We start from the raw sequence: 125,314 nt of genomic DNA, 5'->3' as shown, positions 1-125,314 counted from the left end.
CTCGTCTAATTCGTTTATTTGACAAAATCGATTTTTACCGGCATTTTCCAAATCTAAGTTTACGTTTTTTATTGCCCAGTAGGCTTTGTGAGCTATTTCTACTGGCAAGTGACAGCTTTTTCCATAGACGAGTTTATATGGGGTTGTGCCTATAGTGGTTTTATAAGCAGTTCGAAAAGCCCATAAAGCGTCGTCTAATTTATCGGCCCATTCTTTTTTATTTATTCCTACGGTTTTTTCAAGTATTCGCTTTAAACCTCGATTAGTCACTTCGGCTTGCCCATTTGTTTGAGGATGATATGTTGTTGAGACCCGGTGATAGACCCCATACCTTGTTAATATTTTTTCGAGTTGATGATTGCAAAAATGGGTACCTCTATCACTTATCAAAGCTTTTGGTGTCCCGAAACGAGAGAACAGCTTTTTCAGAAATTTTACTACTACTCTTCCATCATTTGTTGGAAGAGCCTCGGCCTCTGCCCATTTAGACAAGTAATCGACTGCCACAAGTATATATTTGTTTCCCTTTGAAGGTGGGAAAGGTCCCATGAAATCGAGTCCCCACACATCAAAGATTTCACAGACGAGAATGCCATTTTGAGGCATTTCGTTTTTGGAAGAAATATTACCTGATCTTTGGCATGCATCACATGTCTTTACAAGGTTTTGTGCATCCTTGTAAATGGTCGGCCAGTAAAATCCTGAATCAAATACCTTTCGTGCGGTACTTGCGGCACCATGATGTCCTCCGTATGGACCTTCATGACAATGATGGAGAATTCTTCGTGCTTCATTACCATAGACACACCTTCGGATGAGCTGGTCGGCACACATTTTGAAAAGATAGGGGTCTTCCCAAAAGTAATGCTTTACATCAGCAAAGAATTTCTTTCTTTGATGATGTGGCCATCCTTTGGTGACTACACCGCTAGCTAAGAAATTAGCGTAGTCGGCATACCATGGTTCTTGTCTACTCTCCATCATTTCCAAGGATTCCGTGGGAAATTTCTCGTTGATTTGCTCGTCCCTGGTTGTCTCCAAAGCTGGGTCTTCTAAGCGTGAGAGATGATCTGCAGCAGTGTTTTCTGCTCCTCTTTTGTCCTTGATTTCAATGTCGAATTCTTGGAGGAGTAGAATCCATCTTATCAAACGGGGTTTTGCGTCTTGCTTCTTGAAGAGGTACCTGATGGCTGCATGGTCTGTATAGACTATTGTTTTAGAAAGAACAAGATAAGAACGAAATTTATCAAAAGCAAACACCACCGCTAGTAATTCTTTTTCTGTAGTTGTATAATTTTCTTGCGCATCATTAAGAGTTTTACTAGCATAATAAATTGGGTGGAAATGTTTTTCTTTTCTTTGTCCCAAGACTGCTCCAACAGCGAAGTCACTTGCATCGCACATGATTTCGAAAGGAAATTTCCAATCTGGCGCTATCATGATAGGTGCATTGACTAGCATTTCCTTGAGGGTTAGAAATGCTTGATTGCATTCCTTGTCAAAGATGAAGGGTGCATCTTTTTCAAGTAATTTTGTTAGAGGCCTTGAAATTTTTGAAAAGTCTTTGATAAACCTTCTATAAAATCCGGCATGTCCTAGGAAACTTCTGATTGCTCGCACGGAGGATGGAGGAGGTAATCGAGAAATAGTCTCTATTTTTGCTCGATCAACTTCCATTCCTTCGCTTGAGATTTTGTGACCGAGTACTATTCCCTCTGTTACCATGAAATGGCATTTTTCCCAGTTAAGGGCGAGGTTAGTTTCCTCACATCGGGATAGCATTCGTTCAAGATTATCGAGGCATTGGTCATATGAGTCTCCAAAGATGGAAAAGTCATCCATGAAGACTTCCATTGTCTTTTCGATCATATCATGGAAAATGGCGACCATACAACGTTGGAATGTTGCAGGCGCATTACATAGACCGAATGGCATGCGTCGATATGCAAAAGTTCCGTAGGGACATGTGAAAGTTGTTTTCTCTTGGTCTTCTGGTGCTATCGATATTTGAAAGTAACCTGAAAAACCATCTAAGAAACAATAAAATTTATGACCGGATAATCTTTCTAACATTTGATCAATGAAGGGTAAAGGAAAGTGGTCTTTCCTAGTCGCTTCATTTAATCGCCTATAATCTATACAGACTCTCCATCCTGTGACGGTTCTCGTTGGTATTAATTCATTTTTCTCGTTAGTTATTACCGTCATACCTCCTTTCTTTGGGACTACTTGAACGGGACTTACCCACGGGCTATCGGAGATAGGGTAGATTAGTCCGGCGTCGAGTAGTTTGATGACTTCATTCTTAACCACTTCTTGAACATTGGGGTTCACTCTTCGTTGTGGTTGAATTACCGTCTTGTAGTTATCATTCATTAAAATTTTGTGCGTGCACATGGAAGGGCTTATTCTTTAAATATCTACAAGCTTCCAAGCGATCGCGTTTTTGTGTTTTTTAAGTAGGTTAACTAATTTCTCTTTTTCTATATTACTTAATTTAGATGAAATAATTACGGGTAAACTACCTTCTTTGCCTAGAAAAGCATATTCCAAACCTTTAGGAAGTTCTTTGAGCTCAATGGGTGGGTCTTTAGAAGACACCTTATTTTGTGGCTCGTCTAGATCAAGAACCTTAAAAGTTTGTTCTATGGCTATCTCTTCCTCGACAAAGTGGTCCTCTTCGTTGGTTGTATCGGGTGGTTCAGCTTCATCTTCAATTAGGGGGTCATTGTTGCCAAAAGGATATTTCATTGAGCGCTCAAGATCTATGCTCCTTTTGAATGCCCCTAATTGAAGAGGTAGATTGTTGAATTTCCGGATTTTCAAAGCTCTATGAGTTTGTACAAAAGGTTTTCCCAAGACTAAGGGGGCGTCATCTAGGATGACGAAGTCGGTTGGGATTACCATTTGATTCGTTTGAACCAACACATCTTCAACTACACCGATTGATTTTATTACTTTCCGATTGGATAAAAAAATGGGTATTTGAAGTGGAGTAAAATCACTAACACTTAATTTTTCAAAAATATAGTTAGGCATTATGTTAACGCAAAGATCCTTATCGATGGTGATATTACTAATAAATGAATTTTGAAAGAAACATGGAACCGGTGTAATGTTAATTTCAAAAGGGTCTTCTTTCATTAGCGAGGTTTGATCATTAGTTAACTTAACACTTACTAAGTCTTTGATTTTAGCACTAGTGTTTAACTCTTTTAAAAACTTGGCATGAGGGGTTATTAAACAATGATTTTCGAAAGTAGGTGACAAGAGGTTAATTTCTTCAAAATTAGACTCTTCTTGAATTTTATCGTTATCGGACTCACCATTTTCGTTGTTTAACTCATGTGTCGGTTTTTCACTTTCTTGTCCTTCCATTTTTACATTTTCAACTATCTCTACATTATTATCATTTTTTAGCTCTTCTCTTGCGCGGGATTCCTCTTCCCTTGCGCGAGATTCTTTTATGCAACGTTCGATAGTTTTAATGTGTTCTAATATCCTATTGGTCACTTCGGTGAGATTGAAAGAATCTGGATCCTCAAAGCTTGAATCCGGTTGTTCGATCCTTGGTTCCTCATAGTACTCATATGAAGTAGATGGTTCACACCATTGTTCTTCATTGTAAGTATATGATGGATAAGGGTCGAAACTTTGTTCTTCATAGTACTCATATGAGGTGGGTTGTTCACGCCATGGTTCCTCATAATAAGAGTATGAAGGTGGTGGCTCATATGTTGAATCTTCAAAGCATGAGTATGAAGGCTCATACCTTGGTTCATCAAAATATGAGTATGAGGGAGGAGGTTCATACCTTTGGTCTTCATAGGATGTGTATGAAGTTGATGGCTCGTACCTGGGCTCCTCATAGTAGTTGTATGAATTGGATGGTTGATATGAAGTATTATATTGAACCGAGCGTGTGTTACGACAACTAGTACAATAATTACCCCTATAATCATCCTCATCATAGGTGTAGTTGTAACCTCTTGAGTATTGATCCATAAGAATCACTCAACAGACCACAACTGAGTCTCGGGACCAGAAAACAAAAGATAAAGACGGAAACAGAAGCCGGACACGGCCCCGTGTTGAGTGGACACGGCCCCGTGTTCAGGGACTGTATCTGGGCGTTTTAATTAGATTTACTGGTCACGTTGAGCACGGGGGCGTGTTCAGCGAGCACGGCCCCGTGTTCAGACTCTGTATCTGGGTATCTACTCTAAAAATATGCAGCACGGGGGCGTGTTCAGCGAGCACGACCCCGTGTTCAGGCTACTGTAAATGCAAAACTAAACTAAAATGCAGAAAAATGCGCGCGTTTTAAAAAGGTTTTGAAAAACTGATTAGGCCGTTGATTTTAAGCTTTCTTAAAATCCTTGTGTCCCCGGCAGCGGCGCCAAAAACTTGATGTGCGTGAAGTGTGTTATATTTTTGATGAGTATTTAAGCCCCTTTTTACACTTTTAGCCAAGTTTTAAATTTATAAAACACGATATTCACTAACACTAAACACACATATGGGCAAGTGCACCCATCGTGGACGTAGTATAGTGTTGGTAAGATACCGAGGTCATCCAAGGACACAAGAGCTTTTAATACCGGTTTATCCTCAACGTCTAATCAAATCAAAAAGTGAGAAAAATGTTTTAAACTAAGAAAAATAAAAACTAACTAAATGCTGAAAATAAAAATAAAAATAAAAACAGATATACAAGATGAATCACTTGGATCCGACACGTGTATTAGTATAACCTTTGATTATTTTCGCACTTTTGCACTTGTTTAAGAGATTATCTTAGTTATTGTAGTAGGCCCCTCTTTTGAAGGCGACGTTACCCTCAACCCAGTAGTTTGAGTCAGCAAGGATACAATCCTAAAGGGTCGGATTATTGAAAGATAATGAATTAAGTTATTAATGCAAATTATGGTAGGCCCCGCTTTTGGCGGTGACGTTACCCTCGGCTAAGTAGTCTGAGTTAGCAGGGATACAGTCCTAAATAACCGGGTTATAGTATTAATAGTAGTTAACTTATGAGGGGGTCAAAGAGTTTGGATCCCCGCCATCCAATACCTATGGGCATTGAAGGAGATCCTACTAAATTTGACCCAGGTCCCAAGCAGGACCTCTAAACGCTGAACAAGGGCAAGACCCTTACCAAACCGTTCCCTTAACCCCCGACCAGGTAGCCAACATACCTCCATATAGACCGTGGAGATATGAATGGTGAAAATCTTTTATTTTATATAGACAGTAAAATAATGCCAAGACACCACGGACAAACGATAAGGAAAGATCACCTTCAACATAAGTAACTAGTTATTAAAGTCATTAATACAAAACCAAATAAAAAGTGCAAAAGATTAAAAATAAAAAGTATTATACTAAACACTTGTCTTCACCAAGTGATGTAAGAGACTTAGGCAAACATGGCCTTGATTGTCAAGAACTCTTACGATCAATCTTGGATCCCGAGACGACTCACACACTCTACGATGGACAATGGATGATGGTGGTGGATGATGGTGTTATGGTGGTGGTGGGTGGTGGATGAGGTGTGAGAGAGGTGGTGTGCCAAGGGATGAGAGAGAATGAAGCCAAGCTCCTCTATTTATAGGCTGAACAGAAGGCTGGACACGCCCCCGTGCTCGCTGGACACGGCCCCGTGCCCGCCTGACACTCTCTCTCCTCATTAATTGTAATTCGCAATTACAATTAATGCGCCTGCTGTACTTTCACCACGCCCCCGTGCCCGCTGGACACGGCCCCGTGGTGGGCAATGGAAGCTTCTACTGGTTTGTCTTTTCTGCTGCTTCCTGGGCACGCCCCCGTGTTCGCTGGACACGGGGCGTGTTCAGACTCTGTTTCTTCCCCTTTGCCTTGGGAGGTGCTGTTGAGGGTCCGGGCAGTCCACTTTTGTTCCTTTTCTTGTATTTTATGGTAGAATTAGTTGTCTTTTTGCTTCTTTTGTGATTTTGAGCTTATTTCATCCTGAAAATACAAAAGGAAGACAAAAACACTCTTTTTCCAACATTAGTACTTAAAAAGGGTTAGTTTTATGCCTTAATTGATGTGATTTATATGTTGCATTTTACACACATCAAACTGCTTGTAGGTGCACCCTGCACATTCATTACACATACGATTGGTATTAGCATTCTTGCTAAGGAAATCCATTCAGGTCATGGTATGTCTTAATGACTTAGGGTTACCATGAGGTGGATTGTTGTTGTTGCCAGTGTTGCCAGAGTTGCTTCCACTCATCCCTCCTTGAGAGGCAGCATATTGAGCAATGGCAGCAGCAATGACTTGCTGTAGTTCGTCCTGAGTGGTAGGCATTTGCTGTTGCTGACGTCTTGGCGGCATCTTCTAAAGATGTGTACGTCGGTCAGGCCATAGTAAAGCGTACGTATATAGTAATAGTAATAGCGCCTAACATCTCATGTTATCAATATATCACAAATACTAATCACACAACATCCCATGTCATAAGAATATAAATAAGCAATCAAGCGAATCAAATATGATGAGAATACTGCGATTTCTATATATCGAGACCACGTAGTAAGTGTATCAGTACATCACTGTGTCATACAATCATCAATCAACTAGGGGCTACATCACCCCTGTCCAAAAACTATATTAAGTCAGTGTCGAATACATCAAATATATGTCAACAAAAGTCAGAATCATCATGTAGTCTCCAAAAATGCTGTGCAGTCAACAATCGCTGTCTTCTCACCAACGTCTACCTAAACAGTACTGATGAGCTCTATACAGATGGCGGTGGAGGAGGGGGAAAGTGAGTGTAAAACAGACGACGTAACTGGAGCCAGTCCTCCTCCATGGCTCTCTGAGTACGGATAAAAGAAGCGACCTGCTGCTCTAAAGCAAAGAGGCGTGCAGCATAATCTGGGGGTACAGGTCGAAATGGCTGCAAAGGAGAGTGTGTCTGACCATGGCACGAACATGGTGGCAGCTGAGCTCTCTCAAGCTCCTGGATACGCTGCGTGTGTGACTCATGCTGAAAAACAAAAGACATCAAAACATCCTCTATAGTGTGTCCCACATGGAATGGATGGTAAGGATCAGTAGGTGGCATGACAGGCGGTGACGGCCAAAGGAATGGCGTACTGGTGGGATCAAAAGGTGCCACATGAAAAGGAGAGACAGGGGGTACAACAGGTGGAAACTGTGGCATAACAGGAACAGATGTCGGGATATGCCCAAAGGGATGGGCCGACGAACCCTCTCCAGGTCTCGCTGGAAGTACAAACTGAGGAACCTGAAAAGAGAAATCAACATGTCGTGTATCAGTGTGGTGTGGGGGAATAGGTGGCACATCCTCATCAGCAGGAATCCATCCGTGCTGTGCGTGCTCGTCCGGTGGATCCATGTGTGCCGCGAACAGTGCATGCTCGGGCTCTAGTGGAACGGGATCAGGTGGGGGAGCAACAATAGGGTGAACGGGTGCAATGTGATCGACAGGATGGTCAACAGGTATATCAGCAACAGGTGGGGGAACAACAGGATCGACAGCAATAACATGATCACCCTCCAGATGATCATCGACAGGCGGGTCAGCTAGAACAGGCTCAACAGGGATGCCAGCATGTACGGGGTCATGCTCAGGCATAGGGTCTAGAGCAGCTGCCTGCTCAGGAGCAAGGCAGGCTCAGGGTCATCAAAAGCCATCTCGAAATCGAACTCGGGGTCAATAGGGTCAACTGGGTCAGCTGGATCCTCCATGGGCTGATCCATCGGTATGAACTCTATATCATGATCCGGGTCGAATCCCGGAGGAAAGATGGCATCAGAATCCTCTATGTCATCATGGTCAAACGCAAAGCTGGGAATAGGAGCAACAGAGGATGCCTGGTCGGGATCCGAATCGTGTGCAAAGTGCTGTGCGCTCACCTCGTGAGAAGGTGCGGATGCCACAGACTCAAAGGAGTCTGGGACCGGAGAATGCGCAGGCGAATCCTCGGCGGGAGCATCAGCGATCATCAGAAGATCGCCAGCAGGAAGTAGGGCCGCGTCCTGGATCTCATCCTCGAGAAGATCATCATCCTCTATGGGCTCATCGTCATACAGGTCAATATCGCCGTCAGCCTCGGCGTCAAGAAGTAAGTCATACGCAGGATAAACGGCTAAGGGTATAGGAGCCGGAATCTCTACTAACGGTAGGTACTCAGCGGGAGGGCCATCTGCAGGCTCATCAACACCCTCAGGTAGTGCGAAGGGATGAAAATCGTCCTCGTCAGTGCTGGTGTAGTCAGAAGTGTGCACCTCGTGCTCTGAGGATGGGAGGTCATCAGATACTACAGGTATAGGTCCGGTGGTGTCCGAATCGCATACGCATAAACATGTCGCATGGCACCGGCGATTCATGATGTCAGTAACATAAACACAATTATGCACAAATAATCAGTCATACAATCAAGTAATCACATAAGTCACCAAGTAAGAAATCACATAATCCTCCTAGTCCCACTAGCCTCCCAGTCTCCTAGACTGACATTCCTAGTCCCACTAGCCAAATTCTTCCCAGTCTCTAAGACTGCTCTATCATCCACCTCGACCTCCTAGATCGAGCCTCGGCCTCCATGACCGAGCCTCAGCCTTCATGACTGAGCCTCAGCCTTCATGACTGAGCCTACTCTTCCTAGTCTCACTAGCCATCTACCTCGATCTCTAAGATCGAGCCTCGGCCTCCAAGACCGAGCCTCAGCCTCCAAGACTGAGCCTAAAACAATAAACATCTACCTCGATCTCTAAGATCGAGCCTCGGCCTCCAAGACCAAGCCTCAGCCTCCAAGGCTGAGCCTAAAAATAATAAAATGTGCTCAACATGTGTTTATAAAAAGGTTTTGGATCTGGACTTAAGTGGTATGCAGTAAAAATGTTTTCGTGAGAGCCCTAGTGATCATAGTCTAGACTCGAGAAAGAATCCTAGTTCGCTATGATCAGAGCTCTGATACCAAGCTGTCACACCCTGGCTTTGCGGAAGCGTGGTTAATTTGGTGTGACTTCTTAATACCATAGCTTAATCATAACAAAGCTATATGAATTAAAAACATGCAAGATCATCCATTAAGTTTTAAAAACCCAAATACAATACCATTGTCTTGACGGGAAAACACCCTAATAACCATGACATTGTTCAACAAACAAACAAAACATAAATATGGTTTAAAGACTGTGCTTGTCCAGGAAAGAGTCACATTCCCTAAACCCCGGATGACCTCGGAAACTAGTGCAGCGGGAAAACGTGCCATACCGTGCCAGATCTTTTAATTCCCTGAAATACATGTAAGTTGAAAAATCAACAATAATGTTGAGCGAGTTCATGCGAAAGTGAGTAAATAAACCTTTGTATTTATCAAAATCCTGGTATGTAGCAAATAAGGAAAAAGAGATCACCAATGGTTTGCAAGGCCATTGATACGTGTGAAGTGCAAGTAGGAAGACTCAACCCTTGCGATTTTGCGTCGGGGCACAAAGTCACCCCAAGGTCCGTTACGCTGGACCTGGGGTTGGGCTCGCTACACCCAGATAGATCTACCGCTTACGTCCCTCGGTCCTACAATGAGGATTAATGGCCTCCAGTTCCCGCCTACCCACTCACATGATCTAAGTAGTAACCCTCCTTACGCTAACCATACCATGTAAAAGTACTCGTAATCATAGTAACATGTATTTCACCCCCGCAGTTTAGAAAACTGAAAACAGTTAAGAGAAAAGGGGGACATGAACTCACAGTCGGTGCGTCTCTACCAAGTACTCCAAATCAGGCAGCTGTGCAACGACCTACATGTGCTAATTCTATTAGACGGACGGCCGTGCCTTAGCTTTATAGTTTAAGTTTTTGGGAAATAGTTAGACAACTATTCCGTGTTTACTTTTCGTATATACTTGGTAGTTAATCTCCTTCCCAAGGATGGGGGATTTAATACATGTGCGTTTAAATTATATCCTTAAGTCTCACTTAATATATTTTTATTTCTAATTCCAAAATATAAATATTTTTCTCAAAAATATTATATTTTCCTTTCACATAATTTTTCCCAAAAATAATACGTTGATAATATACGCATTCGTAAATATTTCCGCATAATGCGTAAGTTACGTTTTATTATTCGAGTGGTAATAGTAATTACCGGTGTAACTCATATGTTTATTGTGTAAGCGTTCGTATTATTTTGGATCTGTTAACGTTCGAAAATATTATTTTTACTCTAAAAATAATATTTATGTATTTTTCACAAAATAATCATAAACAGTGTGGTGAAAATATATTTACCGAATATATATTTATCACGTTTAGTTTTTGTGGAAATCCCACCTCCGATATTTGTAAATAAAGTCGTGACGAAATATATTTTGAGAACATGTCAAAAATAATTTCTAACACTTATAGTGAAAATATTTCTAAGTGTTAGGTTTTTAGAAAAATTTCGCCAGAGTTTCCTTTGTAACTGGAGGTGGCCACGCTTTCAAGCGTATCATTTTCTTTTACAAATCAATTCAACAATTTTCTTATTCAATCAAAACAACGTCCAACACGACAAACTAGTTAATAAATATGTGAATCGCATAAATCACATGAACTTGTAGTTTTTCCAAAACTATGATGTAAATCCCATTATATTTAGTGGATCTTTATATAAGGCAATCCGATCTTTTAAAAACCTCGTTTTTAAAGTAAATCCATCTTTACAACTTCTCGTCATCTTTTACAAGGTTTGTTATTTTGTCGAACCTTTCATTTCACAAGTGTCTACACACTTGTGGTTTATAAAAATCATACTTGTTAGTGTAAGATCCGTCTTTTAGAAAACATGATTTTCTTGACACTTGGTCATTTGAAAATACCACTTGCAGATACGTAGATCCGCTAGTTTCAAACACTATTTTACAAGTAAAAATACTTTTACACAAGTTCATGTTTCTCGTGTGGTAGAGTTTCACCTTTTAACCCTTGTCTCATTCAAAACAAGCTTATGTCAAGATCCATGATCTTAACCAAATCGGGTTAAATGGTGATCCGAGCTACCACAACGTAGATCGGGTCTAAGTAACCAAAAATTTCAGTTACTACAACTTTTACACCACTTATGTGCTATTAACCAACAATATTCATGTTTTTAGTAGACTTTTGTGCTTCAAATGGTAAGTTTCCGCATTTTAACCATTACATAACTTATTAACCACTTTAGAATAGTTCGAGAGAGTGTTTTAAGTATTATACCTCTAGCTCAAGGCTAGGGAAGAATCTATGCGAAAAAGAGGTGGATAAAAGCTAGGTGGAGAGGTCCTTCGCCTTCCGTTTGCTCCAAGATTCCTAATGCGTGACCCGTAACACTTGTATAACCTTGGAATGTGGAGATCAAGAGCCGAAAATGGATGGATGGGGAGAGGGGGGTTCGGCCGTGAGCTTGGGAGCAAGAGGGAGAGAGTTGTTGTGACAACCCTCACTAAACCAGGTATCCGTACGACTTAATTAACTATTAATTGCTGCTTAATTACTGTGCTTAAACTGAGATTACTGATGAACTGCTACTTGACTATTGATACTTGTACATATCTACATCATACTTTGATTTCCGTCACTACATTATTTACTTACTGAACTTTAGTGACAAACGTGATGCACAAAAGCACAGTAGCATTTGAACGGATAACCTATTGAACATGCTGATAAAGCCAGCATCAGGCAGACACTGCCTTTAAAGGCCTGTATGAGCCAGAAATATTTTACTACACCCAGAGTGTGTGTAGGGATACAAGGGTCGTAGAACTATGTCTCTAGGAATAAGATACAGAAATTGGATGTGCCTAAAACGTACTCTAAGCACGAAACACAGCACTTTTATTAACATACTAGCTTTTAGCTAACTAATAAAGTGCCAAAACATGAGGAAATATTCCTGACATTTTGCAGAATAAGATGTGTCACTAAGAATATTATTTACGACGCTTAAAGGATTTCTTAAGCACTTTAACGGATTACTATCCGACCGAACAACCGGACTATACCCGGAACATAAAAATATTGCCAGAAATATTATTGGCCTTTTTCTGAGCCAGTTAGGGTCCCTGATTTCCCTAACACCCGCTTTATAACACATCATACAACTAACGGAGTTAACCCCTAAAGTTAACCTACTTAATGTAACTAAGTCCTAACTACACAATTGAAAACGAACTGGATACCCCCCCCCCCCCCATTAGAGAATCAGCCAACTAAGGGGAACATGAGAGTACGAAAGTTGGATTATTTTATTTGTATGTTTAATATCTAGGGGACACGAAATCCATTGGACGAAGAACTTGATCTTTTGCCTATAAATACTCCACTAAACACATGAGTCTTACACTTCACCACTCACCAAAAATCTCTCTCTCTCCCCTCCCATCTATTCTCGGCCGAACCCCCTTAGGGTCACCACCATCATTTTCGGCTCTTGTTCTTCCATTCCAAGCACATACAAGTGTTAGGGATCTCGCATAAAGAGTCTTGGAGCAAGCGGAAGTGGAAGGACCTCGTTACTTAGCTTTTATCCACCGCATTTTCGCCTAGATTCTTCCCTAGCCCCGAGCTAGAGGTATAATGTTTAAAACTCACTCTCGAACGTATCTAAAGTGGTTAATATGATTTTGAACGGTTAAAATGCGGAAACCCATCTTTTGAATCTATAAAGTTTACTAAAACTTGAATTTTGTTGGTTAAAAGCTCATAACATGTGTAAAAGTTGTAGTATTTGAATATGTTGATTATTGAGGCCCGATCTACGTTGTGGTGGCTCTTATCATCGTTTAACCCGACTTTGTTAAGATCATAGATCTTGACATAAGCTTGTTTCGGTCGGTACGAGGGTTAAAAGGGTGAAACTCCACCACACGAGAAACATGAACTTGTGTAAAAGTATTTTGACTTGTAAAATAGTATTTAAAACTAGCGGATCTACGCATGTACAAGTGGTATATTCGTAGAACCAAGTGTCGAGAAAATCATGTTTTATAAAAATCGGGTGACATACTAACAAAGGTGATTTTACAAACCACAAGTGTATAAACACTTGTGAAATAAGAAGTTTCGACAAAATAACAATCTTTGAGAAAGATGACGGGAAGTTGTAAAGGATGATTTATTCTAAAAACGGGGTTTTTACAAGATTAAAACTATTTCACACATAGATCCACTAAATATAAGGAGATCTACACTATAGTTTTCGGAAAAACTACAAGTTCATGTAATAATGCGATTTACATACTAATCAATTAGTTTGATGTGTCGGAAATTGTTTGATTGAATCAAGAAATTGTTGAAGTGATTTTGTAAAAGAAAATGATACGCTTGAAAGCGTGGCCACCTCCAGTTACAGGGGAAACTCTGGCGAAATTTTTCTAAAATCTAACACTTAGAGTTATTTACAAGTGTTAAACTATTTTTGAGATGTTTTCAAAATATATTTCGCCATGACTTTATTTATTAAATAATCGGAGGTGGGATTTTTCACAAAACTAAACGTGGTAAATATTTATTCGATAAATATATCTTTCACCACACAGTTTATGATTATTTTGTGAAAATATATAAATATTATTTTTAGAGTAAAAATAATATTTACAAACGTTGACGAACCCAAAATAATACAAACGCTTACACGACAAACGTATAAGTTACAACGGTAATTACTATTACCACTTAATCGTTAAAACGTAACTTACGCTTTATACGGAAATACTCACGAACGCTTATTTTGTTAATGTATTATTTTGGAAGGTATTAAGTGAAGAGAAAACATAATATTTTTGAGAAAAATATTTATATTTTGGAATGAGGAGTAAAAATATATTAAGTGGGACTTAATGAGATGATACAATTACACATGTATTAAATCCCCCATCCTTGGGAAGGAAATTAAATTACCAAGTATATACAAGGAACGGTTGTCTAACTGTATCCCCGAAAATGTAAACTATAAAGCTAAGGCACGGCCATCCGTCTAATAGAATTAGCACATGTAGGTCGTTGCACAGCTATCGGATATTTGGAGTACTTGGTATAGCGACGCACTGACTGTGAGTTCATGTCCCCCTTTTCTCTTAACTGTTTTCAGTTTTCTAAACTGCGGGGGTGAAATACATGTTACTATGATTACGAATATTTCTTACATGGTATGGTCAGCTAAGGAAGGAACTGTTAGGTTATGTGATTTGGGTAGGTGAAACCTTAAGAACATTAGTCCTCGTAGAACGATCGAGGGATACAGACGATAGGCCTATTTGAGTATAACAAACACCACCCATGTGCCCGCAGGTTGGACCATGTGGTGACCTTGTCTTAACACCACCCATGCGCCCGCAGGTTGGACCATGTGGTGACCTTGTCGTAACACCACCCATGCGCCCGCAGGTTGGACCATGTGGAGACCTTGTCCTATCCCCTCCCATGCGCCCGCAGGTTGGACCATGTGGTTACACATTAACTGATATGTTTCCTTATTTGCTTTCATACCAGAGTTTACAAAATATTCACACTTACAATGATTAAAGGTTTATTCGTGCGCACATACTAAACGCATGAACTCGCTCAACATTATTGTTGATTTTTCAACTTACATGTATTTCAGGGAATTAAAGGATCTGGCACGGTATGGCACGTTTTCCCGCTGCACTAGTTTCCGAGGTCATCCGGGGTTTAGGGAATGTGACTCTTTCCTGGACAAGTCACAGTCCTTAAACTGTGTTTATGTTTTGTTTGTTTGTTGAACATGACTATGGTTGTTAGGGTGTATTCCCGTTAAAACAATGATATTGTATTTGGTTTTCAAAACTTAATGGATGATCTTGCATGTTTTTAATTCATATAGCTTTGTTATGATTAAGCTAAGATGTTAAGAAGTCACACCAAATTAACCACGCTTCCGCAAAGCCAGGGTGTGACAGTTGTGAAGTGTGTTGTGTGATGATAATGTTCATGAGTGATTAAGCTTAATCTTATAGGCAATTTGGATAGTATTAACCAATGGTCACCATGTCTCCTTGATACTAAGCATAAGAGATTAAACAAATCAAGTTAGTACAAGGTGTGTCCCCCCTAGTTTGGGGCCGGTTAGGATGGGGGGGGGGTCTTGGTCCAATTCCAACAAGTTAGTTAGATATTAGTTAGGTTAAACCAAGTTAGTTTAGTGATTAACTCGGTTAGTGGTGTGTTGTGCTTTAATGCGGGTGTTAGGGTGTTCAGGGGCCCTAACTGGCTCAGAAAAAGATCAATATTGTTACTGTCAATATTTTTATGTTCCGGGTATAGTCCGGTTGTTCGGTTGGATAGTAATCCGTTAAAGCGCTTAATAAAGCTTTTAAGTGTCGTTAATAACATTTTTAGTGACACAACTTATTCCCCAAAGTGTCAGGAATATTTTCCCCATGTTTTGGTACTTTATTAGCCAGTTAGAAGCTGAATGGTAAACTAAAGTGCTGTGTTTTGTGCTCAGTGTATGTTTTTGGCACATCCAGTCATCGTAACTTATTCCTAGAGACGCAGTTCTACAACCCTTGTATCCCTACACTCACTATGGGTGTAGTAAAATATTTCTGGCTCATACAGGCCTTAGAGGCAGTATTTGCCTGATGCTGGCTTTGTCAGCATGTTCACTAGGTTATCCGTTCATAGTGCTACTGTGCTTTTGTGCATCATGTTTGTCACTAGAGTTCAGTATGTAAATAATGTAGTGACAGTAAATAAGGTATGATGCAGATATGTACAAGTATCAACAGTCAGGTAGCAGTTCATCAATAATTTCAAGTAAGCACAGTAATTAAGCAACAATTAATTATTAATTAAATCGTACGGATACCTGGTTTAGTGAGGGTTGTCACAGTAGTTTTCACTCTGTGAGGACTCAAGAAATCACAAAGCATCTCCGATTGTAGCCCACACCGTAGATCTGAAAGGTGCCGCTAGGTGTGACGGGTCATTGCAGGTGGTTAGGTTGTGACGGGTGGTTGTAGGTGCCGCCGGCGGTGGGGATGGTGGAGGTGCGGTGAGGATGGTGGTGGTGCGGTGGGGATGGTTGTGGTGCAGTAGGAGTGGAGAAGATGATGGTCTGGTGTGAAGAAGCTGGTCTGAAGAAGAAGATGATGGTATTTAATGTATTATAATAATTGTATAATAATTCTAAATGACCAAAATGTCCCTGCACAAAAAGACAAAATAGGCATGTTGGAACAGTAAAAAATGAGGGTTTTTGAATTTTGGATTAAAATGGCAATAAAAGTGAAACCACTGGGACCCAGATTTAAAAAGTTTAAGATTTGGACTAAAATGGCAAAACTGCCCAAACCACAGGGACCAAAATGGCAGTTTACTCTTTAAGAAAAAAAAGAGAAAAAGTAGTGATTTTTAGTGTAATCTAACGAAGTAAACCAATGTGAATGCTTTCACAAATGATTTTCTACTCTATCTCTATAATTACACTAAAATCACTATATTTTCTCTCTTTTTTCTAATTAAAAAATATTTTTTATAGTTTTATCACTACATTTTCTTTTTTATCCACTCACAACTACTTTCAAAAATATTAAAAAATTATTAAAGATGAACAATATCCCTCCAAATTTACTTATGAGAATGCACTAATATTTTCCACTCACAACCACTCTATAAAATATAGAAAATGCACTAACATAAATATTGATTATGGATTGTGAATGCTCTAAATGTTGTAATATGAGGAGAAAGTCCCAAATGATCATAGATTTCACTTCACTGCGTCAAAATTTGGATATGGCCACAAAAAACTGTGACCAAATGTAAAGTCATCGTAGACATCATACGATCATATTGATGTTAAGTGGTCGTAGCTACTTGAATGTTTGACTTGTGTGAGTAAAGGGTATCAATGTTTTTTTACTGGAATCAAGCAATCAGTTCATTAAAAGTGACTAAAGAGTAGCAACAATCACATGAATTTCTTATTAATATGAACATTTCTATTATATAGTCACAAATAAAAGTAACAAAGTTTGTTTTAGCCATATTAATAATATAATAATACTTTGGCAAAATGGTTGTTGTAATAAAGCATTTTATCCCAATAAGCATGGCTATAAACTATTTCTAGACACACAATAAATTTGCAATTTTAAAGTGGCTATTGTTTAACCTTTGGTCACCATATGGTTTTTGCCCATAACATTTGCAACTATTCTGTCACACAAACAAAATAACAAGTAACAATGGTGTGACCACTACTTGTTATGTAAAGCCACATGAAAATTTGTAATGTTTGATATGCCTGTTATCTTATCTTTGGTCACACATCATATTTTGGAGTCGTGACAATTGCTATTATTTCGACAAAAAAAGTAACGACAATGTAGCTAATGTTTATGTAAAGTCACATGAAATTATGTGCTTTTACGTGTGGCTATTGTTTTACCTCTAGTCATATCTATCTTTTTAATACATGATATTTACTATCATTCCGTCACACATTCCAAAAACTAAGTACGATGGTGTGGCTAATGTTTATGTAAAGACATATGAAATGTTGTGATCTTATGTGTGAATATTGTCTAAACTTTGGTCACATATATATTTTTTCTCCATGAAATTTGCTATCATTCCGGTTAAAATAAGATATGGAGTGAGATAACGGGGCTCTTCAATTTAGAGAGTGCGATGGCCAAGTAAAAGCAAGTCGTCGTTAAAAAAATGGTTAATGATGTCTTCTACATTAAAGCAGTAAAAAAGCAAGAAAATATAAAAATTTCTAAAGTATGAAAATAATAACTAAGCATTGCATAGATACCAAGGAAGTAGCTAGCAACATGCATGCATGCATGCACGTACATAAGACAAAAACATAATATATTGGTGCAACCATCGTGAGATTGTGTTCCCTTTTGTTCCTAACCTATGTCTTCATGTTACTTCATACAAGTCATCAACCTATAATCATATTTTTTTTTTTTGAACGGCGATTGACTCCAACAGACGAGAGGATCACACCCACATTGCATGGGTCCCTAGTCCCCCTCGGGCGAGGCATCCGAGGTTGACCATAGGCGCTCCACGAGAAAATTTCCAGCCGACAGCCACTTGACTGCCGTTGCAGCCTCCGCACTCGAGAGCCGGAGTAACCGCACCTATAATCATATAATACATACTAATTTATGACCATATAATTTCAATTATTTTAATAATACTTGCTCTTAAAAAGGTAATCATACGAACATGTTTCAACATGTCAAGTGATGTTCACAATATTATAATAATGACATATAATTTTGATATAAAAAGTGATCAAAAGAACATGTACCAACATGTTAACCATAGATCACGGCTATTTAAGCGACCTCTTAGTTATTAGATGGGCCATTCACTAGATCCCCAAAATCTTTGTTTGTATCCAAGAATATTATTATTTGAGGTGAAAGGTATCTTACTTAGGGCGCCCTTTATTTTTATTTTTTTTTGTTTGATAAAAGCAAGTAATTTGAATGACACGATTATACGTTATTATTTGTTATGATTAGTATTCACTAATTCAAATTTTAAAGTTCGACAAGGTTTGTACAATAGTCATTGCTTCTTTCAAAACATTATCGATGATTAATTACTGGAATGAAAATGAACGTACATTAAATTTGAAACCGAAACAATAGTCAATGTTGAAAAGAGCACCCACAATGATGAACAACAAACCACTAACGTCTTCGTCTTCTCTCTCCATATTTTTCTATCGAAGTAGAGTGCGCACCTGAAGTCGTCGGCCTCTCTCCCTCAGACGGAGCTGACAAATGAAACGACGAGCTTCTAGCATGGCAAATGAATGCAACCACCAACTCGTGGTTGGATGATGGTAGGTGAACTCGTTTCGGCGAGAAATGATGTCCGGCGAAAAGGAGTTGGGGGACTTGGGGGAGCTTGCTGGAGAAGAAAGGCGGTGGGCCCATATTTAATAGTAAGGCTAGTTTATTTATTTCACACCTAATTAACTGAGAAAACTAATTTCCATCCACTTTAGGGACTATCCTAGCAACAACTTGTCAGACCATAGAGAACAAGAGTGTGATTTTACAAAGTTGGAGATACAAAGGTGAAATATAGGTAAACCATAGGGACTATTCAAGCATTTTACTCTTTTTCGAATGAGACAATTAGTGAGCTCATGTCGGCTTTAATTCACCTCGAAAATTTATAAAAGTCAGTTGATTTGGCAAGAGTTCTCAACATGCTATTTTTGAATGAGTTACAAGCTATGAGTTATCTGAACAACCCTAGTTTCATTACCTACTTTCTTTTTGAACGGCAAAGCATTACTCACTATTGTTGTTACCATTATCACTGCTACTACTCCTGCTTCTGGTGATGCTTACGAATTTTGTTCCTACCTGTAACGTTTGACCTCTTTTATCACAAATATTATCCGTTTTCCCCTTAGGGTTGTCCATCTAAGAACTCACAAATTTGTTTTTGGTTGCCCAGATGGAGACTTCCTAAAGGTTACCCATCGTGGTACTACTCCCTTCTGAGCACGCTTAATTGTGGAGTTTTCATATGCTTCAATGTCAATGCGCCCAAAATGCGTTGATGATTTAAAAAGCAGGGCACTCTTTATGAGCCAAGAATCTCTCCTGGTCACGCCCGATTAGGAATTTGCTTAGGTGTTACATTGGTCCAGTTAATATTCTATATATCATTACACTACCGTTGCTGCTAGTCCTATTACTACTTGTGCTACATTGATACTATTACTACGACTTAGGGGTGTGAAAAAAACGAAAAACCCAAAAATCACGAGTTCTAACCCTAAATCGCTTAACAACAGATAATCTTTATCAGCTTCAAAATTGTTAACAAGAGATCCTTGAATCTAACTTGTTTGCACACTATGTTCTTCAACAAAATAGAAAGTAGATAGCTGACAAATTAAGTTATAAAATTGTTCAATTTTAATAAATAAGTAGAAAACTTATAACACTGCAATTTCTATTTCAACCTTAATAAGTTCGGCTTTTTCGGTTTTTAACCAAAACCAATACGAATTGAACACGGTTCAGTAGGACATTTGCGAATTCAGGTCGGTTAGTGACACAAAAAAAAAAAAAAAATCCAGATCCTAATGAACCGATTCCCCCAACTCGACGAACACCCTTACTTACTAATAGTGGTGCTATGGCTACTACCCCTACTACTTGTGCTACGACTTTAAGTTGAGAAAAAAAATTAAAAATAAAATATTCATTACTATAGGTTTCTATAAAGATGTGGTACTTCTGTTTATACGATATTTGGGGAGGGGGTGGTCACTAGTGATAGAATTCTATCACTCACAATATCCAATCAAATCATGTCATGTCATCACCCAATATTCTATCACTAGTGATAGAAATGTAGTGGGGGTGATCACTAGTGATACAATTCCATCACTCCCAATTTTTTTTAATTTTTAATTTAAATTAGAAATTAAACACTAAATTATAAATTTCACTAATTTTTTTAATTTTTTATTTTAAATTAGAAATTAACAATAAAACACTAAAATTATAAATTTCATTAAATTTAAAACATACTACTTCAATTTAACATACTAGAAATCATGAAACATACAATTTAAAAAAAAAAACCTACTCCTCGTCCAAATCATGAAACTCCAAACCTAGAGAACCTACTAGTTCGATTAAATCGTATCTCAACCGAAAGTGAGTTTCTTCATTACGCAATTCTAGATGGATATTTTGTGGAACTTGAACTTGTGTAGGAGGATCCGGCACCCAATCCGGGGGTATTGCACGTCCGTCTTCTTTGATCATCATATTGTGCAATATGATACATGCATACACTATGCTATGTATTGATTTCTTGTTCGTCGCACGAACCGGTCGGTGTAGTATACCCCATCTACCCTTTAAAACACCAAATGCCCTCTCAACATCTTTTCTTGCCGATTCTTGCAATTTTTTGAACACGATTTCTTTATGCTCGACAGGAAATGAGGGAGCTTTCACAAAAACAGAACAAGACGGGTAGATACCATCCACAAGAAATAAGCCTCGTCTGTAATGTCGACCGTTAACATAGAAAGGAGAGGAAGGTGCGGTACCATCCGTTACGGATTGAAACAACGGCGACGTGTGCAACACATTGATGTCGTTGTTTGAACCTGGAACACCGAAATATGAATGCCAAAATAATCGTTCATCAACACTTCGTTGGCACGTATACGATCACGGTCGACCATCTTCTTCTTTGGGCGGGACGACTCGGCATCAAGTTCGTTATACACCGACACAAAATATTTTAGCGTCTCGTTGTCGGAAGACGACTCGGTATCGGTATCGCTATCGCTAGACATCGGAAACGTCGAATCCATAGGGAATTCCATTTGAGAAAGATATAAATTGTGCGAAATGGGTTTAAAATGGTTTAAAGATGTAGATTGGTGTGTGTAAAATGGTTTAAAATGGAGATATAAATAGATAAATGGTTTAAAGGTTTTTTTTATTGAATATTACCGTTTAATAACGGTCAAAAATCAAGAACGGTCGAATTTTTCAAACTTTTCAACGCGTGAAGGACTCAACGCGTTACAAAAATAACGCGTGAACAACATGGAGGCGGCGGAGTGCGTGATGCCATCACGCGTGGCCGGGCGTCCATTACGGACCGCCCCGCCTGCTCTTAGGAAAGTGTGTGTCTTAACTTTCTCTAAGAAACTGATAATTGAAGATTTTTCCATTGTGGTGGATGGAGTGCCCTATGATAATTGAAGATTTTTCTATTGAAGATATTTCTATTGAAGATTTGGTGTTTCTTTTTATGAGTCTAATGCCATACATTTCAATGAGTTTACTTCTAGTGGCAACTTACTGACTTCCTAAATTGTGGGTAAGGCTAGTAACTTGGAATCCATGCCTACTATTGAAGAGATTAAGCAAGCTGTGTGTGCGTGTGGTAGTGATGAGTCACTTGGTCTCGACAGGTTTTCCTTTGGATTTGTAAAAAAAATATTGGAAATTGTTGCGACCCGCTACGTATGGATTTGTCTTTGAGTTCTTCACGACTAGTAAAATTCCTAAGGGCATGTGTAGTCATAAAGCCCTCAAAGGGGCGTTATGCGCCATTTGGCATGCCACATCATCCCGGGGCTTTATGGGGCTTTATGTAATTTGAGGCCGTAGTCATAAAGCCCCTGTGTAATCATTACTCTTTTTTCATTTTTTATTTTTTAATTCATTTTGTAAGTTTTTTAAAAATAAAATTCATTTCATTAAATAAAAAAAAGTACAATAAAATAAAAAAAAAACATGAAACTAGAAAAAAAACATTAAACTAGCATAAAAAAAAATTACACAATCAAAGATTATATTTTTTTTCAATCCGCTCCTTTTGAGCCAACGCCATTTTCAAAGCTTTTCCCGTTAAGTGGTCATGCGGTTTGGAGTAGAAGTCAAAGTCGTGAGCCCATTGTCGATCCCGCATAATCTCCGTAACTTTTTCGTTCTCCTCCAAACGTTTGTTACCGAGTTCGTGTATGTCTTGAAGCCGCTTGTTTATCTCCGAAAATGCGTGACTCATATCCGTTCCCATAGACATCGACGAGGACTCGGGTTTTTTCGCCCGGCTTTTTCTTCCGGGCGGTCTTGGTAGCTCCTCCACCGGCTCGTCATCCGGAATATCCTCGTCCAAGCCGATGTTTCGAGCGTCGGAGGTTGGCGTTTCGGGTTCACCGGACTCGTTTGTTTTGGACCTCTTTGATGGCCGTGTATTTCCCGAACGACCACTAGGAGTAGTTACGACGGCCCATTTGGGGCTATGGCGAAGGATTTGCCAACACTTCATATACGGGAAATGGCCATTAGCCTCCGTATACTCGACCAATGCCTCTTGCGTAATGTCTTCATCGCTACTTCCACTTTTCCATCCGGAATACAAGCGTTGGTACACGGTTTGAAAGTTTGTGCACCTCTTGTTTATATCGGTCCACTTCCCCGATATAGAGTCCGGTAGGCGGTATTCTCCCCTACCCATGAGCTCGAAAAAGAGTTCTCGTATTCGGTTCCAAAATACGGTTTTACTTTGATTGTTTGCTACACACAAAACAATATTAAATGTTAGCTCAAAATATAAAAAATAAAATCTGGAAATAATAAAAAACAGAAAAAAAAAATAAAAAACAGAAAGTAATTAAAAACAGAAAATAAAACTGGAAATAATAAAAAACAGAAAAAAAAAACATAAAATAATAAACATAAAATAATAAAACAGAAAATAAATAACAGAAAATTATAAAACAGAAAATAAAAAAAAACTGAAAATAAAAAAAACAGAAAAAAAATTTAAAAACAGAAAATAAATAACCGAAAATAAAAAAAAAACAGAAAAAAAAATATAAAAACAGAAAAAAAAATATAAAAACAGAAAAAAAAAATAAACATACCTATGACCGGGTCCTCCGAAACATCGATGAAAGCGCGGGTTAACGCATACTCCTCTTCGGGCTCCCACGTTTGCACATTTTTTTTCGTTCGGGTGTTGGTTTCAACTTTCTTTTTATGTGCCCGTTTTGCTTTTCCTTTTCCTTTTTGCGTCTCCGGTTGCGTATCCGGTACCTCGGGTTGCGTCTCCGGAACAACATCGGGTTCGTGTAGTGGGGAGCCGAACGCTTGAGCCGACCCAAACGCTTGAGACGACCCCATCCCATCCATGTTTTGACTTGGGTTCCACCCGTAGAGATTAGGGTCCCATGATAGCGGTTGGTTCAAAAGATTCATGAACCCGGGACTTTGTTGATTGTAGTCGAGAAAACCGGAGCCGAAAGGATTGGGTCTAGTGGGAACCGGTGCCACGGGACGAGTAGGATTGCCACTAGATCGCGGAGGAATGAAGCCCCGGTTGAATGGATTCATTGTATAAAATATGAAGAATTGTAAAAAAATTTGGGAGAGATGAGAGTTTGAATGTGTGTGGTAAAAAAATAAAGAGAAGAGATTGATTTTAAAGGAAAGTTGAAAAATAAATTGAATTTTTTTTTTTTTAATGAAATTGACCGTTACAACGGTCAAAAAAATTCAAAACAATTTCCATAACGCCGCTAAGATCTTCGCGCTGGCCAAAAAAATTCGAACATGGCGCCGGGGGGGGCGGTGTTCGCGGCGCTATACAGGCGCTATAGCCCCTTCTGGCGCCCCACTACGTATTGCCTAATAGGTGTCATTATTCTTTTATTACTCTCATCCCGAAGGTGGAAAGTCCTCTGTTGATTTCAGACTTCCGGCCTCTCAAGTGTTATTGATGGTCTTGGCATCGACTACCTAGAGGTCGTATTGAGTTTCATCATCAAAACGAGTTGGTTGACCTCTTCATTAGTCTCCCGGCTTCATCCGATCTAGATAAACGGGTGTGGCCGTTTGATGGTGACTCTGAATTCATGGTTAAACTCTTAAGGAAACACATGGATCGAAGCACGTTACTAGGTTGTCCATATCAAACAAAATGGAATACTCTAGTTCGATTATTTACTTTTCTTATATAAAACAGAAACCGTAATTTGCTTGGGACGAGTAGCTGAAAAACGTTCAAGCCCTCCTTACAGGACATTTATAATTTGATTCGCTTCCGCTGTTGAAAAAAACTTGATAGCCGAGATCATCTATGATAGAGATCGCATACGTATTAGTATATTGTAATAGTGTAAGGGGGTATTAGTGTAATTACTTTTCTATAAATAAGGCATTAGTCATTAGTGAAGGATAGGAAGAGAATTAGTTAGTGATTAGGCTCATTGCCTTGTGCATGAGAAGGGCTTAGCCCTGGACCACTTCGGTGGATATTATCCTGTATTGTCTTCTTCTTCTTCTATCAAAATAGTTACAGCTTTGTTTTCATCGTTTCTTTTAGATTCAATCTCTATCAATCTAGAACCGTCAAAATTCACCCAAAGTGTAGGGAGTTTACCCCTGTTTGACAATCATGATACGATTGAAGAACTCCTGATCTCCCCCCGATTATATTTTTCAGCCACATGAACCCATAAAGCCTGATATCCTTCTTGATCCGCGTCACATTGATCTGTTTCGCATTAAACACTGCCTCGTTTCGGTGTTTCCAGATCACCCAAAGTGTAGTTTGGGTAACCAGGTAGACCACCTTCTTCCACATGCGAAATGTCTAAATGCTGAATATGATTTATTTATGTAAGTACAAGAAAGAATAGTTGTAGAGTCCATTATGAAACGAATAAGCTCGTATCATGCTAGACTTGATGTGAGGGTGAGGGTGGGGGTGGTGGACGCGATTGTGTATCCACAATGCCATGCTACTGATTCTCAAGACCTATACAAGATATCGAGTTATCTTGTGGGCATCGTGTACGTTCGGACCTTTAGATAACCTAAGATAGGGAGAGAAGGTGGTCCGTAAGTGATGATACGTCTTTCTAACGGGTCTTAAACCATATGAACTCTAAATTACGCAATGACCGGAAATCCAAGAATTTGGACAATATTATGTTGATCAGCACTTTCACTTGCGGCGCCCATCCCTTCACCACAATCCATCCATAATCGCTTTAATCGGCTTCGGTTCCAGCAAATCAAAAGTGTTTACAATAACCCCATTTGCTTTAGGCAAGTAATTCGCGAGTTTAAGGAAGTCCGAATAATCCGTGGAGTTTCTATCAAGAACAATAGTTGACATATCCAACGAAGGTATGGGAGGCATCCCCGGCGAATACACGAGCCCGTTCATATCCCTAAAACTCCCCGGGTAATCGCGATCAAGAACCGGGAAGTAAAGGATCTCCACAAGGCAACATGCACCTGAGGTAATAAAGTAGTAAACCGCAATGTTGAGGTTTGCGGCTGCCATCATGGCAGATGTACAAAACAAATCAATAATCAACGCGGTAGGAGAAAGCGATCGAAGTGCATTGTCCACATTGCGGACGCTGCGGCCTATTAGATCGAATCTTATGGCTTCGGAGATCCGGTAAGCTTTGAAGTCAAGCAGTATTAGATCGAATATGTCATTCAATGTATAAAGATGTCGAGAAGTGTAGACCAAACCGTTCAACAAGGATTATATCGTTTTGAATCATGCCTGCCACGTTGGTTGGGAACCTCCCAACACGAATCGGTTTGGCCGTTAGAACCGATATTTTAACTTATTTTCTTTTTCAAAGCCATTAGCTTTGTATAAAATTTTGAAAACAATATAAGCATAACTGCATATTTCAAAGGTAAAATAAAATAATAAAGGTAAAAGCATCGCCTTAATTACACGATCGGTTTCAAGTTCCATACCATGAACCAGACCATTAAACCCGGTTTTCCAGACCTCAAACCGGCCGGTTTTCAGTAATACCTAAATATTAACATCTCTTTTCCACAGACTTTTACAACTTTACTGCTACCAAGTTAGCGACTGCAAGTGTTTTGATGCCATTAACGGCAGTAGTGATACAATTTTTGAAGATTTTTGGTTTCCTATAGCGTAAAATTATTATTCAACTTATACAAACCCATGGCACGGAATAGTGTTTCCCTGCCATTGGTCGAAATGGGCGGCCGGGATTCCCCTATTTGACCAACCAGTTTATTATTTTATATCCACTTTAAAATTACGGTTTCGTACTCAGTTTAAAATTACGCTTTTCTCCCCACTTAAAAGTATAATAACCCTTTTGTCAGCAGGGCAAATTATGATTTTGCCCTTGGTTCAAAAATTACAATTTTACCCACAACTTATTATTTTATACCCGTTTTAAAAATATGGTTTTGCCTCCAGTTTAAAATTACGTCTTCGCCCCTAGTTCAAAATAAAATTATGCTTTTGCCCCCAGCTTAAAATTACGATTTTCCCCTCGGTTCAAAATTATGATTTCACCCTCATTTTAAAATTACTTTTTTTGTCCATAGCTAAACATAAAATTATGGTTTTCCCCTACCTCAAAATTACAATTTTACCATCAGTTTAAAATTATGATTTTCCCCCAGTTTAAAATAAAAATATGACTTTAAACCCAGCTAAACCGAAAATACGATTTCGCCCTCGGTAACAAAATTACGCTTTTACCCTCAGACAAAATTACATTTTCGCCCTAATTCAAAATAAAATTTTGTCCCCCCCCCCCTCGACTCAAAATTACGATTTTACACCAGTTTATTATTTTATACCGACTTTAAAATTACGGTTTTGTCCCCAGTTTAAAATTACGTATTTGCCCCCCGTTCAAAATAAAATTAAGCTTTTCCCCCGGCCATGGTTGCAAAAGTCGCTAGGCGTTCTCTAGTCGGTCGTCTGGGGAGTTGAGAGTACTCGGCCTAGGTGGAGAGTACTCGGGGAGTACTCGGACGTGTTAAATTATAAAGAAACTAGTTTTTGGAAACAAAATATATGTTAAATAACATAAATTTACTAATATCTATTAAAAATTACGTGAAAATGATATTCGTTCTTTAATATGATATGCATAGAAATTATGTTTTATTAATTTTTAAGTCAAACTCGGTCCGAGTTGACCTACTAGATAAAATTTTGATCGAGGTTGACCACGTTTGACCGATTCCGAGTACTTAGTCGGAGTGAAAGAAAGTCGCCTCGGCAGCCTACCTTGTAGCGACTACTCGGGGAGTACTCGGCCTTGTAAACCTTGTTTTACAACCATGCCCCCGGCTAAAATTTACGATTTTCCCCTTGGTTAAAAATTACGATATCACCCTCAATTCAAAATTACATTTTTTGTCCCCATTGCAAAATATAAATATGGTTTTCCCCTAGCTAAAAATTAGGATTTTACCCTCAGAAAAAAAAAATTGATTTTTCTCCCAAGTAAAAATCGTGTCAAGGAGCTGTCTAACCCGCTTGTTACTTTTTCTTTCTAGCAAAATTATAGTACAGTTTTTTTAATTAGTTGAGAATTATTCGGCCATCTTGAGAATTATTCGGCCATCGCCCCGTAACACGGGCGGGGCATCACCTAGTTACTTAACAAAAGGCAAATCTGGCAATGTTTTAAACACGGTACTGACTAACAAACAAGATGCTCAGAACTATTCCTTGACTGAACTTACTATACTGTAAACTTTAGCAAAACATACCGTTTTTAAAAAGAAATCCGTATTGCAAACTATCTTGTAGAATTGTAGTTTAAATTACATAACACGAATGTTGTAACGATGGCACGAAAACAAGTGGGCACGTTGAAGATCAGCTGAAATTGTGTTTATTTAACTCCTAATCTCGAGCGTTGCCAAGATAAAACACTTGACCTCAAAAACACGGTTATTAAAACATCACGACGATTGTTAATATAGTAAACATTCAGCTTTCAATTAACAGAAAGAAACCCTTCACTCGAAAGAAATGAAAAACAAAGCCCGATTAGCTAAACCAGCAGGGCTCAAGTTGACTGAGAAGTTGCAGGGATCACCGGCTCATCTTTCTTGAGGGCACCATCCAGTTTTCCACCCATGACGGCTTCCAACGTCTTGTAGAACTCCTCGGGGAGCGGACCGGGCCGGTGCAGTGGCACGTGTTTTGGAACGGGAGCGTCGTTTTCAACTACTTCGCATTCGTAGTCATCTGGCACACCCCATGGGTCCCACTCTGCAATTTGGACAATCACACAGATAGAGTTAACACTTAACTTAAAGTAAGTTAATAACATTTCACGACACGAGACTGTAAGAGCATATCATTTGACCTAGCTATAGGACTGGTAACAAAACTCGGCATAAACATCATAGGTAAAGTAATAATAGCTTGACAGTACTAGTATAACGGTTTTAATGTTGACAATGATATTCGGACAAAATAACATTAACAATCCTTAAAATTTCCTCAAAACGCCACAAGTAGTAACCAATGAGCTGTGGCAGATCTAGAAAATATTCGTAGCGGTAACGTATTATAAAAAAACGGTAACCAAATCAAAAAAACGTCAAAAAAGGTCAATTTTTTCCAAAATTTCCACTACCGCCGAAGCGGTAGCGGAGGCTACCCCTTCCCCTAAGGTAGGTCCGTCCCTGCCAATGAGACCACCAAAAAATTATGCTATTATTACGTTACCTATGATGTTTATGCTGAGTTTGAAGTATTTTTGTGAACTATGAGGCATTATATACATATCATTGTGTGTGTGTGTGTGTGTATAAGCTTGAAATATTACATATAAAAACTCCAATCCGATTAATCCCTAATTCCTATTAATCCCAAATAATCGCTAGTCGGTACCCCCACCGGTCAACTAGTGCCTATAGCGATTTTTACAACACTGCATGATGGCATGCCGATAACTGTTGTATGTTAGAGGGAAGCACAGCCCAATCAAGTGCATACACAAAGCTAGAAAGATAAAAGGTCTGTTTAAAGATTCAAAAACAATATAATGAGTGGTGACAAAAAGCAGAAACAGATATTATATCTTACGGTAACATTACTAAACCTTTTAGACCATTTGATCCGTCGTAGTTTCTCCTTCACAACTACATAAACATCTATAATAACTTATTAAGATTCAAAAAATACTTATAGAAATATCATCCATTAATAATCATTTACCTATACCAATCAAACATACATCCTAGGGGTGTAAACAAGCCCAGAGGCTCAAGAGCTACTCATGATTGGCTCGATTAAAAGCTCGAACAAGCCGAGCTTAGCTAGAGGCTGAAATAGAGCTCGTTTAGTTATCTAGCCTGAGCTCGAGCCTGAAATACAAAGCTCATTTAGGCTCGCGAGCCTAAACGAGCCCAAACAAAATTTTAGTTTTTTTTACATATTATATAATAACAATGATGATAATATTGGTGAGCCGAGCTCGAGTCGAGCTTTGGCTCGTTTAAGAGGTGTTGAGGCGAGCTCGAGCTGATCTTTTAGCTCATTTAAGATTGTTCTCAAAATAACCCGAGTCGAGCTCGAGCTCAAAGAAGTAGGCTCAAACCGAGCCAAGCTTTATACATAACGAGCCGAGCTCTAGCCTAGTCAAGCTCGAATCCTAAACCTAATCCTTCCTTTCATTTCCACAACATTCATCGCCTATCAACCGCAATCGCAACCATAACCGTAACACAATCTGTATGTATACACATCAGTTAATAATACTTTAACCTAATTATGCGCCAATTCATCATATCAATCAATCATAACCTAATCTCTATACACATTCATCCAAACATCAACAAATTCAAAACCGAACAAGAGCGAAAACAAACCGATCATTTTGTCGATGAGTTTGAGTTCATCCCGAGCCTCTTCAATAAGCTCTTCAACCTGACCACAACCAAGTTTCTTCTCAATGGACTCCCAGTCTTCTTCCTGTTCACACACGCTCAGCCGGTGGCGCGTGAAGCTCTCGACGGCCTTACGGTAGCCTTCGTCCTCCGGTACTCGCTGGATCTCGGTTAGGGTTTTGTTGTAAAGATCGATTAACACCTCCCGTGCGTTAGGGACCACTTCCAGACCGACGATCCCTGTTGTTTCCTTCACCTTTGCCATCATCATCAAGGATGATGGTCGAGCAAACCTTCGAAGGAACATGTTTGTTCGATTTGATTGTTGGTGTTAGTGGGAGTGGTGAATGGGTCTGAGTTAGGGCATTCAACATTGGTTTTATATACTCTTTATTTTTCTGAGTCTTATTTGTAAAAGAAAATGGTTTTAGGTACTGGTATTAAATCGTATCAGGTATATTCGGTATCGGTACCGGTTTTTATTTTTTATGTTTTTTGTTACCGGTACTGGTATTTACGGTACCAGTACCGGTGTATTCGGTACCGGTACCGGTATCAATTTTCCTCGTTTTTTGGTATCGAATGGTACCGTGCTCATCAGAGTCTTATTTGTAAAAAGAATGGTTTTAGGTAACTTGGATTTTAATACTTCGGAGCATTTGTTAAGAGTTATATGGTAGCCACTTGGTGATTCTATTATGAGGTTGTATCTGAATGAGAATCAGTCACTAATAAAAGTGTGTTTGGTTGATCATATGAACACCTCTGAATTAGGCAACGAGTTTTCTTACCCGTAAAGTTTCAAAATGATGTTGAATAAAAATTTTACTTTTTTGTCAATTCAGATGTGTTCATAACTACTCACACACCACCTTTTTGACCCACCACCAACTACCACGACATCAGCGTACTCATACCGGTTTAACACTTACTGTTTTAGAGTCTCATACCTAGTCAGACCTCTTACTTGCTTATCACTTAATGGCAGTGTTGCAAAAATCGCGATTAATCGCGACTACTGAGTAATTTTTCACTAATCAGTCAAAAAATCGCTAGTCGGTCAAAGCCGGTCCAAGCCGCCCTAGTCGGCCCAAGTCGCCCTAGTCGGCCCATTTGAAATCCTTACAAAACAGGCCCAAAATTACAACTTTAGCCCATTTTCCTTATCCCTTACTCTAATATGGCAAAGAATTTGAGTCGGAGAAAGAGGATGAAGTAGACGAGGAGATTGAATACGAGTCGGATGGTGTCGAAATCATTGAACACTACGGAGATGACGATTACATTTGAGCTATTTGTTATTGTTTGAATTTAAGTACTGAGACTTGTTATCTTATGACTTATATGTAAGTTTAGTTTGTATTTTGAACTACTTTTACCTTTTAAATATTATATTGATATGGATGTGTGAGTATATATATACATATTTATAAAAATAATAAAATTTACATATAAAGTTCCGATCCGATTAATCCCGAGTAATCCCGAGTAGTCGCTAGTTCCCACCTCATCGGCCGACTAGCGACTACCGAGTTCTCCAACCTTGCTTAATGGTGAAGAGATTACTAAAGAGCCCCTTGCTGACGGATGATGAGTTATACCCATGATTTGATAAGTGACATTCTTGTTTTATACTTTTGTTCTCAAAAGGGTGTATACTTTAATGCGGAAGTAACTTCATTGTTCTAGTTATGTTACTTCAAAACAATTTGTAATACTGCTTGGACACACTTTTAGGGTTACCTCCTTGATGGAGGCATGTGACTTTCTTTTCTATAAGCTATTGACACAGGTCACAACTTATGCTAATCTTGTGTCATTTTCTTCAAAGAGCCTGTAATTGTTAGGCGATCGTTTAGGGTGATTTCCATGTATGACTCATTACCAACCCTTCTGTCAGAAAACAGGGTACCTGGACTGACCTACATAATCACACAAGCGTTTTGAATCCCTCAGAATTGTTGTAAAATTTCCCTAGGCGGACCTTCAGCCATTGGACAAGGAGTAGAGGAAGTTTTTTTCATCTATAATTTATTAGGGGATAAGATGATGAAAACTTGAGTCACCATCTAAAAAAAACCTTTAAATTCTAAATTTTTAAGCATACAAGATATGTATGTAATTAAAAAAGCAAGTTTAGTGGTCCAAAAACACAAAGACTAGTACTTTGACATCATACCATATGTTATATTTTTGATTTGTCTAGATTTAAATAATTTAAGACGATCTATATTCAAAATTTCTAATACCTCATTGTTTGATTTGTAGGGTCATTTTAATGCTTAGGATTGAATTCTCATGAATTTTGTATATAGTTTTCGTAGTATATTTGCATTCTAATGATAATCATAGGTGGCGTTCATGTGGATTCCTTGAAGTACTGAGACGATTTGTTGCCCAAATTCCATCCTTTGAGAATTGTACATGGAACAAATTCGCCATCTGCGAAAAAACTATAAAACAAAACACAAAAACGTAAATCTAACAATTCTTAGAATTAGAATTCACATATAACGAGGATTATCTTTCAAAATCGTGCATTTTGAAAAGCTAGGTTGTACAGCCGTTTTATAGAAACCCAAATTGATTTATCAAGGTTGAAAACAACCCTTTTATAGGCTAAATTGCTAAAAGAAACCATCAAGATCGGCCCAATTATGTATGTATAGGGCTTCAAGCCCAACGTCTAGCTAAACGTTGTTTTTGCCTTTGGCAAATTATTTTCCAAGAAAAACACACTAAAAATCATTAGAATGCGGTTTTCTATAAATGACTATCTACTTTTATTCGATCAATTAGTTCTTCATGGAATTCTTTTTACCTACAATTGATTAAATCAAGATTTTTGGTTTAGAGTCAGTTTAGGTATTAGTATTGATCTCACCTTTTTAAAGCCTAGATAAACGTCGCTATGATAACTCTTCAAATGACGTTGATTAAGACGCCATTTTAGGTTTGCTCGACAGATCCTTTTAAACCTCATCTTGTTAGCTGACATGGCAATTTGTTTCAAGAAATGATGATATTAATAAAAACATATATATCTAGTTCAAACAAAAGACTAGAGATAACAAAGCAAGTTAAAAATCATTTATACGCATTTCGAGCTAAACCCATGATTTTTTTACAAACTTCTTACATAATATAGGCTCGTCGTTTTTAACCAAGACCCGATCACCACCCGACCCGTAAAGACACAAATCGATTAGCAAGTGATCCGTAAGACACGAATCCGATTAACGTATATACCCAAACTAGGGGTTTATCACTTCCAATAATTTGAGTTTTGAAGATGTGACGTTGTAGCTTACATGTCAATTTTCACAAAACAAATTTACTACATCATTGAGATTCATTGATGAACAACCAAGGAACTTCAATCGAGTTTTGTTCAAGTTTCCAACACCAAGAATTTGGAGGTTCTTATTTTTTTTAATCGTTTACTGTTAGAATTTAATTATGCTAATAAAGTAATAAATACCTGTAACAATAAACGAATGACGGGTAAAATGTTGTACCGTGTTCGTTACCCACAAGGCTTGCGTCAATCCGAAGAGCAAGGACAAGGTCACAAAACTAGTGTGATGTAACTGTTTTTTTTCCTCGAGTACTTGATATGATGTTTTTTATAGGCGGTGGGTATAATCAGTAAAGATGTTTTATATAGGCGGTAGGTATAATCAATAAAGAGGAGGTGTATTTAGACTAACCCTTTTTATTCTGTCAATAGTCAGTCAACAAAGACATGTTTTTATTTTATCTAAATAACAATATAACATACCCAAGAATGTTAAAGAGTACATCTTACAACATACAACATCATAATAATCTACATCTACTTAACTAATCACCAAAAAAATGTATATTCTGTAGACGAAATCCCTAAAGATTTAGCTTCTGGTTGATCTAGGGCGAACCCATCTAGCCGAACTCGCTTTCGACAAGCCCGAATAGTAATCACCCACATTAGCCACGAAAAGAGGGTCCCTTTCATCATCATATTTATCTTCCATGAAACCACTAGCCATGTTCCCCTGGTCCATGCTTTCGAGCTCGTTGGTTAAATCATCCATGGTCTTTTTCAGAGTGGCCTTGCTCATTGGCCCAGCCTCGGTCGTTGCCACACCAACCATGGTGATCCTCGGAAGAAATGGGTTCGGGTTCGGGTTTGGGTGCTGGTCTTCTTCCAGATATTCTTTATCACCACTGCATTTTTGTAAGAAAATAAAATAATGATAGAGGAATGACTAATATTTATAAACATGTCAAATGTGTTGGAACATCAAACCAGTCAAATAACAAAAATTGCTAAAGGGAAAATGGATCACTATTTGATAATGTAAAAAAACTGCTAATTTTAATCAAAACTAATGGGCTAATTATTTATATAAAAAAATTAGAAAATGGGCATTAAAGTGTTTGTTGGTCAACGCAAATATGCCTTTAATTGAACCAAACGTTCATGAACTGTTCGTGAACTTGTTCGGCAGGAAGTTCGTTTATTTAATAAACTAACGAACATAAACAAAATTTTGTGTTCATTTAATTAATACATAAGTAGTTATATTTATACAAATAGAAACATAAATTGGGCTTTCTAACTATTTACATAAATATAAATAATTGGTAATTAGTAATTAGTAATTGGGCATTCTAATAATAAAAATGGGCTTTCCATGGAACTTATCGTAATTAATCCCTATGTTGTATATAAAAAAACTTTCATTTGTGTTCGTTTATGTTTGTTCAATTATGTTGATTTGTATTGTTTTATGTTTGTTAAATTATGTCCATTTAAGTTTGTTTGTTTATATCCATTTACGTTCGTGAACTGTTCGTTTAGTTTTTCAACGAACAAACATAAACGAACACGAACACGAACATGCCCATTTTCTCAGTAAACGAACATGACTAAAAAAATTTGTTCGATTATATGTTCGTGTTCGGTTAAAGTTAAATGAACGAACGTGAACATATCTATGTTCATGTTCGTTCGGTTCGTTTACAGGCCTAAACGCAACTGATTCTGGCCCACTTTGAGCTGCCTTTGACCCGTTAACCGACCCGTCCATTAAAGTGTGTCGGGGTGTCAACCTGTTGTGTTCATCCTGAGACTCGTGTTTTGAAGGATTAAATTGCTGCAGCCGGTTGTTTTCAGCATGAGGTAACATGGATGCCTTCTCAAAGGAAGCTGCACTCCTGCAATCGGATATAAACAGTAATATTTAGTAACCATCAGATTGTTAACTGAAAGCTTATCAGATTCATATAAACTAGAACCGGACATTTTGACCAAAGGGTTGACTTGGGTTATAATTTGTCTCAAGTAGGGATGGGCTTTTTTTCCCAAATACCCGTACCTGTACCCGTACCGTACCCGTACCTGTACCCGTACCCGTACCGATTTTGAATATTCGGTACATGTATCGGTACCAAGTTTTGTTAACTTCGGTATTCGGTACTTTCGGTATTGGGACGGGTACGGGTACAGGTAAAAAGGGGTACTGGTACCATATTTAAATATGGAGTTTCAAAAGTTTTTTTTTTCGGTATTGAGACTCTCAAGTGGATAAATTTCTTTAAGACACGTCCAATAGGTCAAACGGGCCGAATGTCGCCCAAAGTGTATTTAAGATGCATAAAATCAGTTCATTTAAAAAAAAAAGCAACTCGGGCCTTTGGGTTACCTTTTCTCAAACGAGTCAACCACATACGGAAATTTGGGTTGAATTCCAGTGGCTTTCCTAAACCACCTGTTTCCAAGAAGTACTTTATCAACCGTATACAGAAGCTGCATCTCTGCAGCCTTCGTAATTATACTCAATGGTATAGACGGAGCCCCCATTTCATCCATAACTTCCTGAACCTGTCAAAAACAGATATACGTACAGTCTTAATACAACAAAACAATAATCAAATGTAATCGTGTCGGGTTGGCGGGTTGACGGGTCGATATGTGCAACCTAAACCTGACCCATATTATTATTCGTGTCAAAGATTTTAACCCTAACCCGTACACACATAAATTCGGGTCAACCCGTTTTTTTAACGAGTCATACATGTTAACGAGTTATAAGCGCCTGGGTTATCGACAACGTGTTTAATGGTGAGTATGCGTGTGACAAATAAATAATATAGTGTGTCAACACTTATCATTATTATAATGGAAAAAACAAAAACAAAAAAAAATATTTTTTTCTAAATACTTAAACGGGCTAACGGGTCACCCGACCCGTTGTTAAACGGGTCGTGTTAGTCAACCCAAACCTGTTTTTTTCATACCAGCCAATGTACAAAGCATGAACGAATCGCAGCAATCGACAATTTTTGAAATAATATCTTCTTTGTAAAACTTTGTAAATTAAGTGGATAATATGATCATACCTCTGGGGGTTCCCAAACATTGTCTGTATTGTCATCCAGCAAATCTGAAGCTATGTTGTCATCGTCTATAATATCTCGACGTCTTTGCAAATGTCGAGTCTGAATTAACGAATCAAAATGCTGATTTACCGAATCTTCAAGAATGTCATCTAGCATGCTTTTATTGAAGAAATATGGAGTATACCTAACAAGGTCGATATCAAGAAATGCATATAATCAATAAACGAGCAGTGAATTAAATATATTTTGGTTAAGCACGATACATACCACTTAATTCCATCGGCAGTGGCTATTGCAATATCTAAGTTTTGTGCAGTGAAAACCGGAACTCCTTCGACTTTCTTCTTCCGAGTGTTTTGTGGCGTGTTTTTAAGAAGTTTGTTGGCTTCTTTGACCTGTCTCTCGTTTGGAATGAACTGGAACAAGTGAGGCTTTTCCTATAAAAACGAAGAAAATGAAATAAATAATTGAATTTCAACAGACGTACCAATAAATAATTAGACCTGTAAACGAACCAAACGTTCATGAACTTGTTTGGCTGGAAGTTCGTTTATGTTCGTTTATTTAATGAATGAGCCAATATGAACACGTTTTTTTGTTCATTAAATTAAACGAACCAACGAACATGAACGCATGTTGTGTTCGTTCATTTATGTTCGTGAACGTCCGTTTATGTTCGTTTATTTACATTTGTTTATGTTTGTTCGTTTATGTTCGTTTCAATCTAAATACATAAGTAGTTATATTTATACAAATATTAAACATAAAATGAACTTCCTAACTACTTATACATAAATATAACTAACTGGTAATTGGGCTTTCTATGATTTCCAACAGAATTTATCGTATTCGTCACTAATTTATATAAAATATGACTTTTTGTCCGTTTATGTTTAGTCAACTATATTCATTTGTGTTCATTTATGTTTGTTCAATTATGTTCATTTTTGTTGTTTATTGTTTGTTATATTATGTTCGTTTAGGTTTGTTTGTTTATGTTTGTTTACGTTTGGGAACTCTCCGTTTAGGTTTTAAATGAATGAACATAAACGAACATGAACAACAAATGTGTTTGATTATATGTTTGTGTTCGGTTAAAGTTAAATGGATGAACACGATCATGCCTCTGTTCGTGTTCGTTCGGTTCATTTACAGACCTAAAAATAATAGTGCTGTAAAGATAAATGAGATACCTTGAAATGTTCATATGCTAAATCAAGGCGACAGGCACCAACGACCCCACTAGGAATATTCAACCGCTTAACGTAAGAAACTGAAAAAAAAAAACGTAAAATCAGAATGTAATCATCCTCCATCAAGTTCTTCGAAAGTAACTTATGGAAACGGAACTAAATAGATGAAAAAAATGTACAATGAATTTGTATCGTTTTACCTGCATCTCCGAGATCAATGAAAAACTGGAACACGGGGCCGTTCCTCTCACTCTTCATAACGGCTTGAAACATCTTTTTAAGCCATTGTGGTGTTCTGTGAGTGTAAAGAAACACCTAGAAATATGTGATATAAAACGGGGAAAGAATAAACGAGACAATAGATGAATAAAATGTGAAGAGATCCAAATATCACACAGAAGAACATACTCATTGCCAAGAACTTAATCCATTATGCAAAAACACAACAAAATAGCAACGCAAAACGACATAAAAGCAGTCACTCTAAGTAGTTAATGCGGTAAAAAATCGGATATCAGTAATCGTGGTGGGATACCATTAACAAATTAACTTTTTGCAACTTGCAAAACACTAACAATTGTAGCAAGTAGGAACTGGTTAAGACTTAAAACACTAATAACATTTAACACTAAAGCTTAACGATTAAGACTTAAAACACTAATAGCAGCAATAAGAAGAAAGGCAAATGGTACAACTAAGAAGAAAGGTATTGATATCGGCAAAATCGATGATGTATCGGTCAATATCACCGACAATATCGGTACCGATATTCTGACCAATATGTTGCACCGATATCTCACAAAGGGACCGATAACCGATGTATCGGTGATATATTGGCGATATTTACTACATAGCAGTCACTACAAAAACCTGTACTAAACTCGATACATGTTGGGTCATGACTATTGGAAGTTGGAACTCGAACGATAATCCTGAAAATCAATTTTACACAATTTCCCCTCTATTTTACATTCTTTAGTTTGTGCCCCTATCCTGATCTATTTTGAATACTAAACAGCTAAACCCAGTGTCGCAAAAAACGCAACTAGGCGGCGATCAATCGCTAGTCGGCCCGTAGCTGAGTAATTTTTCGTTAATCAGTCCATTAATCGCTAGTCGGGCCTAGTCGGACCTAGTCGGCCAGCCAAAAATCGGCGATTCCGGCCAGATCCTGGCAAAAAACCTGTATATTCCGGCCAAAACCTCTAAATTCCGGTCAGTTTCCAACCAAACCATGTGAATTCCAACAATTAATCTTGTATACTTAAAAAAATGAGTTGAGTAGGAGTTAAAACCTAGCTACTTAAAATATTTACCTATAAAAATGTGTATATGTATACATAAAACTCAAAATTACATATAAAAAAGCTGATCCGATTAATCCCGAGTAATCCCGAGTAGTCGCTAGTCCCCACTTCACCGGCCGACTAGCGACTAGCGAGTTCTCCAAGCTTGGCTAAACCTAATCTATTCACACAATTTACCTCTAATCTATTCAAATTTTATAGTTTGTGCTCACTCTCAAAACAAGTATACTCTTTTATCAACCAGCAGTTAAACATACTGTACAGAAAACAAAAAATATATAAAATTAAAATTAAATAATACCTTTGCGAAATAAACGGAATATCAAATTGAGTAGAAACAGCCATGAGACCAGTTCCAGAAAGATCACACATACTAAAAACCTGACCTACAAACGCCGGACCACCACTATTTCCGTCCGCTTTCAAATTCGAAACCCTAACCGTCGATGGAAACCCTGAGCTAGTTGTCTCTGACGAGACACTACCAGCCGATGAAAACGACGCCGTATTAGGCGCAGAAGAATCGAATAACGAAACCGGTGGTGAGGAGAGAGGAAGCGGGAGGAATAATTTGGCCGGAGAAGAAACGGAGGTTGAGTTGGGGGATTTAGGAGTGAATATGGAGGAGATGTTTGTGGCCGTTGAGTGGATGAAGTTGGAGATGTTGTTTAGGTGGTGGTGGTGGTTGTGACGGTGGTCAGTTGTGGTGGTCATCGGAAAGTTTTGGTGTTGTCGCCGGTGAGTGAGATAACTGAATGAGGATGAAGATTATGTTTTGTATTTTTGTTGGGTTTTTTTTTTTTATTTTTTTATTTTTTATTTTTTTTATAAAAAGAAGTGGTTGTGTTAGGTGTTGGTCTTAGTGGTGAACATGGGCCTGACTTTTGAGGTTAATGTGTATGGTCCAAATCATGTAAATTGGGTTGAGCTTGTGCTGGGGCTGGTTGGAGCATCTTATATATATATGAGTAGGGCTGCAAATGAACCGAACAAACAAGACCTTATTCGTGTTCGTTTGTAAAGAAATATAAGTGTTCGTGAACCGTTCATGAACACTTATCGAATGAGATTTTATGTTCGTGTTCGTTTGTTAAGAAAATGAACTTGTTTGTGTTTGTTTGTTAATTTTAGGCAATGAACAAAAATTAACGATGATGAACATAAATGAGCACAAACTAATGTTCATGAACACAAATGGAAACAGACCAACACAAACAAGCGATCATGATCAAAATATATAATACACCGACACTTATTACATATTTCATTTGTCGGAATTTTGAAATTTTTAAATAAAATATTAAAACTAAAAACACTAATAAACTATCGAACACAAACGAACATGTTGCCGAACATTCACGAACATAAACGAACGAATGCATCATTTGTTCATGTTCGTTCATTTAACTAGACGAACGAAATTTCTTGTTCGTGTTCGTTTGTTTAATAAACGAACGAACACAAACGAACTTCCCGCCGAACGGTTCACGAACAGTTCGCCGAACGTTTGGTTTGTTTGCAACCCTATATATGAGTCATCATGATTAGCAATAGAGGTGTGCAAAAAACGGATCCAGAAAAAAAGGCCGAAATCGATTCTTTTAATACTCGGGGATTCTATAACTGAAATTGAAACCGACCCTACCCGTAGAGTATAGATAGGGTATGTATTTTGATCTCAATACCTGGAACCAGAACCAGAACCGATCATACCCGAAACTGGACAAGAACCGGAATCGAAACCGATTATACCCTGCTATACCCGATACATGATTCTAATTGTTATTGAATGCCTACATAGGCCTCACGCTCATGATTTCTTAACTGTTATTCCTATTCAAGGTCTGGGTCAACGTATGTCAGCGGTGGAGTACCGGTCAATCCTTAAGTATCGTCTGATGATCTCCATGTTCCCGAATGATGAAAATTACCCAGTCTGCCGTAAAGCATGCCTGGATAAATACGGGGAGCATGCGTTACACTGTAGAGAGTTGTCGGGGTTTAAGTATTGCCATGACTTTGTTCGAGACGCATTAATGGATATTCTTAGGCCAGCAGGGATCTCGGCAAAGAAAGAGGCACCGGTTAATTTTCTTACAGACCCGGTGGAAGGGAGGTCCACCCTACGCCGGGCTGACGTGCTAATTTTTGGTTGGGAGGGCGGGAAACATGCTTGTGTCGATCTCATAGGTGTATCCCCCTAGCCGGGTTCCGGGAAAATGGGTTTGTGGCGGAGCAATCGGTACTGAAAGCAGAGTCAAAGAAGGTGGAAAAGCACGCGAAAGCTTGTGAGGATAATCAGCATGCCTTTGTCCCCCTGGCGTTTGACACGTTCGGCTCCTTGGTGCTGGAGGCGGTTCGGTTCTTGGCTAGAGTTCAGCGTGTGGTCCATAGCAACTTTTCGACCCCTCAGGGGCGATGCTTTGTTTTTAGTAGATTAGGGTTTTCTATTCATAAGGGAATGACGGCGCAGTTTGTTGCTCGTCTACCTGCTATTCTTATGTAATTTTCCCTGATTATTGTAACGAAATATCTATCTTTTAAATTTATGTTACTGCATTTATATTAATTTTTGTACATTATACAATGCATATTTAATAATAACAAACAAAAAGACAAGAAAATATAGTAATAAAAACGCAATAAAGTATTACTAAACCTATAAATAGGGTACTAAAAAACTAGGAAATAGGGTATAGAAAAACCCGAAAATAAGGTATTTTAATGCCCGGTTTCTTAAGAACCGGAACCGAACCCTACCTGGAACCGAGCACATAGGGTATGGTTTTTTTGGTCAAATAACTGGAACTGGAACTGAACCGGTTATAGCAATAACCTGTGCCAACCCTTAAAACGATAAACCAAAACCAGTTCCATAACTACCCGGTTTGTGCACCTCTAATTAGCAAGAACATAATTATATTAGAGAAAAAGTTATGCTAGTAAAATAATAATCGAATGTTTTACAGTGAAATGGTTTAACACGTTTCACCCGGTGTCAATTTGACTCACTAGGAACTCCAATCATTTTTAACTAGTGGAAGTTGTCACCTCTCAAGTATTTTGGCTTGTTAGGGTGAAGAGGGTGCCAAGTGAGTTTAACAATTCAGTGTAATTAAAGAGGAACATAAACTCATGGAATATAAAATAGTTCAATAACTAGATGATTTTTAAAAGTGAAAATGCATTTACATATTTATCTAGTTACTGATTTAATATTGTTAGTGATCCACTAATAGAAATTTTGTAAGCGTGATCGTACATTGTAATAACAAAGTTTCTTTTGCAGGTTTTTACTGGTTGCAGTTAAGACCACACGGAGTGGGTATGGATTTGTGACGAGGAAGCCTCTCCATAAACATATTGGGTTCATTTCAGAACTCTAAATAATTACAGAACTTTCAAAACTCCTAATAAACAATCATTTTATATATATATTTTTGTATTTAGGATCCTTTTATCATCTATTATATGTATTTCTTTGATATGTAAGTATCTATAGAAAACCCACTTTAATTTAGAAAACCCGGGAAACTCAAAGCTCCCGATGTTTTTTTCTTTTGAAAAAATTTACACATGTTATATACATGTTTCTAAGGGTTTTGGGCAAAAAAAAAAATCAAAAAAGCGCCGAGTAGATATTTTTTAAAAAAATAAACAAGTTTTGGTGTAACACATGTTACAAATATGTCAGATGAATGTTTCCCGGGTTTTCTAAATTAAAGTGGGTTTTCTATACATCCTTCCCCTTTCTTTGATTACATACATGTAAACTAATTACATATAAAAAATGATAAAATTACTCTTAACATGTATGTAATCATAAAAATACACATAATAACCGGTAAAATTATCCTAAACATAAAAATATATAAATAAAAAGATTGTTTATTAGAAGTTCTGCGAGTTTTGTAAATATTTATGGTTCTGAAATGATCCTTGCCCTTTATACATATAGACTAAAAAGCATACATATATCCACCATAAGGCCATGTGTAGTCATAAAGCGCTTTGTGGGGTGTTATGCAACAAGTACCGAAACGCGTAAGAGAGGGGCTTTATATAACTTTAGTGTGTAGTGGGGATATATATATATATATATGTACGGGCCACAGGGCTTTATATATGTATGTATATATATGTGTGTGTGTGTGTGTGTGTGAGTGGAGAGGGATGAAACACGCCGTTATGCATTTCGCGATGAGAGATTTTCAGCACATGGCGCCCCCCGTAATGGTGTTCAGGGGCGCCATGGGGCGCTATGGCTCAAATCCAAGTGATATACCGCCCCATTACACATACTCTAAACACTAATGTTAACTTAATAAACTCATCAGATTTATGAAAACAAGCAACTGTTAACAGGATGCCAATTAACTTTAAAAAACAATCAAGCTTGTGTGCAGTAAGTGAGCTCAATCTGTGATACAGTGCTTTCAGCAGCCATCCACCATTCATCATCCTCATCATCCCACACTTGATCCTGTTAAAAACCGATTTTATAAATCTTCATTCAACGTTTAAAAATTTACTAACAAACAATTTAAAACTTGTAACAAGAAAACAGACCTCCTGCCCGAGATCTAGCTTTCGTGGCATATTTTCAACCTCGTCTGCAAACACCATTGCTTCACTCCACCACTCGTCTTTCTGACACTTGTCCATTGGGCTTTCACTTTCATACTCACGACTTTCGTTTTGCTCCTCTGTTTTAATGTAACTGGAGTCGGGAAACACTTCGGGTGGGACCGGGCGTAGGGGAGAACGGTAACCTATGACCATCAGTTAGTTCGGCGGTTAGGTGCATTCATAGTTGTCGGTAGCGATGGCTACGGTCGCTATAGCAAATAGTGTGGCGTGTAGGTACATGTAGTGGTGTACAAATCGGTTTTTTTCAAAAACCGGTTTCGGTTATTAACCGAACCGTTTTTTTTTTTCACCCAAAACGAAAAACGGTTTTTTTATAACCGGTTTCGGTTACTAACCGGTATTTCAAGTCCAAAACAATAACCGGTGTAACCGGTTGGGCCCGGTTTTTTTTTAAACCGGTTTCGGTTATTAACCGGTTTTCCAGATTAAGAATAGTAACCGGTCACAAACCGGCGATTCGGTTATAAAACCAATTCGGTTATAAAAAAAACCAGTTAAAAGAAAAAACCGGTTTCGGTTCTAAAACCGGTTTTTTTGTACACCTCTAGGTACATGCTCGCTATATGGTCCCTAGCGATAGATAGCGGCCTTTAATTTTTTATTTTTTTTTAATATAAATAGCAATTAAATATAGCTATAAAATAGCTGGATTTTAGGTTTTTGTTAAATATACATGTAAAATAGCGTATATGCCAGGGTAATTTGATATAATATACATATAAAGAAATTCTAGTGTATCGCTATTTATAATATAAAATAGCGCCCGCTATTTATCGCTATTCGCTATGTAGCATATAGGTACCTTATCGCTATTTGCCATTAACAACTATGGGTACGTTTAAATGTTTAAAAAGATAATAACTGTTAACTACTCGAGGTGAATGCGGGGTCTACCTCTGCAATCAGGATCATAACACTTTTGGTAATAAGTAGCCTTTTGTAGGTCCACCACATACATCACTGAAACAGATGGCAAATCATTTGTCATTAGATTATAGATAGGGCTGTAAACGAACCGAACGAACACAAACAAGGCCATGTTCGTGTTCGTTCATTAAGGAAATTAATATGTTCGCGAACTGTTCACAAACGCATACCGAACATAAGTTCATGTTCGTGTTCGTTCGTTAAGGAAATTCAATTGTTCACGAACAGCTCGTGAACACTTGTCTCGAACACAAACGAACGCAAGCAAATAAAAATGAACGCAAACGAACATTTAACTTGAAAATAAAAAAAATGAAAACGTTGTTATCCTTAAACATTGGATATAAGTAGTTAAATACAACCATTAAATGATAAATCAAAACACAAGAAGTCTACCACACCGCCAAACGATGAATAAAGTTTAACTAACTTAGACACAATTATCCCCAAAAATGTCTTGGAATGTCTAAATTTTAGCTAACTTAGAAAAAAATAGGGTTTCAAGTTTTCAATATGTTTAGATAAAAGGTTTATTATTTATTTTAATATAATCAAACGAACATATTACCGAACGTTCACGAACACAGTCGAACGAACGAGACCTGTGTTCGTGTTCGTTCGCTAAGCTAACCAAACGAAATTTTTTTTTCGTGTTCGTTCGTTAAGCTAATCGAACGAACATAAACGAACTTCCCGCCGAACGATTCACGAACTGTTCGCTGAACGTTCGGTTCGTTTACAGCCCTAATTATAGACTAATTGGGATGTAAACAAGCCAAGCCGCTCATGAGCTACTCAGAATCGGCTCGCTAAAAGCTCAAATCAAGCCGAGCTTAAACAACCTGATGAGCCCTAACTTCACTTATCAAGCTCGACTAGGTTGCAAGCCTGCTATTTACATATAATTTTTATTTAATATATTTATTATTGTATATAATTATGATAAAAAAAATAGCTAAATAATATATAATATCTTATAGAGTAAAATGCCATTTTCGTCCCTGAGGTTTGACCAGTTTTGTGACTTCCGTCCAAAGGTTTGTTTTTTCGCATTTGGATCCAAAAGGTTTGAACTCTTGCCATTTTCATCCGGCTCGTTAACTTCATCCATTTTTCTCCGTTAATTCAGGGGTATTTTCGTCTTTTTTGTTAACTTAAAGGGCGATTCGATCTTTTGAATACTTGTACATTATGCTAAATGCTTGTACATAAAGTAAAAAGACCAAATTGTCCTTTATGTTAACAAAAAAGACGGAAATACCCCTGACTTAATGGAGAAAATGGATGGAGTTAACGAACCGGATGAAAACGGCGAGATTTCAAACCTTTTGGATCCAGATGCGAAAAAACAAACCTTTGGACGAAAGTCGCAAAACTGGCCAAACCTCGACGACGAAAATGGCATTTTACTCTATCTTATATATAAAAAATTATAGTTATAAATGGACTTATAGAACTTACCATGATTGCTTTTGTGTTGTCTGCCAATTCTTTCACAGAATCTATTTCTTAGCATGCTGTATACCATCAAACCGTATTCGGAGAACCAATACCAGCTTCGAATTTTTCCTAGCAGAGTGAAACCAGATAATTATTATTTACTTATTATTTGAGTAAATTGCCATTTTCGTCCCTGAGTTTTGTCCAAATTTGCCATTTTAGTCCAAATAGTTTTTTTTTTTTTTGCCTCTGGGTCCCTGACTTTTCCCTTTTGATCACATACACTAACTCCATCCAAAAACTCCATCTTTAACCAGGGGTATTTTGGGGATTTTCATTTTAAATGTTTTCAATTGTGATTTTGATCCAATTCCAAAAAATCAAAAAAAATCTAAAAAATCAAAAAAATTCCAAAAAATTCTAAAAAATAATAAAGATTCTAAAAAATTCTAAAAATTCTAAAAAATTCTAAAAAATTACAAAAAATCCGTTTCGGCGCGAATCGTTTCGAACCCGAACCGTTTCGAGCTGAACCGTTTCGACGCGAACCGTTTCGACCCGTACCGTTTCGAAACGATTCGGGTCGAAACGGTTCGGGTCGAAACGGTTCGGGTCGAAACAGTTCGGGTCGAAACGGTACGGGTCGAAACGGTTCACGTCGAAACGGTTCGGGTCGAAACGGTACGGGTCGAAACGGTTCAGCTCGAAAGGGTTCGGGTTCGAAACGGTTCGCGCCGAAACGGTTTTTTTGGATTTTTTAGAATTTTTATGACTTTTTAGAATTTTTTGGAATTTTTTTGATTTTTTGGAATTGGATCAAAATGGCAATTGAAAACATTTAAAATAAAAATCCCCAAAATACCCCTGGTTAAAGATGGAGTTTTTGGATGGAGTTAGTGTATGTGATCAAAATGGCAACAAAAGGGAAAAGTCAGGGACCAGAGGCAAAAAAAAACTATTTGGACTAAAATGACAAATTTGGACAAAACTCAGGGACTAAAATGGCAATTTACTCCTTATTATTTCCATGTTACTCTTTCTTGCAAATGACACATGTAAAAGCAACTATTTATAAGGATATTGGACATGATGAATATAATATGTGAAGAACAACCTTGTACATTTCCTATAGTAGCAATATATTCCACGAACTCGTCTAATGTCGGAAAAGGTGATTTTCCACTTAAGTAGCCGTTGCTTGTAGCGTTTGGCACAAATTCTCGAGTGGATGGTTTACAGTAGTCACTATTTTTCTGCCCAAAAAAAAAACAAATCATGAAATAAAAGAGAACACACAAACGAATGTATAGATATAGGGTTGCAAACGAACCGAACGAACACAAACAACGTGTTCGTTCGTTAAGGAATGAACATGTTCATGAACGGTTCACGAACGCTTACCGAACAAGATTTTTTGTTCGTGTTCATTCATTAAGGAAATGGATATGTTCATGATCTGTTCATGAACACTTACCGAATGTAGACGAACGCAAACGAACCCAAACAAATGTTCATGGACATAAATGAACACAAACGAACGTTAAGAGGTTTGTCCCAAAACTTAAGAAGTTTGTCAAGCTTTAACACAAATTGAAATTGATATAATCAAATTAGGATGTTGATGCGGGCGTATAGTATAACTACGGTTTCAAAATTTAAAAACTAAAGCCAATAAAATAGAAATATAACATAAAACACCTTTAAATGAACGAACACAAATAAGCATAAATGAGCGAACATAAATGAACACGTTACCAAACGTTCACGAACATAAACGAACGAATGCAGTCTTTGTTCATGTTCGTTTGTTTAACACATGGAACGGAATTTCTTGTTCGTATTTGTTCATTTATTAAATGGACAAACATAAACGAACTTCCCGCCGAACTATTCGCTGCACGTTCGGTTCGGTTCGCTTACATCCCTATATAGATATGTAGATGAGATTTACCTCGATATCAAAATGCAAGACCTTCACACAATCTAAATCCATTTTGCAGACGAGAAGCTTTTCGCAGTCCGCATCTATATTGCAGATCAAAGATGCCATGAACACGTCTTCTTCAATCTGGGATGCATAAAATTGTCGGTTAACGCAACTAATACGGGATACACACATGTATGTGTATATTTATTCATATATGTAAGGAAATGTCATCAAGATGCAAGTTGATCATTACCATATCCTTACATTTAAACCGTCCAGTAGGTAGAAGCACCGAACTTTTCCCTGCTTTAGATGATAGGTGCAGACGAAAACAACGATTTCTTGAATAAACAGCAGTGTCAACAAAAAGATTGCAAGAGCTTGAATCTTTTGAAATAAATAATTGTTCGAATCTTTTGTCTTTTCCTCTGGCACAGTGGATCCGCGAACAAATCTATTAACATGCGGCAGATTGTTAAAGAAAATCGGAACAAAGAAAAGAAAGAGACTTTGAAATGTACCATCTTGATCTTCCATAAACAAACAAGCAAACAAAAAAATGATAATAATAATAATAATAATAATAATAATAATAATAATAATAATAATAAGAGTAAAATGCCATTTTCGTCCCTGAGGTTTGGCCACTTTTACAACTTTCGTCCAAAGGTTTGTTTTTCAGCATCTGGATCCAAAAGGTTTGAAATCTTGCCATTTTCATTCGACTCGTTAACTCCATTCATTTTTTAGCGTTACGTCAGGGGTATTTTCGTATTTTTAGACCTTTTTGTGATAATTAAAGGGTTTGGGTGGAGAGAAAGTCCAGGTGGATCTTTATTTCTTATACTGATTTTATTTTAATAAAAATGTCTAAAAGGACATAAATGCCCCTCATTTAACGGAGAAATGGATGGATTTAACGAGTCGGATAAAAATGGCAAGATTTCAAATCTTTCGGATTCAGATGCGGAAAAACAAACCTTCGAACGAAAGTCGCAAAAGTGGCCAAACCTCAGGGACTAAAATGGCATTTTACTCTAATAAGTAATAATAATTATAACAAAACATATAATATTTGTATCTAATAAGAATATTCTTAGGTAGACAATAGACTAGATTTTGTAAATATATTTTGGCGTCTAGATACCTCGGCAACAAACGCACCAACATGTGTGTTGTCCTTGAAAGCAAGCCCTGGTAAGCGGATGATCAAGTGACGCGAAAACTTATCTGTCAACAAAACACCGTTAGAAATGGATATAAACATTAAAGTTATATCAACGGATTCATCCAACCACTTGAACTTGTACCTTTGGTTGAAGAGTCAAGTTCAACGATCCAGTTAGTGTCGCCTTGGATAGAGTACTTCTCAAGCAATGCTTCGAACGTAATTAATACGAGGAGATCAACCATTTCATCGCCATTCTTCTCGGCATTTTCTTTTACGTTGAACTCCAAATCATAATAAAGATGACATGGCAACCCCTCTTGAATAACTTCATAATGGTGACGAAATTCGGAATTCATGTTTATGTACCTAGTTATTATTAATAATTAGCACAACAATCAATTAAGATTTAATGAGCAAAATTGTCTGCGAAACTTATAAGTTATAACCACAGTTATTAAAGGCGCGAGGCGCACTCAGGGCGATTTGTTGGGCCCGGGGTTTTATTTGCGCCTAGGCGCTCGCTTTAATAACTATGACATGAACCATAGTTATTAATGGCGCGAGGCGCACTCAGAGCGATTTTTTGGGCCCGGGGCTTTATTTGGGCCTAGGCGCGCCTGGGCGCTCGCTTTAATAACTATGGTTATAATGATAAAATATACGCACCTTCGCCAAAACTCTTTATATGTTGAAACAAGGAACCTTCTTTGTCCACTAGCGTGATCTTGGTAACTAAAAATACGTGCACCGTTGTGGTCTTTCACAAACTTCATAGCCCCGTCTTGTCTTGGAAATGTGGCCCACACGTCCTCTCTACACAAGCGTATCACCAAAATAAACCAATGAAGCATATACTTAATTACAACTAGCTAATAAAATAAAGAGTAAACTTCCGTTTTGCTCCCTGTGGTTTGGTCACTTTAACGGTTTTGCTCCAAACCTTTAAAAATAGCCATTTTACTCCCTGATGTTTCGGTTTTTTTGCCAGTTTGCTCCCCGCCTCTAACTCCATCCAAATTGTTTGTTTTTCCATTTTGCTCCCCGCAGGGAGCAAACTGGCAACAAAACCAAAACATCAGGGAGTAAAATGGCTATTTTTAAAGGTTTGGGGCAAAACCATTAAAGTGACCAAACCACAGGGAGCAAAACGGAAGTTTACTCTAAAATAAAACTGGAAGAACCTTGATTTATGTTGAGCAGCGAGTTCAACACGTATCTCGTGTAGCAATCGCAATAACCGGGATGGTCTTTTTGGAGGCACGCCTTGTGGAGATCCGTAGAAAACAACGGGAGAGAACTGACTTCCGTTATTCACTATCTTTTTTCCAATAGTTGGTGTACAGAACTGCAACAAAACAAGGCATTCATTTGATATTTTGAATGGTTTACCTGTAACCATTCACAAATCTTTTAGACCACCCGTAGTCGTGCCCAAGGGGGCATTTTTTTCGCCAGAAAACGCCTAAACACGCCGCCCCACCACCCCCCAGGGCGTGTTTGGATGAATTTGTTGTTTTGGTGTTGTTTAAATAACGCTATGGGGGCAATGTTTGGGCCAATCAGAGCTATCTTCTTTAGGGTTTGACCAATACCTTTTTTTGGTTAGTTTTTTTTTTATTTTATTTAATTGTTTACACCCTTTTAACATAATACCCACATCCCCACTACACCCATTTTAGAAAAACGCCCAATAATGCCCCTTGCTGACTGTACTGCCACATGGCGGAAAACGCCCAAGGGTGGAGGCATTATTCACCCTTACCACTACGCATGGTCTTACAAAAAAAAAGTGAAATGAATAATGATGTATAAATAATGGAATTACATTCTGTATTTTGGTTGCAGATTGCTGGTTCTTTCTATTTGAACCTGCAGGAGTAAATTCAGTAGAAGTTGACGGATTTTCGTTCGATTTCTCTTGCTTTAATTTCTGTTTTTTTGTTTTCCGTCCTCCTGCAGCTGATTCTGAATGAAAAACAATTAGTATTAGCTCGTATCAGAGGATTGGTGTTGCCCGACACCAATCTACTTTGCGTATTATATAGAATGTGTAATAGAAAATTTTCGTGTTTTTTACGATTGACACCACTGATTTTTTAATGACTCGATTGGCGTGAAAAAACTATATGTTGTTTTAGGACAATGTACTTTTTTATGATTTTGGCTTTTTCAATGTGACCTGACCCGACCCGAAAATTTTTGTCAGCAAGAGTAAATTAACAGAATACAAGATAACAGCTCCACCAATGAACCGTAAAAGATCTAAAACCGCAAATGTGAAAAATCCACACTATTTACTAAATTAGTATCCAGTGTTGTAAAATCGGTTCTAGGTGGCGATTTCAACAAACCGGCCCTAAAATCGGTAATAAGTCAAAGGCAGTCAAATTCCGGTCAAAGTCAGTTAAAATCCTTGAAGTTATTTGCAAAAACTATAGTTATTCCAATCCGATTACTAAGTTTGAATAATTATATATACAATTCTGAAAAAATTTGTCCGTGTGTGTGTATATATATATAACTTTGAAAAAATACATATAAAATTTCAATCTGATTAATCGCTAGTCATTACCCCACCGCTCGACTAGTGCCTATCGATTTTTACAACAACGAAGCAATCGAAACTAACGTCTAATGTTCTATGTATCCTCCAACGGCAAATTAACTATGTAGTTAATGCAGTAAAATATCAGATATCGGTCAAGGACCAATATTTGAGATACAGGTTATCTCGGTGAGATATCGGTGGGATATCGATAATTTTAATATCATGCAGAATTTATATATATAGTAATTTAACACTAATAATTCAGTGATATATCGGTTATGTCAGTCAAATACTTGGTTTAAAAAAGCGTGAAGCGCACAAAAGCGACAAGGTCTAAAATCAAAGCGTGAAGCGCAAATCGCAAAAGCAACGGGCTTTTCGTACGTGAGGCGCAAGGTGCTTATATATATTTTTTTATATATATCCTATAGACTTTTAGCATCCCTTACCCAAAATATAGTGATAAATAAGGTTTATATATGATTTAATGTATAAATCACTTAATGTACAACCATTTTAGCTACATGTATAATTCTTTAAAGCACAAAAACACCTTTTGTACAAAAAGCGCACGCCTAAGTGGGATTGTTTTCCAAAAAAACTTGCTTTTTGTGCGCTTTTTGTACAGAGCTCGCCTTATGTCACACAAGGCGCAGCTCTTTGCGCCTAGGGTCGTTTTGCGCTTAAGGCGCGCTTTTTTAAACCAAGGTCAAATATCGGCGATATATCGGTCAATAACGCCGATAATATCGGCAGTGGCGAAGCTTGACCCGAATGACGGGGCGCCGTAAACGTATATACCCAAAAATTTCTATACGAAAACTATGTATATAACGCAACTGGGCGAAAAGTTCCGGGGTCGATATATCACCGAAATTAACTGCATAGCAAATTAATATAGAATCCTTTAAAGTTTAACAACAACTGAATAATGCTTAGAAGAATGTTATCATACAGATTAGTGTTGTTAGATGAATCATCAACAAAACAAGTTTCAAATGAATCAAATCATCCAGTTGACAATAAATGAAAGCAAGATGAAACTCGATTCAATGAGAATGATCCTGAGTCGAAATTAGGTCAAAATACGATCCACAACACAGACGCAACAGCGTTTGTGTGTGTGTGTGTAGGATATAAAGGAAGAGAGATGTTACGAGGTGGAGAAATGCCGCACTTGAAGCACTCAAACAGGCGATCAACGTCATCCATGGCGGTAATAATAATGTCTCTATTTTCTGTGAGTCAACAACAATTGGGTATTTCAGTGTTTTGGTGAGCGGGAACTTGCAAAATTTTTTATTGTGAAAATTTCATAGTTATCAAACTACTATCAAAGTAGACAAGGCATTTAGCACCAGGTATTGGTATTTGTATTTTTTTTTTTTTTTTTTAAGGAAAACTTCATTAAACAACAAGCACAGCCCAAACGCGGGCGGCCACACAACTATACAAAATTTACATCATTCGTCCCAAGTTACATCTTTATAATTAGACCTATTCTTGAACCAAAGAAACCCTATCGACTTAATCGCACTAACCACATCCTCCACCTTTTTGGACTTATCAGAAAAGACCCGCTCATTCCTCGCCTTCCAAATTTGCCAGCAAGAGATAATAGCAATACCTTTGAAAGCTAACATGGCCCTACCCTTGAGACCACAAAATTTATGAAACTCCAGAATATCTCTAACGGAAAAAGCAACCAAGTTAGGCACTTTACACCATCGAGAGATCTTCGTCCAAACCTCCGACGAGAATGAACACGCTGTCAAAAGATGGGTCGCCGACTCCCTATCAGACTCACACATCGGATAAAAGTCGTCCAAGATAGGAATATTACGTTTGCGGAGCTCAACCTTAGTAGGGATCCTTTCCATCTCGGCCCTCCAGGCGAAGAGGTTACATTTTAGCGGAACCCACTTGCACCAGTCCCAAACGAATCTCGAGCTGAAATCCCTGCCTTTATCAAAAAGACGTTTGATCGAACCCACACTAAACTCGCCATCGTCTTCCCCTAACCAGATCCACTTGTCTTTTTTCTCCGACAGAACAACATCCCGAAGCTTCACATTCAAAGCCAACCACTCCGCAATTTCATCGTTCGAGTTCGGAGCATGCATCCAATCCCATTTGGCATTAGGATTTAGAACCGGCCGCACAATCCTATCCCGGACCAAACATAACTTATCCGACTCTAAACGGAAAATCGGGAAACAATCCTTTAACGGAGTATTGCATAACCATGGTTCAATCCAAAAATAAGTACCTGGTCCGTCTCCAACACATCCTTGCATCAAGCTTCTAAACGAGACACCCGAAAACATTGGACAAGCAGCTAGATTGAGTTTTCTATGGAGTTTTCTCGGTACTGATACCCACCTTTTGACTTTTTCGGTACACGTAAAGTACGAACTTTATCTTTATATCCCGGTACCGATACTCAGTTTTGACAATTTTCGATACCGATGCCACCCGCATCCCTGTATCAAAGTGGTCAATTTTATGAGTGGTATATCAATTAAAAATACGTTAATATGTGGTGTGTTTTAATTAGTTCAAAAAGTTTTTATAAGGTATATCAGTTAGAAAGGTTTGGTCAACATATGTCAGCGGTGGAATATCGAGACATCCTTAAATATCGATTAATAATTTATTTGTTTCCGGTTGATAAGTCTTGCCTAATATGCCGTAATTTTGCTTGGGATAATTTTGGTGATGAGATTCGTCGGTGTAGAATCTTAATTTTTTATAAAATCTTTTTTTATTAATTCGTTAGGCTAAATGACCCTTTTTTCGACTCGGATGAGGCACTTAAATCCTGAGAGACGGCTTTGCCTCTTATTATTCTTGTTGTAGGTTATCTAGAACTAGCAATCCTCTCTTTTATGATTCTAAGTTAAACTTAAAATGTGAACACTTCAACTCCTTTCCAAATATTTTTAAATTTAATAGATTTTGAAAATTAAATATATAAAATAAAATAATTCGAGTTGGCTCATGAGTCGAGCCTAGCTCGGTCTCAGGCTCGTTTATAATCGAACCGATTTCAAGCCGAGCTTTTTTCAAAAGAGCTTTGAGCGAGTCGTGAGTCTTTTGAACACCCCTAATTAACATCAATGTAGTAATTGCACGTTTCACAACCATAAGAAAATCTATTGCAAAGTAAACTACACATATCACAAATGAACAGCCGAAAACACATACTACAAATGAACAGCCTAAAACACACTTGGTACATTGATAGAAATAAATTATTTGTAGTATGTTGGATTTGTAACTTTTTCGGTAGAGAAGCACAATTACTATGAATGAATGGGCCAGAACACTTGGTACATTGATAGAAACTCCCTTTATGTTCTTTCCTACATGCATCACACTTGCATAAAATTTGTACGGTCATGCAAACTAGTGGGTGTATGTGGCTCGGAAGATGGATGGCATTCTTTAGTAGCCTTTTCGTAGCACAACGTATATCAACGTGAAGATCACATTGATTGCAATGAAAATGAGGTCATGAGGATTGTGATGGCTTTGACAAACATTATACCTCCAACCGAAACACCGTTGGAGGAAGTATAGAGTATGAGCATGACAAATGTCTTCTAAACTTTGAGGAAGCTCTCCACAAAATTTATAGATAGAGTAATCACATTCGAAAGATGTGTAGTAATCACATTGTTGCATAGGTATTACTACACACGTTTCCAATGTGATTACTCCATCCATAAATTTTGTGGAGAGCTCCTACAAGTTTAGAAGACATTTGTCATGCTCATACTCTATACTTCCTCCAATGGCGTTTTAGTTGGAGGTGTAATGTTTGTCTTAGCCATCGCACGCCTCACGACATTCGTGATCGTTGCAATCAATGATTGTTTTGAAGTTGATATAAGTTGTGCTACAAAAAGGCTACAAAATATACCATCCATCTTCCGAGCCACATACACCCGCTAGTTTGCATGACTAGACAACTTTTATGTAAGTATGATGCATGTGGGAAGAAACATAAAGGGGTCTTCTTTCAATGTACCAAGTTATTTGGCACATTCATTCATAGTCATTGTGCTTCTTTGCCATAAAAGTTGCAAATCCAACATACTTCAACTAACTTTTTTTTCACATATTCATCAACTTGCCCTTGCATCTTCCTTTCCAAAAGTGGATCAACAACCCAAAAATTATCGAAGGTGTAGAGTATGAAGTATTCTTTCGCAATCAACTCATCCTCGTTATCTTCCTCATACTCTTCTTCATGTAACAATTGTTCCAACCACAAATCTATGAGGTTCAAACATTATATTGTTGTTTTTCTTCTTTTTGAGTAATTAGTAAAGTAGTATGAGAAGAAGAAACACACAAAATTGAAAATGAGAAGATAGGAAACATATGAGAATGAGTTATAAAAAGATTGTATGAGCTAGCATTTATAGAACTTGGTTTTGCAAGTATGAAACTTTGTGGAATAATGCAAGAGGACACATTCTTAGCTTCACTTTCAAGTTTATGGTATTTTATAATCAAAAGGTGACATTTAAATAATAAAGGAATAAAGGAATATAAACACATTATCCAAGAGGATACATTCTTATCTTCACTCTCAAGTTTACGGTATTTAAAACTAAAAGGTGATATTTTACAGATTTAGTATAACACTTTAGTACTTTTTTAGTTGGAATTTTGTATAATTAATACGTTGGATAGATCGGTGTTTATGCAAGTGTTGTCTATTTATTAATGTTATTATCCTATAAATAAAGGATGAGACCATGCGTAGTGAGGTTTTTTTGGCGTTTTCCTCTAAAAAACGCCCCACAACGCTCTTTTTCCATCCCGGGGGGGCGTTTTTTCAAGCAAATTGCTTTTGGCGTGCTTTATTCCACGCCTTACTTCCTTTTGTTTATCCAATCATCATTGATCTTCCTTTGTTTAATAAGATTTTTAATGGTTTTTTTAATTTAAATCTCTTTTAACACAATGCCCACATCCCCACTACACCCATTTTAGAAAAGGTCCCATAATACCTCATTGCTGACTGGGCTGTCACATGACGCAAAACGCTCAAGGATAGGGGCATTACCACTACACATGGTCTGAACACTATTGTTATGGACATTAAATCATATAGATTAATAGTAATATAAGCATAATCAAATGTTGTTTTGAATATTATTAAAATTGTTAAATAAATCGAGAAATTATGTATCATCGTTTTCATATGAATTATATAAGAGCCTTTTTAATTTCAGTACTTCGTTGTCATCTAGCATATAACTCTATCAAATCTACTACTTTTAGACGAAATGGGTCATGTATACATGTTACCTTACATTGTTTGTACATTTTAATTTTTGGATTACATTACTATTTTTTTAACGAAAAATTTGGATCACTAACGGACCACTAGAGTATAATCATGTCACTAGCGTAACCACCCTATCATAACTACCTTTTGACAAATTGATCTATCTTACAACATATTGTTGTAAGATATAGCTAAAAGTAGCTTGCATAAATTTTTGTTCTAAATAAATAAAGTAATTGGAGTATAACCGGAGGTTATTTAATTTTTGTAGTTCTTTTATTATTATTATTATTATTATTATTATTATTATTATTATTATTATTATTATTATTATTATTATTATTATTATTATTATTATTATTATTATTATTATTATTATACAATCTGACATCATTTTCAATTAAAAAAAACATGTCAAATGCCACTAAAGTTATTAACATGTTACAAGTTATTATATAAATCAGACAAGATCTAAATTGATTGAAGCAAGGTATTTGCTTTTGCTTTTATTTCTCTTTGTAATTTAAAATATAAGAAAATGGAGTATGATTGAAGTAAAGTATCAATCACATAGAATAATCTTTCTAAAGTAAATAGTTTGGTGATTGGGTGTCTCCTGTCTATCTTATAAATGGTTTAAATCCTGCAAAATGTATACAATGGTTAACTGTTAGTTTGTTATATAAAAAATCACATAGAATCGTATATATTATACGGCTGGATCAAATACAAAGATAATTATTGTGCGTAGCATGAGAATCAAAGTGGAAAAAAAACATGGGGACAAATTTGTAAATTACAAAATCTATAACTAGGGTAGTTGCGCTATTTATAACTAGAATAATTAGACTACAATGATAGTTACTCTAGTTATAGGTAACGTAATCACTCTAGTTATGCAAATAAATACTCTCTTCATAATTAGAGTAATTACGATACAATGAATAGGTAAACGAAACGAACGTAAGTGAACAGTTAGTGAACTGTTTGGCGGAAAGTCCGTTTATGTTCGTTCGATTAGCTTAACGAACGAATACGAATAAAAAGTTTTGTTCGGTTAGCTTAGCGAACGAACACGAACAAAGGTTGTTCGACTGGGTTCACGATCGTTCGGTAATATGTTTGGTTACGTTCGTTCGTGTTCGTTCGTTTACCTTCGTTCATGTTCATTTAATTATATTAAAAACATAATAAATAATAAATAAACATTTTATCAAAACATATTGAAAACCTGAAACCCTATTTTTATTTTTAAGTTAGCTAAAATTTGGACGTTGAAGACATTTTTTGGGAAATTATGTCTAAGTTAGTTAAACATTGAATAATTATGTCTAAGTAATTTTGGATAATTATGTCCAATTTAGTTAAACTTGATTCATTATTTGGTGGTTGTAGTAGACTTCTTGTGTTTTTATGCATAATTTGATGGTTGTATTTAACTGCTTATGTCGAATGTTTAAGGTTAATAATGTTTTTTTTTTTTTTTTTTTTAAGTTAAGCGTTTTTTACGTTCGTTTTTATTCGTTTGCGTTCGTTCGTGTTCGAGACCAGTGTTCACCAATTGTCCATAAACAACTGAATTTCCTTAACGAACGAACACGAACAAAAACTTATGTTCGGTATGCGTTCGCAAACATGTTAATATCCTTAACGAATGAACACAAACATGGCCTTGTTTGTGTTCGTTCGATTCGGTTATAGCCCTAACAATGATAATTACTCTAATTATATACAGAATAAGTTATTCCTTTTTAAAGACGCTTAGACCATCCACAGTGGTTCATCCATTGGGAGGTCCAGACCCTAGGTGGCAAAATTGGACGAGAGGTGGCTCGACTTCCCTGTTGGAGAGCCGGTTTGTAGGCGCTTTCGGGTGTGTGAGACCTTGTTTAGTACGATTAAATAATAGAATAATATATATTAATTTTTTAAAAGTTTACCACTATAAATTAAATCTCATGCTTCAATAAAACAACACATTTTCTCATTTTCAACCTCTCATCTCTCTTTCAAATCACACTTTATGGAATACAATACTCCATTTGAAGAGTTGTTAAAGGATGCCACAAACACAAACCCGATTTAAACAAACGTGGGTCAAAACTCCAGTTTCCAACAATTTGTACAACCAGGTTTGCAACATATATTATGCCCAAAAACACAAACCCGTTACCCGACTCCAAACATTGGTTTTCACAATATCAACAATTTCATCAAGACGGGTATGTACAAAATCAAGGTGCACAATTTCAACAACCTGATTATTAGGTCGGCTCAACCATTTTAGAGGACTAAAGCAAAAAGAAAAACATGAGGCTTTTTTACCATTTTCTTTGATGATTTTTTTTGGTAATTTCATATTTAAGCAGTTAATAAAAACTTACGTCACATGTGTTGGGCTTGAGCTTCACGTCTGAGTTCTGCTCATTAGATAAATACAAGTATTTCTAAAAATTGGGGGCCTTTTTGGATTGGAGGCCCAAAGCAGGAGCCTCAAAATAATTGGGCTAAAGCCGGCCCTGCTGGTTACACATAGTTTCCATCAGCCGCCGACACTCAATCTTCGGGGACGTCGACCCCATCACCTGTGGCTACCCCCTAATCTAGAAAGAAAAAGGAGAAATAACAAGTCGTTTCATCCTCTCGGCCAAACATCATAATATATAGATGATCAGTGCACGGAGAAGAGGTTCTATCTCGTGCATATATTCATGTTTCCTGCGACCCGACCATTGGAAATAACCAAAAAAGCAAGGATGTGCGGGCGTGTGTCGATTTTTTTTTTTTGTAATGATACACCTCGAACCGCCAACAACTTAAAGGCGCATTGGCACATGATCCAAACTCCGACAACTATACCACGTTCGCTTTCGACGCACACATAACCGGCATTGAGCTCGACGCTAATGAAACTCCGGAGTCGATTGCCGATTTTGGGACGAGTCTGGAAGGCGAATACGAAGAATTGCCTAACGAGAGGAAACCATTGATACGTTGAAAGGTCAAATGCAACAATTTCTATATAATCAAGACATCACCATTTTATTGATGGACCGCTCACACATGAATCTCTGAATGGTTAAGCATTATACAGAAGAGTCTGAATGGTTAAGACCTCTAATCTGAATTGGTCAGATGTTTGCCTCTGAATGGTTAAACATTATACAGCCTCTTAATGGTTCAGACCTTTTACTGGTTCAGCACTTAATGGTTCAGACCTCTTACTGGTTCAGCACTTAAGGGTGGAGGGTATTGTTCAATCACTTAGGGTGTTTGAGTTATTCTTTAGCTAATAATATCATGTCATGTCAAGTCCTCATTCCACTTCCCATTTTGCACTCAATCACTGGAAATCCTTCAAACACCTAGAGAGTGGTAAAGAATTTAAAAAAAAAAAATTGTGATTTGTTGAAAGGGGTTGGGACCCACCATTAAACCCCCCTCTCTCCTCCTTCCCTCTTCTTCCCGATCGGTGTATACTCACCGAAGAAAGCACTCCCCACTCACCGATTGAACACCGACAACCGATCACCGATCGGTGAAGACCAATCCCTGCATGTGTTTACCGAATGATACCGTCCACCCTAACCATTCAGATGTTTTCAAATAGCCCCTAAAAGTGCTTTCGAAACAATAAAAAGGCATAACCTATCTTCATTTTTTTAGTTTAAATGTGCTTTTTATTTTTAATTTTATGTAGTTTTTATTAATAGCTTATGTACGTTTCAATATTTTAATTTATGTATATCTTTAATGTAATGTTTAATTTGAATTTATTTTACTTAATTTTAAATAATATTCTATCAGTTACATATAAAAGAAATATAAAAAGTAAATTATATCAAAGTAATTTGATTTATTGTAAAAGTAGGTGATAATGTGGAGGTTTGTTAGACGGTGAGGTGTGGTCTCAGGGACATTAGCTGTGAGCTGATGTGTCTCCTTTCCTCGTCAGAGATCACCGCTCCCTCCCCGGTTGAGATATCGGTGAGCTCGGGAACTCACCCCCGTCTTCCCGATGACTTTTTTGTTGATATTTGAAATATGTTACCGTTGTATAACAACTCTTTATTAAATAAAACAATGAAGCCCATGGGGGACGATGTGAGGGCATTATCAAACCCTTTCACACGCCCCTATAATGACAAATACGCATAGCTTGATTATGTCATTCAATGTGCTTTAAATTCTTTGGTTTGAAATTAAGCGTGTAAAATTAAAGCGGGTCAAAGTAACAATCAGAATAGAAACAAAACATGAAAACGACCCAAAAAGTTTGATGATACATTAACAAGAAAACTACTTAGGGTGGACTAGAGACTCATTAAAGTTTTTATGCATTTCTTTATGTTTTAGTCTTGAAACTCGCAGAGTGTCGTATTTTCCTTTCCAAACAATGTATTGTACTATTTAAATATATGGAAATGAAATTTTGGATTTCAGTTATTGTCGCGATCTAGTGTTGCGATGCTTTTGAACAATCTATTATGCCTCGCCTCGATGTTTCCGCCATCAGTTGGGGTGTGACGAGTAACCATAGGAGGAGTCGGTTGTGCTTCAAGTAGGGTACGTTCATGATCCACGAGTTTGTCAAATAGATCTGCAAAAGTAATGGTTGTATCACGCATCTTAACGGCGGCTGCAACGTTTGCATAGTCATCCCCAAGTTGGTTAACAATATGAACAATAAGATCATTATTAGTAAATGGGCTTCGAGCCAAAGCTAGTTCATCAGCAATCCATTTCATGTCATGTAGGAACTCGGTCATAGATCTTGAACCCTTGGGATTTTTGCCAAGCCGAGATTTCAAAGAGATGATGCGAGATCGTGAAGTGCTCGCATAGATTGCATTTAATTGCTTAAAAGCTTGTCGGGAGGTGTCGCCAGAGGCGACGATATGTTGAATTGAATCCGAGCAACTACCAAGAATCGCACCAAGTATAATCTGATCTTGGCGGAACCATTGAGTGTAATCGGGGTTGGGTTTTGTGGCGTCCGAAGGGAGGTTTTCGGACGGTGCGTGAGCAGATCCGTCAACAAATGTTTCAAGGCCAAGGCCAAAGCCAACAAATGTCGCCGAAGCTCCTACGGCTCTGATACCAATGTTGTTAGCAAAATGAAAGCACAAAATCTTGAAAGATATAGGTCCCACTTTTGTATATCACTCTCAGCAACTATCAACGGATTAGTACAACAGTGTCAACTAACTTTGGAATAGTTAGTTGACATTTACACTTTGCATACCTGTACTTATATTTATTACAAAACAACCCTTCAACAGTTCTTATCGTAAAATACACCACCTTACACTATAAATTTTGTTCATATTTCCTTTTTGCAGACACAGTTATTAACTGCAACTGCAGAATTCAATTCGTATCAGTTTTCACACATCAAACCTAAGCATGTACATCGTAAAGTTTTGTTTTTCCCTTCAATCGGAAAATTCATCAGTGACTGCACACTTGGTCCAAATTCCATAGGGGCGGCCCGGAGGGGGTGCAGGGTGGGCGACCGCTCAGGGCCCAAACCCTCCGGAGGCCCAAAAATTATTTTTTTTAATAAAGTTACGTTGTAGAACTTAAAATATATAAGTACTGAATTGGAAAATGACAAGATGTGACCCATGGTCTGGTGGTTCCCATGTCACTTTATTATCAAGTAGGTTTTGGGTTCTAATTTTGATAGCTTTATTTTTAGTTGATTTTTTTTTGTATGTTAGTTACCTATGCATTAAATGCAAATGATATTAATTGACTAATTTTATGTTACATTAAATCAAAATGGAAATCGTAGTTATTTCTCAAATCTAGTTTTAAAATGCTTATTTATGTTAATTACTTAAAATATTATTTAATCTAAAATTAGTTTTGTGTGTTCCATTTTTTTATGAAAAAAGTCTTATTTTATTTTTTTCTCTTTCAACTCTGTGTATTTTCTAAATAAATTTGAATAGGTTACGATGATTTTACCTGATCGTAAATAATGATTTTTAAAGTTACGACGTAACTATTCCACAGTTTCTTAATTTACCCTTACAATGTGTTTTCTTTCTACGTTTCGTTGTCCAAATACGCGTGTGATGTGCTTTTTATCTACGTTTCCATGTAAAAAATCAGCCCGCTGCAACATGCGGGTGATTCCACAAATTTGTAATTCATTTTCATATATTTAAAACTTTTTTGTATATTCTTTTAAGAAGTTTATATTTTAGGGGCCTGTATTTTATCTTCGCATAAGACCTACATATTTTCAAAGATTTCGGAGACGACCCTGTTCCATTCTACCCAGGCCAAAGTCATTGGTGGCTGTACACATGCCCCAAATTCCATTATAGTTATGACAAACAAGAGTTAATGACTTAATGTATAAAGAAGCAGAAACAGGGAATGTTTTAAAAACCGGTTTCTAAATCATACCGGGTTTGACTCTAAAATGGTTTAACCGGTTGTACCGACCAGTTCAACCGGGTTACTAGTTAACCCTATAATTTCATAAAATACAATTTTATCTCAAAAAATAATCTAATTCCTATTAGGATTTATGTAACTGATCATGGTTTTATATATAAAAACCATTTTCCTGTAAAATATTTTGCATTTTCAGAGGATTTTTATTACTTATAAACAATACTATATCGGACGAGGTGAATAACAGTTTCAACAGTGATGGAATATTAAAATGGAAGGCATTTTGTTAATTACTGGAAATATGGAATGTCAATATTTCCTTTATTGTATTTTATTAAAATTAGAAAATAAAATTTTAAGATAATGCAAACCGGTTCAATGGTTTGAACCGGTAGAATCGGATTTACCGCCGGTACATATAGACATACCATATTCAGATTTTACCGACCTTTATCGTACCAGACTCATGTTCAATATTCAGTTTAACCGGTATAACCGGTCGGTTTATACCGGTATTTAAAACATTAGAAACAGGAATGGCAAACGCATGTTTCAGATAGTGGTGTTGGGCTTCGTAGTTAATTAATTCTAGTTTTATCTTTTGGGCTTTGTAGGGTGTTGGGCTCTTATTCAGGCTAGTTAGTTAAAGACAAACATGTTTCTCACTGAAACTCTTGGGTGTTTTTCTTCAATAATTCATTAGTTATTACACTGCTCAACGCATAACAAGATTTTAAGTAGAAAATTGAGTCCTGCAGGCTGCATATTATATTTGTATCCAACCATTACTAAACTCTAAGGCTGTAACTCTCTAAGGTATGGTTGGAGCCCCCTAGGGGCTTCATTACACATCATCGACACGTAAGCTCCACGTAGGATAAGAAACTCTATTACATCTTCTCAATAACACCCATGATATGGGTTAAAGCCCCCAATAGCACCCCCTGTTTATTTATTTATTTAGTTTTAAAGGTTTAAAATAGATGTGGGTCCCACAAACCAATAATAGCACCCCCTCATTGGCACCCGCCGTAGCCTAAACCCTAATTCCTAAGAACGTGGGGTATGGTGGGGCTTGAGTTGGGGCATTTGTTAACACGTGGAATGGGAGCCCCCCCCCCCCCAACCGCCTGGTTACGTGTCCGCGGGGTATGGCGGGGCGTGGGTTGGGCTTGGGTTGGGTGCACCGCGTGGCAGAATATTAAAAAAAATTACAAAAAATTTATAAAAAATCACACAACATTTATAAAAAAAACCTACAACTTCATTAAAATTTTAAAAATTACATAATCCTAAAAATTACATAATTTCTAAAAATTACAAAATAACAAACATAGAGCGTTAAATAAATTTCAAAAAGGTCGATCTTGTCGAACACCTTTCGCTCCTTGCCTCGAAACTCTATGTTCGCCACCGCCACCCGGTCCTCCTGGCTTAACTCGCCGCTCAGAACGGCTTCGTAGTAAGCCTTGAAACGCTCGAGCTTGGGCCGTAGTTCGCGCCATTTATGTTGGCACGCGTTGAGGTTGTGGCGGTCGTTACCGACGTTATGTCGGTAGGCTGCGAATGCTTCCGGCCAATATTTTGTTTGGCCCGGTTGCCGCCCCTTCATAGCGTCAACCACGCTAGTGACGAGAGCCATTTCTTCTTCATGGGTCCAGGATGCCATAGCGGGTTCGTGGGATGGGGGGACCAGTGGGTTAGCCGGTGGGGTTGGGTTCGTGGGATGGGGGGACCAGTGGGTTAGCGGGTTCGAGAGAAGTGGGTAGCCGGTGGGGTTGGGTTCGTGGGATGGGGGGACTAGTGGGTTGGGGGTTACAATATATAGGGGTTGTTGGGAGACCCGGGTGGCGGTTTGGTTTTCCCCCAACCGTTTGAATTTAAAATTCAAAATTTGAAAAGTCCGCTATGACGTGGCGGGTGAGCGAATGGGAGGCAGCCAGCTAGCATGTCCATACCACCCCACGCCCGGCTTGAAAGCCAAGCCCCAAGGGCCACGCCCCAACCCAAGCCCACCCGGGGTGGTGGCTTGGGCGTTTTCCCCCAACCCAAGCCCCATACCCCATGGCCTAAACCCTAAAAAACCATACCCTAAACACTAAACCCTATAAGCTAAACCCTAAATACTAAGGGGGAACGGGGCGCCCCCGTGATGGTCCTCCACCACGCATGGAACAACAAATAACACCGCCGTCACCACGTTCTATAACGCGTCAATTTGAAAACGCGTCAAACACATCACGTGTGAAGAATTGAAGAATGTGAGGGTTTATTGTTGGGTGTTGCGAGTGATGGGCATTTCCACTAAAATCCATCACCAGTGATGGAATAAAGTGATGGAATAAAACTCGATGACGTGGCGGAACTTGATTTGATGTTGTGAGTGATGAGTGGGTGGTGAGTGATGGGCGCCCCGCCCGCCCTAATAACTAAAAGCTAAAAACTAAATGCTAAAGCTAATCCATAAATTCTAAAAATACTAAACCTTAAAATCTAAACCCCATAAAAAAATAAATTCTGTTGTTTAATTTGTTTACACTATAAATTCCGTTCTAGTTATGACAAAGAAAAAGTTTTATTTATCGAAAAAAAACATGAATGACAAATGCATATGAACAGATAGTGTTATAATCATAAACGTTTGTTTAATTTCTTCACCAATCAGCGTTTAACATCGTGCAAAAACGCTACACTAGATCGTCATGCATGTACTATTTTGTATACTGTTTATGTACTTTAATTCCATTCTCAACTGCCACACAAATTAATGAGTTTTGCATATTGAAAGTGGAGTAGTTGAGATAATGAGGTATTAGCAAATAACCTATTTGGGTGTCTTAAATCTTGTTTCTATTGTCTTGAGTATTTTATTTCTGTGGTTACTTTACCTTCCAGAGCTCTGAATGGCCAGCATTTGTTAATCTGTTACTGCTTTATCTGTCTATTTAAACCTTAGTCGTTTTGGTAGTCGATATCATTTCCTAAGCGTACTCCGTTCAAAAAAAAAAAAAATGGCTGCAAATGATGTGCCATGTTGCGAGTCTATGTTCTGGGTCTATTTAGCCACATCTGTTGGTTTGGTTGCGTTTGCTGGACTTATGTCGGGTCTTACCCTTGGGTTAATGTCCCTTAGCTTGCTTGATCTCGAGGTGCTCATCAAGGCCGGCCAGCCTAATGATCGGAAAAATGCAGGTTGGTTCTTGACCCCTCTTGAACCGTTGATCATTATATAATTTGGTAATAACTTTACCTTGTTTCTTGATTTTTCAGAAAAGATTATGCCAATTGTGAAGAATCAACACCTTCTCTTATGTACACTTCTCATATGCAATGCCATAGCTATGGAGGTACTTAAATAGTTAATTTTCAATATAATAATGTCACAATTCTCAAGCCTTCAAATCATTGATTATCTCTTTTTTTTTCAACAAGGCCTTGCCGATTTTTCTTGACTCGATTCTTCTGCCTTGGACCGCCATATTGATATCAGTGACCCTTGTGGTTGTTTTTGGTGAGGTAAGTTCTTGGTGTTTTCAACACATGCGATAAATATTTTAGTAACACGTTAAAATGTTAATATGTTGATTTCGGCTTCAGATTATACCTCAAGCTGTGTGCTCACGATATGGACTCGCTATTGGTGCAAAACTCTCTATTCTAGTTCGGGTGCTTGTTATAGTTGTCTTTCCCATAGCTTATCCTGTCAGCAAGGTATTTTCTCAAGACACGAATCAATAAACAAGAACAAGAAACACGATTTATATGGGCTAACCCTAATTTGGTGGCCAAGACATTGCCGTATCTAATTATATCGTAATTCGGAAACTATAGGAGAATGGGTGAGCTTGACCTACACACCAAGGCTGGAATCCAGGGTCGGCCCTGAGAATTTGTGTACCCTGTTCGAACTCGAAAAAATGTGCCCCTAGGCCTTAGGCCTTAACGAAATTGGGTATTGGACTCACTAAAGGTCTAAACTTAATGCCAAAGGGGTTAATAACTAATCTAAACCATAAGAATAGTTTTGTATGGGGGCCTATGTTGGTGTTTGTATGGGTGTACACTATTAAAAAAATATTTTACATATACATATCGGGTTTCTTTCATAAAAAAACGTGCCCCTCGAAATATCGGGCCCTGGCCGGTGGTCTCCCCGCCCACCCCCAGGGCCGGCCATGCTGGAATCGGTACTTTTCCTCCTTCATATGCTTGGAGGGGGGGGGGTGTTATTAAGCTATGAACTTGTAAAGTTATAAGTGTAAGTGTAAGTGCACATAAACATTGAAGCACCACACAAGTTTAAAAGTTTCTTACAACAGTATACATTTAGCTCAAAAGGGGTTTGTTTGTCAAATGTCAATCATCAACTTGAGGGTGAAGTATAGCTTTTGGTGTATTTATAAAGGCAACTTATTATCATATAATTGCTAATGTGAATGTACATATGGCACCTGCCTCAAGAGTCCATATGATCCTAATTCAAAGTGAGGTTTTCTGATTTAATATGACAGCTTTTAGACTGGATTCTTGGTAAGGAGCATTCTGCGCTTTTACGACGTGCAGAACTCAAAACATTGGTGGATATGCATGGGGATAAGGTATAAGATCTATATTTACACACGTATTCACATAACATATATACGGCATACGTATATACATATGCATAGATATATATTATACATACGCATGTACGTTTACCTACTCATACATATAAGAATACGTTTTCCTACACATACACGTATGACTAAAATAGTTAACATGATTAAACAAACTAACTTTTTAATATCACTTCCAGGCAGGGAAAGGTGGAGAGTTGACAAATGATGAAATTACAATTATAACAGGAGCTCTAGATTTAGCACAGAAAACTGTCAAAGATGCTATGACACCAATATCTGAAATATTTTCCCTCGAGCTGAACTCTAAACTCAACGAGTATATTATCGTCTTTTTTCACACTTATCAATTCTTTCATCTGGTAGTCATTAGTGATAGATATTAATTTCCCAGGGAAACTATGAATTTGTTGTTAAGCAAAAGGCATAGTCGTGTGCCAGTCTATCTGGAAAGACCAGACAATATTATTGGACTTATCTTGGTAAAAAGTCTAATAAAAATTCGACCTGACGATGAAGTCCCGATTAAGAATTTCAATATTCAAAAAATTCCCAGGTACGGTTTCTTGTTACATGATTAAATAGCTTGTGTTGATTCTTTTCTTTTCTTAAGAATGATTTATATGGAGGAATCATATTTATGGTCTAAACTTATTGGACAGGATAAATGAATGTTTACCGTTGTATGAGATGCTAAATTTGTTCCGAAAAGGACATAGCCACATGGCAGTTGTTGTAAAGAGTAAAAGTACCTTGAGCAAGACACATAGCAACTCAAGTTTAACACAAATTAAAGTCGATAAAAAAGGTCTCCTCTATAAATGTTCAATTGTAGCCTAAGTGACAAAATTATGTATTGTTCTACTAATTAGTAATCACCAACTTGTATGATTTACGCGTTTACAGGTCAAAACACAAAACTTAGCATCTACAGATCTTCAAGTGATACTGCGTCGCAAAGTTCGGCACCAAACCAAAGTAGTTCAAACTATGTTTTGGATTCTTTTCCAAATCCAGATGATGATATCATTGGTCTTATAACAATGGAAGATGTTCTTGAACAACTATTGCAGGTTTTGCTATAAACATTAATATTTATATTATAAATGTTACCATTGAAATAGCGTATTTGCATCCATTGTGCGATAATAATGTGATCTAACTTCATGCTGATTTTAAGGAACCTATTCTGGATGAAAGGAATGAGTATGTTGATATCAACAATATGTGAGTCTTTTTATCAATACAATATTATAAAATTCAGGAGTAAGGTTCGGCTACAAAGTCCAAAACTACTAAAAAGTGTGAGAAGTCTATGTAGGCGTTGTGTTTTAAATTTTACGTATGATGTTTTAGATTCGTATGGCATTGTGTTATTTAGAAAACACCAAACGTAACAATTTAAAACACAATGAAATGTATTCTAAGCATGAAAGTTAATACACACTGATTAACTTTCTTCGCATGGTGTTTTAAATTTCGTATCTACAATATATTTCATTGTGTTTTAAATTGTTACGCTTGGTGTTTTTCGATATAATGTCATGTCAAAAGAATCCAAAACATCATGCCTAAAGTCTAAAACACAATGCGTATTGTCATACTTTTTAAGAGTTTTTGACTTTATAGCCAACTCCTACTCTTAAATTCAGACCCATTTTTAAGTGATTGTTTTAGCACCCCTAATGTATTTGTTTTTGTCTTAGAATGGAAATCAACATACTTCCATCTTCAGTACCATCTGCGGCAGCACCCACATCTAACTTGGACTGGAAAACTATGACGTCATCGCCAATTCGTTCATCACCAGTTCGTTCATCGCCAGTTCGTTTGTCGTCGATTCATTCATCACCTTCTCATGTGCCAATCTCATCACAACATCATAATCCTGCACACAATTCACCAATATCACCATTTATTCAGTCACCATTAAAGAAACTATCAGTTTATGCTTCACCTACAAAATCTACTCCAAGTTCTCCTTTGGGTCCCATCAGCAGCTCGCCATCTTCATATCGGGTAAGCCACGGTTTTCTGTTAAATGTTACACATAAATATTTTGTTAAAATTAAATTACTAAAAAATTGTGATTTCCGATAGTAATATAAGAGCATTCACATTGAAGCCTCTATTCTATACTATATAGAGAAAATAATGGAGGAAACAACAAAAACACCATCACATTGGAATCTCTATAATAAAGAAAAATTTAAAGAAAGTAAAGTACACCTTTATATTTAGATATTTAGAGGGTCATATTCAATCCTCTAGATTGTTATTGTGAGTTTATAGCAAAGAGAAAAAAATAATAAAATAAGTTATTGTGAGTAAGAAATAGATAGAGATAGAGAGTTGGATGTGAGATGTTTTTGAAAAAGTAACAAAATATAGAGAAAGATGTGTTTTTATATAGACAGAAGTGGAGGCTCCAATGTGAATGCTCTAAATAAGAGATAAACAATTTAGGAGGTTATATGTGTTTTAAATAAATGTTGGGCGACTGACTTTCGAGCCATTTGACCCTCTTTGACCCGTTCAACCAGTTTTCATTTTAACTATTTCATGTTTTACTCGTTTGACCTTGACCTGTTTCCACATCTATTATGCTCATTTCGGGTAAGCCAAAGTTTTTTGTTAAACTTTTGTAAATAAATATTTTTAAAAAATTATTATTAAATAAAACTGTAATTTATAGTAGTATCCAAATACCCAAACAAATACTTTTAAAATATTTAAATGCGATTAAAAAAACCGTAATTTATATGGTAATCTAAATACCGAAATAAACAACATAGGAGGTTATATGTGTTTTGAATAAATGTTGGGTGACTGACTTTCGACCCATTTGACCCTCTTTGACCCGTTCAACCGGTTTTCATTTTAACCATTTTACATCTTACTCGTTTGACCTGTTTCCCACATCTACTATGCTCATATCAGGTAAGCCACAATTTTTTGTTAAACTATTGTAAATAAATATTTAAAAAAAGTTAAATGTGATTTAAAAAGTTGTAATTTACAATAGTAATCTAAATACAGAAATAAACAACTTAGGAGGTTATACGCATTTTGAATAAATGTTGGGTGACGAATTATCGACCCATTTGACCCTCTCTGGCCCATTCAAGCCGTTTTCACTTTAAGCAGTTTTAGTTATATTCATTCGACTCGGTTCCCATCTCTACTATGCACTTATGGTCCTGATTTATGGCAGGTCTCAAGGAAATCATATGAGAAGCTGGAAAAATCCGGTAGCTAACATTTTATTACAAGTTTTCACCTTGTAAAAAAGTGTACAATGTTTACAATGCCCAATAATGCTAGAGAGATTTGTATAAATGTTCTCCTTTTTATATTTCTATTCATGGTAATAAAGTCACATTTTAAACCTGATTTTGTTGGATCAAACAAGCCTTGAATGATTAAATCTGGAAACAAAATGTACAACCTTTTTGTGTGAATGTGACTTCCGTGCATTAAAGAAATGAACCAGAACACGAAAGTATACTAGTTGTAACCCAACTTGGTCAACAAGACAACAACTAAATAAAACCCGAACTTTGTATTCAAGACATTAATATAACTAATTATATCATTATTAGGAAACTAGGGTAGGGATAGTGTACAAAGTGTCTAAAGTGTAAGAAGTGTTTTAAACCATTAGATCTTTGATCTAATGGTTGAGATCAATAGGGACCAAATTATAAATTGTGTTTTAATTATTTGGACTGATTGGAAAATTGTAGGGGTAATAGTATCTTTGTATATGTTTCAAATTGGGTAACCTCTCCTAAATTCTAGCGATTCACTCCTAAATTCTATCTATTCAATTTTAAACTTATTCTAAAATCCGGACATTCTAAAAAATCCAGAACTATGTAACTGCTACAAGAAATATATAACACTATACATCCATCATATAACACTATATAACACCATATAACACCATATAATATTATGTAACACCATATAACACTATATAACAATCTATAACACTATACATCTATCATAGACATGCTATCAGAAAAATATAAAACTATAACACTATATAACTCTAAATAACACTATATAACACTATATAACACCAAAAAACACTATATAACAACATATAACACTATGTAACACGATATAAAAATATATAACATTATACAGTTCTGAATGGTGGTTGGAATGTTATATATAATGCTGTAGTGTTATATAGAGTTATAAAAGGGTTATCTGGTGTTATATGTTATTCGTAGTGTTTTATAGAGATTTGTAGTGTTATATAAAAACCTTCATTCTGCATCAATCACTATATAACACTCTATAAATTTTCATTCTGCGATCTTCATAATTAATAATTGATGAACGAGATGACACAAATTCGTAGATTAATTCTTAATTCGTATTCCTATAATTAAGGGTGGTGGTTATGGATGGTAATCAATTAATTAAATCAATAAGAAAATTACTTGTTAACCCTTTTGCATTAATTTATATTGAGTACACATGTTATCTGCACAATATTTCTCACACTTCCCACACTTTTGAATTAATGTACATGATCTTCAATCTATGAAACTAAACCAATTTTATATAATAGCTTGACCAATTAGCTAAGTAGAGTTGACTCTTTTTTTTTTTTTTTTTTTGAAATTCACTCTTTCAACTTTTAGTATTGACATTTATACCCCCTCAATTTTATAAAAACTTTGTAAAATATCATTTGGATTCTACTCGAATTTTATATGCCAATTTTTATATACGAATGGGTATAAATTCAAGTTGGTTTACGTTTCGACATAACTTTTTTTAAATGAGTTACGTCAAATATAATATGTTTTCGTGTTTATTTTTACAGACGTATTCAGTTAGTGTACATTTTGACGTAATTTTGTTTGCAAATTAGTCGGGTCAATTATTATACATTTTCTTTAGACGTATAAATTAGAGTTACTTTATGTTTCATGAGTTATGTCAAATATAATACATTTTGGTGTTTATTTTTATTAACGTTTTTAGTTGATCTACGTTTTGACGTTTATGTACGTGTCAGTATAAATTCAAGTCGGTTTCTGTTTCGACGTAATGACATTTTGACCCTCTCAAGTTTCACTTGCTTATTTTTATGTACGTATTGGTATAAATTCAATTTGGTTTACGTTTCAACGTGTTTTTTTATTTTCAAAAGTGAGTCATGTCAAATATAATACGTTTTTATGGACATTTTCAGTTGGTCTATGTTTTGATCGATAAGCAATTGAAAAAAAAATCAGTACATTTAGATCACGTTAAAAACCGACCCCGCAACGCAGGGAATCATTTCTAGTTTAACAAATTTGTCAAATCTGATCCCTCAACTTCACCAACTCGTGACTGACATTTTCCACCACCTTGTGAATCCATATGGCCCAACCCTAACCAGCTTGTTAAAGTCTGGAATTAAGCCCAACAATGAATACTCATTTGCCATTATCAAACTTGACCCATGATAACTAACTTTAACTACTTTAATTAATAATGTCACATAATCTAATGTGACTTATAGTTTGATAACCATAATAATAATATATAACTAAAGTCTAGATTTATTTCTAATAGATTTCCCTTCGAATTAATAATGTCACATAATCTAATGTGACTTATAATTTGATAACCATAATCTATATCTATATCTATACTATATAATAAAAGAAACCAATTAAGGGACACGTTTCATCATATTAGGCGATGTCTATTTAGTTTAGTTTCTTCTAATTAATTATAGATAACTCTCCTACTAAATATTATTTTGTTTAATCTATTCTACTTAACTATAGAAATTTATTAAATTAAAAAGATTTAAATATTATATTAGATTTTATCTTGATTGTAAATCTAAAGTCTAATATAAATTTCGTAAGTTTTACTTTCCCTTCTGGAATCAAATTAGATTTTTGTGGTAATTAAAGTTTACCTCTTTTTCCTACTTAGCTTATATTAAATATATAAATAATAAATTAATATTAAATGTTATCCTAATTTATTAAAAATATAACTTTTTTTATTATTTGATATACAAAATTATATTTATTCAACTCGTGTAAAACGCGGCGTTTTTAAAAATATATATTTTTTTAATTATTTACTATACAAAGTTACATTTATATAACCCGAGTAATACACGAAATTTTTAAAGATATAACTTTTTTATCATTTGCTAAGTAAAATTAGATTTATTCAACACGTGTAATACACGAGGGTTTTTAAGGATATAATTTTTTTATTATTTGGTAGATTTTTCAACCCGACTATACACGGGTTTTTTAAAGATACGACGTTTTTAGTATTTAATATACAAAATTACATTTATTTAATATGTGTAATACACATGGTTTTTAAAGATATGACTCTTTTTTAGATCTATTTAACACGTGTAATATACGGGGTTTTTAAGGATATATTTTTTTATTATTTGGTAGATTTATTCAACCCGATTATACCCGGGTTTTTTAAGGATATGACGTTTTTAATATTTAGTATACAAAATTACATTTATTTAATCTGTGTAATACACATGGTTTTTAAAGATATAAATTTTTTTATTATTTGATATATAAAATTATATTTATTTAACCGGTACAATATATAGGGTTCATAAATATATAACTTTTTATTATTTAATACATAAAATTACATTTATTCAACCCGTGTAATACACGGGGTTCTAACCTACTAATAATATATAGGGTGGGGATCAAATAGGAAGTTTATTTTGGCTAGGAAGTGTAGGAAGCAATAGGATTATGACATGTGGCAACATTTAAAATAAAGAGAAAGAGTATTTTAGTCAATCCAACCCTTTCTTCTTCCTTCTTCTCCCCAGTAACTTCAAAACCCACCATTTTCAAAACCCACCATCTTCAACCATTTCTTCACTTACTATCTCAATAATCATTACATTATAGTGCGATTTTCGTCACCAATCAATGATTCAAACACCCGATCAACGTGTTCTTCAACTTTTTTTTGAAGAAAACCCAGTTTAATTTCATTCAAAATCTCGTTTTTCCCGTGATTTTGAAGATAATCACTCGATCCGTTCGATTCGATCGTTGATAAGTGTTTCTATCATTCAAATTTCGTCAATCGTTGAAGAAATCGGCTTCGATCCATGTAAGAAGTTCTTTAATTTCATTTTAACGATCTGGGTTTTTGATTTAGTCATTGCGTTTTACGATTTTGACGGGGGTCCGGGGGCAGCGCCCCTGGTAGCAGGGTCCCAGGGGCGGCAGCCCCTGGCGGGGTCCAAGAGGTAGAGCCCCTGGCTGGGGGGAAATTTTTTTTTTCGATTAAATTGCTGTAATAAAAATGCATCAGAAAAATTAATTTTCAGTAAATTGCCTCTGGAAAACTGCATTCGTAAACTGCATTGGTTCAGACAATTCACAGCACAGACAAAGCTATTGTCCTGGTTCAATGCGTTTTAGAGAGAACACTTTCTTTGGTATTTTTAGGCAATTGCGTTTTAGAACTAACCAATTTTTATGTGTTTTCTTGCCATTGCGTTTTAGAAAAACACATTCTTGAAGTGTTTTTAGTCATTGCGTTTTAGGTAAAACACATTTTTAGGTGTTTTTAGTCGATTGCGTTTACGAGAGAACACTTTCTTTTGTTTTTTAGGCCATTGCGTTTTAGAAAGGAGACATTTTTAAGTGTTTTCTGACCATTGCGTTTTATAAATAAGACATTTATTTGTCTTTTTGGTGCATTGCGTTTTAGGTAAAACACATTTTTATGTGTTTTCAGTCCATTGCGTTTTAGAAAACAGACATTTTAAGTGTTTTCTGGCCATTGCGTTTTAGAAATAAGACATTTCTTTGTGTTTTTGGTGCATTGTGTTTTAGAAATAAGACATTTCTTTGTCTTTTTGGTGCATTGCGTTTTAGGTAAAACACATTTTTATGTGTTTTCAGTCCATTGCGTTTTAGAAAACAGACATTTTAAGTGTTTTCTGGCCATTGCGTTTTAGAAATAAGACATTTCTTTGTGTTTTTGGTGCATTGCGTTTTAGGTAAAACACATTTTTATGTGTTTTCAGTCCATTGCGTTTTAGAAAACAAACATTTTAAGTGTTTTCTGGCCATTGCGTTTTAGAAATAAGACATTTCTTTGTGTTTTTGGTGCATTGCGTTTTAGGTAAAACACATTTTTATGTGTTTTCAGTCCATTGCGTTTTAGAAAACAAACATTTTAAGTGTTTTCTGGCCATTGCGTTTTAGAAATAAGACATTTCTTTGTGTTTTTTGTGCATTGCGTTTTAGGTAAAACACATTTTTATGTGTTTTCAGTCCATTGCGTTTTAGAAAGTACACTTTCTTTTGTGTTTTTAGGCTATTGCGTTTTATAAATAACACATTTCTTTGTGTTTTCTGGCCATTGCGTTTTACAAATAAGACATTTATTTGTGTTTTTTGTGCATTACGTTTTAGAAAAATGTCATGTTTTAGGTTTTTTTTTCCATTGCGTTTTACACAATTGGGTTTTCAAAAAAAAATTCGAAAATATAGCAATAGTATACTCGTTTTAAAGATAAAAAAACGCTCGTTTTTTTGGTGCAATTTTTATAAAAAAAATAATGTCGTATGAAAGAGTTATTAACGTTTAAAAAATTGAGGGAATTGGAGGATAGAGAAACTATTGGCTTGGATTGACTAGAATACCCCTAAACAAACTCACGCGACTCTTTTCTTCCCTTTAATTTCCATCATTTAATTTTAGCCCTTGATTAACTAAATGGATGGTCAAGATCACTTCCTAGCCTTATTAGCCAAATAAACTTTCTATCATATCTCCACCCATAATATATAACTAAAGTCTAGATTTATTTCTAACAGATTTCCCTTCGAATATTAACTTGTGACTATTTATATTATCAATATCCGAGTTAAAAAAATCAAATAATTTAAAATATCTTGAGAAAAAAAAAAAACAGAAAAATCTAATGAACCAACATATCATCAGTCACTCATCATCTACCATTCATTTTGCAGATAAGATTTCCAACAAAATAATAAATATGACAAAACAAAAACCTAGAGGAAATAGAACAAAGCATGAAAACTCTTCACAGTGTGGAACTAACACCCACATATATTACAACTCTACCCTTCAAGAACAATAACCCATCATACACTTACAGTTACAATGCTACAAAAAGATGGAAGATTAATGCAAAAGCAAAAGGGTTCAATGGGTCAAATATGGAAAAGAAAAAAACCATAACAAATGAAGAAAAAATGAAGAAAATGAAAGAAGAAGCAGAAGCAGATGATAAGATACCAGATGTGGTGATGAACAGGATGATAGTTAGGATATTATTTAATGTGGGTGTGCCTTTGGTGACTGGTTTGGGTTTGCTTCAAGTGTTTAGTGTAATAAAGGAACAAAACTTGTGGCAAATCCCACGTTGGCTGCCATTTTTGACAACTTTTATAACATTTGGTGCTTCAACACTTGGGATTGCTTATGGTACTTTGTCTACTAGTTGGGATGCTGACAATAAAGGGTCAGTTCTTGGGTTTGAAGAAGCTAAAAAGAATTGGGTTGAGATGTGGGAACAAGATGATTCTGGGAACAATTGAGGTAAGTTGTAGATTATTTTTTTTTTTTTTTTTTTTTTTTTTTTGATAAAAAGTTGTTCGAAGGTTGTTCTGATAAATGGAGATTTTATGTATTTGAGTTACTAGTCCCGACCAAATCTTATGTTGGGTTCTAAAAAATAGTTAAAATAAATGAAAAATATGTCTTTTTCCCTCAACCTGGTTTGGAGCAACCCAAGCTTGTAAGGCTACAGGGTGTGGTATAAAACCTCTAGGTACTTTATCACGCCACCTACCGCCACGTCACACAGGGGGCTTTAAAGCCCCTTCCTGGCTTCCTTTAACTTGCAGGGTGTGGTATAAAGCCCCTCTTTAAACTATAGTGCCCCCCCTCCCCCCCCCCACCCTTTAAACTATATTCACCTCGATCCCTTCGATTCGGTCCGTTAGCAAGTTGGCGAACACGGGTTGGCGCCCCCCTTTTAACAACCACGGGGTGGTCGATGGTGCCCCGGACCGCTATACATGTCGATGTTGCGGGGTAGCGCTAAGCCACACCGCTTGGCCTAAGAGGTTGCTTATGTCATTTTGACACTTGTCAAAATTGGTGCATTCGTATGCAATATATATTTCTAAAACAGTTGACCTTAATAAACATGGTAAACTGTGTGTTAAAAATTTAAATGAGAGATTTAACATTGGGATCTGGTATTTTTAACAAGTGGTGGGCTATCAAGCTCTAAACTTCCATTATTTATGCAGGTTTGGTTGACTAATGAGGAGAAAACTTTTATTTCCAGAGCTTAGTAGTGTACTAAATTGAATGCATAAAGTACAAGTTATTATTGCATTGTTCTTTTATATGATCAAGTCATTTCTAAATCTGCATAAATAAAATTTGTTATTATAGAATTTAAGCTACATATATATTCTGTAAATAGTAACAAGTATATTACATTCCAAATTTTCAATAAATTTTCTTCATATAAATGGTGAGGAACTAAGGATGTCTAACTTGTTTTTTCATTGGTCCTCTCATTCAAAATGAGCACTTTACATTTGTTAATGTGATTATACCTAGATAAAAATAGTATAACTAATATAAATATAAACTAAAATAACTTGTAAAGCAAACCACACATATAACTTCATGGAACATTAGTCTTTTACAGTTAAAAGAAAAATCTAAATACCATAAAAAAACTCATATCATTGTCCCCTACTAATGTGTCGACGGAGTATGGTGGGACATTGTAAATAGGTTAGATTTATGTCGTAGATGTGTGTAATATGTTGGATCATTGTAATAAATTGGTTGAATGAGTTGTAAATGTGTTGTTGGGTCTACATATTCAACTAATTTAATTATTCATTTTTTGGAATGTGATATACTTATACTCGATCATATCAGAAACAAATCCAGGTCGTTTTCGAAATCACAAAAAATAAATAAAAAATTACCCCTGTGCGAGAAAAAAAAATTGGACCCTATTCAATAATCCATTATGTTTGTTTGTTGATTTGGGCCAAGTTATTAATCCATTATACACTAAAATAGTTGGGCTTCTGAATTTGATTGGCAAAAACAACTAGGCTTCGAAACAGTTGGGTTTTAACGTTTTTGGTTCATAAATCCAGTCTCTTTAAGTTTTTTTTTAAACACATAGATTTTTTTAAATATATATCTAAAGAATTTTATAAACTTTTCCGGGTCCTATTTTGATTTGAGCCCAGAGCAGTTGCCCTCCCGGCACTTGCTCTGGGCCGACCCTAAACAATCACAACTATAGCCAAATGTTATGTGACAACATGATCGCATATCCCAATGCATTACGTAATAGTCGTTTTAAATATCCTATGACCTATATGCCAGTTTAATCATGTATCATCCTTTGGAACAAATTTTTTTTAGCAGCAAATTTGGATCACTGATGTAGGTAGCACTGAAGCATCATGGTGCTATCAGTGGAATCACCTGATCATATTCATCTTCACTTGGCAATAATACTTATACACCAGTTCAGGATGAAACACAATAAATTTGAGAAAAACCCCTTTGTGGGAATCGAACCCTGAACCTAATGGTCTTTAAACCGTATCCCACCCCTAAAATGTCACTAGGCTATAAAGCCATAGGCTAAATAGATCAACTCAAACACGACTCATTTAGTTAAACATGTCAACTTTAACACAACCCGTTTATGAAATGGTTGAGAATGACAAACCAAACGCTCATTAATTGTATGTCATGTGCGTGTCTGGAAGTGTGTTTCTCGTCGTCTGATGATGTGTGACCGCTACATAGACTTAGTTGAATAAATAAATTCATGAGTAAACTGCCATTTTGGTCCCTGTGGTTTGGGCAGTTTTGCCATTTTAGTCTAAATCTCAAACTTTTTAAATCTGGGTCCCTGTGGTTTGCATTTTGTTGCCATTTTAGTCCAAATATCAAAAAGTCTCATTTTTTACTATTCCAACATGTCTTTTTTGTCTTTTTGTGCAGGGGTAGTTTTGTCCATTTACTTTTCATTAAAACAATTTCTTAATTAAAAAACCCAAATAAATACCCCCGTATCAGTTCACCTTCCCCATTTACATCATCTTCAACCTCCTTATAATTGCAACAATTGAAACCGTACTTATTTTTCCACCACTACCGTGATGATCGCCACCGGATTTCTCACGACGAAACGACGTCGTTGACGGCAAGGACGTCGGAGAAGACGATATAACTGTATTCGCCGGTGAATCCGGTTTATCCACCGGCGACGCTAGACCGGGTTCCGTACAGTTACCCACCAGAAATCCACACAAATTTTTATTTTTCGAGAATGCAGATACCGGAAAACTCGATAGTACGGACGGAATCTCACCGGAAAATTCATTTCCGGAGATATTAAACTCCTGTAAATTTTGCAGCTTCAATACAGTAACATCACCGGAAAACCGGTTTTGCTCCAAACGTAATGTAACCAAATGGTTCATTTGGTTAATTGTGGCCGGAATCTCGCCGGAGAAGTTGTTGATCGAAAGATCAAGACGGTAAAGAGTGAATAACGAGGGTAGGTGTCACACCCCAATCGATGGCGGAATCATCGGGGCATGGCACTGAGCGAAACAGATTGTCCAGAAGTTTCCACAACAATTATTATTACTATTCAGTTAAATGATACGTCCCATACCGTATCCCAAATAGTACAATCAATTATTACAGATAATAACTAGTCAAGTAATTCTATTCCGTCAACTCAGATTTAAATAAATAACATAAATATTGTTTGTTTGTTCTAAAGACCCCTATTCTGTTGACTTCAGACAACTATTTGTTGGGGGGCTCTAGTCCTTTATTCTAGCCTCGCTTTCCTAGCAAGCAAACATTTTAAACACCTGTCACATACGTTAAAATAAGGTCAATACATATAATGTAAAGGTGAGCATACAAGTTTGATAATAGCATATAGAGTTCGAAAAATAGTTTACGCATAACCAGCACGTACACAGAGGAAAACGAAGCATGTTAATTATCGACATGGATCTATCGATACCAATGACTGCGGGTTGACTGTCCGAGACAGTTCGCAATACATGATTACCACCGTAATCCATGCAAGTAATTGTCCTTAACAACCCCCGTGTGAACGGGTGCTGAGTCCAAACTATAGTACTACGTCGTTAAGGCAGGTAGACAGCATTCCACGTGTAACATAACAACAAGCATTCATTTAGTCACGTAATACATGCAGAACGATTAGCGCATAAAGTATTGAGTAGTTGTTCGATTGTGATTTTGATAAGTAACGTATGTAACACCCAAAAGTGCTAAAGCAAAAAGGGTTCGATTATACTCACAGCGATTGATTAATGGATTGAAGGGAGCGCTTGGGAGTATGGTTAGCCTGAGTAGTTCGATAGCATAACAATGAGCGATACGTAAAATGGAGACAAGTGTAAATGGGTCGAACAGCCTGGTCGATCGAACAGTAGGTTCGATCGAACGGGTTGTTCGTTCGGTTTGAAAGTCCGTTTGAGCAGCCTTGTTCGATCGGCTGGTAGGCTGGATCGGCTGGACTGTTCGAGTGGATTGTTTCTTCCTTTGATTATGATGTGTTTGTGTATGATGGTTTGACATTTTGAAGTTTTCGTTGTAGTATTTGAGAACAGTGAGGTGTTCTTACCTTTCAGGTCGGTCGATCGAACGCTCTGTTCGATCGGCCGGCTTAACCGATCGGTTAGACACTTCGGTAGTGAGTCCTCAGCTGGATGTTGCTCGATCGAACAGCATGCTCGATCGGGTGGCACCCCATACTACGAATGAGTTGTAAAATCGATTAAGTGTTGAAGCATAGTATCTCATGATCCGATGAGTAATGTTGACAAACAGCTGTTCGATCGAACAGTACCTCGTTCAATACCATACTTCACGAAGTTGTCAAGGTGTGGGGCCATGTGCTAGCCGATCGGCTGGCCTGGTCGATCGGCTGGTATGTCCGATCGGTTGGGCTGTTCGTTCGAACAGCCTAACCGTTCGGTCAGCATCCTGACCTGGTCGGCCTGTTTGTCTAACACTTGGCTGTTCTGATTACTTGACATTATTTCGAGATATTTTGACAACGAGTTTGAACAATGGAACCTTCGTGCTTACTCGTTCCTCCTGTTCGGACAGGAATCACCCACGCCCGGCCGGTGAACGGTTCGGAACGATAGTTTAACGTTTAACCCGTAATCAGTGAACCTCGTAGATAGAATCCGAATCTTGAACCACACAACCATTAGATTGACTAGTGAGTTGGCTCAAGCTTCGTTTCTACCGGTTTGAAGGCATTGAGTGTAAAAGAGTTGAAAGAAAGTTGGAATTCCTTCTTTCACTCCTCCACATCATGTAAATGTTTAGATCTTTGATAGATCTTAACTTGTTTATGTGGAAATCGGTTATATCTGAGCTATTCATGGTGGATTGAGGCCAAAACATGATGTTCTTGAAGAACACCATGATGACATCATCCTTGAATGCCTAGATCTTGAGGATTTCACGGTTAGAAATCGAGATTTGAAAGATAGAAAGGTGTAGGAGCATGCATTGATCAAGAAAGTACAAGATTTAGGATGAAAACTTACCGAAATCGGAAGAAATCTGAGGAAAGAAGGGGAGCACGAGCTGGCCGGTCAGAGAGTTTCCAAAAGTGGAAAGAATGATAATGACAGGCCTATTATAGGCTTCCCAAAGAGGAAAGGGCTGGCCGATCGGCCAGGCATCCCGATCGGACAGCCTGCTCGATCGGACAGACCGTCCGATCGGCTGGGCTGTTCGATCGGCTGACAGCCTGATCGATCAACAGTCTGGTTTGAGTGTTCGGCGCGACGATTTTTTATATTTCGATTTTGATTGAAGATGACACGAATACGATAGAGTTCCTAATCAAATTACTTTCAGTCCCAACCACTATATCTATCATACAATCTATATTACCCACTATCCTCGCGTTACAATTCGTCATAATTCGATTTTGTTTGCATTCGATTTGAGATTCGAGTTTCGATTGATTCCATTGAATACCACACAAAACGTAAAGTAAGCACGCACAGGTAACACATAAGGCACACACACACACACACACAAGTAATCACAACACCAAATTCGCATAGTTCGAGTCTCGAGTTTGATTGATGAGTCGATTAGCTTGATTATTGGTTGATTAGCTTTATCGCATTGTTACTTCCTACTATTCACAGTCGTAAATCGGTCGTATTGATTAAACACTCGATTATCTTGATTAGACAACACTTACTCCACATAATACAAAATATGAAAAACTAGACTAAGAAGTCAAACTTTGACTTTGACTTTAACATTTGAAAACACGGGGCGTTACAGTAGGGACCCCAGAAAGTTGCCGGAGAATTGGTTGTTGGATAGGGTAAAGAGTGAATACGGAGGGTATTTATTTGGGTTTTTTAACTAAGAAAATGTTTTAATGAAAAGTAAATGGACAAAACTACCCCTGCACAAAAAGACAAAAAGGGCATGTTGGAACAGTAAAAAATGAGACTTTTTGAGATTTGGACTAAAATGACAACAAAATGCAAACCACAAGGACCCAGATTTAAAAAGTTTGAAATTTGGACTAAAATAGCAAAACTGCCCAAACCACAGGGACCAAAATGGCAGTTTACTCTAAATTCATCGAAGAAAAATTATATTCATATCTTACACATGGTTGCTTGACTCCATAACTATAAACTAATTGTTTTTTTCATCTTCTAGAATAAAGCTGGATTAATATCTTATTTGTGTTCGTTTGTTAAGAATATATATGTTTACGAACTGTTCGTGGATACTTACCAAACGAGATTTTATGTTCGTGCTCATTTGTTAAGAAAATGAACGTGTTCGTGTTCGTATGTTAATTTTAGGCAACGAGCGAAAACAAACGTTGATGAACACAAATAACACAACCTAATGTTCATGAACATAAATGGAAACAAATGCTCATGAACAGAATATATAATACACTCACACTTATTAAATATTTTATTTTTCGGAATTTTGAGGTATTTAAATAAAATATAAAAAATTAAAAACAATAAAGAACTATCGAACATAAACGAACACGTTACCAAATGTTCACGAACATAAATGAACGAACACGACCACTGTTCATGTTCGTTCATTTAACTAAAACGAATGAAATTTCTTGTTTGTGTTCGTTTGTTTAATAAACGAACTTCCCGCCAAATGATTCACAAGTTGTTCGGTAAAAGTTTAGTTCGTTTGCAGCCCTACTCACACCAACTCTAGGCTTTATATTACCTGTATGTTAATTTTGAAGGCAATGAACAGTACATCTTGAAGACAATGAACACTACATCATCAAGGGGATTAACAAATGGTATCGGGTAGTACCAAATTTACTTAACCGGGTATATTTTTGGTACCGAATCGGTACCGACTTTTGAAATTTTCGGTATCGGTTTGGCACCGGTATTCACCGGTTTTTACCCTCAAATACCGGTACCGACCGGTACCAAACCGTACCGTGCCAGGTGTATTAGGTACCGGTACCCACTTTTAGGGATTTTTGGTAATGGTATTTTCTGTACCGGTTGGTACCGAGCTCACCAAATCCTGTAACAACATAGCAACGCAAGTAATTGCACCGTTTAGATTACTTTTCATACATAACCCAATGAATAGTAACATCATCAATTATCATCAAGGGGATTAGCAAATGGTATCGGGTATTGGTACTGGTATCAAATTTACCAAACCGGGTATATTCTCAGTACCGAATGGTACCGACTTTTGACATTTTCGGTATCGGTTCGGCACCGGTATTCACCGACCCTCAAATACCATAGTGTATGGTACCGAGCATTTTCGGTGCCGATACCTAATTTCGATATTTTCCGGATTGGTACTTTTGGTGCCGTTACCTGTACCGAGCTCATCCATATTTTAGTGTGTTAGTACCGTAATAGCTAAACTGAAAACAACTGAATTTCCAACGTGTAGGACGTGTGGGTCCTATTATTTTATATTAGATTATTTAAAATCGTTTTTTTATTTGTGTTTTGATATTCGGTATCTGCTTGTCGTTGCCGACACGCGTTTCGCAGACATTAGGTCCCACCGCAACACGCGGTGTTTAGTTTCAGTTGTTTCTACATTTAATTCACATATGTTATTTAAGAATTATTGTCAATTTAAATATTTTTGTTTTGGTAGTGAGAAGATAAAAAAAATGTTTGAAGTGCACGTCTTATTCATAACAATAATTTAATTATAATTATTATTATTATTATATTATAATAAGCAACAACCGACATTCAAGTTGGGGTCTTTTTCTGGACATGGATGAGATGAAAATTGGAATTACGGGTCAAGAGGCACTTCCAATTTTTTTTTTTTAACGGCTATTTTCTTTAATCCTCTGTCGGGATTTGAATCCAAGACCTTCACCTTCCTAACCTAGGTGTTTTAAAGGTTTTGCTTTTGCCAATTGACCACCACCCCATTGGATTACAGTCAAATGTATTCCTCATTGTTTTCGAGGGACCACTTTCCAACGCTTGACTAGTTGACGTTCCTTTGTCTCGGATATACATGCTTGTTGATGATGACCAGGCATGATGTACCAATGATCACCAATTCACCACATGATACTCTGTGTTTCTAGGACTCTTTCTCATCACTTGGAGCTCAAAGAAACATCATACGATTACATGATCTTGTACTAAGGTGGATTTCATGCTCTTGCTCACACCGCTACTAAGATTTTCTCTCTAAGATGTCCGAGTTACAATTGTTTTCTTATAGTTCACCTACTTTATGGTGTGACAACCTTAACGCTACCCATCTTGCAATCAAATATCGTGTTTCATCAGTGCACGAAACGCCTTGAGATTGATTTGCATATCATGAAAGATATTGTGCTCGTATAGAGTCTCACACTTCGTTACATGCCAACAAGTGTTCATATTGTGGCCTTGTAACCAAGGAATTATCATCCACCCGATTTTTACTATTCGGTCTAAATTTCACGTTGGTGCAAAATGTGTCACTTGTGAAGACATATTAGGGTATTATAAGTTGTTTTGTGCTTAGATTTATTTGCTTCACTTATTAATCTATGTTTATGTTCATGTTAATTAGTAGGTTTTCAAAGTCTTGCAGTTTGTTGCTCGTCTACCTGCTATCCTTATGTAATTTGCCCTGATGTTTGGAATGGAATATTATAAACTAAAAAAAAAAAGTCTTGCAATTGGTTCATCGTAAACTTCTATGTAATTTGAGATTGACAAAAGCATCCAACATTGAATACTAAAAATTCATGTTGACATAATCATTCTCTATTATACCATCTCCATTGTTGCTAGTTCGAATCCAACCCAGTTTTGTGAAAAAGAAAATAGTGAAAAACTAACAAAAGGAACCCACTAGAAAAAATTTCCTAGATCCGCCACTGATTATTGATGAGATGGAAGACGCATGTTAGCCGATAGCAGGGGCGTGGCTTTGAAGGGACAGGGGGTGCACCCATTCCCACCAATGTTTCGGTTAAAAGTGTAATATTTTTTATTTTTCGCTCGAAAAATTAAAATTATATAGGTTCGCCTCCACCAATTATTTTGCATAAAAATCCCCACAAACGGAACTCTTGGTCAAGCTCCGCCACTAGAGAGAATGAAGGAGGGGGGAAACGAAGATGGGTAAAAATCGTGTGAAAGGAATCAAGGATAGGCAAGGGCCACGAATATGAAAGGGAAGGAAAGAGACTTTTTTCCTTCTTTTCAAAATCATAATGTTTATTTGACCTTACTTTTAGTAGCTTTTACTCTTGCTTATGTAACACCTTGTTATAAAATTACCAACTAGGCTTCGGTCATTCATACCGTCATGAAAAAAGTAAATGTTACAAGTCTTACGTAAACGTGAACTTAATTAATCATGGCCAAAAGTATAAATTATTAAAATAGTTTCTGAGCCCGATAAAAAAAATAATATTTAAATAATAAAATGACCCACTATCACATAAACAAACCTAAAGGGTAATTGTTTTATTACATATGAATAAAGTAATCAATAAAGTATTTTAGAAAGTGTTAAGGTAGTTAAATGGGAAAAGCTAATATTCAATTGTAACACGTCTCTACTAGTGCATTATTGACAGATTGTCACAACCAAACACAATGAAAGAAAAAATGGACTTTCTTTGACGCCTATAGCGACGTATGATGTCGTTTTGGCTTTGACTTTTTGACCAATTTTACATAAAATAACTTCTTCATCATCATACTTAGTAAATCCCACCAATAGCAAGGCTAAGGTAGGGTTTGAGGAGAGTAAGATGTAGACAACCTTACCTCTACCCCGTAGGAATAAAGATGCTACTTCCAGTGAGACAGCCGGCTCGAAAATAACTTGTATGTGATAAATGGACGGATATGATGGATTTTAACTTAAAATGTTTGGTTGAGTTTTAGATAAGTATAATTAAAGTCGGGTGTATGATCATTAAACAAAGTTAAAATATGTTTAATAAAATCATTAGAATACTATAAATAATTCAAGGCACTTGTAAGGGTGAAGGGGGTGCACCCCTAATTAGGTGAGTGAAATTTTTTTTAACCCAATCATACGTTGCCATGTCATTTCCCCTCTATAACTCCCCTCTTGTCCAAAAATGTACGGGGTGCACCCCTCTTAGGGGAATTGTTTTTTTATTTAAAAAAAACAAAAAAAAAACAAAAAGATGATTGGTTGTTACAAGCCATGGGGCCCACCATCAATTATATTCTTGTTCGGTGTCTAAACCCCCAACCGCCTCACCGATTTGGGCTACCGCATGGTTGGCGGTGTCTTACCGTTCGGTTGTTTGGGTCACCGAAGGGGGTTGCCGAAGGCACCCCGTGTACCCTAACATTGTTTGAAGGTTGTACGGTTATGTTATGATAAAAGAAACATATTTATCAATTTCATACAAAATATGACAAACTTCACTATCTTGGCATTTAATGCTAGTTTTCATTTTTCAAGGTTATCTTTGGATGTTCCTTCACCTAAAAGCAAATATCATAAAGACATTAACAAAATTAACTATGAAGTTAAAAAAACAGGTTTTATAATTTCAAAAGCAGTAACCCGGTGATTTTCTCTAAAAAGGGTCGTCGGTTGAAGTCTCGTTCATGACAAAAATGTCATGCGTGAGTCAGGGGTTTTATCACAATGGGTCTTCTGGCTTTGGGTTTCCTTTAGAATTAGTGACGGGCCGGGTCATCTAGCGTTGTCTGCGATTGCCGGCGTGGATGTGCTTTTGCCAATGGGTGAACCTGGGTGGCCAGACTTTATTGGTCGTTCGAATAAAAATCAATGCTATTGAAGGACAGGGGCGAACCCACCTTATGGTGTGGATGGGCGGTCGCACCCCTTGAAAAAAATAATGCTAGTTTCCGTGAAAAATCTCGACCGCATCCCTTGGAAATTTTCGTCCGCACCCCTTAAAAAATGTTCAGAATTTATATAAAAAAATTGTGAACACGGATTGAAACTCGACCCAATTACGTAAACAAGTTAGCCCACTAATCCCTTTAATAAAACTTATATTCTTGTAACCAAACAACAAACTCAATTATTGTAACAACCCTCGACAAAACTATTATTTATTATATTACTTTATTCAATAGGAAAACTTAATTGAGACACCCAAGTAAATCTGCACAAACCCTAAAAAGTTTCAGAGCAATCGGAATCAGGATCAGGGCCCCTAAAACTCAAGGGGGGCAAAACCTAGTTGACGATTATCTTCATAAAACGTTGTCTAAATGCTATTGGCCGAATTGTCGACTCAGCTAGCCTACCTATAAACGTGGCAACCCTATGGTGAAAAGTAACCTGTCGCGCCACGCGACAGGAACAAGGGGACCCCTCGCGTGGCGCGAGGGGGACTAATTTCCAGCTATAAATAGTAGAGGTTGGGACTGGCTTCTGTGCGTTGGTTCGAAGAAGAAATTCGCTTCAGGCACCGATTTCTGTTCTGTTTATCACAATTAACACACACAAACCTCGAAACGCTGCCGCAATCAGGGTATTAGCACAATCGCTGCTACGATTCATTTTCCGACGATCAATATATCCAATGAATGTTTAAGTGCCGCCCATATTGGGTTATACTTTGTCGTTTGTCGTTAATTCGATAAATGAGTTGAAGTATTATACTGTGTCGTTTGTCGTTAATACGATGAATGAGTTGAAGTATTGCACTTTGTCGTTCGTTGTGAGAATTTGATCTCGTGAGTTATCGTAAATGCTGGATTGATTACTAACCCAGAATTGTGTGCTTGTTATTAAACTTAGGATAAAAAGGCTAATCAGTAGACTAGACTCTGCCCAAATTGAATCAGCAATATATCAAGGCTTATCTGTAGACTAAACCTTGCCCGTAGAAATCTGCAATGTGAGTTCATTTCTCTTTTCTCACCGTTTGTGAGTCCATCCTCTTTTATCACAAGTTTTATCACCTTTTTGTGAAACAATTATATTACAAAATGCTTTCTAAAAATCCTAAATGGTTACCAGTTATACTTACAGTGATCAAGTTATTATATTTTATAATAACTACTGGTATGGGAGGTATTATACATTATTTGATTTTCGTTACTATGACTCAGGAAGTTAGCATGACCACCATTATAACTAATATTATTCTTAACATTAAATTATTATGTATAAATCTAAATAGTGCATACCATAATAAAATAATCAAGTATAATACTTTTAGTCAGGTTACTATATCATGATATTACAAATAGTTAATTAACATATTTGATAAGTTATAATAGTTGACATAAAATGTCATTATTCTGGATTGCATGATTCTGTGCTATAGATAATATATTTGACAAAGTAATGTTATAGGACATCATCATGTCCAGCGTCACTAGTTGAAAGAATGATCAACAGTGACATGACCAGAAGCACTAGTTGAAAGAATGATCAACAGTGCCATGAATAGAATCGCTAGCTGAAAGAATGATCAGCAGTGATATGTCCAAAGACACTAGTTGAAAGAATGATCAACAGTGTTATAATTAGAATCACTAGTTGAAAGAATGATCAACAGTGACATGACCAGAAGCACTAGTTGAAAGAATGATCAACAGTGCCATGAATAGAATCGCTAGCTGAAAGAATGATCAGCAGTGATATGTCCAAAGACACTAGTTGAAAGAATGATCAACAGTGTTATAATTAGAATCACCAGTTGAAAGAATGATCAACAGTGTCATGAAAGAATGATCAACAGTGATATGGTCGGAGTCACTAGTTGAAAGAATGATCAACAGTGATATGACCCAGTCACAAGAATCACCTAATGACAGATAAAGTGAATAATAATAAAGTATAGTTATTTGATAAATTCACTATTGGACGAAAGTAAGCCAATGAGTGATACTATTGCTGTTATGTTGGAATTGCCATTATGTGACAAAATACTGATTGAGAGGGTAAATGCAAATAAATATAAAACCTTAACACTGTAAGGTATAACAATATATTTTATAAAAATGGAATGATCTCACTCAGCATTTCCCGCTGACAAAACCTTTTTCAAACATGTTTCAGGTAATTATCATAAGGCTGAATACGGCACTGAAAGGCATCAAGAAATGGCTTATTAAAGAAATATTGTTTTATAAAATAAAATTTATCTTTATTAAAGCTACCATTTTAAAATAGGGATTTATCCCATCTATTTAAATCAAATCCGGTGTTTTCTAAACTCTGATATTTTTCCTAACTCACGGTCCTGATGAAATTTCCGCTGCAATGTTTTTCAAAAATAATCACCGGTACCACGGGACTGCTCACGGCACCCGATTCCGTCCAGGGTGGGTCGGGGGTCGTGACAGAAGGTGGTATCAGAGCTAAGCCACTACTTTGAGCCTATAAGTGTTGTGATAATAATATTTAAACTTAAATAAAAGAGTTAGGAGATTGCTACTAACTGGTAGCACATCTGATAACATTCAAAGGTTGAATAAGAAAAGATGCCTTCGTATAAGTTAAGCCACTTGTTTAAGCTAATTAGGTGTTCTTTAATACCTAAACAATAAAGTTAGGAAATTAATACAAATTAACTTATGTGTTGTATATGAATATGTATATGTCAATATGCACATATAATATCCTGGAGGTATTAGTTTGTTTTAATTATTATGTGATATTAATAAGTGAAAATATTTGCAATCCAGATGTCGAATGAAGTATCACATAATCCAGAAGCTCATGCTAATAATGAAAATCCTTTGGATAAAAATGCTATAGAAAATCTAATAGCTCAAGGAATAGCAAATGCTTTACCTTTAATAATTAAAGCTGTTAAAAATCCCATAGAACCCACCAAAGCTATGAGTAGTAAGCATACCCGTGACGATAATTTTAACCATAGTGTCAATAGTGATAATAATAATATTATCAAAACCCCATTTCCCAAGAAGAAGAAGGCGATGACTCCCGGGTGTACCTACAAAGAATTTCTAGCCTGTAAACCAACCGAGTTCGCGGGCAGTGAAGGTGCCACGGCTGCTCTACGATGGTTGGAAAAGACGAAAGCTGTTCTTACGATCAGCAAATGTGCTGAAGAAGATAAGGTGATGTATGCATCTAATCTCTTTAAGGAAGAAGCCTTAGAATGGTGGAATACTATTCTTCAGGCAAAAGGAAGGACCATGGCTTATGCCATAAACTGGGAAGAATTCAAGGAAGTAGTAGAAAGAAAATTTTGTCCTCCTTATGAAAAGGAACGAATAACTAACCAGTTCCTAAATCATAAAATGATAGATGTGAATTGTCGTGAATATACGACAACATTCTTCGAATATGCAAGAATGGTACCAACTCTGGCTTTGCCAGAATCCGTACTAATTTCTCGTTATATTTGGGGATTAGTTAGCGAAATCCGAGACATAGTCAAAGCCGTTAGACCACAGACTATTGAGGAAGCAGTTGAACTAGCTAACATGCTGACAGATGGACTAATCCGCACAAGAGAAGAAAACAAGAAAAAAGAGTTAGCCCAGAAAATTTTCCAAGAATTCAAGAAGAAAGAAACTGAACCGTCATTGGAGCAACCTATCTGCAGAAACAGTAACAAAACGCATTCAGGACGATGTCGTTTTAGGAACACACCCTACTGTGACTTCTGCAAAATGACTGGGCATATAGAGGAAGAGTGTAGAAGGAAAACTAACGTCTGTTACAATTGCGGGGAAATCGGACACATCAAACCATATTGCCCGAAACTAACCAAAGCATCTGACAACAAGGCTAGAACAACAGACGGAGCTAAGAAGAACGCGCTAACATACGCACTTACTACACAAGAAGCAGAGATGATTCCAGACGTAGTCACTGATATATATCTAAGTTAAGTTATTATTTGACCCTAGTACAAATACAAGTTCATAAATAAATACATTCCGTCAAATATTTCATCCATTTCAGATCCATCACAAACTTGTTTGGTTTTCACTTTCATTGAATCATTTATTTGGTCACGATCACCTTATGGTGACATTTTCACAAATTTGAAGCTTGTGCTAATCTCGTATACCTTTTACATACGGGTTTAATTATTTATTTATGTTGAATCCGCTTTGATAGTTTATCTTATTAAAAGCAATCTTAACACAATCGTGTGCTAAGATAATGATACACAAATTCATTTCATATTTCCGTGTATCTATCGAGCGTTTCGTAATCCTTATTGCCTTATCATTTTCGATCGAAAAAACTTTCTTCAAATTATTTCAATTTCAATCCAAGATAATTTATTGAAACATTCGGATTTACTTCATTTGATGGTGAAACTCGTTTCATTCACCGCTACTATTTCAATCACTATGACACATTGTGGCGTCATAATAAATTTGTAGCTTGAACTATTTTCAATTTCACTCCTAATATACGAATTTTAATTTTTGGTTCATATTCTTAACCAGTCTTAATACAACTATATGTTAAGATAAAAGTACACAAATTCATATCATATTCCGGTGTACTTCTTAAACGTTTCTTCTATCATTTCTCGAAAATTCTATGATAATTCATTTGGTCTTTTTCATCATCAATTGAAACTCCTATTTGAAATGAATATCCAAGTTTTCTTCATTTAAACTTTCAGTTGATTATACGGTGAAATTGTTCGAGCACCGTAATTATTGAAATTATTCCAATCATTACGACACCTTGCGGAGTCGTTACAAACTTGTAGCTTGGGCTAATCCTAATCATACGAACCATTCAAAACCACGTATGTCTTTCGTGTAACTCATCATTTGAAAATAAGTCTTGATACAATTGTGTATTAAAACAATGATACACTAAACTTTATTGTATTCCAGTGTATCCTTGCAATGTCAACACACTGATTTTTCTCTTGATATGATTCGATAAATCACAATGATCTTCGTGCTATTATTTCATTCTGAGTCTTCTTCAGTTGCCAATCAAAGTAAGTTTTCTTTTGACCATGAATTTTATTCTAAAAAGTCATTTCACTAACTGTAAACAGATATCTATTTGATCATATATCTGTTGACTTGAACCTAGTCCTATTCGAAACTATATCATTTCATCTCATTCAGTTGTCATCGATTTCTTGAACTATTTCAGTTGAACTTTTTAAAACCCTACTGATACAACTAGTATTCACAAAATTTGACTCTGTGTCATTTACCTTAAGAATCTAGTGACTAAATTATGACATAAATCTAACAGAAATATCATAACCCAAATCTCGAGGACGAGATTTTTATTAAGGTGGGGAGGATGTAACAACCCTCGACAAAACTATTATTTATTATATTACTTTATTCAATAGGAAAACTTAATTGAGACACCCAAGTAAATCTGCACAAACCCTAAAAAGTTTCAGAGCAATCGGAATCAGGATCAGGGCCCCTAAAACTCAAGGGGGGCAAAACCTAGTTGACGATTATCTTCATAAAACGTTGTCTAAATGCTATTGGCCGAATTGTCGACTCAGCTAGCCTACCTATAAACGTGGCAACCCTATGGTGAAAAGTAACCTGTCGCGCCACGCGACAGGAACAAGGGGACCCCTCGCGTGGCGCGAGGGGGACTAATTTCCAGCTATAAATAGTAGAGGTTGGGACTGGCTTCTGTGCGTTGGTTCGAAGAAGAAATTCGCTTCAGGCACCGATTTCTGTTCTGTTTATCACAATTAACACACACAAACCTCGAAACGCTGCCGCAATCAGGGTATTAGCACAATCGCTGCTACGATTCATTTTCCGACGATCAATATATCCAATGAATGTTTAAGTGCCGCCCATATTGGGTTATACTTTGTCGTTTGTCGTTAATTCGATAAATGAGTTGAAGTATTATACTTTGTCGTTTGTCGTTAATACGATGAATGAGTTGAAGTATTGCACTTTGTCGTTCGTTGTGAGAATTTGATCTCGTGAGTTATCGTAAATGCTGGATTGATTACTAACCCAGAATTGTGTGCTTGTTATTAAACTTAGGATAAAAAGGCTAATCAGTAGACTAGACTCTGCCCAAATTGAATCAGCAATATATCAAGGCTTATCTGTAGACTAAACCTTGCCCGTAGAAATCTGCAATGTGAGTTCATTTCTCTTTTCTCACCGTTTGTGAGTCCATCCTCTTTTATCACAAGTTTTATCACCTTTTTGTGAAACAATTATATTACAAAATGCTTTCTAAAAATCCTAAATGGTTACCAGTTATACTTACAGTGATCAAGTTATTATATTTTATAATAACTACTGGTATGGGAGGTATTATACATTATTTGATTTTCGTTACTATGACTCAGGAAGTTAGCATGACCACCATTATAACTAATATTATTCTTAACATTAAATTATTATGTATAAATCTAAATAGTGCATACCATAATAAAATAATCAAGTATAATACTTTTAGTCAGGTTACTATATCATGATATTACAAATAGTTAATTAACATATTTGATAAGTTATAATAGTTGACATAAAATGTCATTATTCTGGATTGCATGATTCTGTGCTATAGATAATATATTTGACAAAGTAATGTTATAGGACATCATCATGTCCAGCGTCACTAGTTGAAAGAATGATCAACAGTGACATGACCAGAAGCACTAGTTGAAAGAATGATCAACAGTGCCATGAATAGAATCGCTAGCTGAAAGAATGATCAGCAGTGATATGTCCAAAGACACTAGTTGAAAGAATGATCAACAGTGTTATAATTAGAATCACTAGTTGAAAGAATGATCAACAGTGACATGACCAGAAGCACTAGTTGAAAGAATGATCAACAGTGCCATGAATAGAATCGCTAGCTGAAAGAATGATCAGCAGTGATATGTCCAAAGACACTAGTTGAAAGAATGATCAACAGTGTTATAATTAGAATCACCAGTTGAAAGAATGATCAACAGTGTCATGAAAGAATGATCAACAGTGATATGGTCGGAGTCACTAGTTGAAAGAATGATCAACAGTGATATGACCCAGTCACAAGAATCACCTAATGACAGATAAAGTGAATAATAATAAAGTATAGTTATTTGATAAATTCACTATTGGACGAAAGTAAGCCAATGAGTGATACTATTGCTGTTATGTTGGAATTGCCATTATGTGACAAAATACTGATTGAGTAGGGTAAATGCAAATAAATATAAAACCTTAACACTGTAAGGTATAACAATATATTTTATAAAAATGGAATGATCTCACTCAGCATTTCCCGCTGACAAAACCTTTTTCAAACATGTTTCAGGTAATTATCATAAGGCTGAATACGGCACTGAAAGGCATCAAGAAATGGCTTATTAAAGAAATATTGTTTTATAAAATAAAATTTATCTTTATTAAAGCTACCATTTTAAAATAGGGATTTATCCAAAGCCCAACCCAAATACTAATTCAATTAAACCAAAATCAGTCAACTAACCAATAAACTCAATCAACGATTCCAACTCCCGCCCTCCCTCTGCCTCTGCTGCCACTGCCAGCGACGTGCAACGACGTCGACCCCCACCCTATTCGACGACAGCACAAATTTCGCCACCAACAAGTTCGAATTGCAAATATTATATAGGTACTTGTTTTGTTTTTAGTTATTTTGATGTTTATGTGGTTTGTTCAAGAGATAATTGACATATATTTGTTAAAAAGGTTTAAACTTTAATGTGTTTTGAGGTATTTTTGGGTTGTTCTAGTCTTTATAGGATGGGTTTGTTGTCTTTTATTAATTATATGATTCTAGTATAGGGTTTGAAAAGTTGAAATTCAAAACTTGTTGATGTGAATAATCTTGAAAATTTAGGAATATTGATGGTTGAACACTTGAAGATCATTGTTAATAGGCACAATGAGTAAGGAAGTTATGACGCGATTTCGCAACAAGAGGAAAGCGGTTGAAATTGAATCATCTTCCGATTTTGTTGATGTGAATAATCTTCCCTCGGATCCTCATGATCGCAAGGCGATTGCATCATACAACGTGAATCAACGAGATGATGTTAGAAGGGCATACCTACTAAGAGTACCATGTCAACCAACGGGTATTAAATTCCCACAATCAACGTTTCAAGGTAAAGAGTTGAGAAAATTCAAGGAAGAATGGTATGACCGAAAGGAATACAAAGGATGGTTAAAGTATAGTATAAAATCGCATCATGTGTTTTGCTTATGTTGTTACTTGTTTAGGTCCGAATTTGGTGATCACAGAGACACATTTGTTTTGAACGGGCATAACAATTGGAAAAATGTACATGAGTTACTTACAAAACATGTTGGCTTAGTTAATAGCGCCCAAACCCGACCCGAACTGATTTTTTATTTATATATCTAGGCGTGTTTTTATGATTATATGAATTTTCGTTTGATGTTCTTTTGTTTTATATGATCCGACCCGACCGAACCGAATTTTTTTATTCATATATCTAGGCGTCTAAAATTTCTTAAAAATATTCCACACCTAAAAGAAAAAAATTATGAATCCACCAATCTTGAAGGAAGCAAATTTGATGTTTGGATAAGGACACGGTCAATTATGGCCTAATTTGTATATGGGCAACGGCATGGTTATGGTAAAAAAAGATCCATCAAAAGATCCAACTCATGTTGAAAAAAGTTGATATTTTTTGTTGTTAATTCAAAAAAGGGCCGGCGGATGAAAATAGTTTGAAAGTTAGGACTGTAAAAATAAATTTCTTAAGTTAGAATTGCCGACCAATGAGTCAAAGTTAGGATTACTAAGATCAAATTTTCCTTTTTTTAATTAAGGATGATTACTATATTATTAATCAAATGAATTGAATTTGAAATTAATTATATTTTTTTTAAATAAACTTATATTTTTTACTTAAAAGTTTCACCAAGTTCATAATTATATTGGTTAAAGTCGTAAAAAAACGAAGAACGATGATGATAATTGTTTCTATAACTAATTCTAATAATTTTCAAATATTTAATGTGGTTGGATGGTAAAAATGATAAAAATACAATGTTTAAAAAATCTAATTAATACCCATTTGAAAGAAATAATGTTTAAAAATCAACTTAACAAAATTTATAAATGTCAATGAAATGAACAGTAACGAAAATTTTGTCTTCACCTACAAAAGAGATAAGGGAGAGAAAGTGAGAAACCGGGGAGATGTGAAACAAATAGCCGGTGTTCAGGAAACGGCACGTCTCCGGCGAAAGGCCTTACGAATGTCATGAGGTGGTGGCTCGAAGTCGGAACAGAGACGGAGACGGAGACGGAGAGGGTAAAGACGGTGGCGGCGAAGTCGAAACAGAGACGGAGAGGGTAAAGACGGTGTCGGCTCAAGGGTTTTCCGGGGATCTCCGTCTGTTTCCGGCAAATATGGTAAGAACCCGAACCTTAGTTCTTTTCCCAGTGAACTAGATTCTGTTAACGATCGGTGGTTGCAACGGTGTCATGGCGGTGGTGGTGGTTCCGGTGGATATCACGGCGACAATGATGGTTAGCAACCCTAGCCGCCGCCTCCGGTGAGGTGCTCTTTTGAAGGTGAAGGGGTGATTAATTCAGGTTGTGGAGATTGCGATTGAGGAAGCGGAAGACGAGGACAGCCAAGCAACACCTTCCAGTGGTGTCGGCTACTCAACAGGTCTATCTATGTGCATCTTTCCTGTAGGTTTCAATTGCCCTCAGTATACCTTCTCGATTTTCAGGTTTAGTTCTTAATCAGTTAGGGTTTTTATCAACAAATTGATATATTTTGGTTGCCAAAATTGGGTTTTTATGTTTACAGAGGACGATTTCCGTTTACAGAGTACCCTTTTAGTTAGATCGGCTCTTCCATGTTTTTATAACTAACAGGTTAGGCTTTGGGTGTAGCGGTGGTTGTGTCGGAGAGTGTAGCAGTGGACGGCGGCAGTGTTGCCACTAAACGCACTCAAAGGGTTCTCGGATTTCATTTTTGTTAGTATTATTATTTGAGGTACAAGTGCTTGACAAATTGTCTTAGATTATTAATAAGGAATAAATCTTTTGCATTTGTACTGCATTTTGAAAACTGAGTGTAATAAATAAAGCTTTTATCTTATCATGTTTACTAATATGGTACTGCAGGGGTGTTATGAGTTTAGTGTTATCGAGTTCCCATGGTTACAAAACAAGGATTGTAAGGGTGGGGGGTATAATCTTCGGTGAGTGATGCGGTGAGTTGGTGTCACCGAGCGGTGACCAAACCACGGTGATGATTGAGTTCGGTGAGTGGGTTATCAGTGAGCAAAATCGGTGTAAAGTCACCGAATGATGGATAAGGGTGATGGAGGAGAGAGAGAGAGAGAGAAGAGAGGAGAGAGGAACCAATCAAAAAAATATATAACTCAAACACCCTAGGGTGATTAACCATACCCCCTGATTGAGTGCAAAATGAGGAGTTGAGATGGCATAATATTACTGGGTAGGATTTCACTCAATCACCCTAGAGTGATTAACCATACCCTCCACCCTTATAATGTGGTTCAATGACTTATTATTGAAGATCAAAGAAATTTGAATGTAAGGGTGAAGGGGGTGCACCCCTCATAAGATTGGGGGGGGGGGGAGGGGTGTTTCACCCACCCAATCATGATGTGTCATGTCAATTCCCTTCTCATACACCATTCTTGCTCAAAAAACATAAGGGGTGGTTTCACCCAAACTATTTTTTAAAAAAAAACATGATTGGTTGAAAGATAGTGGCCCCACCATTACCCCCTCCTCTCATCTTCCCCGCATGCGGCAAGTAGTCCCCGCAAATCTCCTCCCCACGCACCAAAACTGGTGTTGGCGGCACCCTCCACTCGCGGCAAATAGGTTCCCCGCATGCCTCCCCCCATGCATCCCGCTTACCATAACACCTAAAAGTTAGCTTAATTAACTCATGCTTTCCATTTGAAACTCCCAGGGATCTACTAATTCTGGTTTCACAGTGGTATGAATCGACCAGACCACAAGATCTGAGATAACAGTGTTGAACCTCCAGACCTCTCGATTTTTCTGTAACCTAAGTGAAAAATGAAGTTTATTGATAACCACTTGAGAATTTGTACAGCTTGAACTTAAACTGATGGAATATCGTCGTGTTTAACTTTTAAGTTGAGGTTATGTTTATTTTTTTGCAGGTTGATTTGTTTAGCCCATGTTTTGCATACAGTAACAACAATTCTTCACGGATTACAGTGATCTAAATGTAAACAACCGATTTGTCTTTAACCAGCAGATACATCATGATATCAGGTCGTGATACCAGGTTTATACTTGATTTTCCGTTGATGGTTTCAATTCGTATGTAACCCAAAGGTTGAAAAACCCAGTTTTGATTTTCGTTATTTTGATTTTGTTTCAACCGAGGTGCTGGGTTTGGGTTCCGACAAGACGGGTTCTATGATGACAAATAAGCCTTTAGAGAGATTGGCTATAAGCAGAGCAAGTGTTTGATATGCAACTATGTTGTTTTTTTATTTAGAAATTAGAATGAATGTTATATTTATGTTGGTAAAATTTTGTTCTTTCTTGAAGAAAATGCAATTTCTAGCAACTAAATGAAAGTTGTAATAAAGAATTGATGAAATAAGAAAAATACGTAAGTTAGTAATGCCTCTTTTTAATTGCTTTTAGTAATTAGTAGCATTATAATAATACACTGCTCGAAGTATTAGAACACTCTATGAATATAATGATTATATCATGTAAGAATGTAGTTTTGTCTACTTGAAGCTATTGAAAACCCACAACCTTTTGGTTTTAATCCATCTTTGTTAAGTGTCCATAGCCCTTACTCAAATTGTTTATTCAAATGTTACTGGACAAAAAGATTTGGTCATAGATATTTCTCTCTTTGTGATATTGCTCTCATGTAGCACCAAATCTTCACATTGAACCAGCAACTAAAGAAACACCTCTTCTTCACATTGAACCAGCAACTAAACACCTCTTCTTCGTATGAAATATGGAATCCCAGCCAATTACGCATAGTACCTGCATTTAGTCTTTTTGGGGAAAATACGTCAGTTTACACTGGTAAATACATTCAACCGACACTTTTGTAAAATGTTTAATAAAATTGGTTTAAATGCTCAAGGCACAAACTCTTTATAACTTGGGATAATTTATAATCAAATCTTGTAAAGAATTACATGTTACTATGCGTTCGGTCGCCCGAGTCGTGTCGGGTTAAAGTTTAATAGACACACCACATAGTATAAAACCGTGGCGGGTAACCAACAGCTACACTTTTATAGTTATGGACATAATGCCGGGTGTACGCCTACACCGGGATGTCAAGGTCGTGGCCATTCGTAAATGCTGCCAAGGATATCCGGGACATGGTCATTAAGCCCCCAAAGGCGTCAAGCCAACAAAACAAGTTTTTAAACGGGTCACATTGATAATGCCCAACTACAAATGAGTTGGGGTCAATTGCCCGACCAAGCGGTATTTTAGATACCGTAACCCAAGCCCGTATAACGGAAAATAAGTTAAAAGTATTTACCTTTGCAAGTATAATTCCTTAAATTGAAATAAATTGCAGATAGCTTTTGCTGGTCCCCTAATCTGGAACGAAGGTTTAATTTAACTTATTAGAATCCTAACGGGTCTTTAATTTAGCCGTAGCTTAGACCGGTCAGTTTCAAAGTATAGTTACGGTTTAATCGCGTGAAAGGCGAAAACCGTGAATGGAGTGTGATTTTGACCCAACAAGTTTGAAGACTTGTTTTATATGGGTATAATAACCATACTCTGGATTTTGGGGTCAAAACAATATGGTTTGACCCGTTTCGGCTAATTTATGTAAACTAGTTACATAAGCCGAACCGTGTACGCAAACGGCGCAACGGGTAACCGCAAGAGTCCTACACTGTTTTCTTAAGTCAACATGCTTTAAAGAGGTTGTGGTATCAATAGGATACCTTCCATAATGCCCGTAACGAGTTTAAGTTGATATTATGCCCCGTAGGGGTATTTCGGTCTTTTTAAAGATTATAAAAGAGGTTTCAGAGTTCTACAGGAAATCTGAGTTTCCCGAACAGTTTATAAAGTCTAAAATACTTTATTTATTAATTAAAATCAGTAGCAACTGGAATCGGGTCAAAAGACCTTGTAGAACTCAAGTTATGGCCGAAAAGGGTATATTCGGTATTACCGAACCGTTGCCATAACCGCAGGTTATGAGCAGGTTAAAAATAATTAAAAATCTTTAAAAATCCCAAAATATTATTTTACATCAGTGAGCAAAAGGTTTGGTGTCGAAATCCGGGTTTAGATAGGCGTTATGCTAATTGCGCTATTTAATTACTAAAGTTTCGCAATTTGCGCTATTTAGCATAACTCCTATTCTGGACCTCGGATTGACATGAAATTTTTAGGGACATGCTTAGAAATCAGTAACCAAGGTCATGATCCTATCACGTGTCCGAAATTCTCGTTTTAAATTAAAAAGGGCGTTACGGTCAACTTTTAAGCATTTAACGGAAATGTGTAAAAGACTCGGACAAACAACGAACCGGTCACAGAGGGTTATACCATCATGTAACCTGGTCCTAAGAGAGTCCTAAGGTATATCTAAATCAAGCTTTATCGGGTCAGAACTAAAGTCAATGCAAAAGTCAAACTTTTGCGACTTTCGGCTCCGAACCGGGTCAAAACAATAAATGGTCGGATCAAACAAGCTTAGACTAGCTTATATACTTATTATCATGTTTTATGAGTGTTCAAACAGGTTACATATCATCTACATTACAGATTATGCAAGAAATCGCAAAATGACATTTCTGTTGACTTTTTCTAAGCACGTTTGACTCGACATTCGGACTAGTTAGAGTGGGAATCAGAGGGTGCCCTTTTAGGGGTTTAATGCCCACATGATTACCATCATATAACTATCTTTGATTCGACAAACCACTGGACCATTTGTGATTTATCGCAAAGTCAATCGTTAATTATGACGGTTTGACTTTTAAGCTAAACTAAGCAAAAACTAAGCCATAAAAGGGTTGGCATACTTACAGAAGCTTGGTGCACGACTTAAGATGTTAGAAGAAAGCTTGAGAGCTCCAGGAATGATCAGAAGGCAAGTTTTGAGGTGTGTTTCACTTATGCACAATGCATTGGCTTTTATAGTGAAAAATGAGGCTTAGGATCATCACAACTCATCCTACAAAGCATCATGGATGTTCAGCAGGTGGCCCTGAGTGCTAGGTGTGACACCCCAGGAAAACCAGCAAACGATATAACTTACCTAGCTTTAACTTATCTAACTTTCTCAGTGAGTGCGTACCAAATTTCGGGACGAAATTTCTTTTTAGTTGGGGATACTGTGACAACTCGTGATTCGAACCTGCTTCTGTGTAACGTTACGTGCTTACGTGAACTGTGTTAATTAAATGATTATGTGTTTATGCTGTATGTGATGTGCATTATACATGTTTGAATGAACCCGAACCACACACCATAACCCGATCGCACAACACCCACGAATCACACAAGCCCTTTGGGCCGTTTTGCTTGTATTCGGGACACATAGGCAGCCCAATAAGGAATTCGGCCCACTCCTATTGCACGTATAACACATGGGGATAGGGTATACCTCTCATATTTTGGCAAATATCACAACACACTCAAACCCTAGTTCTTCCTTCTCGTTGCTTGGAACCCGACGGCACACACACCCTTACAACCGAAGATCATTCCGTGTTCGGATCATCCTTGTTCCTTCTCTAATCCGGTTAGTTTGTTAAGTGTTTGTTGTTGTTATTTGATGTTGTGTTATAGCTATTAATGTCAAGATGAATCGGCTTATTTGTGCTTAGCAAATGTAATCGGATTGTTTGATATATGAAACCGAATGATGTTTGTTAACCGGGTACAGGTTCATATGAAATAGATGGCATGATTGTGAAATCGGAATTATATGATGATGTTATCCACTGTGTTGTTTGATAGATTCGGATTGTTAACTTGTTGATATGTTAGTGAATCGGGCTATGTATGAAATCGGCTTGCATGAGGTTGTTATGTTTAATCCGACTGAATGTATTAGGATGTGTTCTTGAACTATGATGAATTGCATGTCACAAAGTTTGTTTAAATCGGTTTAGGGTTCTTGTGAGATAGTCAATAATTGCATGATTTGATCGATTATGTATTGGCCTCGAAACTGTTAAGATGTTAATTGATTTGAGATAAAATTGGAAACTGATTAATTGTGTAACCAATTGCCATAAGTTTCGGGTAAGTTAGATGGATCGCACAAGGGGCTCCGATCGCATAAGAGCTCCAATCACACAAGTGCACGTCGCACAAGATGTTACCAGTCGCACAAGGCCCATTGGACCTCATCGGCTGTAATGTTGTTAAGCAGTGGGCCGATCAGCCCAAATTGAACCGCACAAGTCCAATTCAGTCGCACAACCCAAGCAGATCGCACAAGTCTGTTTGGATCGCACAATGTCATTTATATGTTATCTTTTGGGCCGTACTCTATTGGACTGTTATGCGGGTCGGGTGTTATGTCGGGTTGGGCTAGTTTGGATCGCACAACCCAAAGGGTTCGCACAAGCTATTCAGATCGCACAAGTTATGCTCTCTTGATAACTGTTGGGCCACACGAGTATGTAGAATGCTTATAAACCGTTGGGCCTTGAAGCCCAAGTCACAAGCACACACAACCCAGTCCGATCGTACAAAAGGTCTGGATCGCACAATATGAACCCCAGTCGCACAAGATGTATGAATCGTACAAGTTGAATTATCTGTTTATTGTTTGGGCCGAGAATGTTGTTGGGCTGGTCATATGATTTGGGACGGGCACAAGGCTGATCGCACAATCGGTTGGGCCGTTTGTTATCGGGCTTTATCTTTGGGTGTATAAGCGTTAGTATGATATGAGCTTGACTGACAATATGTGATACGTGTTTGCCATGATCTATACGTGTTGTAACGTGTTAACTCTGTGTAACCATACGTGCTTTACTTGAACCGAACCTGACTTGTATGGTAATCCTGTTAGGACGTGATTGACCACTTTTAATTCAAGTAACTTTGATATAACCTGCCGAGCAATCCTAGGTGAGTTCAATGCATTTTCTCAAGCATGCGTCCCGGTGGTTTGGGACAACTGGTAAACATTTGGAAGGGAAACCTTGGGTAAACAACTTAATCGGTTTTGGTTATTGCCTGGAGGGCAATGGGGGTAATTAGTTGATAGCGCTATTAGGTGGGAAACCTCACACCGGGCCGTAAGGACGGGGGTGAACTAATTATCTGGGTTTCACTATGGTTGTTAAGAGGCACACTCCTCGGTTACGTAAGGGCGGTCCCTAGGGTAACTAACGTGAACAACATAGTGGGTTGCTAAGAGGCACACTCCTCGGTTACGTAAGGGCGTAGTCCCTAGGGTAACTAACATGAGCAACATCGTAACACAACATTGAATCGCATTAACATATATCTGGTAACACAACACGTAAGCAACACTTTGAACTCACCAGCGTAGTCTGACACACTTGTTTGCATGCTTGTAGGTCGTTAATCTTGGAAAATGGACTTGCTATCTGGAAGTGCTGGAGTGGTCATGGATCGAAGCTATTGGATTACTTATAATTGATATATTGGTTTTGAGTTTTATTACGAAATAATTGCTAAACGACTTATCATATGCTTCCGCTATATAACTCCTTGTGAATCAACATTTTGTTTGACAATTAATCTTGGCAATTGATGACATGTTTTATTTAAATATTTATCATTAGTTCGATGTGATTGGTGGCTCAGACTCTGATGTGTAACACGCCTCGCGGGGTTCCCGCAGGTGGTATTTTGGGGGTGTTACAGTTTGGTATCAGAGCCACTGGTTATAGTGAACTAGGTTTTAAAATGTTTTGTAGAACCAGACTATAACCGAACAACTTCGAAAATCGATCATGACACTCAGCTCCAGATTGCAAGGTTCGTCTCTCTCTCACTTTATACATTACTTGCTTAGCAGTCACACACTCACAACGTATATGAACTGAAACATTTAACACCATAGTGACTTGATAGTGTGACACTATTCTTCGACCCATGCGAACCATAGACCTGCGATGTCATCTGTTGTGTTGTTTGAACGGGGGAAACTTCGAGCGCAAGCTAAGAGGCACTGAGATGAGCATGCAAATTGCCTTATTATTATGGGTGCACACTTAATAATAACGCGGGGTGCATGCAAGTCCCAGTGAGGCTTATCGAGCGTGAGAAGGGTTCTGCCTTACTATGTGTGAACTTGGTAGTACGTAAATATCAGTATGATACTTGACTCCTATCTCGTTTCGATTTCTAAATCGGTTTATTCCCAACTATAGAAACATGAGTGGACGAGGACACGGACGTGGTAACATCACCATGACTCAGGCTGAGTTGACTGACCTAATCAATACTCGCGTGGCTGAGGCTTTAGCAGCCTATCAAGCTGGTACGGAATGTACCAAGTACTTTTTACTCTTATACCACGTACACGTCTTTTCACTCCTATAATGTGTTCCCTTCCGTCATCTAGGTCAACAAGCGCAACCTCAACCTAACCAGCCTGCGTGCACATTCAAAATGTTTATGGACTGTAAGCCACAGACCTTCACCGGGACTGAAGGGGCTGTGGGACTTCTAAGATGGTTCGAGAAAGCAGAGTCTGTGTTTGCTATCTGTAACTGTCCCGCTGGGGACAGGGTGAAATATGCTGCGGGTACCTTGGCGGATGGTGCCCTAACGTGGTGGAACGCCCAGATACAGTTGTTGGGCATCGAAGCAGCGAATGCAACAACCTGGGAAGCCTTTAAAGAACTGATCAGGGAGGAGTACTGTCCTCGGGACACGGTCCAGAAGCTGGAAAACGAGTACTACGACTTGAAGATGGTTGGATCTGAAGTCGAAGCTTATGTGAAGCGATCGTATGAACTGGCCGACATGTGCCCAAACTTGTCCCGGCCTATGTCTCGGAGGATTGAGTTATTCATCAAAGGGTTGCCTCCGCGTGTGAAGAGCTTGGTCACTGCAGCTCATCTCAATGATTTGACACAGATCGTTCGTCTGACTCATAAGATTGTGGACCAAGAGGTGGAAAGCAATTCGTTACCCCCGCGTATTTCAGCCGCTACTGCTGCTACACCCACTGCCACTGCGTCCGCTAATGATAACAAGCGGAAGTGGAGTGATTATGACAAAGCATCTAGTGCTGGCCAGACTCAGAAAAGGCCAGACAACAGCAACCGCAACATCAGCCAGTCGTCTTCTGTCAATCAAGGCCAGGGAAGTGACCACAGCCAGGGTTCGTATGCAGGGAGAAAGCCACGATGTAACAGTTGTGGCTATCATCATTGGGGGCCGTGTGGTCGGACGTGTAACAAGTGTGGTAAGCCGGGCCATGAGGCCAGGGATTGTAGGACCTCACAACCCAAACACCAGCAGCAACAGAACCAGCAAAACCAAGGACAACAGGGGCAACCACCCCAGCAGAACCAGGGTTTCAGGAGGGGGTGCTATCAGTGTGGTGATGAGGGTCACTTTAAACGGGATTGCCCTCAGTTAAACCAGAACGCCAACGACAACAACCGCCCGAATAACGACAATGCTGGAAACAACAACAATGGCAACGAGGCAAGAGGTCGAGCTTTCGTGTTAGGACAAGGGGACGCAATGAACGATATTTGAACTTATAACTTATTTTGGGTTTTCATTATTATGTTTTCGCTACTCAAACAAAGTTTGGTTTGAACATCAATCGTATTGGGTTTTATGAATTATTTTAACTACTATACTTTATGTTTGATATGATGGATGGTTTGATATTATTGAACGCACCTGCCGTATTTATGAACCTTGTGAACAGGGTGTGCAAACCCTATCTTGACAAGTTCGTCATCGTCTTCATCGACGACATCCTGATCTACTCCAAGAGTCAGGAGGAACACGAGCAGCATCTACGCCTTATTTTGGAGCTTCTTCGAAAGGAACAGCTGTACGCCAAGTTTTCGAAATGTGACTTCTGGCTTCGTGAAGTCCACCTCTTAGGCCACGTAGTGAACAAGGATGGGGTCCATGTCGTTCCATCCAAGGAAGATTCGATCAGAAACTGGCCTGCACCACGTACACCAACGGAAATACGCCAATTCTTGGGTTTGGCGGGTTACTACAGACGGTTTATTAAAGACTTTTCAAAGATTGCTCAGCCGCTTACGCTACTGACACAGAAGGGTGTCACCTATCGTTGGGGAGAGCCCCAGGAGACTGCTTTTCAGCACCTAAAGGATAGGCTTTGCAGCGCACCTATTCTCTCTTTGCCAGAGGGCACAGACGATTTCGTAGTATATTGTGACGCATCCATCCAAGGTCTTGGATGTGTGTTAATGCAGCGCGACAAGGTCATTGCTTACGCTCCGCGCCAACTTAAGATTCATGAACGGAACTACACGACGCACGATTTAGAGCTGGGAGCTGCAGTTTTCGCGCTTAGGATATGGCGACACTACCTGTACGGTACCCGGTGCACGATTTACACCGATCACAGGAGTCTCGAGCATATTCTTAAGCAGAAGGATTTGAACATGCGTCAACGACGATGGGTTGAACTACTGAACGATTACGCATGCGCTATCAAGTACCATCCAGGCAAGGCCAATGTTGTGGCTGACGCCCTCAGTCGGAAGGACACTTTACCTTGGCGCGTGCGAGCGCTACAGCTTACGATTCAGCCTAGCCTTCCAGCACAAATACGAAATGCTCAGGTAGAAGCATTGAAACCCGAAAATGTCAAAGCTGAAGTCTTACGTGGCTCACGACAGCGATTAGAACAGAAGGCAGACGGCGCTTACTACGTAACTGGACGCATTTGGGTCCCATTCTTTGGCAAGCTTACTTTACGACGCGTGAGACATTCGGATTACTGGAACAAACGGTGACTTGGCTCACAAACTCAGGCTAATTGATGAAACGGGATAACTATCGTAATGGTATGTATGCCTTAGGTTTACGGCAGTGGTGGCCCGATGAAACCCTGGTGATACCCTTACCGGAATTTGAGGTCGTCGGATCAGTTGTATATATCAGGGAATCTATCGAAAGCATGGGCTAAGAAGTCAAGGTTCGCTAGCATGAGTCTTATGACAATCGTGAGGGCTTGTTAAACTTCAATACGTGGACTGAAGTTCACATAGGAACGGAAGGATATGTTAAAACTTCAATGTTCTCAATTGTTCAAGGAATTGAACCAACTCTTGATATCACTGGTAAATTTCGGGACGAAATTTCTTTCAAGATGGGGAGGATGTGACACCCCAGGAAAACCAGCAAACGATATAATTTACCTAGCTTTAACTTATCTAACTTTCTCAGTGAGTGCGTACCAAATTTCGGGACGAAATTTCTTTTTAGTTGGGGATACTGTGACAACTCGTGATTCGAACCTGCTTCTGTGTAACGTTACGTGCTTACGTGAACTGTGTTAATTAAATGATTATGTGTTTATGCTGTATGTGATGTGCATTATACATGTTTGAATGAACCCGAACCACACACCATAACCCGATCGCACAACACCCACGAATCACATAAGCCCTTTGGGCCGTTTTGCTTGTATTCGGGACACATAGGCAGCCCAATAAGGAATTCGGCCCACTCCTATTGCACGTATAACACATGGGGATAGGGTATACCTCTCATATTTTGGCAAATATCACAACACACTTAAACCCTAGTTCTTCCTTCTCGTTGCTTGGAACCCGACGGCACACACACCCTTACAACCGAAGATCATTCCGTGTTCGGATCATCCTTGTTCCTTCTCTAATCCGGTTAGTTTGTTAAGTGTTTGTTGTTGTTATTTGATGTTGTGTTATAGCTATTAATGTCAAGATGAATCGGCTTATTTGTGCTTAGCAAATGTAATCGGATTGTTTGATATATGAAACCGAATGATGTTTGTTAACCGGGTACAGGTTCATATGAAATAGATGGCATGATTGTGAAATCGGAATTATATGATGATGTTATCCACTGTGTTGTTTGATAGATTCGGATTGTTAACTTGTTGATATGTTAGTGAATCGGGCTATGTATGAAATCGGCTTGCATGAGGTTGTTATGTTTAATCCGACTGAATGTATTAGGATGTGTTCTTGAACTATGATGAATTGCATGTCACAAAGCTTGTTTAAATCGGTTTAGGGTTCTTGTGAGATAGTCAATAATTGCATGATTTGATCGATTATGTATTGGCCTCGAAACTGTTAAGATGTTAATTGATTTGAGATAAAATTGGAAACTGATTAATTGTGTAACCAATTGCCATAAGTTTCGGGTAAGTTAGATGGATCGCACAAGGGGCTCCGATCGCATAAGAGCTCCAATCACACAAGTGCACGTCGCACAAGATGTTACCAGTCGCACAAGGCCCATTGGACCTCATCGGCTGTAATGTTGTTAAGCAGTGGGCCGATCAGCCCAAATTGAACCGCACAAGTCCAATTCAGTCGCACAACCCAAGCAGATCGCACAAGTCTGCTTGGATCGCACAATGTCATTTATATGTTATCTTTTGGGCCGTACGCTATTGGACTGTTATGTGGGCCGGGTGTTATGTCGGGTTGGGCTAGTTTGGATCGCACAACCCAAAGGGTTCGCACAAGCTATTCGGATCGCACAAGTTATGCTCTCTTGATAATTGTTGGGCCACACGAGTATGTAGAATGCTTATAAACTGTTGGGCCTTGAAGCCCAAGTCACAAGCACACACAACCCAGTCCGATCGTACAAAAGGTCTGGATCGCACAATATGAACCCCAGTCGCACAAGATGTATGAATCGTACAAGTTGAATTATCTGTTTATTGTTTGGGCCGAGAATGTTGTTGGGCTGGTCATATGATTTGGGACGGGCACAAGGTGTAACGCCTCACTTTTTGAAACTTACTTTAATTAGAAAGATTAATCATGTACCTATTTTTGGAAACTTACATACGTATCGTATTCGCATCTCGCCTCCGTTTTTGTAATTCGTAACTTCGATCATAATGAAATTCTGTTTTTTATACATGCTTATACGGGTTGCAATACTCAGATAAACGTTACCAAGCTCAAATGTATACGCGCAACCGATACTCGGCATACTAGTACTCATAACTTATACATACTTGTTAACTATTAAATATATGATTAAATAATAATAATAATAATAATAATAATAATAATAATAATCCTAGTAATATAATAATAATAATAAATCTAATAATATAATAAATTATAGTATATTAGTAATATGTAACATCATTTCAACGTAAAGTTACAAAAAATATATATATAAAATAAATAAAAAAAAGAAAAGGAATTATGAAAACCCATTTTTTTTACAGCCAAGTATTGGCTGATTTTATGACTACACCTTCCCAACTAATTATATTTAATGTCAAGCCCACTAAATTAAACCTAACTATATAACACTAGTAAAACCCTAAATGAAATTTGTTTTGCAGCCGTTATCAACCCTGTTCCCCTCATTTGTCCTGTGCAACTTCATCTCTCCCAAATACTTCACACAGACTCATAATCTTTACCCCTCACACGCTTATAACATCACCTCAAATCATTAGCAAGTCGCCGGAAAGTTCGAAACATCCAAACGTAACCGCGTCGGAGAAACTTCGCCGGAGTTTGAAGTTCGTCGGGCCCATTAACGAAGATCGTAGTTTTATGCCGGAGTAATCAAGCAGCCGGAGCCGTACGGGAATAGACGACAGTCCTTTTCTTTCGTTACGTCGGAACCGAAGTCGCCGAAACCTGCAAGTCACCGGAGACGAACCTGCAACACGTCGGAATTACCAAACCTTCGCCGGAGGACCTGCACGTGGTCGGAGTCGGAGAATAGCACCGAAGATACGTCGGTCTCGAGTCGTCTTGCATTCGGTATAATTTTCTGGTCCTCTTTGAACTTCGCTGAAACACCTGTTACTTCGAATCAATTTATTGGCTTTGTGCACTGTTCAAACCACATACATTTATGTGTATATACATAACGGTTTATATATGCTTTAATGATGAAGAAGATGACGCGAACCGGAGTTCACCGGAGCCGCCCGTAATCCGCATCGGAGTTCTTCCCGTATCGTGTCGGTATACCTTCTGTCCGCTAACTTTTTTTGGTTCTTGTTATTTATATATTTTTTTATATAGTGGACTATGAACCAAATGAAATGTCAAACATTGATAATATTCATATATATAAAGATGATCACAGTAGTTAAGTATATGTTTTATAAAAATGAAGAAGATGACTTTTCTGATGTCATTTAAATGAAATAAAAACCAAAATGAAACACATTGGACATCACAGTCCAACCAGTTTGCACGTGTGTTTATAGTTTTTATTTTATTTAATTTATTTTATCTTATTAATTTAAACTAATTAATGTATTTTAAAATCCATAAACTTTATTTGTAAATTAGACCTTTATATTAACCAAAATATCAAACCAACTACGTCGTTTCTTTTAGACATCGAATAATACGAAACAAGGCAAATCCTAACGTTAAATTTAACCAAGTCGTAAACCTTAAAAGCCTATTCTTTTCTCAGTATTCTCAAACCATAAATATGAGGGATATTATCCATCTATAAATATTAATTAGAGCGTTATCGTGTTATTCCCTATTTAGGATAACTACTTCGTTCTCTTGGGATAATCTCAACTCTTTTCTCGTGCGTATTTACAAGAAACGCAGCGCAACCAATGTGAGTATACTCGAACCCATTTTTACTTTTAAACACTTTGGGTGCAACATGTATTCTATATTAACGCACATGACACTTGAAACTTATTTGAAACATACTCTATCTATTTAAACATGAAACATGAAACTTGTGATACTTGAGACTTTTATGCTATGTGAACGTTTAATCCCTGTGTGTAGTTCCGCCTTAACAATAGTAGCGCTATAGGAGTAATGCACCTCCCCGTTAGTCTTTGGGGTATTGTTAGGAGGAGACATATCAACCTCCCGTTAAACTTTGGGTTAGGTACTTTAAACGCATTGGGAAACTTGGGCTATCACTTGGACTACGTAAACTAGCACGTTGAAACTATTTTGTTATGTTCATGTTGGATATGAGTTTTTATTCTATTATGCTATGTAAACAAACTTGTATACTCGCTCTTTGCTTTTGCATTGAAACTCTATTTTAATACATGTTGCAGGTTGATTATTGAAGTATGGATGATTCATGAAACAAGTTAGGGTGGACTAGATACACACCTAGATTAATTTATCTTTTATTGTTATGATTTATGTTGAAACAATGTTGTTATCTTTATTTGAATTTTGTATGACATTAGTATTGGAAATGAAAGTTGAATTTAATTAAATTTTGTCACATAGCGTTATGAAGTCTCTTGCAATCTATACACACTTCGTCTCATCCCGATGTTTCCGCCATCGGTTGGGGTGTGACAGATTGGTATCAGAGCCATAACTATAGGGAATTAGGAAAAGTAGGAATGCTTTAACCTAGTCTATAGTTTTAGAGCTTTATTCTCATGTTTTGCTTGAAACTACTTGCATGCTATCTTATTTGCCTTTAATTATTCTCTTTTCATCTTTCAAACATATATGTCACTTATGTGTTAACACTTGACATGCTATACTTGTTTTATTATGTGTTAATACTTGTTCCATTGTTCGATTCCTTATGTGTATTCTTGGCATACATCTCTATGTGTTGGTACTTGTTTTATTGTCCTATTCTTTATGTACCGTCGTTGATGTGCATTCTTATGTGTTTATACTTGTTTGCGTATTCCTTTAACATACTCCCCTTTTCTAAAGCATTTTACTCGATTTTTCTTAAACTCGAAAACACTCGTATTGTACGAACGAGACGAGTTTACCAAAATAGGCGTGAAATCCATAATTTGGTAAACGACTTTCATTTCGTTTGATTCTATTTTTGCACGAAATTCACCATTAAGTTAGGAGTGAAATCCACATCTTAATGGAAATTTCAAATTTAAATTCGTCAAGTTAGGGTACGAAGTCGTCAAGCTAGGGGTGAAACCCGCACCTCGTCGACTAGTCCCACTCCTTGATTTTCAAAAATCCCGCCAAGTCTCGAATTTTCGATGGATTGGGAACATGTAGTAACTGGAAGGGTGAATACCGTTAACCGAGATATCGGCGAGAGTATTCCACCTATTAGGCCAAAGCATGTTTCTCAATTTCAAAAGATCTTTCGACCACTTTGGTTAGTCAATGTTCCGTTTGGAACCATCCAAGTTTTATTCGAGCTTACGCTTTATTATTTTCGATCTTTTGTCACTTTTGAACAATTTTTCGAGATTTCATTTTTGCACAACATCATACTATTACCTTTCATACGATTTTACACTATTAACATGCATAATTTCACATAAATTTTATTTACACTTTTTGTAACAACAAGTGGAGCCCTATCATCGAGATAGGAGTGATTTCCTTACCTTGACGATTAACTCCGCTTCTCTTTCTCATCTTACAACGACCTCGCCAATGGGTTAGGGGTGATTCCCTTACCTCGGTGATCGTTACCAATACCTTATTTTAATAGACTATATTATGTAAACACCATCATGCTTATATTCAAATCGTTTATCATTAGCCAAACCTCTAAATAATTCAACATGCATTGTTTATATGAACGAATTTCTTATCCTACAATCTATTTTCATATAGCTCACACACAATATTCTTAACTTTTACCATAAACGCTTATTCTTCGATTTTCAAAATTCACGAAATGCTACTTATCAATCTAGTTGGTCTAATAAATCAATTGCCCATGAAATTTTGTATTCATCGTAACTATTGAAACAAGCTCATCTCATGTCATTAAACTAGATATTTCTATCTTCAATTGGGAATCAAACCAATTTTTTTTTTCTCGCACACACCTATAAAATATTACCAATATTATTCAATCACTTACAAAAAAGAAAAAAAAAAATTCTTTCAAAATCAATTAAACGTTTTATTAAAGACGCTTTTTCAACAATCACTAAGTTCGTATACCAAAATCCCCTTTTCTTAAGAATCAACGTTGTCACAAGAATCTCTAAACCCCGAATTTCTTTGTTAATGAAAAGTTATTTAAAACAATGCAACCTTGTGTACTTCTAGAACCTTTTTCAACCATTATTCAATACGTCAATTAAATTTAAAAACATATGGGCACGGAAACTTCATAAGAACCAATAATTTTTCAACTTATGTAAAAAAAAAAAAAAAAAAAAAAACAAGAGTAGCATTTCATTCTTTTACAAAGTACCATTTCATGCAACCAATAAATATTGTATATTTTCTACAACTTCACAACCTAGAATCCACATTCCAAATCGACTCAATCTATTTTGATTCCATTTTGCTCAAATGATTATACATACATGCCATCTTACACGTTTTAGTCAATACATCACAACAATCGCACGCATGCGATTTGTTTTCTTTTCTTTCCTACCTAAAACTTCGTGCTTAAATTCGTATATTACGATTAATATTGTAAACAAGAATCATTATTACTTACACTCATACTTATACTTTTTTTTTACACTTATATACATACTTACACATTTATGTTATAACCCAAAATTTATACATTTTACGTTTACACCCATACTCACAATTATACATATACTTCATACTTATATTCACGTTTATATTCGTACCCATGTTCATACATTTTACGTTTATATTCACACTTACACACTTCTCACACTTAAACGTGTTTTACACTTATATTCATATTCACATTCATCTCATACATTTCACTTACACCTACATTTATACAAATTATGTTTGCACTAATATTCACAACCATGTTTATACTCATACCTCCTACTTATTCAATAATGCTTATACTTATCTTCATGATCATACACTTTGTTCACACTTATACAATTATTCTCAAGCTTATATTTACACTCATACATTTTATTCCTACTCGAACCTTCATGTTTTTTTTTTCACTTATGCTCACATGTATATTCATGCTCATGCATCTTATGTTCATACGTATACTTATACTCGTATTCATACTCATACGATTTGTATTTAGTACTCACCACAACACATTTATACACATATTTGTACTCGTATTTACACTCACATTTTTACAATTTATGTTGTACTCGTACTTGTATATATACTCTCGTTTATACGATTTATGTTTGTGCTCACGTTCATTCGTTTATGCTCAAATTCGTACTCACATTTATACTCGCTTTTCATATACGCTATACTTGTGCTCATACTCTTAACATGTGTTTTGTGTCTATGCTCGTATACACGTTCATATTTAAGCTTATACTATGCTCATAATTATACTCATACGCACACTTATATTCATACTCATATTCATGCATACGTACCTATACGTGAGTGTAACCCGAGGGTTTCACTTACCTTGGTCTCATACATACTTGAGCATATACATGCTTATATACTATATTCTTATACGTACACATTCATATATTTTTAATTTTAAATTATGTATACCCTGATTCATACTCAACTAGTACAAGCTATGCGGATCATGCGACAATCAATATAATCGCGGGTGCACACGGGATTATAGTGATAGGCGTATGAGAACCATAGAGTGTACTACTGTGTATGGTAAGACACGGAACGTAACATGACACCGAATACGAAACAGACGCAATGTGGTCAAAACATGGTGGATATGCCGCTCGCACTTCCTATATATAAGTGTTTTCACCATGTTACCAAACTTTCGTAAAACGTGCCATGAGAAATTCAGTGTTTTGCAGACCTTTTAGACCTAATAGAAACTTTAGAACTCACAAACACATTATATCCGATCATCCATGACGAGACTTCATTCTTACGCCATTCTAATACTCGTATTCGTCTATTAGATCAATCGTCCACTTTTCATATCTCCCATTATTCCCCCATTACCCTTGCCCTATTCAAACCCCGTTTACAATGTAGTTTATTTAAACGTTCGAATCCTAACATATCCCTTGTTTTTAAGACTACCTGGCTATTCCACAAACTATCTCACTTTTTATTGAATTCAAACCGTTTAATAAAAAAAAAATCCTTCCTAATACAACACATTTTTAATACGTCTCCAATTATTCAAACTTGTTTGAACTCGCTTTACCTATATGCGCTCCTATGCGTTTTCAATTATGCTTGGTACCTCAAATCAGTTTAGGCAGGCAAACTCCTTTGCGAACCTATCTTGTAATTCGTTAAAATTTCATACGTTTTTACACTTCGAATTTCGAGTCTCAATTTTAAAATTTTCACCTTTTGCCAAAACTTTTTCAAGTCTTACTCTTAAATAAATTTCGGGACGAAATTTCCTAAACGATGGGAGACTGTAACGCCTCACTTTTTGAAACTTACTTTAATTAGAAAGATTAATCATGTACCTATTTTTGGAAACTTACATACGTATCGTATTCGCATCTCGCCTCCGTTTTTGTAATTCGTAACTTCGATCATAATGAAATTCTGTTTTTTATACATGCTTATACGGGTTGCAATACTCAGTTAAACGTTACCAAGCTCAAATGTATACGCGCAACCGATACTCGGCATACTAGTACTCATAACTTATACATACTTGTTAACTATTAAATATATGATTAAATAATAATAATAATAATAATAATCCTAGTAATATAATAATAATAATAAATCTAATAATATAATAAATTATAGTATATTAGTAATATGTAACATCATTTCAACGTAAAGTTACAAAAAATATATATATATAAAATAAATAAAAAAAAAAGAAAAGGAATTATGAAAACCCATTTTTTTTACAGCCAAGTATTGGCTGATTTTATGACTACACCTTCCCAACTAATTATATTTAATGTCAAGCCCACTAAATTAAACCTAACTATATAACACTAGTAAAACCCTAAATGAAATTTGTTTTGCAGCCGTTATCAACCCTGTTCCCCTCATTTGTCCTGTGCAACTTCATCTCTCCCAAATACTTCACACAGACTCATAATCTTTACCCCTCACACGCTTATAACATCACCTCAAATCATTAGCAAGTCGCCGGAAAGTTCGAAACATCCAAACGTAACCGCGTCGGAGAAACTTCGCCGGAGTTTGAAGTTCGTCGGGCCCATTAACGAAGATCGTAGTTTTATGCCGGAGTAATCAAGCAGCCGGAGCCGTACGGGAATAGACGACAGTCCTTTTCTTTCGTTACGTCGGAACCGAAGTCGCCGAAACCTGCAAGTCACCGGAGACGAACCTGCAACACGTCGGAATTACCAAACCTTCGCCGGAGGACCTGCACGTGGTCGGAGTCGGAGAATAGCACCGAAGATACGTCGGTCTCGAGTCGTCTTGCGTTCGGTATAATTTTCTGGTCCTCTTTGAACTTCGCTGAAACACCTGTTACTTCGAATCAATTTATTGGCTTTGTGCAATGTTCAAACCACATACATTTATGTGTATATACATAACGGTTTATATATGCTTTAATGATGAAGAAGATGACGCGAACCGGAGTTCACCGGAGCCGCCCGTAATCCGCATCGGAGTTCTTCCCGTATCGTGTCGGTATACCTTCTGTCCGCTAACTTTTTTTGGTTCTTGTTATTTATATATTTTTTTATATAGTGGACTATGAACCAAATGAAATGTCAAACATTGATAATATTCATATATATAAAGATGATCACAGTAGTTAAGTATATGTTTTATAAAAATGAAGAAGATGACTTTTCTGATGTCATTTAAATGAAATAAAAACCAAAATGAAACACATTGGACATCACAGTCCAACCAGTTTGCACGTGTGTTTATAGTTTTTATTTTATTTTATTTATTTTATCTTATTAATTTAAACTAATTAATGTATTTTAAAATCCATAAACTTTATTTGTAAATTAGACCTTTATATTAACCAAAATATCAAACCAACTACGCCGTTTCTTTTAGACATCGAATAATACGAAACAAGGCAAATCCTAACGTTAAATTTAACCAAGTCGTAAACCTTAAAAGCCTATTCTTTTCTCAGTATTCTCAAACCATAAATATGAGGGATATTATCCATCTATAAATATTAATTAGAGCGTTATCGTGTTATTCCCTATTTAGGATAACTACTTCGATCTCTTGGGATAATCTCAACTCTTTACTCGTGCGTATTTACAAGAAACGCAACGCAACCAATGTGAGTATACTCGAACCCATTTTTACTTTTAAACACTTTGGGTGCAACATGTATTCTATATTAACGCACATGACACTTGAAACTTATTTGAAACATACTCTATCTATTTAAACATGAAACATGAAACTTGTGATACTTGAGACTTTTATGCTATGTGAACGTTTAATCCCTGTGTGTAGTTCCGCCTTAACAATAGTAGCGCTATAGGAGTAATGCACCTCCCCGTTAGTCTTTGGGGTATTGTTAGGAGGAGACATATCAACCTCCCGTTAAACTTTGGGTTAGGTACTTTAAACGCATTAGGAAACTTGGGCTATCACTTGGACTACGTAAACTAGCACGTTGAAACTATTTTGTTATGTTCATGTTGGATATGAGTTTTTATTCTATTATGCTATGTAAACAAACTTGTATACTCGCTCTTTGCTTTTGCATTGAAACTCTATTTTAATACATGTTGCAGGTTGATTATTGAAGTATGGATGATTCATGAAACAAGTTAGGGTGGACTAGATACACACCTAGATTAATTTATCTTTTATTGTTATGATTTATGTTGAAACAATGTTGTTATCTTTATTTGAATTTTGTATGACATTAGTATTGGAAATGAAAGTTGAATTTAATTAAATTTTGTCACATAGCGTTATGAAGTCTCTTGCAATCTATACACACTTCGTCTCATCCCGATGTTTCCGCCATCGGTTGGGGTGTGACACAAGGCTGATCGCACAATCGGTTGGGCCGTTTGTTATCGGGCTTTATCTTTGGGTGTATAAGCGTTAGTATGATATGAGCTTGACTGACAATATGTGATACGTGTTTGCCATGATCTATACGTGTTGTAACGTGTTAACTCTGTGTAACCATACGTGCTTTACTTGAACCGAACCTGACTTGTATGGTAATCCTGTTAGGACGTGATTGACCACTTTTAATTCAAGTAACTTTGATATAACCTGCCGAGCAATCCCAGGTGAGTTCAATGCATTTTCTCAAGCATGCGTCCCGGTGGTTTGGGACAACTGATAAACATTTGGAAGGGAAACCTTGGGTAAACAACTTAATCGGTTTTGGTTATTGCCTGGAGGGCAATGGGGGTAATTAGTTGATAGCGCTATTAGGTGGGAAACCTCACACCGGGCCGTAAGGACGGGGGTGAACTAATTATCTGGGTTTCACTATGGTTGTTAAGAGGCACACTCCTCGGTTACGTAAGGGCGGTCCCTAGGGTAACTAACGTGAACAACATAGTGGGTTGCTAAGAGGCACACTCCTCGGTTACGTAAGGGTGTAGTCCCTAGGGTAACTAACATGAGCAACATCGTAACACAACACTGAATCGCATTAACATATATCTGGTAACACAACACGTAAGCAACACTTTGAACTCACCAGCGTAGTCTGACACACTTGTTTGCATGCTTGTAGGTCGTTAATCTTGGAACATGGACTTGCTATCTAGAAGTGCTGGAGTGGTCATGGATCGAAGCTATTGGATTACTTATAATTGATATATTGGTTTTGAGTTTTATTACGAAATAATTGCTAAACGACTTATCATATGCTTCCGCTATATAACTCCTTGTGAATCAACATTTTGTTTGACAATTAATCTTGGCAATTGATGACATGTTTTATTTAAATATTTATCATTAGTTCGATGTGATTGGTGGCTCAGACTCTGATGTGTAACACGCCTCGCGGGGTTCCCGCAGGTGGTATTTTGGGGGTGTTACACTAGGGGTCGTGTAGAGGGCGCCCATGCTTCATTTATTGCCCTTTTGATCGTTCACAACTTCAAACAGCAAGTCTGTCCAAGAATTCTGCATCTGGGACTCTCACGCGGCCCCTAATGAGAGATCAGGCAACTTGTACGCGGGCCGCCTGAATCCTCAAGTCAGAACGCGTATCTGCAGGTGGCTCGCGGCCCGCATCAACTCATGCATAACCTTTACGCAGCCCGCATTAGACTTGATTTTCAAGATTTCTAAATCTTTTATAATCATTGACCAAATCTTTGGTAATTAATAGCCTAACCTTTCGGTTTTTGAAGGGGTAACTTTGCGATTTGGCCCTCGATTATTTACCGTTAAGGGCCTCGTGTCTTTTACCCACGTTGTTAAGTCCCTGGTTAGTTTAATTATTATCCGAAAAGCCTTAACTTTTATTGTTGACGCTTTTAACCCCTCTCGTACGAATTTGATCATAACTTTCTCGTTTTAAAACGGAACTTCGCGAAATTTATATAGTACATTCTAGTGAGCGTATTTTACTGTTACAAGGCCTCGGGTTCGTCAAAGGGTCACTCAGAGGTATAATTAAACATGTTGACATAGTTAACCCCTGAAGCTTTGTAATCTCTCACTTTCTTCCGCGTTTCGCTCCGTACGATCCATGATTTATTCGTTTGAAGGTACGAGCATCGTTTAGGGTTACTATACAGTATATTTACCCTTTGTTGATATTTATAACCCTCGAATTTACATACTTTCAAGGTTTGTCAACTTTAGTCCTTTATTTAATATTTAATGCCACGTGTAAACTCATGACACGTGTTAACACATTATTGGACACAAAATTTCGAGGTGTTACATCCTCACCCCCTTAAAATAAATCTCGGCCCGAGATTTACTCAAACAAATAAGGGTATTTTTCTTTCATCGTTGCTTCAACCTCCCACGTGAATTCGGGACCTCTACGGGCATCCCACTTGACCTTAACAATAGGTACATGCTTCCTTCGAAGCTTCTTTACCTGTCGATCTTCAATCGACAAAGGTTTTTCCATGAATTTCAAGCTCTCATCTATATGCACATCTGTATGTGGTATTACCAGTGATTCATCAGCGAAGCACTTCTTGAGATTGCAGATGTGGAACACATTGTGAATTCCACTGAGCTCTTCAGGTAAGTTTAACTTATAGGCAACTGACCCGACACGTTCGATAACCTCGAAAGGTCCTATGTATCTCGGGCTTAGTTTGCCTTTCTTACCGAAACGCATCACCACCCTCCAGGGTGATACTTTAAGTAACACTTTTTCACCCACTTCGAAGTGAAAATCTTTACGCTTTTGATCTGCGTAACTTTTCTGCCTATCTCGGGCAGCTTTGAGACGGTCTCGAATCTGGACAATCTTGTCCGTCATCTCGAAGACTATCTCTGGTCCTGATAACTGGACATCTCCAACTTCCGCCCAACAAACAGGCGATCTACACTTTCTACCGTATAATGCCTCGAAAGGCGCAGCCTTAATGGTGGTATGGTAGCTATTGTTGTAGGAGAATTCGATTAGTGGTAGGTTCTTATCCCAACTACCACCCAAATCGATAGCACATGCACGTAGCATGTCTTCCAACGTTTGAATAGTACGCTCACCCAACTTTTTATTACTAATTATATAACGTTACGCTCATTAAAGCGATGTAATAAACGACGTAATTGCCAATGAGCTTGTGGTCTGGGCCGTACCTAGAGGTTTCTAAATCTAGGCAACGGCTTAGGGCCTTTAAAAAATAGGGCCTCCAAATATTTTAAAAATCTTTATATAGCATGTGTGTTATGTATTAGGCCCAAATAAATAACCAATTTTTAAACAAAAGAACCTAATTCCAACTCCAATCAATAAGCAATTCATATTTAATTTAGGTCACTATCGTTATTTTCACAAACTGTAACGTCACACATGCCCATTTCGCTCAATGGTGTCGCCGATTGAGGAAAAATTATACGTGAAATTAGGGGAAATTAATGGCTTTGCAAGGATAATTCAGATTGGTTTACGACTATTTTTATAGTAATATCTGTATATTGCGATCCACCTAATCATTGTTCTCCCTAAATTCCTAACAAATACTTTGAATCTTTGAATTCTGATATTGTGCTTGCGACTATACCTTAGAAGGAAGAAAGCAGAACCGATGTTTTCTTTATACCCATTCAAAGGGCCCCCTTTGTAGTTTGCTTAGGGCCTCCAAAAACGTTGGAACGACCCTGCTTGTAGTGGAGTGGTATGGGAGAGACTTGAGTTTCCAAGAGACCCGAGTTCAATTCCTGCTTCTTCCCATTAATTTTCAGCGGAACCTGGTGATGATGGGAGACTAGGCGAATAGGTGGCGATCGCTAGTTCGATCCTTGAACTGAATGGGTTTTACCTCACCGCACTGTCGTGCCTTCGGGCGAATGTTCACGGACTTCTGCCCTAGGTGAGGGTTTTCCCCAGTTCGGAGACGAGTATATTCCGATGTAGTGAATTTTGTCAGTAGCCCGTTTTAAGGATTCGTTGGCCCTTCAAAAAAATAGACTGATGTGATTATAAAGTAGTAATATATAAAATGTTTCCAATGCATACGTCATGCAAGAGAATATTTCAAGATTGTAGAAAACAATAAAATACATCAACGATGGCGGGCAATGTCTTAAGCCGTACTAAATCGATAGCACATGCACGTAGCATGTCTTCCAACGTTTGAATAGTACGCTCACTCTGACCGTCTGTATGAGGATGGTAAGCCGTACTAAAATTCAAACGTGTGCCCAAAGATTGCTGGAAACTCTTCCAGAAATGCGACGTGTATCTAGTATCCCGATCAGAGATAATAGACACAGGTATGCCATGCAAGGCTACAATCTTATCAACGTATAACTGGGCTAACATGTCGGAGCTATAAGTCTCCTTGATGGGTAAGAAATGAGCTGACTTAGTCAGTCTATCGACTATAACCCATATTGTGTCATTTCCTTTCCTCGTCTTGGGTAACTTGGTAATAAAATCCAGAGTTACACATTCCCACTTCCATTCGGGAAGTTCAGGCTGTTGTAGCAAGCCAGATGGCTTTTGATGCTCCGCCTTGACTTGCGCACAAGTTAAGCATTTCGCTACATAAGCGGCTACAGACTTTTTCAAGCCTATCCACCAATAATTTGCCTTTAGATCCTGATACATCTTATCAGCTCCTGGGTGAACAGAATATTTGGAACTATGGGCTTCCTGGAGGATAACATCTCGTAGTCCTCCATAAATCGGAACCCATATTCGTCCATTCAATCGTAAGATTCCATCCTTGCTAAGAGTTAACTGCTCCTCAGTTACTCCTAACTTCTCTTTAGGATAGTTAGCTTCCAACACAGCTTTTCTCTGTGCAGCTAACACCCTTTCAATCAAATTATTCTTGACTTCAATGCTCTTGGCATTGATTCGGATGGGTTTCACCCTCTCCTTCCTACTTAAGGCATCAGCGACTACATTCGCCTTGCCAGGATGATATCTGATTTCACAATCGTAATCATTTAAAGTCTCCATCCAACGGCGTTGCCTCATGTTTAGCTCCTTCTGATTAAACAGATGTTGAAGGCTCTTGTGATCCGAATAGATCACAAACTTGATACCATACAGGTAATGCCTCCACAGTTTTAGTGCGAACACAACGGCACCCAGCTCCAAGTCATGGGTGGTGTAGTTCTTCTCGTGCACCTTTAACTGTCTTGAAGCATAGGCAATGACTTTGCCTTTCTGCATGAGCACACATCCCATGCCAGTGTGTGACGCGTCGCAGTAAACTACGAACTCTTCGGTACCTTCAGGTAATGTCAGCACAGGGGCGTTGCTCAACTTTTGCTTTAGAATATCAAAGGATTCTTGCTGCTTAGGGCCCCAAACAAATTTTATCTTCTTCTTGGTCAGGGAAGTTAAGGGCGCAGCAATCCTTGAAAAATTTTCAATGAAACGCTTGTAGTATCCGGCTAACCCCAGAAAACTACGTATCTCAGTAGGCGTCTTTGGCTCTTGCCAATTCATGACAGCCTCTACTTTAGCGGGATCCACCTGGATACCACGCTCGCTGACAACGTGTCCTAGAAATTGGACTGCTCGTAGCCAGAATTCGCACTTAGAGAATTTGGCATAGAGTTTCTCATGATGTAGCAGCTTGAGAATACAGCGAAGGTGTTTCTCATGGTCAGCTCGGTTCTTCGAGTATATAAGAATGTCGTCGATGAAAACGATGACGAATTTATCCAAGTACGGCTTGCAGACGCGATTCATGAGATCCATGAACGCAGCCGGTGCATTTGTGAGCCCAAAAGGCATCACTAGGAACTCGTAGTGACCGTAGCGAGTCCTAAATGCTGTTTTATGTACGTCTTCATCTCTGACTTTCAGTTGATGGTAGCCTGACCTCAAATCGATCTTCAAAAAATAACTTGCCCCTTGTAACTGATCGAACAAATCGTCGATCCTCGGCAAGGGATATCTATTCTTTATCGTGACCTTATTAAGTTTGCGATAATCGATGCACAGACGCATCGATCCGTCCTTCTTCTTAACAAA

The 125,314-nt window shown here is 37.3% G+C and overlaps 6 protein-coding genes across 8 annotated transcripts; 2 read left to right on the top strand and 4 right to left on the bottom strand.

Moving 5' to 3' along the window:
* Positions 1–22,330: 22,330 nt before the first annotated feature.
* LOC110912821 (glutathione S-transferase T3-like) lies at positions 22,331–23,995 on the bottom strand. The gene is made up of 2 exons (XM_022157641.2): positions 23,457–23,995; positions 22,331–23,106 (listed from the first exon to the last, which is right to left on the bottom strand). The coding sequence occupies exons 1-2, from the start codon at positions 23,923–23,925 to the stop codon at positions 22,373–22,375; spliced, it is 1,203 nt and encodes a 400-aa protein (XP_022013333.1). The 5' UTR covers positions 23,926–23,995; the 3' UTR covers positions 22,331–22,372.
* A 4,223-nt stretch (positions 23,996–28,218) lies between these two features.
* On the bottom strand, positions 28,219–30,629 carry LOC110912820 (probable NADH dehydrogenase [ubiquinone] 1 alpha subcomplex subunit 5, mitochondrial). The gene is made up of 2 exons (XM_022157640.2): positions 30,232–30,629; positions 28,219–28,624 (listed from the first exon to the last, which is right to left on the bottom strand). The coding sequence occupies exons 1-2, from the start codon at positions 30,554–30,556 to the stop codon at positions 28,419–28,421; spliced, it is 531 nt and encodes a 176-aa protein (XP_022013332.1). The 5' UTR covers positions 30,557–30,629; the 3' UTR covers positions 28,219–28,418.
* Positions 30,630–33,976: 3,347 nt separating this feature from the next.
* LOC110912819 lies at positions 33,977–39,928 on the bottom strand. Of its 2 annotated transcripts, none has more exons than XM_022157638.2 (8): positions 39,435–39,928; positions 38,027–38,121; positions 37,827–37,906; positions 36,901–37,070; positions 36,634–36,817; positions 35,937–36,115; positions 35,344–35,448; positions 33,977–34,455 (listed from the first exon to the last, which is right to left on the bottom strand). In XM_022157638.2, exons 1-8 carry the CDS (start codon positions 39,845–39,847, stop codon positions 34,140–34,142), a joined length of 1,542 nt encoding a protein of 513 aa, XP_022013330.1. In that variant the 5' UTR covers positions 39,848–39,928; the 3' UTR covers positions 33,977–34,139. The 2 variants fall into 2 exon arrangements, with proteins under 2 accessions (XP_022013330.1, XP_022013331.1); XM_022157639.2 differs by having other exon boundaries at positions 38,027–38,141; positions 39,435–39,571.
* A 3,509-nt stretch (positions 39,929–43,437) lies between these two features.
* Positions 43,438–53,112, bottom strand: LOC110912818 (DNA-directed primase/polymerase protein). Of its 2 annotated transcripts, none has more exons than XM_022157636.2 (13): positions 52,954–53,112; positions 51,074–51,213; positions 50,430–50,593; positions 49,915–50,061; positions 49,388–49,614; positions 49,225–49,307; positions 48,331–48,531; positions 48,102–48,218; positions 47,265–47,403; positions 46,172–46,279; positions 44,678–44,743; positions 43,703–43,905; positions 43,438–43,616 (listed from the first exon to the last, which is right to left on the bottom strand). In XM_022157636.2, the coding sequence occupies exons 1-13, from the start codon at positions 53,006–53,008 to the stop codon at positions 43,524–43,526; spliced, it is 1,743 nt and encodes a 580-aa protein (XP_022013328.1). In that variant the 5' UTR covers positions 53,009–53,112; the 3' UTR covers positions 43,438–43,523. The 2 variants fall into 2 exon arrangements, with proteins under 2 accessions (XP_022013328.1, XP_022013329.1); XM_022157637.2 differs by having other exon boundaries at positions 43,445–43,616; positions 52,974–53,100.
* Positions 53,113–66,439: 13,327 nt separating this feature from the next.
* Positions 66,440–71,521, top strand: LOC110912817 (DUF21 domain-containing protein At5g52790). The gene is made up of 12 exons (XM_022157633.2): positions 66,440–66,704; positions 66,783–66,859; positions 66,945–67,028; positions 67,110–67,223; positions 68,024–68,110; positions 68,308–68,447; positions 68,523–68,684; positions 68,791–68,936; positions 69,035–69,201; positions 69,309–69,355; positions 69,835–70,147; positions 71,343–71,521. The coding sequence occupies exons 1-12, from the start codon at positions 66,524–66,526 to the stop codon at positions 71,385–71,387; spliced, it is 1,563 nt and encodes a 520-aa protein (XP_022013325.1). The 5' UTR covers positions 66,440–66,523; the 3' UTR covers positions 71,388–71,521.
* Positions 71,522–77,181: 5,660 nt separating this feature from the next.
* On the top strand, positions 77,182–78,588 carry LOC110912816 (uncharacterized protein PAM68-like). Its single transcript, XM_022157632.2, has 2 exons — positions 77,182–77,734; positions 78,454–78,588. The coding sequence occupies exon 1, from the start codon at positions 77,206–77,208 to the stop codon at positions 77,731–77,733; it is 528 nt and encodes a 175-aa protein (XP_022013324.1). The 5' UTR covers positions 77,182–77,205; the 3' UTR covers position 77,734; positions 78,454–78,588.
* Positions 78,589–125,314: the final 46,726 nt, after the last annotated feature.

The sequence above is a fragment of the Helianthus annuus genome, chromosome 15 (genome assembly GCF_002127325.2).
Source record: "Helianthus annuus cultivar XRQ/B chromosome 15, HanXRQr2.0-SUNRISE, whole genome shotgun sequence".
Lineage (NCBI taxonomy): Eukaryota > Viridiplantae > Streptophyta > Magnoliopsida > Asterales > Asteraceae > Helianthus > Helianthus annuus.
This window is presented reverse-complemented; position numbering and strand designations above follow the sequence as displayed.

What these genes read in the sequence shown, in the direction of transcription:
- LOC110912818 (XM_022157636.2), bottom strand. Translation starts at nt 53,008, where the DNA reads ATGGATGACGTTGATCGCCTGTTTGAGTGCTTCAAGTGCGGCATTTCT. An exon ending in GCTGCTCAACATAAATCAAG is followed by an intron (nt 50,062 to 50,429) that starts GTTCTTCCAGTT and finishes ACGCTTGTGTAG; the next exon opens with AGAGGACGTGTGGGCCACAT. An exon ending in TACTATAGGAAATGTACAAG is followed by an intron (nt 46,280 to 47,264) that starts GTTGTTCTTCAC and finishes TCACTCTGCTAG; the next exon opens with GAAAAATTCGAAGCTGGTAT.
- LOC110912821 (XM_022157641.2), bottom strand. Translation starts at nt 23,925, where the DNA reads ATGAATCCATTCAACCGGGGCTTCATTCCTCCGCGATCTAGTGGCAAT. An exon ending in TTCGGAGGACCCGGTCATAG is followed by an intron (nt 23,107 to 23,456) that starts GTATGTTTATTT and finishes TTTTGTGTGTAG; the next exon opens with CAAACAATCAAAGTAAAACC.
- LOC110912820 (XM_022157640.2), bottom strand. Translation starts at nt 30,556, where the DNA reads ATGTTCCTTCGAAGGTTTGCTCGACCATCATCCTTGATGATGATGGCA. An exon ending in ACTCATCGACAAAATGATCG is followed by an intron (nt 28,625 to 30,231) that starts GTTTGTTTTCGC and finishes TCCAAATTGCAG; the next exon opens with AGTGGGACCCATGGGGTGTG.
- LOC110912819 (XM_022157638.2), bottom strand. Translation starts at nt 39,847, where the DNA reads ATGACCACCACAACTGACCACCGTCACAACCACCACCACCACCTAAAC. An exon ending in ACTGCCGATGGAATTAAGTG is followed by an intron (nt 36,818 to 36,900) that starts GTATGTATCGTG and finishes CGACCTTGTTAG; the next exon opens with GTATACTCCATATTTCTTCA. An exon ending in TCTCAGGATGAACACAACAG is followed by an intron (nt 34,456 to 35,343) that starts GTTGACACCCCG and finishes ACAAAAATGCAG; the next exon opens with TGGTGATAAAGAATATCTGG.
- LOC110912817 (XM_022157633.2), top strand. Translation starts at nt 66,524, where the DNA reads ATGGCTGCAAATGATGTGCCATGTTGCGAGTCTATGTTCTGGGTCTAT. An exon ending in AATTAAAGTCGATAAAAAAG is followed by an intron (nt 68,937 to 69,034) that starts GTCTCCTCTATA and finishes ACGCGTTTACAG; the next exon opens with GTCAAAACACAAAACTTAGC. An exon ending in TATGTTGATATCAACAATAT is followed by an intron (nt 69,356 to 69,834) that starts GTGAGTCTTTTT and finishes TTTTTGTCTTAG; the next exon opens with AATGGAAATCAACATACTTC.
- LOC110912816 (XM_022157632.2), top strand. Translation starts at nt 77,206, where the DNA reads ATGAAAACTCTTCACAGTGTGGAACTAACACCCACATATATTACAACT.